Source organism: Lontra canadensis, unplaced genomic scaffold, assembly GCF_010015895.1.
Source record: "Lontra canadensis isolate GAN:19392208 unplaced genomic scaffold, GSC_riverotter_1.0 scaffold66, whole genome shotgun sequence".
Classification (NCBI taxonomy): domain Eukaryota; kingdom Metazoa; phylum Chordata; class Mammalia; order Carnivora; family Mustelidae; genus Lontra; species Lontra canadensis.
Genome location: NW_022631060.1, coordinates 381,905 through 501,061, shown reverse-complemented (window position 1 = coordinate 501,061; position 119,157 = coordinate 381,905). Strand labels below are relative to the sequence as shown.

Here is a 119,157-nt window from a genome sequence, read left to right as displayed (position 1 = left end):
CATTCTTTCTTATTCTTTTAATCTTTCTTTCCTTTTCTGAACCATTTCCAAGGAAATTACAGACATTATGACTCTTCATTCCCAATTATTTCTCCAAATATTAAAGGTGCTTTTCCTTCATAGCCATCATACCAATATCACATTGAACAAATGTAGTAACTGCCTAACATCATCTAATACTAATCCTTTTTCAAATTTCCCCAGTTATCCCCCAAATGTATAAAAAGCTGTTTTGTTTTGTTTTGTTTTTCAGAACCAGAATCTAATTAGGTATGAGGTTGTGTCTTTCAAGTTTGTTTTTTTTTTTTAATTTAGGACCATCACCCCTGGCCCTTTTTTATGACATCAGTTTCCCTTAATCTTTAGGCCTTGTCTTCTAGAAAACCAGTTGTCTTTATAGAATGCCTCACATTCTTGATTTATCTGATGGTCTTCCTTAGGGGTGTTGTTTAACTGGTTGCTCCAGCTCCTATAAACCAAAGGTTAGATTTGAAGGCTTGATTGCATTCAGAATTCAGCATTTAGGGCAAGAAATCTTCATTAGCAGTGCTGTATACTTCATGCTGCAGCACACCATAAAAATATTGATTGTCCCAGGGTGAATGATGCTAAGTTGGATAGCTGACTTAAGGTGGGAACAGCCAGGTTTCCCTACTGTAAAAGTAGCTCATTATCCTTTGTGACTGACAAGTAATCTGAGGGATGTGCCTGGCAGTCCAAGTCACATTTTTGTAGCTGTTTAGTTTTAGCAAACATTTCCAAGTGCATTTAATCACAACAGCATCCCGGTAAGGTTTTATCCCCATTTAACAGAAGTGAAAACTGAGGCTCAGGGGGCCTGCATGACTTTCCTGAAGTCTCAAAACCAATAACAAGCAAAGGCAGGACACAAACATAAAGGGATTCACTTTAATTCAGTTTTATTTTTCTTTTTTAAAATATCACAATTAGGGTGCCTGAGTGTCTCAGTTGGTTAAGCGTCTGCCTTCGGCTCAGGTCATGATACCTGGGTCCTGGCATCGAGCCCCGCTTCAGGGTCCCTGCTCAGTGGGGAGCCCGCTTCTCCCTCACCCTCTCTCCCTGGTTGTACTCTCTTTCTCTGTCAAATAAATAAATGAAATCTTAAAAAAAATTAAAAATCACAAATAATCTACATCTAACTGCAGATTTTCAAAGTGCATCCTCTCTCCAGAATTCAATAACTATTTCTCTCTTTTATATCAACATTTTCTGAAAAAGAGTATTCTTCATTTTCTTGATACCAGAGAGCACAATGCCTCGGAAATGCAGTTTGTTTTAAAAGGTCAGAATGGCTATTTCTGTTGCGGATTTAAACTAGCAAAATGTAACAGGTGCCAGATTCCCCAGAGCTCAGTTTGTAACAAGAGTTCACAACATCCCCATGTTCAATGAGCTACTGACTCTGAGACTCACAAACCTGTGAACCAGGGCAATGATGCTAAAGCCAACCAGGGTCCTCAGGTCTGGAAGAGACACCCACCTGGAGAAGCACACAGAAAGGCAGGGCCTCTCAAGTTGATTTTCTCCTCACAGCGGGTCAGCAGTCTGTGGGACAGAATGAGGAGTGCTGCCAGGTGGATTGGGGAGACCTGGACCCTGAGGCCTCCGCCCCAGCCCACCCCAAGGATGTCCCTGGAGGCTCTTGTTCTCCTCACAAGAAAGAATTCAAGGAGAGACCAGATACCCCGGGTGAGCCGTGCGAGCCAGGAAAGTTCATCAGAGTGCGAGTACGCTCTGCAGACATGAGAGCCCACGCACACTGGCAGTTGCATTTCTACCTCTCCCTGACAGCTGTACGGGGAGGAATGTTACTGGAGGCAGAGGTTTCCTGGAAGCAGGATTTCATACTTTTTCTTCCTTATTTGGTCAGGGGTTTCCGGCCTTCTTTGTTAGCCAGCTTGGTTTCATCTGGTTTCTTATGGGTTTGGGACAGTGGCCAGGACAGGCCTCTGACCTTCTGATGACAGAACTGCCCACGAATTCCCCTTTTCTGGTTTCTGGGTATTCTGTTAGAAACTGACTAGCTGCTTCCTCTAACATTTCTCCCTTCAAGGACTCTGGGCCCTTAGAATCTCTGAAGGGAAAATTCCATTCATGCTGGTCTGGGACGTTCACCTTGCCTGAGGGTTCCAGAAGTCCTTGCTCTCTAAATTTCAGGACACCTGGATGGACAGTGGGGAGCAGAAAGAAGTCACGGGCTTGGGGCAGAGGGTGTTAATAGGTTTCATCTTCACGGGGGATGGGTTGGAATCCCTGGTGCACCATCATTTGTTAATGAAATGGTGGGGACTCTGGAAGAGACAATTTGATAAGAAAATTAAACAAACAAGGTCCAGAAGGCAAAAGTAACAATATAGCCACTAGGGGTCCTGAAAAGGTCAAGGATGGGGTTACAGGTGGGAAGGTCTTATGTCCAGCATTCCAAATATTAATAGCAGGATCAGGCCCTTTGGCCATTGGCTGTAGCCATCAGACTGTGGCTTCTAATTCTGGGATGTTTTTTTCCACCTGGCCAGTGGTGTTGATGTAGGTGCAACACGTTGTTAATGACAGCACATACTCCACCTTGTTCAGCCAAAAATTAAATGTAAGGTCAGCCTGTTGTCTGTAATTACATTGGCCAGAGACAGGTATGACTTGGGAGAGATCTGAGAAATGCGATACAATGGGGAACGCTGGTTCATCCAAGGCTGCTGTCAGATTTCTCAGGGAGGTGCCACGATATGCAAATCCCCAAGGAGCTAATGCACTGCCAGCCAACAGAAGGCCTACAGCCCTTCTGGTTCTGGCATGGGGTGGGCAGAATTATATATAGGGATTCCAGGGTGCAACTGCCCCAGCTGCCCCAACGTTCGAGGTTATCAGTGCACTGAAATCCTAGGGCCAATACGGGCTGAGTAAAGATGGGTCCCTGTGGATTGTGAGAAGGATGTACATGGATAAGGAGACAGTTGGCAGAGGTACATAAGGTCATGGGATAACTTGCTGTTCCTAGCTCCTGGAGCTGTTGGGCCTGCGGGGAAGAGTTATTGTGTGTGCATTTGGGGAATCAGGGCCTGCCCCCGCTGTATCCTAGGGAATTGGAAAGTGGTTGTGAAGGGAGAAATTAAACAGTAATGCTGAATGGTGTCCAGTGAGGCCATGATCCAAAACATGGATGTACTGAGGTTTTACTTGAAAGGATGGAATTGGCACATACACAGTGAGTGGCATTGTAACCTGTGTCAGTTATATTTTCTAAGCAGGCATGCCACATTCCATGCCTGGAATACTGAATTGAGACATCGGAAAATCATCTGATGGTCCAAGGGTCACTGGCAAAGTGAAGTCCAGAGACTGCCCCTGGAGGTGATGCTGTTTGACGGCTGACTGATCTTTCATGTCTGTTCTTATGGGTTGAGTTATTGGAGTTATCTGCAAGTGGAGCTTAGGAAATAAGCACGGTCCACTACCTGAAGTATCGGGGTGGTAGGAAGGGATAGGTCAACACAGACCCAATGAGGGCTGATGAGAATCCCTTCTAGGGAAGGGGCACTCGGCCTGGTAGTATTTTTGATGGAGAGTTATTTTAGGAGAATGAGCAGGATGAAAGAGGGGGTAAGAAAGATCTTTCTGGGGACGTAAGTGACAAATCCAGCAGTTGGAAAAGTTATTTCCCTTGGAGATTATGTTGGAACTCCTTCATGGATCTGCCTAGGTTAGAGCAGTAATGAGAATGAGAAAAAATAAGACTTTTAGAGCCATGTCTGAAGGTTAGACCCAATAGGAAAGATGTTTTTTGTTTTGTTTTGTTTTGTTTGAAGGAGGGGGGTGGCTTAGGGATAACAAGAAAAACAACTCAGAGGCACAAGTAGACAAAGCATAAGAAAATCCAGAACTCCTAACGTTATAGCTTTTACACAACCATAAAGCTGAAACAAATGTATATATTAAATACAAGGGGAAAAAACTACAAAACCAATAAATTCAAATTTACAACATTTAAAAAAAAATCCAGGCAATAGCTAAACATATGAAGCAAATATTCATAGTAGGATGTCAATCACTTTTTTTTTTTTTTTTTTTTTTTAAGAAGTAGCGTAGATTTTCCACCGGCTCACAGGAAAGGGATGGAATGTCACAGTTTTCGACTGTGGGCAGCCTGGACCCACAAGTTTACTTCTAGACAAATGAACCCAGCTCATTACACCTTAGAGCTTAGCTGCTGTTGGGTGCTAAGAAAAACCTCGTAGGGTCTCTACCATTTGGGGTTTAATTGATCGGAAGGTAAACCCTCCTTCCAGGTCTTTAATAAAACCATGTCTCCTGGCTTGATTTCGGTAGAGACAGGCTCTTTCTTGGACACAGGTAAATTTTTATTGCCATAGTCAAGGATAGCCTGCTGTACCTGTCTTAGACTGATTAAATGTTTTATAAATTTGTGAGCTTCTGAATCAAACAGCAGATCTGCTATTAAGAAAGGCCTCATATAGCATTTCACAGGGGCTGAGTTTGAGGTTCCTTTTTGGGGCCATTCTCATTCTCAAGAGAGCTATGTGTATGAGTTTCATCTAGGATTCTGCGGTTTTCTGACGAAGTTTGGCCAAGATTTGATTAACCCTCTTGATCTTTCCCAAGGATTGGGGCCTCCAGGCAGTGTGAAGGTGGTAATGAATTCCCAGGGCAGAAAGCACTTGCTGAGTCACCCTTACAACAAAGGATGGGCTGTTACCACTCTGCCGAGACTTTGGAGGCCCAAAATACAGGATAACTTCCTTTAGTAGAGCTTCTGCTATCTCTTGAGCTTTTTCTGTTCTAGCAGGAAGAGCCTCTATCCAACCAGTGCAAGTGTCCACAAAGACCAGGAGGTATTTATGTCCCTGAGATGGGGGCGTCTGAGTGAAGTCTATCTGCCAGTCCTCTCCAGGTTATGTGCCTTGTCTTTGGATGGGCTAGAGAAGTGGAGGTGTTCTTGTGACATAGGCTACAGGTCCTGGTGACTTCCTTGATCACCCATGACAGGGTAATTCCTGAGAAGACTCTAACTAAGGAGGTTAACATGTCTCTTCCCAAATGAGAAAAGTCATGTAGTCCCTTGATGATTTTCCATCAGGCTGCCTAGGGAAGCATCACCTTTTGATGTCCACCGTCCCTTGGGATGGAGCTGGTAGTCTTTCTGCTGAGTCCAGTTTATTTTATTTATTTATTTTATTTATATTATTGGTAGTCTTTCTGCTGAGTCCAGTTTACTTCCCTCTTTGTATAATGGGACCTTTGCTGGAGGACTGGTCCATGAAAGAGTAAAGCTGCCTGTATTGGGAGTTTGGGGCCTTAAAGCCATCTTTTGGAGCTTTCTACAAATATCTGGGCTGCCCTGGCTTAAAAAATGAGTTTCCAGGACCAACATTCCCTCTGGGGTATCTGGATTGACATTGGTGAACTTCTGTGGTCCTTCCACTGGACGGGGCGGAAAAGAGCAGGATTGTCAGTGGGTCCTTGGGTGATCTCCCTCAGATTATCATAGTTTACTAGCTTGATACATCTTCTCATGCTCTCCAGGAGGCACAGTACGATGTGGTCCCTGAGGTCTAGTCCCTGATGCCCAGGCTGGTAATTCCAGTTAGGGTCTATCTGAGGTATGACAGTCATTCCAACTGGGGTATCTGTTAGGCTGGGTAGCATGAAGTTTTCCTCTTCTGCCTGAGTACAGAATTGCTCCTCTGGATGGTAGAGATGCAACAGAATGACCAGAAGGTCCTTCCAGGTTAGATCAAAAGAATGGAATCAGGCTCCTGAATTCCTCAGTAAATTTGTTAGGATCCTCAGAAAACTAGCTTAGCACTCATGGCACTGCCCGAAATCTAACATCAAAAAAGGGACATAGAGTCTTTGTGGTCCCCTAAGTTCCACCCACCACATCCTGGAGGGGGCAGAGGAACTTTTTCTTTTGGTCTGAGTCTGGCCAAAGAGGGTAGACTGGTTGCTAGGGTGAGGGACTGGTTGCTTAGGCTGGAGCCAATGGTGCTGAGGTATTTCCGAGGGGAGCTACTACAAGAATTCCTTTCTTGGGGCCAAGATCTAATGACCCCGCCTCCCACTGTGCATGTTTTATATTTGTCAGGGGCATCCCTGAGGGCCATAAAGGCCTGGATGGAAGGGAATCTCTACTCTTTTCTTGCACTGTATGGAAGACATCAACTTGCAATATGGTTTTATAGTTAAGCTATCATTTTCTGACCAGACCTCCCCTCTAGCTTATATGGTGGCCAAGCAATGTTACAAAAGAAATGAGCATTTTCCTATTTAGGCTTTCTAATAGAAGCTGATCCCAGTGTCTCAAAATACATCCCAGGGGGGGTCTTTGGGGATAGAGGTGGAATTTCCCATTGTCTTCAGGGAGAGAGCTGACGTGTGTAACAAGAAAAGGAGCAACTAAACCAGGTTCCCATTACCAGAAGCCTGGAGTCCTATTTCCCTGAGGAGAGTTAGCTCTCTCTCTGAAACCTGATAGGATCTTGTGGTTACTCTTCTAGAAAGTTCCAATGGCGAGTGGACTGTGGGTGATCCCAGCCTACTGTCCATCCACCCCTGAAATCACGGCTATGGCCAGCATGCCGTGTGATGACCCAGCAGCCCTGACACCCCAGGGCCCTCGCCTTTTTCCAGCACCTGCTGTCCCAGAAGTGATGGCCTTCCTGAAGACCCGACAGAAATGATGTCTGATAATTAACCCTGATGTCCCAGGATGGATCCTTCCGAAACGGGCATTATCACGATTTCAAGATCTCTGAATATCCCACCTCCCTTGCTCTGATATGCCTCTTAACAGCTGGTGGCAAACAATAGCTACCAAACAGGAATCTCTTGGGTGATCTAAACATTTCTTGTCTGACCTGTTGATCTCTCCCCCACTTTGTGGGCAGTTCTGGTGAAACTAACCTCTATTTTCCAGTTCTCTTTGCATCCCTGAATTATTTGGGTTGAGTCACATTTAATTAAGTGGTGGATAAGGCACACCCACAGGGAGAGATCTCAAGGACGGGGGTCCTTTGCCAGGGAGTAAAATGGTTTATAGCTATTTTATGGTGATCACAGTCTGAGCTGGCAGTCGTGCAGGACCTCTGCGATACAGGAAAGGACATCTCACAGGTCTCCATGCCCCACCACCAACAGAGGAGAGTGCAGAAGAAGGTAGGAGAGGAAACAGGTGAAGGCAGACAAAGTGGGTCAGTGTCCCATGACCAAGAGGCAGAGTCCTATAGACAGAGTCAGCCTGGGAATCTCAAGACAGTCACCTTGGGACCAGTGAAGAGGATCTCGGTGTGCTGCTGTGTCACCTGCACGAGTGACCATGGAGCACTCTCTTACATGTCTCAGTTTCTCCCACCAGAAGTCTAAGACAACCAGAGTGGTTTGGAGCACCAGAGGATCAGTGCTTGTGTGTACATACCCAGATGAGCCCAGGTCTTAATTACTAGTGAGATGCAAAACCCCATGGGGCTCTTGCACATCCTGAGAAATAATCTCCGACATTTCCATAAAACTTTTAGTCACCTAAGAGTGACTTTTGGCTGGAAGGAGCAAGTGTCCCTTGATTCTTTGGAGATGAAAATTAATCTCTCATAAACGCCACCGGACCATCCGGTTCCCAGGTAGAACAGAGAGGAGAGCAAAGGAGGAATGGTGAGTTGACTAAGCAACCCCCCAGCACAAAGACAGGCGAGAGCTGGAGGCTCACCAGGGTGGAAAGGGTCGCTCAACGCGCTGTTCCTTCCTTCTGGCTGGCTCGCCAAAAACGATGCCGCCCGTAGACTGGGGAGACCCTGGCCCCTGTGGCCTCCGCCCAGCCCATTCCAAGGATGGAACGCTGCTGGTCTCATCGCAAGAAAGAATTCAAGCACAGACCAGGCACAGTGGATGAGCGGTGCAAGCAGGAAAGTTCATCGAAGTGCAAGCAGGCTCCGCAGACGCGAGCGGGCCGGCTCGAGAGCCCCACGCTGGGCGCTTGGGTTTCTATCCTTTACTGACAGGTGTTAACCAGGGGTGCAGGATCTATTACCTGCGGCGGGGAATTCTCGAAAGCAGGGCTTCCCGCCTTTTCTTCCTTATTCCGTCGGGGTTTCCAGCCTTCTTTGTCAGCCGGGGCGGGGGGGCCAGTCTGGTTTGGTCCGGTTTCTCGCGGCTGTTTTGGGAGGGCCGCCAGGTCGGGCCTCTGACTTTCTAACCGCGCTGGCCGCGATTTCCCCTGCTCTGGACTCTTAAAGCCTAACGAGCCGCCTACTCCAACACGGGCAGACGGCCGTCCGGAATCAAGAGCTAAGGGCTGTGGTGCGATGAGGAGCAAAGCGGGAAGGGAAATGGGAGGATCTTGGACCCGCGAAGAAACTGGGGAAGCGGTTTGTGGACGCCGCAGCAGTCCGGGCCTCCAGCTCAGAGCTGGCTGCGAGGAAGACGCCCTCAAAGAAGGCTTCCCACAGGCAGTGGCAAACTACTGAGAGTCGCTCCTCCCAACAGGAAACGACGGAGGTTTTTGACTCAGGAAGAGAGACTCCAACACCGCACCTATGCGAAAAAACGCTTCTGGGAAGAGGACTCCGTTCGCCTACCCCGAAGAGCTGGCAGCAAGCAGACACGCCCCCAGGCGGGCTTCCCGGATCTTATTGGTTGTCTCCAGTCAGCCCCTCTCTCAATTGGTCAGCACTGCCTAGCGTCAGCTGTCACAGACACTATCCAGAACCAATAATCTCTACCCCCCACTCTGGCTCTCCTCCAACATGTGAGTGACCTTTAGACGAACCAATAAGATAGGGAAAGTGAGGATGTGAAAACGAGACTCCTTCCCTTTTTCTTCCTCTCGTTCAGCAAATGGTAGCTAAGGCTGAGCAGCTGACACCAACCACCAATCCTAAGGGCGGAACTGGGAAGTACAGAAGAGTGATGGGAGGAGGTGACGTGGCAGTGACGGGATCATAAACTGAAATGAGTGGCGGAAACCCTGGCCAATCCGTGATCGAATTGGCCGGGCACTCTGCATTCTCGGGTCCTCCCGGAGCGCCTGAGACTCCGGGAAAGCACCAATGGGCTTGTACGTGAGTCTGATTGGCCTTCAGCTGAACCAATCAGCGGCGTGCCTGCAGGACGCGTCCCACCCCGGGCTCTCACTGGGCGGTGTGGGATGACAGGCCCGAGAGAAATGCCAATGTCCTAAGGGTCCTCCGCAAGTGACGCTCAGGAGCACCAATCGACTGTCTCCTTCCCGGCGGCCGAGCCCTCCTCCCGCGGCGGGCCTGGCGGGGCGGGGACGCTGCGCGGCCGCTGCTGATGCGCTAGCCGTGTGGGGCTCTCCGGGCGGCGACGGCGGCTCTCGTAGGCGGTTCCGGTCCTGTATCTCGGGGCGGCGGCGGCTCATGGCGGCGACGGAGCTGAGAGGGGTGGTGGGGCCAGGGCCGGCGGCCATCGCAGCTCCGGGCGGCGGCGGCACCGGTCCCCCCGTGGTGGGAGGCGGCGGCGGCCGCGGAGACTCGGGGCCAGGCTCCGGGACCGCGCTGGGCACGGTGGCCGCGGCGGCGGCGGCGGGCGGCCCGGGCCCCGGCGCTGGGGGAGTGGCGGCTGCGGGCCCGACCCCTGCGCCGCCGGCGGGGGGCTCCGGCGGCTCCGGCGCCGGGGGTTCGGGCTCGGCTCGAGAGGGCTGGCTCTTCAAATGGACCAATTATATCAAAGGCTACCAGCGGCGGTGGTTCGTGCTGAGCAACGGGCTCCTGAGCTACTACAGGTAACTGCTTCCGGGGCGCCGTCCCCCACGGCAGCCCACAGTCCCCGCGCCGTCACCCTCTCGAGCCGGCACCGCAGCCAAGGTCGCCCCAGGCCCCTTTTCGTCACCTGCGCGCACTGACAGCCCGCGACGCGAGCCCACCACCACGAAAGTGAACGCCCCGGGTCTAAGCCCTCCACCCGGGTTACCCGCCCTTGTTGCAATACCTTCCACTCGGTCCCTGGCCTTTCCAGTTGTTTGGAGAGCATCTACTCTTCCATTGTGTTTCCACCAGCACAGAGGTGCAGTGATGAGTTCTGCAAGGAAGGCGCTGTTGTGGGTGCTAAGGGACGCATGTAGGAGAGCAGAGCCTAGGCATGGCTCTCCAGGAACTTGCTGTGAAAGTCCCAAGTCTTAGCTGTATGTGCCCAGTCTCCAGAATTCAAGGTTATTAGCAGCCCTTGATGTACCCGACGTTGTTCTCTCCACTTTCAGGCACAAGGACGCCAGGCACAGGGTGGCCTTGGTATCTACCCCCTGTTTTCCTTTTCTCTCCCAGACTTGGCATATGCCTTCACCTCCTGGACAGCCCGGAGTGGAGATGTGCACTCCAGTGCTGCTTTTATTCACACTCATCCACCTGCCCCCATGGGAATGGTTTAGAGGGTTTATCTAGTATTTCTGGGGTCTCTTTGGTTGGTTAGGTTTAAGTTTTTTTTTTCTTTTCTTTTTTTTTTTTTTTTTTTTTAGGTTTAAGTTTTATTAAAAGAAGAATCCACGTCTTTGGTATGATTACTTCTGTTCCACAGTGTTTGTTTTGGAGTGTTTAATATATATTTATGGTGACTCACAGTCTTGCTGTAAACTGCAGCATGCTTTTGGCCACTTGAGTTACTAGACATATGATACTGGATTTGGGAAGAAACATAGACATTTTCCGAGTGCTGGAGGGTTTGGATGGTTTTGTTGACTCCTGACACTAGCTCTGGGAGTTAGGAGATACTCCCATCTTACTGACGGGGAAACTGAGACCTAGCTGGGCAACTTTTCCGAGGTCTTAAGGAGTCAGGGTTTGACACTAGTTCTCTTCACACCAACATAACCTAAAACTCAGGTTAGTGTTAACATGAATCAATCAGATAATAGAGATCGTTGCTTGCCTATAGCAAGTACGTTTCTAGATCACCGTTACTATGTGTCCTTTATACAAAATATAATTAGTCTGTTTAAGGGAGACTTTGCTTAATAAAATGGCATTTCTAATTGAAATTTTTTAATAAAGACCATCCTGTTTGAGACCCCAAACGCTGTGAAGAGCAGCTCACTCTTTTTCTCTTCCTCTGCAAGTAGTCATTCTGCCACCAGGAGAGTTAGAGTGAATGAATCCCTTGCATCAGCTCTTAGAGAATTTTGAGGGGAAATTGAAGGTGGGAGTTGGAGGTTGTTGAAGTAAGAACACATTCTTATCTAGTCTCTAACAGTGGAAAATGCCTTAGCACATCCTCACTGCTTCAGCTACGTTGTGAATAGTTGTGTGTGTCATTTGCATTATTATATGTTCAGAATTAATTTTAATTTTAACCCTCTCTAAGTATTCATCCAGGATGATCAGTGGAGGGTTAGATCACAAGTCTGACATTTTAGTGTGTTCCAAAACTTTCCCCCTACTCAAGTCCTGCTTTCCTGTTACACTGACCACCACTCTAATGTTCAGTTGATTCGTATCCTAACTTAGCTTGTAAGTCACTGTTAACATTGATTCCTCGTCTTCAGAAGTTGTGTCACAGTCAGCTGCAGGCCTTACTGTGTGGCCATTTTTCCTTATCCAAGTTCTTACCAGTTCCACTTTCCATGCCAGTTGATTCTTTGATCAGTTACAGTGTTAAACAATGTTGATATTGGCTGGACATTAAGAACTTAAATGTTGCGGTCTCTTCAGGTATTTGCAGTCACTTTTAACTTGTCTCCTTCAAGAGCTAGTGGCACCTGTCTGACTACAGATCAAACTCCTTCCAAAGCATACCAAATCACATATTGGGAAATGTGCATACGCCTGTCTTTGCCAGCTAAGATGGTCCCACCCACAAACCAACCAAGCAACAGGAACCAGGGTTATCAAATCTGTGCACTGCCTTCAAAATCACACTGAAGTGGGGTGCCTGGGTGGCTCAGTGGGTTGAAGCCTCTGCCGTCGGCTCGGGTCATGGTCCCAGGGTCCTGGGATCGAGCCCCACATCGGGCTCTCTGCTGAGCGGGGAGCCTGCTTCTTCCTCTCTCTCTCTCTGCCTGCCTCTCTGCCTACTTGTGATCTGTCTGTCAAATAAATAAATAAAATCTTTAAAACAAAAAAAATCACACTGAAGTACTTCCTACCAACTACACTGGTAGTTTATTCTTAACAGGGTTCTTTGGGTTCCCATCTCCTTAGAGTTATTTAACTAAATTGTCATTCTTCCCACTTTTCGTGCCTCTGTAACCTGTCATCTCCTCTATATGCCTTTTATAAAATGCTGTTTTCTTTTTAACTGAGGTCATGTATTTCTTAGACCCATCCTGTGATGAACCATCCCAATGGGCTTTAGCGGGCCACTTCTCTCTTTTTACCCATCCTGTTCTTTCTTACATACACAGTTACATGGATGTCCCATTACCTAAAACCATATGTAGAATCCCAGCTTTCCCAGACACATGGTGACAGGGCCATATAGCATTAGTTTTCCTGACTAGCTTCTGGAGATTGACTTACTGTTTTGGCTGGCCTTTTTAGGGAACTTTCTAGACAGAAAGTCCACCTAATTGGTAAGTAGTGACTGAAGAACATATCTTGCACTCCGAAAATCATATCTTTCCAGCCTCTGTACGAATCATCTGTAACGTGTATCTGCCCGAACCCAAGAGCTCCTGAGTCAAGCCTGCCTTACTCCTAGGGTTCTTTCGTAGTTCTAAAACTGCTGTAGACTTTATGGGATGTTCGTGAAGATGACCCAGGCAGAAGACATTCGTATAAGTGTCTGGTGAAAAGTACCAACAGATAGTGAGGAAAGTGGTACAAAGTCCAAGTAGCACCCTTAGAGTAGAAAGCAAGGGTGAGCTGGCCTGTCAGCTGCGGTCTGAAATTCGTCCTGCATTATTCATAATGTAACTGAAGCTTGGGGGCGGGGGGGGGGGGGGGGGGGGGGGGGGGGGAGGAGGAGGTAAGAATAGAAAAAACAGGGATTCACGTTACAGTGTAGCAGGTGCAGGGGGTGGAGAATGGCCCAGTCCATTGAGACCCCCCTGGCCATCCCATACTGCTCATTTGTGCATTTGAGGAAGAAAAACCAGTTTCATGTGACACACTGAACAATAGCAAATCTGTCTTCCTAAGCACAGTAAACAGACTTTCTCAAACATACCAAGTCTTAGTTTCTGGAGATGGGGTGTGTGTCATTTCTGGCATGCAGGAATTCTGGATGTGCCAGGTGTGCGGGACTGCTTGGCGAAAGGGAAAGGGAAATGGCTCCGCTCTACACTGTGGCAGTTGGCAAAGGACTTTGACCTCTGTATGTTCCAAGTTGGTCAGGGAAAACTGTGGTCTCAACATGCAGGTCTCTGGGCATAACCCAGCGGGTGGCGGGGAAATTATCTCAGTCTGCAAGGTCTATGCAGTTGTGCTAGCAACTTGGTATTTTCTGTGAAGTAGCTTGTCACCAAGTGGTGATGTAAAGTTCAAAAGTTAGGCTATTAATAGAACTGTCAGTAGAGATGGGGAAAATTTTTACACCCAATCCTCTGAGAACAGATTTGCTGAATCTTTCCTAGCTATTAATAGGATGGCTTAGGAGTTCCTACCAATAGAGGTCAGTGGATCTTTGGAAAGAGCATATTCCCAAAGGATTATACTACCTGGTGATTCTTTTATGATTATTATTATTCTTTCTCTATTCCTACAGAGAGCTAGTTATTCCTTTCATATCATTTGAGCTGTAGTCAATACTTAATACCTAAGCATCTCAGTGTACCTTACACTGATGCAGTAGAATTCTAAGCGTAGTGTGACAACTCTCATTTGGGCTGAGTTGAGGTTAGGGAGGGGGGTTGTTCAGTATATGTGAAATGGAGCTCTTCTTTCTCAGAGGGAGTGAGATTGTAAGAAATTTTGTTGTGTGAGTTTATGAATCACTATTTTTTTTTAAATTTTATTTATTCATTTGAGAGAGAGACAGAGAGCGCACAAGCAGGGGGAGGGGCAGAAGGAGACTCCCTGCTGACCTGGGAGCCTGATATGGGGCTGGATCCCAGGAACTGGAGATCGTCACCTGAGCCGAAGGCAGATGCTTAACCATCTGAGCCACCCAGGTGCCCCATAAATCACTATTTTAAACTTAGAACTTGCTGAGTAAGAAGTAATTCCTGACGACAAAAAGGTAATGAGGGAACTTTTTTTGGTGTAATGGGCATGTTCTACATCTTGATTGTGAAGGTGGTTACACAGTTGTGTACATTTGTCAAAACTCACTGCATTATACACTGAAAATTGCTGAATTGACATAGCCTTCCATGAAGGCTCTTTCTGAAAAGCCGAGGGTGAGAGGAACAGCAGAGCAATACAATCTGACTCTGAAACACCACTTAATGGCTGTGAAAGGAAATCCCTGCTGATTGTTTCTGGAATTTTAGGGTGCCATGTGAGGGCAATAGTAGAACTTGCTGTTTCCTAAGGCTGCCTCATTTTCAAAAGGCTTAGAGCTACGAGAAGACAAGGAAGGAGGTGAATGATAAACCACCCATCCGCTTTTTACTTAAGCTGGTCTTTGTCTCATTATTGCAGGTCAAAGGCTGAAATGAGACACACCTGCCGTGGGACCATCAACCTCGCCACGGCCAACATCACCGTGGAGGACTCCTGCAACTTCATCATCTCCAACGGTGGCGCTCAGACCTACCATCTGAAGGCGAGCTCAGAGGTGGAGCGGCAGCGCTGGGTGACGGCCCTGGAACTGGCCAAGGCGAAGGCTGTGAAGATGCTGGCAGAATCGGGTAGGGAGCAGAGAACACCACGTGTGGGGAGCTTCCTGTTTGCGCCTCCTCGGCACATACCTTATTTTATCCCTCACTCTCAGTCAGTTATGACCCATCTGACTGACTCAGGCTTGTCCTCATCGTGTGGCATTTCTCCCGGAGTGGTGGCTTTCACCTGTCCGCAGTTCTGCCCTGCGCAGTGTCTGGAGATGTTTCTGTGGTCGTAGCCGAGGGTTGCTGCTCCTGCGGGCATCCGGTGACTAGAGGCCGGGGAGGCTTCACGGGACAGCCCTCACAGCCCAGAGTGAACCGGGCCCAAATGTCAGTAGTATCGAGGCTGAGAAGCTCTGTCGTAGAGGTGCAGTGGGTGTCCTTTTGGCTTTTAATGCCATTTGGCTACCTTAAAATTTGGGGAAAGAAATATTTTATTGCTAGGTCCATCTTAAGATCATTACAGCTCACAGTTTGATTCTGTTGTTACTTTTTTTCTTTTTCTCCTGAAATTTTCTTACCTAAGTATCTTCTGAGTTGAAACAAGCAGTCTTTATAGGTTGCCAGAAACCTTATAGGGGATACTGCCCATGAAAAATCTTTAGTTTGCCTTAGTTTCACCAGAAAGAGTGGTATACACGTTTTGATATTTCTTCAAGGAAAATTGTGGGATTTCCCCTGCCCCACTTGTTGATAGTTTAAGCACCCTGAGCTTGTCCACTCAGAGCTGACCGGGATGGTCACCTGCTGGCTTTTGTTCACCTCTTGTTTTTCTTATCCGCGGTCATTTCCCACACTGTATTTAAAACCTGGTAAACAGTGAAAGGAATATTTACTACATTGTTAGTTTTTTTTGGTAACAGGTTATATTTTGGGTTTAGTCCTGCCTCTGGAGCTAGCAGATAGGGGAGGTCTTCTCTTATTTCTTTTGTTTTGATTTTAGTGCTGATGTTCCAAAGGAGGTGACACTGCTAGGAAAGCATTTTACAGTTGCAGGACTGATAGCGAGAGGTGCAGCATGGCCCTCTGTTTGACCTGCTGCTGGAGGGTCGCTTAACAGAACACCTTACATTGCTTTCAGCGCAGGGGTGGCTTTAGTGTCAGATGAGTTCATCACAAAGTTCCTGAGCTCTCCTTTGGAAAAGGTAAATTAATGAGTCTTTTGGTGATGTGGACATTGCTTACAAAGAGCCAGCCTGCAGTTCACAGCCCGTTGCATACAGGGCTCACCTGTCACCCACAGGCTGATGGTGGATTTGTAGTAGTGATCAGCTTGGACCGGATTGGAACCCTCAAGCTTGAGTTACAACGCTCTATAATTCATTCCCAATCCCAGGAGCCATTTAGCTTCTCCGTCCTGTCTTCCAAGGGTCATTGGTTCCGAGACTTCAGCGCGCGTCAGAAGGCCTGGGCAGCTTTTTCAAAATGAAGGTTCCTGGGCGTGGCCTCACATCAGCCCAATCAGTTTCTGGGGCGGGGCCAGAATGTTGGCACCTTTAATAAGCCCAGGGCTGGGAGGGTGGGGAAATTGAATGTAGATGGACAAAAGGTACAGACTTGTAGTTATAAGATAAATAAATACTGGGGATGTAACATACAACATGATGACTATAGTTTTTTTAAGAATTTATTTATTTGACAGAGAGCATGAGCACAAGCAGGGGAAGTGGCAGGCAGAGAGAGAGGAAAGCCCCTGCTCCACAGGGAGCCCGATGTCGGGCTCAAACCCAGAACCCTGGGATCCTGACCTGAGTAGAAGACAGATGCTTAAGCGACTGAGCCACCCAGCTGCCCCCACACGATGACTGTTAACGCTATATGGTATATTTGATAATTGCTGAGAGATTACATCCTAGAAGTTCCCATACAAGGAAGAAAACATTTTTGAGATGATGGGGGCTAACTAAATTTATTGTGGTGATCATTTGTCAGTATATATAAGTCAAATCATTATGCTTTGACAGTGCTGTATGTCAGTGATGACTCGATAAAACTAGAAGGAAAAAGAAAAGCGCGAGCAGAATAAATGCTTCTCGTTATGTGTCCCAGTGGAAAAAAAAGGACGAACCAGCCTGGGTGTTTGTGGTGCAGGTGGGCTGTGGACTGCATCAGCGCCTAGTTGTCTGGTAACGGCAAGCTCTCCGTCGGCCGCAACGCCCAGCGCGAGGCGTGCTGGTTTAGCTGGGGACAGAGTTGCTGGGCTTACGACTCACAGCTCTGGAGTCACGTAACTGGCGTCCTGTGATTCCCCTTTTGGCTGTACAGATGAGTCTGGAGATGAAGAGGCTGTGTCGCAGACTGACAAGACGGAGCTGCAGAATACCCTGCGGACGCTCTCCAGCAAAGTGGAGGACCTGAGCACGTGCAACGACCTCATAGCCAAGCATGGCACGGCGCTGCAGCGCTCCCTCAGCGAGCTCGAGTCCCTGCGGCTGCCCGCCGACAGCAACGAGAAGATCAAGCAGGTCAACGAGCGGGCCACGCTCTTTAGGATAACATCCAATGCCATGATCAATGTGAGTGCTGAGTGCGGCTGGCGCCTGGGCCGCCTTTTCATTCTTTCCCCCGGAAGGTCGTTCTCCCCATGTGCCGTGCTGGGGAACGTTGGAAATGAGAAAGCAGGGAACCGCTCAGGGGACTTAAGTGACATTGTTTGTTCCATGAACGAGACCAGGCCGCACAGTTGGAATGACTTTCCTGCTCTGCTCACACAGTCCATGCCAACCTGGGAATTCGTTAGGAGGCCAGGGGCCCAGTCTTCCTTCTGCAGCCAGCAGGACATCTGGTGGTGATGTTAGTTGAGTCCCTTAACCTCTCTGGGCCGTGGTTTTCTTTTGTTTTTATCTAACCTGATCCACTGGATCTGAGAGGTCTCCGTGGGTCCCTTCTGCTGTTGTGTGTGAACTTCAAGTTGGGAGTCTTACCGTCCTTTGCTAGTGCGTTCTGGCCTACAGTGTGGTAAGTGGGGGCCGGCCAGGTACTAGTGAGAACTTGATAATACTAGTTAGTCCCATCTGTAGTCCTTGATCCCAGGGTTAATTCTGGGTGACAAGACAGAATATTCAAATTTGGGTACTTTGCTTTCAAAAAGAAGGGACCAGTGCTCCTATTTTATTGTGACTCTAGCCTCGGGTGGCTGAGTGGACTACGTCAGCTGCCTGGGTACAGGGCTCCAGGTAAACTCAGAGCATGGCGGGCGTTGGGATGTATTTCAGAAACTGGGTGATAGGTGTGAAATGAATACATGGTTTAAATAGCGCGGTTTCTCCTCTCCTGGTGACTGATCTCACCTGGCGGGTTGTTTCAGTTAACTTACCCAGAGGAACACCAGGGGTTATGTCGTAAGGCAAGTGGAATGGGTATTCTGAGAAAGGGGTTACGCTGGTTTTGCCCCTGTCCAATTAAATGGCATGAAATTATCCTACCAGGGCCAGATTTTCCCTTGTTCAGGGAGCGATAGTAAGATACCTTCTTTGAACTAGTTTAGTTCACATGGCTTCTAGAGATCAAAGGTCTTTTCTCGTGACCGGGGGAACATTTTGTTTTTTTCACTTAAAACCCCTTTGTTACTCAATAGGAAGTTGTGATAACCTTGATTTTCATATCATTTTCTGAAATGTTGAACATTTTCTTCAGTGCTCTGATTCACATACCAGGTAGAACAGGCTAATTGTTTTTGTCTACTTCAGGACTGCAGGAAGATCAGCTGTCTCCCAGGACCATCCTGCCCATCAGCACGAGTGCTTGTGTTTGTTTCTAATGGCTAATCGTGTGCTCTTGTTCCAAACTGTCCACTTCTTAGTGATGGCATGCCTATTTTTCAGGTCCTCTTGTGATCAGGAAAATCTCATAAATCATACAGGTCAATTCACCAATAGTAAATAAATACACTTTTTAAATGGAACAACTCAGGCCACAATAGTCCACTGACAGTGCGTGTTGCCTCTTGTCCCTGCTCCATGGCAGGTTTTCTTCCCTTCTGATGTGAAAAATTAGCTAAATCAAACACCTCTTGGGGAGCCTGGGTGGCTCAGTGGGTTAAAGCCTCTGCCTTCGGCTCAGGTCATGATCTCAGGGTCCTGGGATCGAGCCCCGCATCGGGCTCTCTGCTCAGCAGGGAGCCTGCTCTCCCCACCCCCACCTTCTCTGCCTGCCTTTCTGCCTACTTGTGATCTCTGTCAATTAAATAAATCTTTAAAAAAAAAAAAAAACCTCTTGATAAAAAATATTCTCATAAAACTGAAACCCAGTTTGGATTTTTCTTTCGAAAAAAATGCTCATCTTTGTTCCTTGGGGCAGTTCCTCCTCCCCAAGTTGTAAATGTTCAGAGTTTGTGTCAAAGGGAATGATCCTTTGGCAATCAGAGGTAAATTGTGTGTTTTCATTCTGTTCTCCCCAGTGTACTGCCTATGCCTCCTTCATAGCTGGGTGTTGCTTGAAATGGGTTTTTTATGCTTGTGTTTTTTCCTTTGTATCTTTTCGGTGATAACGGCAAGGCCTTAATATTAACCTGCTAACTTCACATCCCCAAACAGGCAAAGTTTTATCAAAGGAAGAGTACGTTTTGCTCAATTTCTTGATTGCTTAGGGCATAGCTATTCTTACCACCAAAATGAATCTAACCTGAGAAATACATTTGATACTATTAGTGTATCCATTTGCTTATCCAGGAAACATCCATGGAGCACCATCTGTTTTCTAGGCACTGTGCTATGGGATATAAAACAAATGTGGATACGGTCCCTGCCCTCAGGGAGATTATTCTTTAGTGAAAGGACAGAGAAGTGACGGATCATTATAGTGTGCTAGGTGTCATGATAGAAAGGAGCACAGGCTGCTGTGGTGTATATAGGATATTGGAGGTGTTCAGCTCAGACCAGGAAGATTACAAGATAGAGAAGGTAACTCCTCAACTAACTTTTGAAAGACCAGAGAGACTCTTCCTATGAAAAAAGGCAATAAAGAGCTTGGGGGCCTGAAGTCCAGCTGCTTTGTCTATCTACATAACCGGCTTCCTCTGTGAACGCAATTCCTTTTCGGTAAATGGTGATGATACCAGTAGCTGCTCAAAGAATTGTTGAAAGGCTTCTATAGATAATTAATGTAAAGGGTTCAGCAAAGTGCCTGACATAATTGCCTTTCATTAAACTTGAGTTATGATCAGTATTCTTAAAAGAAGTGTGGGAGAAGAACTGATCTGGGTATGGATGTGGCTTACGCAGATCCCTTCCCTCCCTCCCAGTCTGAAAACTAATTGACTGTTAGAATAAGGAAGTAGCTAGAGATAAGGCTGGCCAGGGATTAAGTGTGGGGGAGGGGATGGGGTACAGATCCTACTAAATGGGCTTGGTAGAGTGGATTAGAAGGGGATAAGACCGATTTTGATGCAGGCTTAACTATAATAGCTAACGCCTTATTGAACGCTTACTGTGAGCCTCAGATTTCTAAGTGCTTTACAGGTAAAGCAACGACTCTTTGAGACAGTTGCTGTGGTGGTTCTTTGTTTACATATGAGGCACAGATAGATTAAATAAATAACTTGCCCCAAATTGCATAGCTAGATAGTGGGATGGAGCTGTGAGTAAAGCCCCAATGATGGAACTCCTCTGAGTCTAGAGGATGGAAAGATGTGTACACAGATCCCAGAAATATTAAAGAAGAATCAGTAGGACTTGATAATTGGAAGTGGAGAGGGAAGAAAAATGTAAGAATCAAGGGTGCCTCCAAGTTTCCTGGCTTGGGCAGGGGAGGAGGGCCCTGGTACTCTTCTTCTTTTTTTTTTTTTTTTTAAAGATTTTATTTATTTATTTGACAGAGATCACAAGGAGGCAGAGAGACAGGCAGGGAGAGAGGAGGAAGCAGGCTCCCTGCTGAGCAGAGAGCCCGATGCGGGGCTCGATCCCAGGACCCTGAGATCATGACCCGAGCCGAAGGCAGAGGCTTTAACCCACTGAGCCACCCAGGCGCCCCCCTGGTACTCTTCTTGGTGTGGAGAACAAACACCAAAGGGCGAGGTAGAGTCAGAAAGGGAACATGGTGTGTTCACTCTGGGACCCTAGGATTTTGAGATTACTTTGAACTGTTGGATAGACAATTGGATACCCTGTCTCCATGAATGCAGAGCTGGAATTACTGATTTTGTAGACATTAGCCTATAAGCAAACGTTGAAACCATGGGAGTAGATGTTTTGTGTTTACTTTTTAGTTTCGCCGTAACAGGGCATAGACTTTTAAGCTTGCATTGCTTCCTTCCTTCATTATTTATTAAGCAGACTTTATCAGGCTCCTACAATGTACAAAGCAACTAAGTTAGGAGCTGTATATAAATAAGATATAAATGGTGTGTTCAAGTTGCTTGGAACCCACCTGGAGAGACAGGAAATCAGTTACAATGCCACTGTGGATGGTATAAAACAGAAGTGTGTGCAAAGTGCTATGGAAATGCAGAGGAGAGATTGGCTGCTTATGAAATCATCACATAAGAAGGAACATTTGCCATAGATCTTAGAGAAGAAAGAGGACTTGGCCAAGTCGAGGAAGTAGGTAGGAAAAGGCATTCCTGGCAAAGCAACTAGCATATGCTTGTGGCAGGCATGCCTGGGAGAGCAGGTCAGTGTGGCCCCACTGTCGGGCGCAGGAGCAAGTCCAGCTGCCTGGGGAGGAGGATACAAAGCAGGTGGGTGGCCATACCTGAAGGGCCCTTGACATTCAACCCAATAGTTAGGTTCCCAGTGGGGAGCCTGTGAAGGGGGTAATTTGAGCAGGTCTGTGTTTTGACTGTAGATCCCTTCTTTGATGCCTCATGTAGGCTTCTGGTTTTTAAGGTCAGTTGTTTCTCTTTGTGACCAAAATAAAAACCAGCTGCTTTCCCCATTTTGATCTAATTCAGGGCAGATTCCCTTTTCTCAGCGTCTGAATTCCTCAACTTTAGGTGACCTGAGTGTGGTCAGGAATGTATTGAAAGCAGTTATCCTCTGCTTGTCCTCATCTTTCTTTCAGTCAGTAGATTGCTGCTTTTGGTTCAGTTCACACAGTTGGCCTTTGTGACATTGCCACAAATACCTTGTCTAGGTTTACTGCTCACTCGGCATTTGTTTCATCCTCATGACCAGGAATATGTAAAGGAACCGTGACAGCCATGTCCAGTTTTTTTCCCTGGGGCTGACCTTGATTGCATCACGGAGCTGGCTGTCCCTGACACTGTGGAATAAAAATGAGTCTTCCACCGTAATTTGCGAAAGTTCCTAGAATATGGTTACTTAACGGGCTCACAGAGGCCTGAGGGAACTCTCTGACTAGTTGGGTTGAGCATAACTCTTTCTCCATACAGGCCTGCAGAGATTTCCTCATGTTAGCCCAGACCCATAGTAAAAAGTGGCAGAAGTCCCTTCAGTATGAAAGAGACCAGCGTATCCGGCTGGAAGAGACCCTGGAACAGCTGGCGAAGCAACACAATCACCTGGAGAGGGCCTTCCGGGGGGCCACGGTGCTGCCGGCGAACACCCCTGGCAGCGCTGGTTCTGGAAAAGGTAAGTCGCCTGGCTCTGGGGTGGCCCGTTCACATAGGAGCCAGGTGGTTTTCTGCCACTGATAGCAGACCTGCAGACACTCCAGGATCAGGGGCTTCTGTGCCAGGGAATTGGAGCTGTTTACTTCTCCTGCCGCGTGTTCCTGTGCGGTAGTCGCAGTGGTCAAGATCCTGCTGGGCTGGGTTTTGGTAAATTGAGCCAAAGTAAACGAATGGCCTTCCTTCTCCTTGCAGATCAGTGCTGCTCTGGCAAAGGAGACATGAGTGACGAGGATGATGAGAATGAGTTTTTTGATGCTCCTGAGATCATCACCATGCCCGAAAATTTGGGCCACAAGTAAGTTGTCCTTGACTCCTGCCAAAAAGAACACATCCGGCCATTAGAGTTGAGAAACGTTTCAGTGGGACTGTCGTACTTGTCGGTGTTAACTAAGATCTGGACTCTTTTCCTTAAATGAGTGGAAAACTCTCACCTTTTTTCCATGAGCGAGTTCTCTAGAGATATTTGAATTCATGCATATTCTAATCTAAGTGTTGTCGTTCAGTTACCTGTTACTAACTTCGTGCAGTGTGCTTCGTACTCCACTTTGTAGAGACCTGGCGAGGACCACTCTAGCTGTTGATCCTTGTTCTAATTCCCATATGTTTCCCACCTGTGTAGACGTACTGGCAGCAACATCAGTGGAGCCAGCAGTGACATCAGCCTGGATGAACAGGTGACATTCAGTTGGGAGCCATCGGATGGGAGACCTGGGCGTGATTCTCCGGGATTTGCTTGTAAAGCCCTTGTGAGAAACAGAAAATGCTCATTCTTTTTTAAGATGGGGGAAGGGAAGCATATAAATACCGGGTTTTCTGTTCTTTGTGGGTGATTGAATGGCTTTGTTTTGCCCTTAGTACAAGCATCAGCTGGAAGAGACCAAGAAGGAGAAGAGAACTAGAATACCATACAAGCCAAATTACAGCCTCAATTTATGGAGCATCATGAAGAACTGCATTGGAAAAGAACTCTCGAAGATCCCCATGCCGGTGAGGCTCTTGCACACCTGCGCTCTGCCAGGAGGGCCTCTCGGGCCACAGTGGGAAGAGTGCTCCTGTGACAGCTCCACACACTTGAGAGGCAGTTCGTGTGTGGCGTGGTCTTTGTTACCCTTATCGTCATAAAGTGTCCCTTAAAATTAGCTGCTTTAATGTAGTCTATGGATCTGGTGTGTTTCCACATCACGTCGAAGCAGATGCATTTGTTTAATGACGTTTATGAGCAGATTCCTAAGCTCGACATGCTGGGGGCCTGTACAGATAAATGCGACGTAGTTTTTGTGTTCAAAAAGCATGTAGTTTAAAGGAGGCAGACATGAAAACAGGTAGAAAATTTTAATCTCTACGGTAGTGTTATGGGAAGTACTAGCCATACACAGGCTTGGGGAGCACAGAACAAAGACAGTCCGTTCTGTCTGGGAAGATGACGACCATCTCCATGGTGACGTCGGTGTTTGGGCTGACCTCCCTGCCTCCCTTCCTGCCCTCCAGTCTGTCCACACTATTGCCAAAATGACCTTTTTAAAATCACAAATGTAGTCATGTCACTCCTTAGCCTAAAATCCTTAAGTGAATTCCTTCTTTGCTTTGAGGGTGGTCCAGATTCCTTAGTGGGCCTGACACTTCTTCCTTGGACCAGGCTCCACCCACACTGCTGATCTAGTCTTTCAGAGTTAACGTTCAGGTGTGCTAGAGGCATCTTGGTTTCTTCCCCTCAGGGCATTTGCGCAGACTGCTCTCTCTGCCCAAACTTTCATCAGCTCCCCGTGCAGGCGTGCTGTGGCTAATCGCCTTGAGGATTCAGCTACAACATTATGTCTGTTAGCAAGCTTTCACCCATGCATCCGGACAGGGTGAGAAGGCTCTCCCTTGTGTTCCAACAGGTTCCATTGCTCAGTCATTACACAAGCATTTACTGAGCTGCCTCCTGTCTGCCTGGTGTTATACCCGTGTATCCGTTATGTTTGATTTAGGATCAATTTAAAGAAACAAATTTAAAATCTGTTTGTCTAAACCCTGGGTCAGCAAACTGTGTGGCCATCTATGCAGCCTGCAAGCTAAGAATAGTTTTTATATTTTTAAATATCTCAAAAGAATAAAAAAGAGGATAATATTTCCTGATGTGAAATTTATATAAAATGTAGATGTTAGTGTCCCGTAAGTTTTATTGGAACACAGTGATGCTCGTTCATGCGTGTATTGTCCGTGGCTGCCTTCATCCTACAGCAGCAGTGTTGAGCAGCTGTGACGGGGCCATATGGCAGTGTCATATGGGATAGTAAATAATTCGGTTTTGAGGGCCATATAAATATTTACTATCTAACCTTTTATAGAAAAAGCTGGCCAATCCCTACCTTAAGCAACTACTAGCCTAAGTCATCCTCCTGTTAAAGTCCAGAAGTAGGGGATCCCGGGCTGGTACCCTACTCCACACCATTGGGACCAGGCTTCTTTCTATCCTGTTGCTCTGCTATCTGTGGCCTCAGTTCCTGGGTCTGAAGTGGCTGCTCTTCAGCGTCTCATCCCAGTTAGCAGGAAGAAGGGAAGAGAAGGGTGTGCCCTGCCTGCGAAGAGTACTTCCTGGAAATTGCATGAACTACTTTCACTTTGGTCTCTTTGGCCAGAACTTAGATGGCCACAGGTGGCAGGGAGGACTTCTGCCTTCAGTGGCGTGGCTTACTTAAACACGGGGTGGAGGCGGGGGAGGGGAGGTTTCTATTTCTTGCAGCAGAAGGGAAGAGTGGAGAGTGGGGGTAGCATACAGAAATACGGAAAGTATTCTCCTCCCTTCTTGGGTCTTACGGACCGGTGTGTGGCTTCTGCTTCTCCACAGACTGTGTTCCTCATGGGCAGAGACTGTGTCTTACTGCCTTTCATATCTTTGTTGCTTAGCCAGCGCCTGGCACAGGTATACCAGTTAGCAAATGTCGAAGTCATTAATTAACTGGGTCTTAGAAAACAAATGGATTCATAGGTTAAGTGTGTAGGATTTCTGTTAGGAAAGTGTTGACTTCTGGACAAGAAAAGGCCATGGGTTAACACCCTGGAGACACACAAAATTACTGGTTTACTGGGGGCCTGAAAAGAAGCCTCACTTTTCTGGTGCCTTGCAGAAAGTAGTGGGAGGTGGGCTGGAAAGGCGGGTCACTGCAGCCTCAGAAGTGCAGTTCTTGCTTAGAAATAACTTCTGCGTCTAGGTGACCTCTCTGTCCTTTACCATTAGTTCCTTGTTGACATTGCCACTAGGGGTGTGCAGTCCTGTACCTGTTTGCCAAAGCTCGAGTCCTCGCCCTTTGCCTGCCCTGTGCGGCGTCACAGGAGAGCTGGTTCCTCCAGGCTGTTTCTCAGGTTCTGTGCCTTGGCAGCTGGCTGCGCTCCACCAGTGCAAGGCACCAGTAGGAGTTGGGGGGGAGGGGATTGTGGGGGAGAAGAAGGGAGGGACCCTGGCCATGCATTCTCCTGGGCAGCGCTTTGACGGTGGCTGTGTGGCTCTGGTTTCCGCTGGACGGGCCCCCTGAGACTTCAGCTGCTGCTGGGTGCCTCTGGCCTCTGGGACATGGTTCTACCACTTCTCTTTGTTCCTCCAGCCCCGTGCCCACGGCCTCCTGCTGTTGTGATCTCCAAGTTGTCTAAGTGTCTATCAGCTGTGTAATGAATTCCCTCCTTTCTTCTGCTTTAAATTTGCAGGTTCATTTGTTTTCCTGTTGGGCCTCTGGCTGATAAAATGACCAATATGAAAAGCTGGGCACCTTTAGAGAAACTGTGGTTCCTGGAACAGTGATTGGGGGCCAGGGCTGCGTGTGTGTAGAGAACAGCAAGGGCTTAAGGACGCACTGATTCCAGGCCCAGGATGTGCCCATATGTCTTGTAGCTATCAGTGGAGCTCACTCTTCGTCCCATGCTCCTCAACACACATGGAAGCGTTACTTTGTGTTGCCTGAAGTTCTGCCCATGAGAGATTTTGTCAGCATAGTTTCTAAGTACCTTCTGTAAAAGGACTCCAAGGATTAGAGCTGTGTTAGTCCATTACCCCTCAGTGTGCATTTTTTCTTTTGCTGTTTTTCTCTAAGTGTGTCTCAGCATCAAGAAGATGGTTTTGGAGTGTGGTGCCCTATTTTAGTTGAGGCAGGTTAGATCCTACTGCCCAAAAGAGGAGTGTTTTTTTTTTTTTTTTTTTTTTAAGATTTTATTTTATTATTTATTTGAGAGAGAGGGAGAAGAAGAGGGAGAAACAGACTCCCCACTGGGTGGAGAGCCCAATGCAGGGCTCGATCCCAGGATCCTGAGATTATGACTGGAGCCAAAGGCAGACATTTAACCGACTGAGGCACCCAGCCACCCCCAAAAGGGAAGTGTTCTGTTGTTGGTCCAGTGACTCTTTGTTCACTGGGAAATTTGCACAGAGATGCTGGGTATATTTCTCAGAGAAAAAGTAGGCTGTAGCCTATATTTCATTTTTTAAATGTATACATGCATAGACATAAACATGGCAATATGATGGGTATCTTTGGGTAATGGCATCTCAGGTAGATTTTTTCCTTTTTAAAGTTTGTTGTAGTAAAAGTTACAAGACACTTCACCATTGGGAGGGCAGTAAATATTGGGGTACTATGTGGCTCAGAGGTTGGTGGGTAGGAGGTTGGACAAAAATTCAGAAAAAGAGGTGGGACCACAGGAAAGAGAAGTGTTTTTGTTTGTTTTAACTGAAATATTGCTCTAGGCCAGCTCAATCAATAGAAAGGGAATTGTTTTCCTCCTCCCTCTGTTCTTTGGATTCAGAACTCAGGCTAATGATATGCAGGCTTGTTCAGTGAGATTGCTGTATTGTAAAGCTAAAGTAAGCTTTGTGGGCTATCGTGGAAAGCTAACCTGTTTTTATAGTAATTTTTTGAATAGTAAAGTCATCTTAAATCCCAAACATTCAGCTTAGAAGCTAACTCTTTTTCGGGAGATGGAGAGATAATGTCTCTTTTGTTCACTTCTCTCTCTACCCAGTGGGTAGTATAGGATCTGGCACACATGAGGGCTCAATAAATATTTGTGGACTGCATAAGGGAACAAACGAACAAATGAACATCTCCCCTACAGAAGCACACATAAACTTGCTTCATCCTATGGTTGAGAGCCCTAACTTGGCTCTGAAACTTGAAAGGCAGAAACACTTGAAGCCCCCAGTCAGCCCCGATCATGAGCACTCCTGTCCAGAACACAACTGCCCAGCCTCAGAGACGAAACCAGATCCTGGCCTAATGTAGAACTGAATCCGTAATTAGCAATTGAGGGGTACTTGGGTGGCTTAGTTAAGTGTCTGCGTTTAGCTCAGGTCATGATCCCAGGGTCCTGGGATCAAGGCCTGCATCAGGCTCCTTGCTCAGTGGGAGTGGGCTTCTCTCTCTCCCTCTGCCCCTCCCTCCGCTCCTGCTCACTCTGTCTCACCCCCCCAAAAAAAATCTTAAAAAAAAAATTAGCAATTGTCTCATCCAGGAGTAAGAAGCTACCTTTCGTAATGTTTTCTTTTCACCAGTCAGGACAAGCCTGTACTTAAAATTCACTACCCTTTCTTTTCTTCCTCAAGACTTTTAAATACCTCACTTCATCTCGGAGTATACTTGTGCTAAAATACATTTCTTCTTTTATTCGTTCTTTCTATACCTATTTGATGGTGGTTTCCTGTGGGTGAGGCATCAATGGCTCTCGGATATGCAGGGATGAACAAAGAGGCACGGTTCCCATCTCAGAGAGCTTACAGTCCGTGAAGTAAATGAAAACATTGATTTATACCACTCGTTGACATGGACAGTTGACCAGGGAGGGTGCATCGCTTGTAGGTTAGATCTTAGAGCCAGTCTCCTGAGCAAAGGCCTCTTTTCTTCCCAGTGATTTGCTTTATCATCTTAACAACCTGATATGTCTCCCTACCTGCAAAAACATCCAACTGTCTCTGATAGATGTGTGGGCAAGTTTTTAAATCTGTTCTTTTCCTGACAGGTGAACTTTAATGAGCCCTTATCCATGCTTCAGCGCCTTACGGAAGATCTGGAATACCATGAGCTGTTAGACCGAGCTGCAAAATGTGAGAACTCTCTAGAACAGCTCTGTTATGTTGCAGCTTTCACCGTGTCCTCCTACTCCACTACTGTCTTCCGTACCAGCAAGCCATTCAACCCACTCCTTGGGGAGACTTTCGAGCTGGACCGATTAGAGGAGAATGGGTACCGGTCCCTCTGTGAGCAGGTAAAGGGGCCTCAGGACTGGGACACATTTGCTTTGAAGAAAAGGATCGTTTTGGTTGATACCTCTAGGTGCTACTTTTGCAGAAATTCAGTCCCTGTCATCCCAGGCTGCCTTCTTTTCCTTTAGGGCTTCAACACCGGAGGCCCTGGTATTCACCTACTGTTGTGGGTATACAAATGTCAAGTGTGCGTTTTGGGTCTTTATCACCAGTTCACAGGCAGAATCTTTTCCTTCTCCTCTCCCCTGTCTTAATTTGAACCACTGATTTCTCCAAGGTGAGTCATCATCCCCCTGCTGCTGCACACCATGCCGAGTCCAAAAATGGCTGGACGCTGCGTCAGGAAATCAAAATCACCAGCAAGTTCCGAGGCAAATACCTCTCCATCATGCCCCTCGGTAAGGCTGCCATCTGTGTAAGAAGGAAAGATTTTCTGGCTGGAAAGAAGTGGTCACTGCTTTGACAGGAGACTAGAAGTCTGATTTGGGTACTGAACCTTAACTTGCCAGCTCTGGGCAGGTCATTTCACTTCTCAGCTGTCAAATGAGTGAGGAGGCATGAGATTCTTTAAGGGTCCGTCCAGTCATCAATGCTTCTTAGTTATATCTAATCTTTAAGTATCATTTTAGAATATAAAATCTGGCATGCTTAAAACTCTTTCTCTTAACCAGTGTTGTTGCCCCCACTACTCTAGCAATCAGCTTCACTCCATAAATCACAACTCCTGTGACTGCAAGGTTAGATTTCTTGGGTGGTCCCTTCCCTTTTTGTATCCTTTCTCCCCTCTCTCTTCCACCACTGGAAAGGTGAGGTATCATTTAGGTAATGGCTAAACTCCAGGTAAGAGGAAACTTCATTTAAAAGATCTTACTGGATTACAAGTTAATTGTGCACCAACATAAAAAAGATCAGGCCTGGGAATAGGAATCCTAATATGCAGTATTAGCGAGTCTGTACTTGAGGGGAAATGAGGTTACAAAGTGTCGTAGTGATTCTCCAGGTTCTCTTGAACCAGAGCAGCCACATTTGGCTGTGCGTGTCCAGAAGAGTGGATGCTGAAAAAGATACAGAGCAGACAGAGAGAAAGCCAAGTAGCTGCTTAGAGACAGAGCGGTCAGTAACTGCCTGAGCTCCTGGTGGCCTTCCATTTCCTGGTTCTAGTCTGTCCTGAGGTGTGGCCTTAGTGCTGGGTTAGAGTCATCTTCTTTAGTAAATTCCCCTTTCCTCTCAGAAATACAAAATGTAGGGGCGCCTGGGTGGCTCAGTGGGTTAAAGCCTCTGCCTTCGGCTCAGGTCATGATCCCAGAGTCCTGGGATCGAGCCCCACATCGGGCTCTCTGCTCAGCGGGGAGCCTGCTTCCTCCTCTCTCTCTCTGCCTGCCTCTCTGCCTTCTTGTGTTCTATCTGTCAAATGAATAAATAAAATCTTAAAAAAAAAATACAAAATGTAGTAGGTATAGAAATGAGAAAGTGTCTAGAAAATAAAAATTAGCCAGAAGACAAGTGCAGGAATGTTTGTAATATATTAAAAGGAGAAAAGAAACGGGAGTGTTAGCTCTACCGCCTCATGGCTAATAGGCAAAAGACTCTTAGATGAAAAGGTCAGTGAGTGGTTTTGGTCTTGATGTTTACTGAGGACCTTAGAAAAGGTCTTCAGTAAAAAAGGTTGCTAACTGTCTTTGATGCTAACAATTTCAGAAGTATCTGGTGAAGAGCAGTTAAGCTTGGGGTGTTCTAACCTGATGTGCAGAACTAGGATGTCACTGGTCATATTGCAATATGACTTTTGCCCATGGAGAAGTTGGAGGCCCCCTGAGGATCTCCAAAGGGATGGGTTATTTTTAACTCTAAGGAGGGTTGTATACATTTTAAAAGTAGCAATAGGGGTGCCTGGGTAGCTCAGTTGTTAAGCATCTGCCTTCACTCAGGTCCTGGGTTTGAACCTGTGTAGAGCTCCCTGCTCAGTGGGGAGCCTCCTTTTCTCTCTCCCTCTGTAGCTCCCCCTGCTTGTTCTCTCTCTGACAAATAAATAAATCTTTAAAAATCTTTAAAAAGAAAAGAGTCAAATTTATGTACATAGTATTTATTTACTTGTTTTAAGATTTTTATTTTTAAGTAATAATTTAATAAATAATTTTCTCTACACCCAGTGTGGGGCTCAACCTCACACCCGGAGATCAAGAGCTACATGCTCCACCAACTGAGCCAGCTGGGGCCCTAAAAAGACACATTTAAATGGGTGTTATTTTATAGCGTTGGCGCTCTCTAACCCAAGGAGAATCACGATTAGGGAATATGAATGAAACAACCAGTCATCCTGTTAATCTCTGTGTCATTGACACTACAGGGCTCCGTGAATCTTGAATTTTGCTCCCAAGTGTCATTTTAGTAAAAAAAAATGTCTCCTTATATATTTTATTCATTCTTGCAGTTTCTACTTTTTGACTAGAGTGATTACTTATAATAAATTACTGATTAGGTAGGACTTAACATCTGCCATTTTTTTTTTGAGTTTTTTGTTTTTGTTTTCTGTATATCTTCTTTTTTTGTTCCTGTCTTCCTCTATTAGTTCCTTCTTTTGTGTTAAATTAGATATTTTTCTAATTTACCATTTTAATCCTGTTATTTCTTTTACTATATTTTTAAAGGTATTTTTGTAGTGGTTATCCTGGATAGTATAGTTAACATCTAAGTATCTTGTTCAGATTAATACTAATTTAATTTCAATAGACACAAAAACTTTGCAACTATATAGATCCAGTACTTTTTCCTCCTTTGTGTTTTTATTTTTATGTAAATTATTTTATACATTATAATCCCATCAGCATAGTTTTATGACTTGATTTATAGGTGTGTCTTTTAAATCATACAGCAGAAAAAAAGTTGCAAGCAAAAAATACATTTATACTGTTATTTTTTTTTTTTAAAGATTTTATTTATTTATTTGACAGACAGAGATCACAAGTAGGCAGAGAAGCAGGCAGAGAGAGAGGAGGAAGCACGCTCCCTGCTGAGCAGAGAGCCGGATGCGGGGCTTGATCCCAGGACCTGGGATCATGACCCAAGCCGAAGGCAGAGGCTTTAACCCACTGAGCCACCCAGGCGCCCCTATATTGTTATTTTTTTTAATACTGTAATTATCGTTACCTTTCTTGGTCTCTTCTTCATTTTTTTTAAGATTTTATTTATTTGAGAGAGCGAGAAAGAGAGAGTGGGCATGGGGAGGGGAAGGGGCAGAGAGAGAAGCAGACTCCATGCTGAGTAGGGAGCCCAATGCAGGGTTCAATGCTAGGACCTGTGGATCATGACCTAAGCCGAAGGCAGATACTTAACTAAGCCAGGTGCCCCTTACCGGTCTCTTCTTAATGGAGATTTAAGTTGCTGTCCAGTATCTTTTCAATTCAGCCTAAAAGACTTCCTTTAGTATATGTCTTGAAGGGAAGATCTGCTAGCTATGAATTCTTTAAGTTTTTGTTTGTCTGAATGTCTTAAATTTTTTGTTTATGAAGGATAGTTTTGCTGGCTGTAGAATTCTTGCTTTGATAAATTTTTTTCTTTCAGCATTATTGGATATGCCATCCTGCTGCCTTCTGGCCTCTGAAGTTTCTAATAATCTTATTGAGGATCATGTAAATGTGATGAATCACTTCTGTCTTAGTGTTTTCCAGATTCTTGCTTTGCCGTTCAGCAGTTTGATTATGATGTGTTCTGGCGTGGCGCTCTTTGAGTTTATTCTGTTGGAGTTCAGTGATTATGTAGATTGATGTTTTTCATCGATTTGGAATTTGGGGCCATTATTTATTTATTAACTGCTCCAGTTGTGGGGTATTTTTTGTTTGTTGTTTGTTTGTTTTGTTTTGTTTTAGAGAGAGCAACCAGGGAAGGGACAGAGGGAAAGGGGCAGAGAGGATCTCGAGTAGGCTCCATGCTCAGTGTGGAGCCCAGTGCAGGGCTCGATCTCACGACCAGAGATCATGACCTGAGCCAAAACCATAAGTCAGATGCTCAACCAACTGAACCACCCTGGGGCCCCCTTAACTGCTCCAATTGTGAACACCACCGCAGGCGGCTACTGTGTTAAATAATTCTTACTGGCTGTTCTGTCACGCCTGGGAAAAGGCTGCGTGAGGTGAGCAGGTGCTGAGTCAGGTGAGATAAGGAGAAGCCCTTATGCAGGAACCACCAGACAGGTCAGGTAGTGACCGTTCCTTGGAGATTGAACTTCTGGGGAGCTTCAAACAGTCTGCTTCCTCCAGTGGTTGCTAGGCTGCTTGCGGGTTTTCATCTCTACCGTGACTGTGAGGCTGCTGTTTTTCAAGGCTACTGCCAAGCTGGGGAGAGGAGGATGGAAGTAGGGCAAGTTAAAATGCCACAAAGCTCATTTTTCTTACTAGAATTCTGAAAAAGTTGATTTGGTTAGTTTTTGCCTAGTGTTCTTAACTCATTTTATGGAGGAACAGATATATAAAGTCCTTACGTGAGCATTCTGAAGTGCCTATCTTCCTTTTCATATATTTTAAGCACTTCAATTTTTAGATCTTTATCTCACTGTCAAGTCTCTGAGACACAAATATTATATAAAGGAAGGCAGTCATAGGGCTTTCTTTGTTTTTCCACTATCCCTGGGAGCTGGAAAGGACACTTTACAGAAAAACAGGTGCATCAGCAGGATGGGACATAAGGTTACGGTATTGGGGAGTACAGATATATTCTGAACTTATTTTGAACTTCAGCTCTGGCCCTTACTAGCTGTGTGACCTTGGGGAAAATTACCTCTCTGAGCTCAGAGCCTTTGTTGATAAAAGGGGGATGTGGTAGGCTAAATAATGCCCCCCCCCAAAAAAATAATGTCCACATCATAATCCCTGGAACTTGTGAATATCTCCTTCTCATCGTGAAAGGAACTTTGTAGGTGTGGTTAAATTAAAGATCTTGAGACGGGGAGGTAATTCTGGATTATTTCTATAGGCTCAGTACAGTCACAAAGGTTTTTCTGAGAGGGAGGCTGGAGAATCAGAGGCAGTGATGACAGAGGCAAGAGTGATGTTGGGAAGAGACCACAGGCCGGAGAATGCAGGTGGCCTCTGGTAGCTGGAAAAGGCAAGGAATGGATCTCCTGTAGGGCCTTTGGAGGGAACACAGCCTTCTGATGCCTTGATTTTAGATTTCTGACTTCCAGCCATGTAACAGTCTTAACAACCGTGTTGTTGTAAGCTGTAACGTTTGTGGCAGTTGGTTCCAGCAGCAATAGAAACAAATACAGGGGATAACAATGCCCATAACTGAGGTGTCAGCAGGTATTTGCATGCCCACTGTATGCTGGAAACTGTTCTCGGTGCTGTGGGTATGTAATGGAGGGCAAAAGCCACTTTGCCCTCACTTAGCTTGCATTCTTTTTTTTCCTTTTCTTTTCTCTGTTTTTTTTTTTTTAGAGAAAAAGAGAGTGTGGTGAGTGGGAGGTGGGAAGGACAGAAGCAGGGGAGAGAGAATTTCAAGCAGACTCCATACCCAGCACAGAGCCCGACGTGGGGCTCAATCCCAAGACCTGAGCCAAAATCAAGAGCCTGTTGCTTAACCAACTGAGCCACCTAGATACCCCAGCTTGTATTCTTTTCTTAAGCAGACAAAAAAGTAAACAAACACCGAAATTATAATTATTGTCAGTAATTATTTAATTTTATATGGTAGTGATTCTATGAAGAAATAGAGCAAGGAGAGATGGGGGTGAGTGGCAAGAGAAAGGAGTGGAGTGTGTTTGTGGTTCCTTGGACAAGATCACCAAGGAAGTTCTCTCTGAAGAGGTTACATTTGAGCAGAGACCTATCTAATAAAAAGAAGCCAACCAGAAGAAGATCTGGAGAAGAGTGTCCCAGCAGAGAGAACCCCTTTAAGATAAAGGCCCTTGAGAGGGGGGCAAGCACAGCACACCCAAGAAGCACAAAGGCCACAGCAGCTTCCCAGAGCAATCCAAGCAGTTGGCAGGGGCCAGATCTTGTAGGGATTTTGTACACCAGGGAAAGGAGTTGAGTTTTGTTTTCATTGCAGTGGGAAGAAATGGAGAGATTTTATACAGTGTGGTGCGTTGACTTGACATGTTTTAAACGGATCGCTTTGACCAGAGACTCAAAGGTGACTATGGTAGAAGCTGGGACCAAAACAGAGTTGTTAGCTTCAGGCAAGGGATGATGGTGGCTGTATTATTTTAAGTTTTTTAAATTTATCTATTTGTCAGAGAGAGAGAGCGAGTGAACAAGCACAAGCAGGGGGAGCAGCAGGCAGAGAGAGAAGCAGGCTCCCCACCGAGCAGGGAGTCTGACATGGGACTAGATCCCAGGACTCTGGGATCTTGACCTGAGCCGAAGGCAAACGCTTAACAACTGAGCCAGCCAGGGTCCCTGATGGTGGTTTTAGACAGCAGTGGTGGTGGAAGAGGTACTGAGCAGGAAACTGAGCATATGTTTAGGTGGCACAGATATTTGAAAGGTAGTTGTGAAGATTAAATAAGCTAATATTTGAGGAGAGCATAGCCCAGTGCCTGGGACGCAGGAGATGCTGGCAGCAGGGCAGCTGCCGTTGCCCATGGTGTCATTGTCATCACTGCTGCTGCAGCCATCAGGGCTGTTTTTTTTGTGTTTTTGTTGTTGTTGTTGTTTTTATAAACATATAATATATTTTTATCCCCAGGGGTACAGGTCTGTGAATCGCCAGGTTTACACACTTCACAGCACTCACCATAGCACATACCCTCCCCAATGTCCATAACCCCACCCCCACCTCCCAACCCCCCTCCCCCCATCAACCCTCAGTTTGTTTCGTGAGATTAAGAGTCACTTATGGTTTGTCTCCCTCCCAATCCCATCTTGTTTCATCAGGGCTGTTTTAATCTCTTATACGAGAAAGAAAGACACATAATTAGTCTTCTGTGCATCAGTGGTTACAGAGGGAGCTTAGACTTACACTGGTCCTGTAACTGTATTAGTCAATATGTATATAAAGATATACACATAGGGGCACCCGGGTGGCTCTCTTAGTTACGCATCTGACTCTTGATTTCGACTCAGGTCATGATCTCAGGGTCCTGAGCTCAAGCCCCGTGTCGGGCTCCACGCTCAGTGAGGAGTCTGCTTGAGATTCACTCTCCCTCTGCCCCCACACCTCCACTTGTACACATGCGTGCACATACTCTCGCTCTCACTCTCTCTCAAATAAAGAAATAAAATCTTTTTAAAAAGATACACATATATGTATAGTTCTTGTATATACTTATAAGTTCTTAATTATTTTGGATCTCTAGTCACTTCTGTTCACCTCATTTTTTGGTTTGGTATGCGAAATGAACTCAGAGGGACAAGAGAAGATTGTATCTCCTGAGTGCCCATCACGTTTCAAGCATTTTACTGGGCAAATAAACAGTATTTACTGTACAACAAGTTGTGCTTATTCCAAGTCTACGGATGACAAAGCTGAGGCCAAGGAAAATTACAAATAATGCAGGATATATTACTCTAATGCAGTTCTTTGCTAACCACTCAGATTCAAGCACACCCCATAAGTCAAGGGCACAGGCTCCAGCAAGACTGTCCTCACCACAGGGGCCAGCCACAAGTTTGGGGGTCCCCAGGCCCTCTGTACTTCTGACCAACTGGCTTTCCTTTCGGCAGTTTGCTAGGATGATTCATAGAACCCAGGAGAGAACTATCCTCACTATCATAGTTTCATTATAAAGGATACAAATCAGGACTGGCCAAATGGAGAGACACATAGGGCAAGGTCTGCAAGTATCCTGAGCCTAGAGTTTCCATGCCTTCACCCATGGAATTAGCGCCCATAATCCTCCTGGCACATTGATACGTTCACAAACCAGGAAGCCACAGCAAGCTCCACTGTCCAGAGATTTTACTAGGGTTTCATTAGGTGGGCACGATTGAACTATCGGCCCCATGACTACACTCAATACCCAGGCCTCCTTCCCTCCCTGGAGGGAAGGGAATACCATTCCCAAGAGGTCAGGAAGTCCATCTGATAGCAAGTGATTCAAGGCCCCAAGTCTCTAACACATAGTTGATTTTTCTGGCCTGGCTCATCCTGAGCATAAGCCATCCAGAGGCCCACCATGTTACTCCACTGACATAACTCTTACGGTGCCATGAATAACAAGGATACTACTATCACTTGGGAAGATCCAGGGGTTTAGAGGTTCCCTCCCAGGAACCATTTTCAGAGTCAGGCAAATTCTTTATTATACAGCCTGGGGTCACACCTCTAATGAGTGCTGGATCTGGGATTCAGTCCATTTCTGCCTGATTCCAAAGCCCCTGCTCTATCCACTACTCCATAACTGTTAAGGCCCTTAGAAAAGTGGTTTTCTTCAGGTCACACAGCTAGTTACTGACAAGAGGGCCTGGCCCCCAGGCCTGACTACCCATGTGTGCTCCTTTCCGCAATTCACTTTTATTTTTTCATGTTGGGGCAGATTTGACCTGTTCTTGTACATTTTACGACTTGTGTGGCAGGCACAGTTGGTGAAAAGTTTGGAGCTTTTGCTTTCATTTCTATTTCTACAATTGCAGAATATTGCTTCCTAGCTACACACTATCAGTTGTCAGTGTTGGTCATCATTTAGTTATAGTTCATTCATAAATTTAAAAATGAAGTGAAAAAATTCAATCATTGCTTCCAACATTTAAGAAGATTATAAAGCCCTTTTGGTTTATTGTTTTCCTTTTAAAAGTAAGAAATGTTAATAGAAGAAAATCAATCCATTGTTACTTGTAGCTAACATGGTGGTATTATTCTGATACTTGTCTTAATTTGTGTACCTCTCTCTGTTTCCAGGTAGCATCCACTGTATTTTCCATGCAACTGGGCACCACTATACTTGGAAGAAGGTTACCACAACGGTGCACAACATTATTGTGGGCAAGTTGTGGATAGATCAGGTAAGCAGAGGTGCCCAAAGTGTTCTGAAGTTCAGGAGAATACCTTCGTAGGTACATCTGTGCAGTATCAAGGACATGTGAACTGACGCCACACTGTTGTTACTGATTTATCCGTTTCTCCTAAGGAATTGCTCTCAGCCAGAAGCCCCACCCCGACCTCCCAAGTTTCTATACCCCAGATTATTTCTTATGAATGACGAATTTATAACATTCATTCTGTAACTACTCTACCAGGACTGTGTTAGCTACTATGAACGTACAACAAAATAATAAACACGACTCTTACTCTTCATCCTTTCATTATTTATCAGACATGACTGCTAGACAGAGGGCTAGGTCTTAGGGATACAAAGCCAGATAAGACATTGTCCTTCAAAGAGTTATTGTATCATTGGTGACAACATGACAAATAGGTATAATTGAAAAGTGTTAACAAAATATGCTATTGTTAAGAGCTGTACTAAGGGGTCACCTGGGTGGCTCAGTGGATTAAAGCCTCTGCCTTAGGCTTGGGTTGTGATCCTAGGGTCCTGGGATTGAGCCCCGCATCGGGCTCTCTGCTCCGCGGGGAGCTGCTTCCTTCTCTCTCTCTGCCTGCCTCTCTACCTACTTGTGATATCTCTTTCTCTGTCAAATAAATAAATAAAATCTTAAAAAAAAAAAAAGCAGTACTAAGATAACATCTAAATAATTGTCAGTCTACTCTTAAGATGATGGTTGCAATAAATTCAGAAAAGAAAGGGAATACTCTCTAGCAGTCAGGAAAGCCTACACGGTAGATGTGGGAATTAAGCAGAGGTTTTGTTGTTGCTGTTGTTTTGTTTCATTTTAGATTTTATTTATTTTAGAGAGGTGGGGGCAAGCAAGGGGGAGGGGCAGAGAGAGAGAAGGGGGGTAGAGAGAATCTCAAGCAGATTCCACACTAAGCACAGAGCCCAATGCAGGGCTTTGATCTCACGGCCCTGAGATCATGACTTAAGCTGAAACCAAGAGTTAGTTAACTGATTGAGCCACCCAGGCGCCCCAAGCTGAGTCTCAAAGTGGTTTGGGATTTAGAAGATAGAGGAGAAAATAAAGTGTAGAAAGGCCTGTTATATGTAACCTTGTAATTATGAGTAGGGTACTTTGACTTAACCACAGAGTTCATGAAGGGTATGAGTGGGGGCTTGGTTGGGAAAGGTAAATTATTATGTGAATATCAGTATATGTGCTGAAAGGCAAATCTTGCCACCTAACATGGGACACATGATTGACAGAAAACCAGAAGGCCATTTGATCTTGATCCCAATCTGGAATACCAAGGTTCCGAAGGGATTTCACAGCTTGTTGGGGTCGGCTGAGACTGGAATCCTTAAGCAAGGGAGTCTGAAAGTATACGATGGAAAAGTGAAGAATTATGAGGCGTGGGGTCTGGCAGATATTCAAGTCCTCCGGTCTTAATAAAATCAATCCATGATGCTTTTTATTTTATAGTCTGGTGAAATTGATATTGTGAATCACAAGACGGGAGACAAGTGCAATCTTAAATTTGTTCCTTATAGCTACTTCTCTCGTGATGTAGCAAGAAAGGTAAGAGAAGTTGGAGTTTAAATGTTTTTCTTTAGTGTGTGTCTCTTAGAAAGCCTACTCTTTGGGGGCTGGTATAGATGATGGATCAGGAGATAGTCTAAACATATGTATCTCCTAAATATGTATGTGGTGATTTAAAAAAAAAGGCGACGTAAAGGAGAAAGTCCGCAGGAAGGGGGACTAGATTGCATTACCAAACCAAATTGTCTTTTCTGGTAAAGACATTAAATAAGAAAGTAAAAGTCAAGAGCGAGGAGAGATTGAAAATGGGAAACACAGAGGAAGGACCAATAGAAGGATTTCAGGAAGAAGGATGGGCAGTTTGACTGCTGTGAGGTCTAAGCACGAGTCCTGTGTCAACACCATAGCGGAATTGCGCCATGAGTTTGATGGAGAGTAAAGAAGAGCTGGGGAGTTAAATCTCTTTGTGGCTGTCTCTGAAGAAAGAAGAAAATACCAGAGAGAAGAGAAAACCATAGAAAGAAGAAAATACCATAATTCTGAGTACCATTCAGATCCTTTTCCTGCATATATCATTGCAACGAAAATCCCTATACAGCAAAATGATGAAACCCCAACTCATGGCTCATTTATTTTAAGCAGCTCAAAAAAGTTTACCAAAACAATTTTGGTGTTCCATGGTGTTTGTCATAGCAGAATTTAACCAGTATTGACCATAGGACCTTTGTTTCCAGAATAGTCAGGTAAGCTAACCCACAGTGAATGCTGTACTCCAAAGCCCTACTCTCCATCATTGTAGGTAACAGGGGAAGTGACAGATCCATCAGGAAAAGTTCACTTTGCCCTTCTGGGGACATGGGATGAGAAAATGGATTGTTTCAAAGTGCAACCAGTCATTGGGGAAAATGGGGGTGATGCTCGGCAGAGAGGCCATGAGGCAGAAGAAAGCAGGGTCATGCTATGGAAAAGGAACCCTTTACCGTGAGTATCAGTATGCATGCTGTCCAGGTAATAACTTCGACCTCCAGCTTGGAGCAGTACTGATGGCATTTCTGCCTGCCTTCCCACTTAATTATGTGAGGGATCAAGCCAGGGAAATAAGAACCTTTGGAGAGATTACCAGAAGGCCATCACCATATGATTTGGGTTGTAATGGGCCTTGTCAAGAAAATTGAAAATAACCAAGTCACATCTGCCAAAAAATATTCATAATTTAGAGCAAAATGACTCAGAAGCAGCTAGAGGAGAAAGATGCTTACCACCTGTTAGCAATTTAGCCCGAGACCCAGTGGCATACACTGGTCATACACTGGAATTCAGAAAGAAGATGGAGGCCATTTGTCTCCTGTCATCTCCTATGTTCAGTCTATAGTAAGTGCCAAGATTATCCCAGAAGGAGGTTACAAAGAAAGCAAAGGAAATAAGAATAAGGCATTTTCATTCAGTAGAAGGTTTCATTTTTCCTAAGGCATTTCTTCCTAATCTCCGCTGAGCACAGCACAAGCCCAGCAAACTCCTGTAGCAAGTGATGCCCAGGCAGGGGATGGGGATGGTCCAGTCTGGTTCTCTGCTGCACGAGGGGAACCTGCCACTGTCCTAGAGTCTGTCCATCTGTAGAACAGCTTTGAGGAGGCTGTCTTTTGGCAGGGTGCTCGGTTGTTGCTCCTTAACAAGGGCCTGGGCTCTGGCGTCACCCTTCATCTTTCTCATTCTTGATTTGTAGGAAGAATGCGGAAAACATGTACTACTTCTCAGAGCTTGCTCTGACGCTCAACGCCTGGGAAAGCGGCACCGCCCCCACAGACAGCCGATTGCGGCCTGACCAGAGACTGATGGAAAATGGGCGCTGGGATGAAGCCAATGCTGAGAAGCAGCGCCTGGAGGAAAAGCAAAGACTTTCCAGAAAGAAGAGAGAAGCAGAAGCTATGAAAGCCACAGAGGATGGTAACGAACCCGTCTTCCACTCTCTCGATGGGTGGAGAATCATTTGGTGTGTTTCTGGCTCTCAATCTGTTTTTCTTTACCTGCTTTCCCTTTTAGGCACACCCTATGATCCCTATAAGGCGCTGTGGTTTGAGCGGAAGAAGGACCCTGTTACCAAGGAGCTAACCCATATTTATAGGGGAGGATACTGGGAGTGTAAAGAAAAACAGGACTGGACCTCATGCCCGGACATTTTCTGAAGTGGCAGCAACGAGAAAGAGGAGGATCCAAAGGAGAAGAGGACAGAGGATGTGCGGGAAAGCTGGCGTTTGGGACTCTGACCGATCGCCTTCTTCCAGTTTGTCTGTCTTAACCAATCATTTTGTCCAAATCAATCACCAGAAGCAGACACCAGTGGTGGTGATTGGCTGGTTGCCTTAGCTGATTGAAACTGAAATCGACTTACTAGGTACCTGTGTGTGTGAGGGGGAGGCTTAGTGGCCGGAGTGGGGCACTGCTCCACTTCTGCAGTCAGGCGTTCTGGCTTGTCCTCCTCCCTCTGCCCCCACTTTAGGATGACGTCATTCACCCTTCCCTGTAGCATCCTGCTCAGCCAAGGTCTGCATGAGGTGATGATTCGGGGGCATTTTGGTGCTGTTCAGAGCGAGAGCTGAATTTAGAAGCTCCTTGAAAGGAGCACGTAAGACTTAACCAATGGAGGCATCGTGAATGACCGCGGTGGAGCTTAGGCATGGCGTCACGAGATGGGGTCCCTCACGGGGTCAGTCTCATGGGCCATCCGCCCTGAGATAACTACAGTATCAGAACAATTGCAGGGGGACTTGTCCTGTAAGATTGGAACACTCAGACTGACATTTCTTGGAAGTTTCTATCTTCATTTGTGTAACCTACCCTTCTGCTGTCCTCTATCTTTGACAGCAACCGGAGGCCACTTTGGGGGTTGGTAGGAGGGTTGTATTGTCCTCACAAGGGAGTTTATGGACTTCCTCACACGGGGAACTTGTGAGAACACAACGCAGGGTGGAAAAGACTGCCAGCCACTTTGCTTTCCCAGTTCCTCCTCACCCCCATTCTTCATTGCCTTTTTTGCTCCTCCCTCCCTCCCACCCTCCCTCCCTCTCTCTCTCTCTCTTCCCTCCTCTCTCTCTCTCTCTCAGCGCAATACCAGTTTGGGTCTGTGCCCCAGTGTGGAGCAGAGCATTACCTGTCCCACTCTGGTATGTTTCAGAATTTGAGAGAAGGAGTTAATTTGAAACAAAAGTTTTCACCATCTCTCAAGCCCCATGGACTGGAGCCACCTCTTGAATAATGTGTTAAATATCTGTATATTATATATATGTAGAGAAAAATCTAATTTTTTTGTTTGATTTTCCTTCTTCCCATTAAGAATCTTGTTTTTTGATATCCTTTATCTCCCTGGGACTCTCTCTTGGACACACTGATGTGGAATGGAGTCTCCTCTGTTTTCCCTCTTTTAGGGACAGACAGACTCAGACCCTGAGCAGGATCACCTCCGGCAGTTACTGAACAAGGGATTCGATCCCGGGTCTGTATCACGGAGTGCCCACTGCTGTCCAAGTTCTGCTCTCCTAATGACCTGAGTCTTGAAAATGAAATCCCAACTCTTTCCTGCCTTTTTCTCTTCTTTTGTTAGGAAGAGCATGGGTAGAGAGGACGGTAGTTTCCAGTTTAATTCTGCCTCTGCCCAAATCCCACCACACACAGCTGATTCCCAAAAGACACTTCTTCCTAGGACGTGGGGCTGAACGTGCTATCACGTGGGGTGGGTAAGAGAACTACTCCTGTCGGGCCCTGGCTTCCTTCGTTTTGTGTTCTGTATTTGTTTCAGTTGTCTTGTTCAGGAATCCACCCCTGTGCAGCCCACCCTTGGTTGAGGATCACAAATTGAGGTGCCTTCCTTGTATGCTTTCTGTTCGTGTTTTTCGTTTCTGTTCCTTAACTGCTGAGCCTCAGCCAGTGTGGGTCCTGGGGGAAATACCATTCCAGAGGAAGCCATCCCTGCATGGAAATTGGATTTATACTGGGTAAATTAGTACTTCTATTCCTTCCTCGCCATTCCTCCCTTCCTAGCTGTGAGGCACTTGAGAGACGGGCAACCACTGCGGAGTTTCCTCCTAAGACCCCGACTCCCAAGCTAAGCTTGGGATTGTGCTGGGGCTTCTTTCAAGGAGGCCCGCTAAGGCCGTGACCTTTTGGGGGGTTTTAGCCAGAACAGGAATTCCTCAACCAAACTGAACGTCTCTGCGTTATCCCCCACCTTTCTTCTTCCACCATCTGCACTACATTTCCCAGCCTGATCCCCAGTCCGATTCCTGCTAATGGAGAAGCTCTGAGTCCTTCAGGTGAAATGAAGTCACATCAAGACAAAACTATATATATTTTCGTTTTTTTTGCCTTATTGTTTTTTTTTCCAAGAAAACTACTAAATTAAATAATTTTTAAAAAGTCATATCGTTTGTCTGATTCGCTTGACTCCTACTAGATAACAAGTTGGTGGGGGGGGGCGGCGGCTGGAGAACAGGCCAGGTGCCGGTTTGTTCTTGGGAATCAGGCAGCGGATCTTTGTGAGCAGTTGAAAGAAAAATGGGGCGCGGGTTTCCAGATGTCTCAACCGTTCGACAACATTCTCAAGGGCCTGTGGACAGAAGAGTAGTTTTAACAGCCCTTTCCGCTTTAATGGAATGTAACCATCAGTGGCCCCCACCCTTGGTATAGGGGAATGGTTTCTAGTGTTTTTGATGTTTGACCTATTTCACTTCAAAAAACAAAAGTTTTCTTGAATTTCATTTTTCTTGCCCATTTAGATTTTCAGATTCTTAGCTGTTCCATGGAGGGATTAAAATTCTGTACTTTGAAACATAAGCAATTGAGTACTGATTTGAAGGCCTTGGGAGAGAATTAAGGACTGGGAAGATGGTTGGTCAGTTTTTCTCTATAAAGTTCAGGGAGAGGGTCAGGGTGGGCAAAGGAATCAAAGGGGCCCAGAGAGGCTGCACACAGGTCCTGCCCTGTGGCTGAGCATCTGCTTCTGTATCCAGCATGCTGTTAGGAATTCTGAACATTGTCCAGCTTACACTTGAACAATTTTAAGAGCTAAGTGTTAGAATCGTCATGTGAGGTACAGAGAAGGCATGGGGGAAAAAAAACCCTAATTTAAATAAATTCACTAAGGTTACACAGCTGATTGGTTAGTCACGGTGTTGGAATTCAAAGCTGGGTTTGTTTGACCCCCAAGTCTGTGACCCCTACAACCTCGTGTTCTAGGAGAAGCTGGGTTGGAAGGCAGCTGACAGTGAAGTCATTTCCTCCTCACATCATGCAGTAATGCACACTTCTGTTTCCAGAGGCTTAGTGATGTGGGTAGCGCCACTTTGGAGGTGCGCCTGAAGGAAGGAGCATCCTTGAAGTCCAGCCTCCAGATGCCTTGATTTCTCAGGGCTATCATGTCCACAAAATTAGCTATGTTGCCAGAGGTGATTTTCCTAGCCTGGTTCTTGGGAAGGCCACGCATCCGTTCAAGTCATTTGCCTGATTCACATTGCTGGGCTTGATGGTAAGTTTCAGGACCTTAAGGGCTTTTTTTCTAGCAAGCTAAAAATCATTGCAGTAGACACCTGCTGTTTGTGACAGTTATATCTGGCTACCTTGAATAGCCCTGTGCCTTATAACTTCCTCCAATAGGGGCAGTCAAATGTACCCGAGACATTTTAACAATCCCTTCTTTAGTCCTTCCATGGGCTGCTATGACCTGATGGGATGTGATGTGGATCCCCAAGGGCCTACCACACTCACTCATGATTCAAAATGAGGACCCAGCAAAATTATAACACTTGTCAGGGACCTCTGAAGTCCCACAAAAATGGCAAACCTTTAAATTTCAAGGCCTATTCTACTTTTGGCAAGATAAGTGAAAACCAGCCCCAAAAGGAGATGTAGAAATCTTTGGAAGTTATTCACTATAAAGTAGATACACTGTGAAACTAAGACAGTCATCAAAATGTAGAGCTTGCTTCTAAAAGTTACAAAGTTTTTGCCCCGTGGGATCTGTCCTGCCCTGTGGGAAGCATTTCAAGCCTCTCACGGCTTTTCCTTCCAAGTTCAGACAATAATGTTAGTATAGTCTCCTCAGGCCTTCCTCCCGCCTAGCTTTTTGGTTCACACGGACACCTCAGGGGAAGGAAGCAGGGTGGCCTCAGGAGTTGTGTTTAAAGTCAAGAACTAGAAAGCTCGAATCCTCTATAAATAGCTTTGCAGAGATCATACTTGAATTTAACCAGGTGATTTTAAAAGTTAGTAAAGAATCAGTTGGGCCTGAGATATGGCTTTCTCTCTCTCTTTTCTTCCCTCTGTCTCCCTCTCTCTTTCCTTTCTCTCTCTTTGAACATTGATTCCAGTCTGTTATGTAACATACATTAGGGTTACAAATGACAAGAAAGAGCTCTGATAAATAGGCAATTACAGTCTGGTTTGATAAATGGTGTAAAAGCACTGGAGAGGGCCACCAGCCTATTAATGGGAGTACGAGAGGAATGGGATAGAGGCATGTCCAAGAAGGAGTCTGGAACTAGGAGAATGTATCCGCTTTGGGAGCTGCAGGCTTAATAGGGGTTAGGGAAGAGCAGTGTATAGAAAGCAGTATGGACAAAGATGAAGAAGAGCAAAGTCTGGGAAAGCATCCTGAGTTTGGACGGCTGCATGAATGGCTAGAGTTCAGAGTCCAGGAGGAAGCAATGATAACGGTGCTGGAGAGAGGAAGGACCCAAGTTCTGGAAGTCTGTATACCATATAAAGAGAGAAATTTTGGGTTTTGAAACATGGCAGATGAGATGGACCAGCAACAAAAACCAACACCGTAGTAGAGCCCCTGGAGGTCATCAGGCTCAGCCCTGATGAGCGAATTTAAGTGAAAGTGAGAAATGACAGAGAACTTCAAGGCAGATTACATGCTTATCATCAGCATTTAAATATGATATTGAGAGATATGGAAGAAACTGCGACTACTATAGAAATTGATAAGGAAACATACAAAGAGATATATAAATTAACAAAATGGAATATGCTGATGCTTTTTGTCTGGGGAAATGGTGTTGTACTAGTTGCCCCTCCACTGAGAGTTGGCTGAAACAAAAGAATTTATTGTGTATGGAATATAGGAGATTTAGTAGGATTGCCTCTTTAAACGTAGAAGACATTCAAAAAAGAAATCTGTGTAAATTATGGTATTAAGAAATGGCCAAGGATTCTTCCACTCCTGAAATGAGTTGATTTGCAGATAACTAAAAAAATCCCCCCCCCTTTTTTAAATTCATTCATTTGTCAGAGAGAGAGAGAGAGCAAGAATGAGGAGTAGCAGGCAGAGGGAGAAGCAAGCTCCCTGCTGAGTAGGATCCAGTAGGACTCAATCCCTGGACCCTGGGATCATGACCAGAGCTGAAGGCAGACACTACACTGACAGAGCCACCCAGGCATTCCAGATAACTCAAAAATTCTTAAGCTAAAGGGCATTTTAGTTTTTTCCAACCCTTTCAATAAATGTGATCACCAAGATGCAGAATTCTTTTTTCAGGAATTGATTTGTTCTGTTGCTCTTTCAGACAATTTCTGATATTTTTTCCTTTAAATTAAATTTGATGTTTCTTCTTTGACAAAAAAAAAAAGATAGAAGTCTCAGATTTTGCTCTCAACTAGGGAGACCCTGAAGGATTTTAAGCAGGGTGATGGTTCCAGTGTGGACTTAAGGGTAGGAAGATAATGAAGAGGTTGGGGAAGATGTAAGAATGAAGAGAAGTGGAAGGATTCCAGAAACACTGAACTGGAATGAACAGCACTTGGATCTGACTATAGGTGGAGAGCAGCAGGAGAAGCAAAATTATGAAACAGGAGGAGGTGGGATAAAATCAGCTTTAAGGGGATATGATTAAACCACAGCTTGCTTCTCAGAGTTTGGGAAAGGTCGCAGCCAATTCCACTTTTTGACAGTGTCTATATATTTGAAAGTTTAAAGACGCCAAGGTGGGGTTACAAAAATTGAGGTATATTTTAAAGATTTAGGTTTAGCAAAATGGTGCTTTTAACATACAGATGCAGCAACTCTATGCACACCTCTAGGGGTAACATGGAAAAGTCACGTTTGAAGTCTTTTACAAATGGCCTTCCTGTTCAATTTCATACGTTTCTTGAGTCCAAACAACTGAGCAATGTAAAATTATTCGTCATTTCTGGCTTATAAACAGAAGCTTGGCTTTATCACCTAATATTTGCTAAATGCTGACCTCCAGCCGAACTCATCCTGAGCTCTTTTGTTACAACCAAACAAATTAGTATTTCATTATGGAAATACAGAAAGGACTTCTAACAAGCAGCCGAAATAGCTCAGTTGGGAGAGCGTTAGACTGAAGATCTAAAGGTCCCTGGTTCGATCCCGGGTTTCGGCAGTGGTTTTAGATGCCACCATCAGTGGCATCCCTTCTCCCTGGGCGGCACCAGTCTCATTGTGACACAATTCCCACTTGTCACGATTCTCACCCATACGAACTTAGGGTGGACGCAGAACTACTAGTTTCTTCTTCTTTTTTTAAACCTCTCCCAGAGGGAGGACTGAAAACCAAAAAAGGGATTTATACCGTTTCTAAACTGCTCTGTATTGTCAGGCTCCCTTCGCTGACCTTGCGTCTGGCTGAGACCACGCTCTCGCTCTCCCTACGCACCTCGAGCCGCTCACTTGCTTCTGGATCGCTCCCGCCCTCTCGTTCCAGTTTCCCGCGGCGTTCCAGGAGCTGCTGGCGCTGGGACCTGTCTCCGCGGGTCCGAGCCACTAGCGCGCCTGGGCTCGGCAGGGGACTTGACAGCCCGGCTGCCGCCAGCCAGGTGCAGAGCGCAGGGCGCGGGGCTCGGTCCCCGGCGTGCGGGGGCTCGGTGGGGATGGCGGGCAACCCCGACCCCCTCTCGGCCAGAGAAGCCCTCTATTTCGGTTTGGTCCAGCTGGTTTAACAATAACAAAAACCTAGAACAGCTGTCGGTGGTGGTGGTGGTGAGTATGGAAAGCCCTTTCTGGTTCGTGTCTACACCACTGTTACCAAATCAAATACAGGACGCCCAATTAAATTTGAATTTCAAAGAAACAAAGAATGTTTTTTAGTATAAGTATATCCCAAATACTGCGTGGACCATACAAAGTACACACTCGTTTTTCAGAAATTTAACTTTAACTGAATTTGTATTTGCCAAATCGCAAACCACTATTGTGTATCATATATATATATACATACGCTCTGAACGGGCTGTGCCCCCTGCCCCACAGCGCCCCAGCAAATATAATGAGAAACTACCGTCTGGACGATCCGGTTTCGAAACAGCTGGTAGGTTCTTATTCTCAACATCTCCCCACATCCAAAACGCGTTTGCGCCCATCACCGAAGCTGGCCGTGGCAGAGATCCCCAGGAAAGGAGCCTCAGGGAATCGGCCATCCTACCTGGCCCAGGCTTCCAGAGCTGTTTACATCGGTCTGGGATGGGGGTGGGAGGGAGGGGAATTTGGAGGCTCTGGGCTGGATCCTAGTAGTTGTAATAGTAATAATAGTTGAAATAATAATAATAGTAGTGGTAGTACTAATAATAATGGTAGTAGTAGTAATAATAATAATCATTATTGTTATATAATACATAATACATATTATTATAACAGTAATAAGTATAACAATACTTATATATTATTATATAATATATGCTATATTATTAATAATACTTATTACTTGTTAAGATGGTGAATAATACTTATTACTATATTTATTGATATACTTGTTAAGATGAATAATAATATTACTCATACTTACTATTACTTGCTAAGGTGATGAGTCACTCTGTCAAGATAGTGCAATGGAACAACACACACTCAGGGATGCCTTCTTTCTGGCTGGACACCAGGCTGGGACGTGGGGAGAGAGAATGGAGATTCAGTCCTCATGTTCTAAAAACCCTAGCTGTGGTGAAAGGCAAAATGCAGAAATATTGCTTTGGGACCTATTTCCGTGCCCTCCCCTTTCTGCTCGTCTGTGCCAAGACAATAGCTGATGAGGGGCTTTGTCCCCCAATTCTTTGTGTTCTTGGGTGGAAGAGTGCATTTTGATGAGGGACTCTTGAAATCTAATGATGGCCAAAAGGAAGGAAAACAAAATGATGTACTAATACATAGAGGACTTCCAAGTTTGCATGATGTATGTCAGCATGTGTGACAGGGAGTTTTATAGGTCACCGTGGCTAGGCTGTGGTGTGGTGCCCGGTTGTTCACTCAAACACCAGTCTAGGTGCTGCCGTGAATGTGTTTAGATGTGAGGAACATGTAGATCAGCAGACTTTGAGTAAAGCAGATTATCCCCTGAAATGTGGCTGGGCCTCATCCAATCATATGAAAGTTTAAGAGCAAAGACTGGGGTTTCCTGACGAAGAAGGAACTCTCCTCAAGATGGCAAACAGAAAACCTACCTATGTCTCCATCGTCTGATTCAAGCCCGCAACACCAACTCTTACCTGAATTTCCAGTCTGTTGGCCTACCCAATAGATTTTAAACTCGCCAACGCCCACAGCTGTGCACCAATTTTTTTAAATTTTTTTTCTTTTCAGCGTAACAGTATTCCTTGTTTTTGCACCACACCCAGTGCTCCATGCAATCCGTGCCCTCTTTAATACCCACCACCTGGTTCCCCCAACCTTCCCCCCCACACCGCCGCACGTTCAAAACCCTCAGATTGTTTTTCAGAGTCCATAGTCTCTCATGGTTCACCTCCCCTTCCAATTTCCCACCAATTTCTTAAAATCGCTCTCTCTCTCTCTCAGTGTTGGGCCTTCCCAGTTTCCAGCCCGAAGAGAAAAAGGTTGCATCCCCACGGGATGGACTTGGGATCCAAGCAAGAAGTGCGAAGATTGGGTGTCTCTGCCAGCTTCTATTCTGCCTGCCTTCTGGTTGTCCGTCTGTGTTACTAAAGCACAAGTATTTTCCTCTATTAAAGCATTAGATTACTAGGTTCTGAAAGGTTTACTGCCTGTATGCTTGCCTGCCCGACCTGTAGTAGTAGATCGGCAGTGTAGCGGAGGTGAAGACCAGGGATGGTGCGGGTCACCAGAAGGTACTTCGCAGGGAGGATGGAGGTTAAACGGAGTTCTCAAAGACGCTTGGGACGGGCGAGAGGGAGGAGTGAAAGGGAGGTGGTAGGCCAGTTCGAGGGAACAGCATGCGTAAAGGCACAGAGGACCGAAAGGCAGCCTTGGGGTTGTAATATGCAAATAGTGGCGTGTGCCGCCCAGAGGTGGGGAGATGCGGGTTCCCCGTTGCAGGGCGGCGCGAGCACGCGTGCGCGGAGGCCTGGCCAGTGGCGGTGGAAGGAGGGGGTGGGAGGGGGTGGAGGGGGTGGGAGGGGGTGGAGGGGGTGGGAAGGGGTAGGAGGGGGTGGAGCGGGGGCGGAGGTGTAGGGGCGTGCTCTCCAGGCCCAGGCCCGAGGTGGCTGCTGGCGCTTCTGGCCGGAGCCCGCCCACATCATCTCTTTTAATTAATAACGCTTCGCGCTTCTTTTGGGTGGGCACCTGAGATAGGGACCAGAACTGCGAAGGGGTGCTTCTCGGAAGAAGGGGCACTTGACACCTTTAACACTGCACTGTGATCGCCGACCCCGTGCTCTTTGCTTTTAGGACAAATAAACGCGTGGCGGGATGGGGGTGGGGGTGGGGGGTCAGTGAGTAAATGGCTTCTCCTCCGTTCCTCAGGCTTTTGCAGAACTCAAGATTCATGTTTGCCAAGCAGTTTCTAAATAAAACGGGATGCTTTTTATTTAAGAAATCTGCATGCAGCCGCCAAAAAACCACCTGACACCTTCCCCCCAGGGCAGTGGGTCGGAACTGGGCTAGATCACAGTCAGAGGAGGAATCCCGGAACTCACGCAACGTGGTTCTGTTAGTGCGCAGCGCAGATGGTAAGAGAGCTTTCTACCACAGCAGGGAGGGACTTCCCGTGAGCCCGGATAGCTCAGTCGGTAGAGCATCAGACTTTTAATCTGAGGGTCCAGGGTTCAAGTCCCTGTTCGGGCGAACCGGTCTCTTTTTTTTTCTTAATAACTTAAAAATAAGAATAAACTTTCGTCATCCGGGTTGCCTTCAGAGAAAGGAGTAAAATCTTTGAGCGCGTGGGTTGCGAGTCAAGACGCTTCCGTGAAAAGCAAGACCTCAGCGAGGACTGACACTGGGAACCTTTGTGCAAAGGCCCCCCGGAAAACTTGCGGTGCACTGCTCCAGGTCATTAAATAGGCTGCTTTATTCTGCACCCACTAGGCAGGCCCCCGGGTCCCAACTACTGACTGCTGTATTCACAGGAAGAGGGAACAGATGCCTTCCAGGGCTGCCCAGGCACCGCCCTCCATCGCTGTTTGGGGCCGTCCCCGCTGACCGTGTCTCTGGGGTTCCCTCCTGGTAGGTGCCTGAGACTATGGCGTGGATCTTGCACCTATACACCACTTTTCTATCCTTCTAGAGAATATGTCTGCACTTTGAAAAGGAAGAGACAACTATCTAGAAACCCACGCACCAAACAGAGCAGTCCCCTCTCTAAACGAAGGCTTCTCTCTACCCTCCTCTTGCAAATTGTGACCCTGAACACAGGGAGGAGTTGAGGTGGACGTGGCAGCTTCTGCTGTGGGAAAAAGAGGGTGCTAATTGGAAAGATTTCAAGAGGCTGGAATGGGGCAAATCCTGGTGTTGCAAAAACAAATTAAGTCAGCTAACAAAGGAAGGAGTTAGCTTCTGAAAGGTTTTGAGGAAGTTGGGTTGTGGATACAGGAGAAGCTTAGGCACAGGTTCCTTGGGAGTTAGAGGGAAGGTGCATCCTTGCTTCACTAGAGATTGACCCTATCACTAGGCAACAAAGGAGAGTCTATATTGATCTCCTTAGCAGGATGGAGATGTAGGTTGAGTCACCTGCCCTCTTAGCTGATGGATGGTGGTACCCAGGGAGTCCTGATTAGTGTGGCAGATCCAGGATGGAGGGAGCGCTCAAGAGGGAGGCTGGGCCTTCACCCTCCACACTGGAGTGCCTTACCCGGAGCCTACACAGACCCACAATTACCTCCCAGTCTCCAAAGTGCAGCTTCCTCATCAGGAGAAAGCTAATCAGAGCAACAGCATCCATCTTATGAACTTGTTATCAAATGATGTAACAAGGCATACACAGTGCTTAGTAGAGTTTTTCCCCAAGGTAAACATTCAATATACTGTAGCTATTCTCATTATTATTATCCAAGATTTAATATTGTTATTATTTTGAATCTAGGGAAGAAACAAAAGATACCTGTCGAAACAGATAAGGAACCATTCCAAAGAGACTCCCAATAAGCCCAAGATCATAAGCCTATCCATATTCATGTGATATTTGTGTTAGTTGGTATGTGCTGAAGGGACAGCAGTGGTCACTGATCCAAGTAAGAGCAGAGTGTACTCGTTGGGCCAGTCAGGCTTCTTTCTTGAAAAAAGTGAACCAAGGGGTTCAGATGGTATCTCAGGAAGAGAAACAAGGTGAGGAGCTATGTCAATTTTTCTTCTCTTTGAGGGAGTCCTTTGGAAAGTGATCCAGTGCACTTTCGGCAACTTTGAAAAGTGAAGTGTCTTTGCTCCAGTCATTTCCTGACTGAACAAGAACAGAGCGAGCTGGGACAAGGAGAGGACAGGGGTGGAGAGCATTGCGATCTCCTGGTTCCTTCCTCCCTATCTCAAGGTCACTCCCTCCGTCTTTCACCAAAGAGGGAAAAGTGAGAAAAACAACAACAACAACAACAACAACAACAACATCAACAACAACAACAAAAACCCTATGTCTGTCTTGACCAAGACATTTTGAGCTTTGGAGCTGGACAGCTCTGGTTCAGTTCTGTATGAGATCAGTTATTTCATTTAAAAATTATCATATTATCAACCTCAGGGCAGGGATGAAGTGGGTGGAGATTGAATGAGACCATGTAGGTCATGTCCAGGCACACAGTAGGCACTTAGTAAGTGGCCCTATTTACTCTTATTGGGGAGGGCCCTGGGGAGAGAGAGAGAAAACATTAGCGATTAAGGAAAGGGTTAAGATATAGGCAGGCAGAGGTAGGAGGCCCCTGACTGGGCTCTGAAACTATTCCTGGCAGTCCCAAGTGATAAGCCAGAGTGAACAAGAGATAAAGGAATAGACCAGACCACCAGGCCCTGATGTTAGGGAGGTTTTGTTTTGTTTTGTTTTGTTTTGTTTTTTTCTGTTTGTTTGTTTTGTTTTGTTTGCGGCTACAGAAAATGACCAAACCTCAAAGAATTCAGTAATTAAGGGTGTTCTCAATAGTCCTTGCTCAAACTCCAAGATGGTGCGAGGATCTCAAGGCCACAAGCCTCCCAGGCAGTTCTCAGTAAAAGACGGCCACCAAAAGCCCTCAGTGGCAACCCATTCCGGATCCCTCTCACTTCCCTTCTGCTCTCACCTTCACTTAATAAACTTTCACTTCGCTTTACCCTTTCGAGTCCCCAGGATTCATTCTTCGACTCTGTGAGACAAGAACCCTGCAATCCTGTTAACATTCGGATAAGAATGCTAAATCTTCCTCCTAGGACAGGAATTAGTTTCTCATTCACTGCTCTCAAAACCTGAGAGCTGTACACAGTATGATTTGGAAGGCGAAATTAGGAACTGAAAAGGCGAAGATAAAAGAAAGGTGGTTTCTTTTCCCCTTTGCTTTCTTTTTTAAATTTCCCCTAACAGGGTAGCAAAAGCTCTTGTCTTCGCCGAAATAGCTCAGTTGGGAGAGCGTTAGACTGAAGATCTAAAGGTCCCTGGTTCGATCCCGGGTTTCGGCAGGGTTTTTGCCCACACGCCCCAGAACAGACCAGAGACTCTGTTCCTTTGAGTACTCTCCCTCGTGCCCCACGATGCGCCTGCGCAGAGGCCTTGCAGGTCTGCGCGTGCCCACCCCCCGCGCCTGCGCAGCTGCTTGGTTGGGTTGTGTATGGGTGGGTGGGTGTCTCTTAGCCTGTGTTACCCTCTCCCGCGCTTGCGCAGCGGCAGTGCGGCTCTCAGCGCGTGTGCCCTCCGCTGCGCGTGCGCACCGGCAGGGAGGGTTTTTAGCGCCCTGGGGAGGGGACCGTGCTTTCAATCAGCACGGGGGGAGGGCGTCCTGCGGCCGTGGGCCTGGTCTCAAGCCCAGAGGGGCGGAATGCCCCGCCCGCAGTGTAAGACCGCCCAGTAGGCTCCCAATGCCGTCAGCTCTTAGGGCTCGCGAGTTTTTCTCGTGGGTGACAGACGTGCCCAAGGCCTTAAAAAGTTTGTCTATACGGATGGTTCCCAGCCGGAGATGTGACTCAGAAGCACATGTCTCGGTTTGAAAGAGTTCTTGGAACCTATTTTCTCACTGCGCCTTTAGTAAACGTGGCGCGAACGATTGCTCAGGGCCGAACGCTGCGCAGGTACCGCCAGGAGCGTTCCTGTCAGGACTGACGACGGGGCTGCGGTTTTCTTGCTCATAGGTCTATTGGTGTTCTGGATAGAAGAGTAAGTTTCCATGAAAAAATATCACAGGCAAAAAGTCACATTCCAAAGTTGGAAGAGAAAGGTCCGAGCTTGGAAGACTCCTCAGGTGGCCCTTTGCGCCTGCGCTAAGCCTACTGTGGGTAGGGCCAGGCCTGGGTGGTAACCTGCCCCCACCCCACACAACCCAGGTGTGCTTTGCCTAACCCCCACCTGTTCGTTAAGAGTGGTGTGAACACGGTCTCAAATTTGTTTTTGGAATTTAAAATAGCCTCCGCCCGAACAGGGACTTGAACCCTGGACCCTCAGATTAAAAGTCTGATGCTCTACCGACTGAGCTATCCGGGCTCGCTGGAGAGTTTATTTCCTTGCCCTATTCACAGTCAAATAGGGCACGTGTCCGCATTCTTTTCCTACTGAATTAACATCCCTAGTCCTTTTACTGATTTCCTGCGAGGTGAAACTGCAGAAGCAAGCTCCAGTGGGTGTTTGGCGGGATGGAATCCCTTTTCTCCCATCAGAGACAGACTGTAAAGAGAATATCCGCCTGCCTCTCCTGCCTTGCCCGCGGGCAGCAACCCCCTCCCCGCCTCCACCTTCCCTCCCGAAAGAGCTGGCATCCTAAAGGGTCCGTCACCAGGGGAATTCCCTAGATTTAGGACCTCTCCGCGTGCTTTTGGCTGAGCAGCGGCATTATTAATTCCAGTGCTGGTCTTTGAAGAGTCCCGAAGCGTCTTGTGGGTGGCGAATTACGAATAATTAAGTTTCCACTAATCTATTCAACAGGCGTTCATCGAGGGCCTGACGCTCTCCAGCCTTTAGGCAAACTGGGGCTGCAGAGGCCCACTCCTGGTCCTCAGTGCCGCTACAGGACGCGCTACCAGAGGCACCCGATCCAGCTCTTTGACGGTGGGAAACTGGCTTTGGCAGCGTTAGGCGGCCGACACCAGGAGTAAGAGGCAGTACAGTCTTCCAGGGGGGTGGTGAAGCCTGAACTGAGCTATGAATGGTGATGGGGCCCCTGTAGACTGGGAAAGAATTCTACCTGTTATAGGGTATCTTCAACACCTGTATGATGGATCGATCTTTCCTCCTAGAATGTTTCTGCTGGGAGGTAGACACCCCTGTATGTCCCCAATGCCTGACCAGTAGCTGGCACAGATCAAACTCTCAAAACTGCTGTGGCATGAATGAGGGCCATGGGTCAAGGAATGCTTTTAGTCAAGGTTCCGAGAGCAGAATTTGTTCCTGGGAGTTTTTGTTTAGTGGAGAGAGGAGGGGAACATTCATGTCGAGGTGAATGACTTCCACAAATGGAATAGCTTGGGCTTGAAGAAGTTCTATGCCACCACTTTGTACTACCCCGTTTTCTTTATGTTAAAGTGCTCATTGCCATCAGAAATTCTGTTTAGTTGCTAATTTATAAACCACCTCTTCCCATCACTGTGTGATGTAAGTGCTGCTGGACAGTAATCTTGTTGGTAAGGACCTTGTCTTTTTTGTTGTTCTTATTTTTTGTTTCTTTTACTTAAAGAAAAAAAAAAGTTTGCATTCCTATAACCTGAGCGTTTAGAACAGTCTTTGGTGCATAGCAGGATCTTAAGAAATAACCGTTGACTAATCTCAAAGGTTGAAGGTTTTTACTACATAGTGTGTCTCCCCTCGCCCTGCCCCAAGGTATAGTTTTACACAGACCTTTCATTTCAGTTTTCCAAACCACCAATTCTGAATTTGTTGCTATAGGTTCCGTTTCTGGCGAAAACATGAACGTTCATATTAAGACATCATTGCCACGTATCCATCCGGAGGTCCCGGACTGTTCACCACCTTTAAGCCTTAGGGAAATTCAGAGAGAATGGTTTTTTTCTGGAAAAGCAGGGCTAACCTTTACCAGAAGTGGGGTTCGAACCCACGAGGATATAAATCCATTGGATCTTAAGTCCAACGCCTTAACCACTCGGCCATTCTGGTACCCTTCGTGGTGCTGTTTACTTTTATGCAACTTGACCAATACGGAGCTGCTATCGTTTCAAAACAATTAAAAAATTTTATTGCCAACGTAAAAGAACAAGATAAGGGAGGAAAAAAATCCCAGTAACATATCACATCATGCTAATTTCTCCACTTTCGGTCACTAGAGACTCTGGGGGCCCCCTCAAAGCCACTGGAAGGCTCAGGTGGCGGGATTCTTACTACCTTCGCATGAGAGGACACAACAGGGAGCTGGGAATGAGTTTCTCTCCTTTCCATCGCGGGGGAAGTGGGATGCGGAATTTTAAGTCGGTTAAGGTTGTTGTTGTTGTTGTTTTTTTCCCCTTTTACTTCTTCCTTTTCCTTACCAAAACAAAAGCGACTCTGGTGGGACTCGAACCCACAACCTTTGAATGCCTTCATCTGTCTAGAAGTCCAATGCGCTATCCATTGCGCCACAGAGCCAGGCACTCGCACCCCTTCCGCGCCGCTTACATCAAGGCCGGCGCGGCTCCTGTCCCGGGACACGCCGAGGCCATGCCCGTCTTCCTTCTCCGACAAGCGGTGAAGCGGGTGCGGCCAAGGAGAAGCGTGGGTGGGAGCTACGCTGGCACGTCCGAGATCCCTCTGAAAGTGTCTCTCCGTAAGCGACAAACGGGCAGCAACTCCCAGTCTCGGTCCGTATTGGAAAGAAAAAGGTCTTTGTGTGCAGTTCTTTCACCCTGGAGAGCTGGTGCAGCGCGCGGTTCCATAGTGTAGCGGTTAGCACGTCTGCTTTACGCGCAGAAGGTCCTGGGTTCGAGCCCCAGTGGAACCAGGGGGTTGTAGTTATTCCTTTTAGCGGTATTTTCAGGTTTCCCTTTGCCAGCCAGGTCCTGAATTGTACTCGGGGAAGCGAGAGGCGCTGCGGTTCCGCGCCCCGGGCTCGGCGCTGCGCCCGGCCGCGTCGGCCTCAGTCTGGTAGGCGCCCGCGCGGATCCGCCGCCGAGGCTGCCGCCGTGTGGCGCCTCTGGGGAGGTGCAGGCGGTCGACCCGGCGCCAGTCTCAGCGCGCCTCTGCGCCTGCGCCCTGCGGACCACCCTGCAGTCCAGCCTCGCAGTGCCCGCGCGGGGTCTGAGCTCACTTGCTCCTTCCTAAGCCCTGCTCCCGCCGTCTTTTAAAAGTTGCTGCCACCACTCAGTGGGGGGATAGTCGGCGTGTTACCTCCCTCCTTTGCTGATTACTCCAACTCCACTGGTCTCATTATTTACTGAAATTAAAAATCTCTTTGAAAAATATGTACATGCTACGGAATTCAGAGAGCCCCACGTCTTACAGTGATGCCCCCCTCTGACCAAGCTTTTCGCCTTAACCAAACGACCCGAGCGCTGAGCCTGCTTCTCCACGAGGCCTGTCAACCTCGCCGTGATGACTGGAACAAACAGCAACGCTAACATGGTTTTTAGGGATTCCCAAGGTGACCCTAGGTCCACCGGAAGTGCTGAGAGAACTGAAGGTTGCCCAATTTACTGTTGGTTTCAGCCAACACCTGAGCACAGGACCCCCGTCTCCCAACCTCTGTGGGAAGGCAAAGAGCCTCCTTTTTGTTAGAGTTAAAGACCACGTGGGGTTTATGTGGACCAACTCCCCCGTTTCCAGATTTTTTGTTATTTTCGCTTCCTTGACTCTACTGAGCTCCGATCACACCCTCCCCTATTCCTTCATTCTTCTTTAAAATGCCCAGCCACTCTGTACAAATCAGCGCTGAATGCAGTTCATGCTGGACACTTGTCCCTCTTGCAATAGTGTATTACTGATTAAAATCTGTGCTCTCCCTTTTAACTGGAGTCCAGCTTTCTCTTCAACACCTCCCACCTTTTAACCACTAGAAGTTTCTTTTGTGACCCTTCAGGGCTAGTCTTTGCATTCTCCAGTACAGGCGTGCCCTTCTTTATTAGCCAATTAGGATTTTCGTACAAAAGATAGCATACTGTAGGTACTATTCCCTTCACCCCAACGATATTCTGGAAATCATTCTATGTCATTCATAAGTCTGCTCATCCTTTCGCTTCCTGTGAATGGATGTATCACGATTGTTTATACCATTTGATGAACCATTACAGACAGTGCTGGTGGTGGATTTCCTTGTTCAGTGGTTTTGGGGTGGATCAACATAAAGAGTAATAATAGCAAAATCTTGACTAGCTATTTCCCATGTGGCTAGGCAGGAGTCTCAGTCGGCTCAGGTAACACTCACGATGATTATATTATTGTCTAACCCATTGGGGAGATGAGGAAGAAGCATAGGGAGGGTAAGGGATTGCACAAGATCATACTGGTCAGGGACAGAATAGGGTATCACCTAGGCAGGCAGGGTATTGCCTTTTGGCTTAGGAAAGAAATTGCTGGGAATATATATGTTATATTTCTGTGAATATTGCTACTTTCACCTCCAAAGGGCTTGGACAATATTATACTCCCACCAATGTGAGAGTGCTTGCTTGACTTCAGTCTCTCTCAGATAAAAAATATTAACAGGCTTTTGGGTCTCTTTGCCTTTTGAAAGGGGAAGATGTTTTAATTTATATGTCTTTCATCAGAGTAAGGTTGACTATTCATGTGCTTAAAAAACATTCTCTTTCCTCCCTATCTTCCATTTTCCCTCCCTCCCTTCCTTCCATCCTACTATCTGTTCTATCCTTTTGTCCAAATTTCTATTATATTGGTAATGTTTTCTTACTGATTTTTAGGTGTTTTTATAAATATAGATTTAGATATATTTTGCAAATGTATTTCCCAGACTTAGCATTTGCCTCTTAATTTTACTTTTGATATTTTGTGCAGAAATTTTAAAACTTTTAACATAGTCAAATTCCTTATCCTTTTGTTTATTTATTTTTGAGGGGGAGATTTAAATTTTCTTTCCTAGAAAATGCTTCCCCATTCTGAGATTATGTTCCAAAAATGATGCTATATTTTCTCCAGCATATTATTTACTTAAAATTTACCTGTTACACCTTTGGTCCTTATGAAACCTCTATAACTGGGTGCTATGGTCTGAATGTTTATGATCCCCCAAAACACAGATGCTGAAAGCTAATCCTCAATGTGATGGTGTTGGGGTTGTTGGAAGGTAATGAGAATAATACCCTCATCAGTGGGATTAGTGCCCTTTTATTTATTTATTTATTTGAATTTCATTTATTTGAGAAAGAAAGAGAGAGAGAATAGCGGGGGAGGAGCAGAGGGACAAGCAGACCCCCTGCTGAGCAGGGAGCCTGATACAGGATTCAATCCCAGGACCCTGAGATCATGACCTGAGCCAAAGGCAGACACTCAACCAACTGAGCCATCCAGACACCCCATGGATTAGTGCCCTTTTAGGAGAGTCCCCAGAAAGTTCCCTCATCCCCTCTGCCATGTAGAACAGCAAGAAGACAGTGATCTATGAACCAGTGTTCTTACCAGACCAAATCTGCTAGTACCTTGATCTTGGACTTCCCAAACTCCAAATCGATGAGATAGATTTCTGCTGCTTATAAGCCACCCAGTCTATGGTATTTTTGTTACGGCAGCCTGAATGGACTAAGGAACTGTGTAAACTATGCAAGGGCAACAATAGGTCCCTGTAGAGGGATTTTATAAAGCACTCTGGAAGATTGGGATGCATAAATCAGTCAACTTGTGCTCTCCCTTTTAACATAAATTCCAAAAATTAAAGGTCCTGTCTGTTACATGGTCTTTAGGTTCAAGTTCCTTAATATCCTTTCTGTAGAACTTTCCAGAAGCTCTGCTGGTGTAGGTTTCCCCTCTGATACTCCTTTGGCTCATCAAACCACCTTACTTCTGCTTTTCTGTGTCTCATAGGCTGGGTTCATTCCCTTCTCACAAAGGGCATAGCTTTGGGTGCTCTGGCAGACTATAGAAATTCAGCCTGTAGAGTCCAGATCCAAACTGTGGGTTCAATCCCTGGTTCTGTTTCTCTTGGTTGTGTGACCATGGCATAGTACATAACCTGCTGTGCTGTGTGACATTGGGTTAGTTGCTTAACTGTTCTGTGCCATGATTTCCTCTTCTGTAAAATGAGGATCAAGCTCAGCTTAAGATTCTGGAGAGGATTTTGTAAATTACTGTATGTAAAGCATTTCAATGAAATGCACATAGCAAGCATTTAACAAATGACATCTATCATCATTATTATTACTGATTTGGTGGATTAATCTGGTAAGTTCAGGGAGAACAACATGGTTCTCTCATAGGGACATTTTTAGAAAATGATAAGTGCTAAGAACATCAGCTCTTCATTTACTGGCCTCTCTTCTGGGCTTGCAGGGTTGGTGTAGGAAAGAAATTAGGATTCAAAGCCAACAGCCAAGAAAGAATTCTTGAGAGTCTTTGGTGCAAAACGGTGGTTTTATTAAAGCATGGGGACAGGACCAGTGGACAGAAAGAGTTGCATTGGGGTCATGAAGAGTGGCCCATTATGTACTTTCAGGTTGAGGAGGAGGGTTAAGGGTAGTATAAGCCTCCCAGGTATTTTGGAAACAAGGTTTCCAGGATCTTGAGGGGGCTAGCTATTGTTAGGAAAGATCATTTGTTACTGTTTAGTAAAAACTCAGGCATGAAACCTCTCAGATATATATCGGTGGGTCATATGTTTGGAGGATGATTGCCAATATGCATCTGGGGTCGTAGAGGTAGAGATAAAGTTTCCAAAGACAATTTTATAGACTTAAAAGGTATTGGGGATTGGGCTAAAATTGCCTTCTGCCCTTTGCAAAGTATCAACATCCAGACAGTTGAGTTCCTAGAGGAATGTCACTCTGCCTGTTTCAAGGACTTGTCAGTGGGCTATAGGGAACAGGGAAATTTAATAATTTTACTTCTACTTTTGTTTCTTACATCACAAGGGACAGTCTTCTCCCTCTGTCTCTTCACGTTGTCTGTCCTCCATCTGCATCCTTGGGTCCAAGTTTCCCCTTTTCATGAGGGCACCGTTGTATGGCACGAGGGCCCACCCTAATGGCTTCACGTTAATATGATTGTCTCTATCACAACCCCGTCTCCAAACAGGGTTGTGTTCTGAGGTCCTGGGGGTTAGGACTCCAACAGATGAATTTGTGGGAGGGGGGACACCAGCCATGGCATAACTTGTCCAAAGCAGAACATGCAGTGTTGCCCAGAAACAGGATCTGCCCTGTATTTCCCTTCTTGGTGAGCCATCTGCTACCCCAGCACCCCACCCTAGCCAGAGGCCCAGCACTTTTCCCATTTCCTTACCCCCCCATCCATCCACACCAGAGCTGGCAGATTCTTTTCTCTGTACCCGTTTCTCCCCTGTTCCACCCAGCTCAGGTCTCACTCATCTCCTCCTTGGAGGGCCAGGCGGCATCCCCGTCTCCAGTCCTGTGCTTCTCAAAGGGACTAGAGCGACTTCTCTAAAATGCAAATGGTACATCCACCTTCCCCTCTCCACCCTCTGAGATGTGGTCTCCCTCTCTGGCCTGCCCCTCATCTCATTTCTTCCTTCCCTGGTGCCTGGGGTGCCTTTCCTGGTGCTTCTCCCCACTTCTCACTGTCATCTTTGAAAAGCAGCTACTCCTATCCTTGACAGTTTGGAGACACTTCTGTCTGCTTTCCTGACTTCAGCCTGGGCATCTGCGCAGCTGGAAACCCATTCCGGTCCCCATTCAGTTCTAGGTATTAAGGACCATGAGGTCAGGGCATCTTGTTAATTCTTCTCTCTTCCCCTCCCCCAGCCCCAGGTACTGTTAAAGGAAAAATCATTCTGATACTTCTTAAAACAATAAGAAAGACTATTCAGGCCCATTGCCATATGTGTCAAGACTGTTGCCATAGGGGACAGAGACTGGGCTCAATTCTGAATACAGTAAAGTCAGCTGGAGACCTACAGCCATGGAGCAGGGCTGGGGAAGGGGATGAGTGGAAAATTACTAAGCAGAGACATCCAGATCAGGGGATTCTCAGTAAACTGACATCACAAGATTCTTGGTGAAGGTGGGGCAGGGTGATCCAATGTCAAAAGCAGGGAATGAGGAATTTGATGTGATATTGATCAAAGGTGATCAGATGCCAGGAGTGGGGAGAGTCTCACTAAACTGACTCTGCAGGATGGTTGGGAGCCCTGGGTTGAAGAGAGGTTGGGGGCAAGTGCAGGTGTAGAGAAGAGGAGGAGGCTCTTGGGAGCCTGGCTCAAAGTCTGGCCAAAAGAGAGGCTTTGCTGGCACCCCACCCAGTTCCCAGTCTTTAGCAGGCCCATGATTCATGCACATTGCTTTTAACGTATTTCTGAGTCGTAAAAGGCCTTTAGAATGGTGGCGTCTTAAAATTTTACTCTTCTTGTGAGTTAAATTTAATTTAGTTTCTTTTGTAACTTTTCCGCCAAAGAGGAAGCTCAGCCTTTTTGGAGTTTGTCTTTAGAGATTTTCAAACAGAGCACCCACTTTGCAGAGGAATGACAGAAATCTCTGTATTTCAAGCTTCAAAAAGACAGGGTTTATTATAGGCCTGAAACTATCAGGTATTTTTTCTAGAAGATATAGGAGAAAACCATTGTGACTACTGTTTAGGCAAAAAACTCTTACATAGGACACAGAAAGTGTCCCTAAAATAAACAATGAATTTAACTTCATCAAAATGTAAAAACAAACAAACAAACTTCAACTTGTCTAAAAATACTCTTAAAAGAAAAGACATATCACAGACTGGAAGAAAAATATTTGCCAAAGGCTTATCTGGTAAGTCTTGTATTGAGAATTCATTAAAAAGGTCTCTTATGATGTCTTATGATAAGAAAACAAACAACCTCATACAAAAATGGTCAGAGATCTGAACAGACTTTTCACCAAAGATGATATACACATGGCAGGCAAAGGCACCAAAAGATGCTCAACGTTATTAGTCATTCCGAAAATGGACAGTAAAATTACACCACACACTTGTTAGCATACGTAAAAAACAAAAACTTAACACTAACAATGCCAAGCGCTGACAAGAATGAGGAGTAACTAGAATTCTCGAATGTTGCTGGTAGGAATGCAAATGCTATCACCACTTAGGAAAAGAATTTAGAAATTTCTATAAAAGTAAACACACTTATTTTTACCAGCAATTCTACTTCTAGGTATTTATCTAAGAGATAGGAAAGCGTACATTTACACAAAGATCTATGTGTAAATATTTATAACAACTTCAATCATAAATTCTCCCCAAACTGGAACCTAACAACATGTCCTTGACTGGAGAAGAGATAAGCAGACGGTGGTACCAGCCAGACCCTGGAAACCCATCAGCAAGAGAAAGGAATGAGCTTCCGGCGCACACAGGAACATGGATGGATCCATTTCAAAAGCGTTATGCTGAGTGAGAGAAGCCATAAAGAAAAGACTACGTGATAAAGGATTGTGTGGTTATGACTTTCTGGAAAAGGAAAAGTTACAGGCACGGAAGACAGACCAGAGATAGCATTCTGGAAGCGTGAGCAGAATTTGACATAATGTCCCAAGATCTCACACAGCAGAGGACATTTTTGCCTGTGCAGGAAGAGGGTAGTGTGAGCATGAGGCAGCTTTCTGAGGCGATGGAAACACTCAGTATCTTGATTTTAATGGCTGTTACGTGACTTTCTATCTTAGTCAAATCTCATTGAACTATACACCTTAAAATGGTGGATATCCTGTGTATAAATCAGACCTCAATGAACAAAAAAGGTCGGGTTTATAGCACGGTGCAGGCTTTCAATATGAGAACAGAATCAACAAACATAAAGAAGTACTTGTTGGAAGAAGGATGGAATGAAGTAAAAACTGGATTTTGGGTTGATATCGATAACAGTTTTTTTAAACAAAAATTTATTTATTTACTTGAGACCTAGAGAGAGCACACAGGAGGGGTAGAGGGAGGGGGAGAAGCAGACTCCCCATTGATCAGGAAGCCCCACACGAGTCTCAAAAGGGGCTCAATCCCGGGACCGTGGGATCATGACCTGAACTGAAGACAGATGCTTAACCCTCTGAACCACCCAGGTGCCCCAAGGTTGATAGCAATTTTATGTGAATATAATTTTGTGGGTAATTTTTGCGATCTTTTTCCATTTCTTGGGGGATAGTTGGACAATAGAAGCTGATGATACAGCAGGCTGAGTCACAGGTGTACCAAACCTCCAGATACAGAAGGGGTCTCTATGCAATTGTGTTTAAAGACTCAGAAAAAAAAAAAAAAGATTCTTCAGTCATAATTTTTAAGAAGAAAAAAATCACTTTGTGGGGGGTGAGGAGAAGGAATATGGTTTCAGGGCATCAGAAGCTCTACATCATTTTTCGGGCTATCCATGGGAAACGAGAAGTGAGACAGACTAAGTCAGAATTGCACAGCAACTTAGTGGCTGCCCAGTGTAACTTGAGAACTAGCAGTTTGGAGAGCACGCTAGTCCCCCCTCATCCTGAGAGTCAGGGGTGAGCAGGGCGGGCAGGCAGGGTAGAAAGTATAGAAAAAAATCAGACACAAAGAAAAGATGAGGGGGAGGAGAGGAAGAGAGAAACAGCGGAAGCCTAGAGAGAAGGAAAAGAAGATGGAGGAGGAGGAGGGCAGGAAGAGGAGGAGAAAGAAGAGAAAAAGGAGGAGAAAGGAGACGTCACTGTGAAGGGAGGTGTCCAGTGTTCTTTGCAGTTACTTCCGGTGTCACTCATTGGTGTTAGTTTTTAACCAGCTTGCCTCTGAGCTTTCCGTCTTCAGGGCTGACCTCTCTCTTGACTAGTTGTATATTAAACAGAATGTAAACAATAACTGCTTTAAAATGGTTTCGTGCCAATTTTCATTTCTTTAGCCAAGGTAAGTGTTGCCTTTGACCTCAGTTCTTTCTCAAAGGCACATGGTTTTACAAAGGGACTTTTCCGTGCCATGAGGTTGTTCAACACACGGGGCTGAGGAGGATGTGAAAGCCCTGGTCCTTTGGGGGCTCTGCCATCCCCTGTTTTTGTGGACTTTCAGCCTGCGGCAATCTCCTGGTTTATCCAGGCCCACGGACCCCCAGGGTTTGGAACATGGCTCCTTGTAGTGGCTTCTTCCTGTCCCCTGAGTGCTGACATCGGGCAGAGGTAGTAAAAAAGGGACCAGAGCAGGGTCTGAGGGTTTGGTAACTAGAACTGATGGCTCGGAGGCTTCACAAAGTCCAGCCAGAGAATAGGTCCCTGCCCAGTGGTTTCCAGGCTCTTTTCACTGAAGTACATGCTAATATCTGTGTTTTATTTACATCAAGATGGCTATACTCAAGTCCATATCCAAAATAAAGGTTTGGGGAATTAGTGCTTTTTTATTATTTGAAGGATTCTGTGTTTTTTTTATTCTCCCCTAGACGATTCAATTTCGTTAACAACAACAAAAATGCATGTGCAGACCTACTGATGGCACACGCATTAATATTTCTGCGGTTTGGAGAACACTGACCCGGAGCTGGGCCCCCAGAGTGTGGTGAGACAAAGACCGCTCCCAGCAGGACCACCCAGCAGTGGGTGGTTCCTGGTATCCATGACAACTCTTGAATCTCCCGGAGATGGTGCCTGAGACTTTGCATTTTAACTACATGGCTAGGCGACTCTATGCTCACCCAGGTTTGGGAACCACTGGCCCCGGGGGAGCACATAGGCTGCTCCTAGCAGAGGCTTCCAACTCTGATCTGTGGAGCCCTGCGGATGCCCCTCGGGGAGACATCTACTGAGCTGCTCCTCCTGATCTGCGTAAAAGTTCATGTGCCAAGTCGTTTCTGCGTCTCAAAGAAAGATCTGAAATTTGGGGGAAAGAAAATGCATGTGATAAGGGTTTTGAGTCTTCATCTCCAGAAATAAAAATCTCGGTTAAGTTCTGTCTGCCAAAGGGAGAATCACGGAAAGGGAATGGCTCCCTTTAGTGGTAAGGAAATGTTACAGAACACTTTGCTTCATAGACACTGGTCCTAATTCAAGGGGAGGCTCTTTAGAAATGCAGCTTCCCAATGTGGGAGATACTGAACAGTTTAGCAAAAACTTAAGAATCGTGTATTAGAATCCGTATGTTGAAAGATTGTTGTCAAACAAGGCATGCTTATGACCTCCAAGGAGAAGAAACTTTTTTTCTTGGGAAATGGATTTTAATGTATACCACTTGTCCCTAGAGTACCCTAGTCTTTTTTTTTTTTTTTTTAAGATTTTGTTTATTTATTTAGAGCGAGAGTACAAGCAGAGGGAGGGTCAGAGGAAGAAGGAGAGAGAGAATCTCAAGCAAAATCCATGCTCATTGTGGAGCTGGACGTGGGGCTTGATCTCAAGATTGAGATCATGATCTGAGCAGAAATCAAGAGTTGGCCACTTAACCAACTGAGCTATCCAGGTGCTCCTAAAGCATCATAGTCTTAGGGTGCCTGGATTGCTTGGTGGGAAGAGTATGTGACTCTTGATCTCTGGGTTGTGAGTGCGAGTCCCAGTTTGGGTATAGAGATTATCTAAATAAATAAAGAAATCTTAAAAAAAATTTAAGTACAGGGGGCACTCTGCCTTCGGCTCAGGTTATGATCTCAGGGTCCTGGGATCGAGCCCTGCATTGGGCTGTCTGCTCAGTGGGGAGCCTGCCTCCCGCTCCCTCTCTGCCTGCCTCTCTGCCTACTTGTGATCTCTGTCTGTCAAATAAATAAAATCTTAATAAACAAATAAACAAACAAATAAATAAAGTACCATAGCCTTTTAGGAACACTATAATCAATTAATTGTCTTATAAAAATATGTGTATGTGTGTGTGTGTGTATTTTAAAATGAACTACATGCTATATATTTTTTTCTTGTACTGAGCAGTCTATATGTAAGCACGAATATGTGTATAGACAGGAGACACACACACACACAAACATATTTTTTTTCTTGTGAATCCTCAATTTATTATTTGCCTTTAGAAAATAAAGACTAAATGCTAAAAAAAGTATAAGGAAAGGAAGTTTAATTTTTAAGAAAATCTTGACTTTTTTAAAAATAAAAAATGATTTGTAAGTGGTGGTAGAAGATGAAGAAAATAGGTGAAGGGGATTAAGAGTTACAAACTTCCGGTTATAGAATGAATAAGTCACTGAGATGAAAAGTACAGTGTAGGGAATACAGTCAATAATATTGTAATCACTTTCCATGGTGTCAGGTGGAGAGTACACTTATTCTGGTGAGTGCGGTTAATGTACAGAATTGTGGAATCACTATGAGGTGTATCTGAGACTAATATAACATTGTATATCAATCATACTTAAATAATAACAATGTTAAAAAATGATTTACAAGGAAGAAAATATCTACTACTGTTGACCAAAGAACATACTGGTTAGGGCAGAATATGATTCTGTATTCTGGTTCAAAGGGAAGTTGGAACTGTTCTTGCTGTTATTGATATGTGAGTGATTAGATATAAAAGTCAAGGCTGAAGTCAAAACTGAGGTGAATGGTTTTAATTCTAGGCAGGAGGTCATAATCAGCCCCAAAGAAGCAAATGCAGATTTTTCAAAAGATCTTCTGACTTTAGTAAAGCACCTGTGAGTCAAGGATCTGGCATTAGGCTTTGCTATGTAGAAATGTTCCATCCTTCTGTACCTGGGTCTCCTGGGCTACCTTTGACAGCCTGGGCTTGGACTCACCCCTCATATCCACACACTGCAGCTTTCCTGTTCTACATCTCCTCTAGGAGGACACCTGGTGCCTTTGACTAGTCCAATAAACCAATCCCCTGAGAGGTACCACTGAGGATAAACTCAGAGCTGCCCCCTCTCCACCATCACCACCAGCAGCTTGCTATGACCATCCAGAGATATATCTAACTTCCAAAGTGGTGGCATTCTATCTAACTTAACCCTATGAGTTATGTTTAACTTACGAAATATTCCACGAGCAGGGATATGGGGCCAGCACCAAGGGAGGAACACAAGGCCATGATAGAGATGTTTGGGATTGGCTGTATTTTGGAGCAGGTTTCCCTAGCTTGCATTTTTCTCAGAATCAGGCTATATAAATGGCTCCTTACTTCCCTTACTTCACACATCTATCAGAGACTGCATGGGAGATAAGACTGAGATCCAAATGCAATCCGAATTTTAGCTAACTACCAATTTCATCTATATGTTTGACAAATTAACAGGTTGTCAGAAGACCAACTCAAATATGACATTGTTTTCTGTTCTCTTAAAAAGGAAGCCTAGATAATGAAAAGTCATTTATTCTTCAGCCTTTGCTTCTTGTGGACTTGAGTCAGGCACATTCCAGCAATGGGCACAGGATAGGATTCCTTTCTCTGGAGGGCTGGCTGGGAATGAATGGCTGGAAAATGATGTTGAAATTCTTAGAGGGGCCTGAAGCCTAAGGTATCTACTCCTTGGTCCGATGAAGACATGCAAGCACCTTTCGTAATACGACAATAGAGGAGAAATTTTTATGGATGAGCTTATTTCAGACCTTAGAAAATCCAGTATGAGGCAGCAGGACTAGTGAAACATGCACTTAGCTGAGGCTCAGATATCTCAGATCTAGCCATGCCTCTGCCATTCATTAGCTAGGGAAACTTTGATAAAGCATGAAACTTACCTCAGCTTCATAGTCTTAGGGTGCCTGGCTGGCTCAGTGGGAAGATTATGTGACTCTTGATCCCTGGGTTGTGAGAGGTAACTTTCTCTCAGACCTTATTTCCTCACCTGTAAAGCTCACCTGAGGTGTTTGGGTGATGTAATCTTTGGAGTCTCATTAAGAGCTGATGATTTATGGGTCTGAGACTCTTAGTTGTCAACAATCTCACCAAGATAAAACCTTTCAGAAAAGATTATTTCAGGCCACCCTTATTAAAGGATGCTGCTGAGGGACAAAGGGAGACCTTCGGTCTCAAGATGGTCTTCTACTGTGTTGTGAGGAAATATTTTTCAGTTTTCACTTTCAATCTAGATTTCATAGCATCTATTCTTTTTTGGAAGGTCCAAGTCTTCTCCTCAGTCTCCTCATGGATGACTTCATCTCCTGGTTCCTCAGGGTGTAGATCATGGGGTTCAGGACAGGGATGATGACCGTGAAGGTGATGGAGACGGCTCTGTCCATGGGGAGGGCAGTGAAGGGCCGGGCATAGACATAGATGCAGGGCACAAAATGCAGGGTCACCACAGTGATGTGGGAGGTGCAGGTAGAGATGGCTTTCCTTCTGCCCTCCCCAGCGTGAGTCCTCAGCATCATCAAGATGACTGTGTAGGACACAAGAAGGAAGACAAACCATAGTGTAGAGATCAAACCATTGTTGGAAATCATTAAGACCTCAAGAGCAAAGGTGTTGGTGCAGGCGAGTTTGAGGACCTGGGGGACATCGCAGTAGAAGCCATCAACGACATTGGGTCCACAGAAGGGGAGGGGCAGCAACAGGGAAATCTGCACGATGGAGTGGACAAAGCCCCCCACCCAGGAGGCCACAATGAGGACAGTGCATCGCCCCCTACTCATGATGGTCACGTAGTGCAGAGGCTTGGAGATGGCCATGTAGCGATCAAAGGCCATGACAGAGAGAGAAAAAATGTCTGCCCCACCGAGAAGGTGGAAGAAGAACATCTGAGTGATGCAACCATTGAAAGAGATGGTCTTTGTCCTTGACAGAAGGTCCACGAGGACCTTGGGAGCAGTGATGGAGGAGAAGCAGATGTCCAAGACTGAGAGATTGCGGAGCAGGAAGTACATGGGGGTGTGAAGGCGGGACTCACAGGTAACAGTGACCATGATGAGGACGTTTCCCATCACAGTTGACATGTACACCAAAAATAACAAAGGAAATAAGAGCAAACTCAGCTCTCGGGACTGGGTCAGTCCTTGAAAAATAAATTCTTTCACTCTGGTGTAATTTCCCTGCTCCATTGTATCATATTTTTTCTTCTTCAACTACCTGGGGAGAAAATAAGAGTGGATTTCCAAGGGAGGTAATTAATCGAAGCACTGAAATCAGCATGCTATTAAATTCTTATTAAAATTTTTTACAGTTGCATAATTTTACATATTCTATATCCTTCTTGAAAAGCCACTAGGTGGTCTGAGAAGTGAGGAGAACAGTTTTGTTTTTCAATGAATACTCCTGTATCTAATTGTTAGGAAGTTGGAAACACACAGGGGAGAAGTATAAAACACGGTCTCATGGAAGCTTAGAGAATCTTCTCTCATACTGTTCCACATATATTGGAACACATATTGGAACATACTGTTCCAATTTGGCATAGTCTGTGCAAAATTTGATAGTACTTGATGATCAGCACTGTTAAGAAAAAGTTTCCAGTTTGCTTTCCCCCCACCCCGGACAAACAGGTTTGCAGCTGCTAACACGATTCGGGCACATGCTGCTTTTGTTTTCAGTTTTTCTTCTCCTTGGTGTCTTCTCTTTTGTCCATGGGACTTGGCAAGTGATAGCTACAGTCCCTGCTCCTCATAATTCCCTTGGCAAAGACTTTATCACCCGGGTCACCAGACAAATGTCTTTTTCTTAGGCTCACTCCCTTCTCATCACCTACACTTGGATGGCACTTCCTCTCACCTCGCTACTTGCAAAAGCTTCAGGTTTGTGCAAAAATCACAGATTTTAGAACCAGTAGATCTGAATTTGAATATAGAATCTGTATTAATTGAGTAGGTAGCTCATTCATAGCTGACTCTGAGTTTCTGTTTAATCATCAGTGAAAGTGGGTATAATCATGTTTGTGTCATAGGGCTGTGAAGTTTGAATGGATTTGTTTCATTCTTTAACCTGCATTCTTTAATCTGCAGACCACAGGTCCCTTCACACAGCAGCTGCTGGCATTTTCCAGAGCCCGTCTTCTCTATCGCGTTATTTGGGAGATGCTGTTATGCTTTTCCTATGAAAGATAGTTTTTTGAAATAATTACAATGAGGACCAAATGTAGCATTTAAAAAGCAGATATGTCCCATACAATGGAGTATTATTCAGTTCTAAAAAGAAATGAGCTGTCGAGGCCGTGGGAACAGAGAGGAACCTTAAATGCATATTGCTAAGTGAAAAAAGGCCATTTGAAAAGGTATACACTGTATGACTCCAACTATATGACATTTTGGAAAAGGCAAACTGTAGTAGAAAGATTAACGGTTACCAAGAGCTGGGGTGTGCAGGTGGGGAGGGATGAGTAGGTGAAGCAGAGGGGCTTTTTAGGGATTTTTATACATGGCACCATGCATGTGTCAAATCCACAGAACACACAACACTAAGAATGAACCCTAATACAAACTAAGGACTTTAGTTAATAAATAAAGTGAATATTTACAATAAGCACTGCTTTAGGCAGCTTTTGCAGTTTTGTCAACTGCTTACAATAAAATCGCCCTTTGTAGCTCGCTCTCTCTTAAAAAAAAATCAGCTTTGTTAAGGAGTAACTTGCGTATAATAAACTGTACATATTTAAGGGGCACAATTTGATGCACAGACACATGAGCACACCTCAAAATGAAATGACCTCATTAAAGGTCCCAAACTCGAATCCCTACCTGTGAAGCCATCCCTACAATTAGGATAAGGAACATCTCCATTCACTCCCTGTGCTCTGGAGAACTGTGGAATTCTTGGCACATAATGTCTCTACCCAAACCTCTGCACCAAGACAGGACCCAAGTTTATCAGGCCCTGGGACAGCAGAGGGCTACGTCCTCAGGATATCCCCAGCCCCCTGTTAAAACGCCTACCTGAGAAAGCACAGAGCTGCCAGGAGAATTTACTGTCTGTTCCAGCTGACATGTGGACATATAGGCCCTGACCTCCCTTTACTAAAAAGGGCTTGCAATCATGAACATGGATTTCTTGCAATGCAGTTTTTCTCAGGCACCTGAGAACTGTTCCTTTGAACGTGCTCATCAGGAAGAACCAGCCTCTGTCTCCTTGTCTACGCGAGGTCAGAATCCTGACTTCCCTAACTGCTGGCTAGCAGACAGATCAGAACTAGTCTCACAGATGCTGACCAGCCCCTTGCCATCATTCTCTTCCCCGACCCTCTCCTTTTGCTCATTCCTGTCCAGAATGCCTGCTGTTACCGTTGTGCAAATGAAGATGGAACTCACTTTTTTCCCCAGCTCCAAGTACTTACTGGTCCTTGTCATCACTTAAACTAATATTCAGGTCTGACACTGCGTTGTGCTCCTTCCCTCAGTATTCTGTCCACACTGACGCCAGGCCAGGCCTGCTGTGCGGGATGGGGCTCTCTGCTCTCACTGGACTTTCTCTCTCATTTTCTCTTCAGAACAGAGCTGCTCCTTCACTAACTTTCCGTTCTCTTTCCTTTGAAGCCCAAGCCACAAACACTCATTTTCTAGGCTTTCTGCCAACGATCTATTGACCCATCAGTAACTCTCAGAGAATTTCATTGCCTTCAAATCTTTTTTGTTTTTAAAAGGGCCAGACATCTTCTTCAGAGTAAAGATTTTTTAAAAAATCTTAAAAATAAAATGATTTTTTTGAGTGTAAACATGTAAAACATGTAGTGTTTTAGAGAAAGCACAGAGGATTTTGTTTTATTTTGAACTATGGCATGGAGTAATGTGGTGCAGAGGAAGGACACCAGGTTGGGAACAGGAGCTCCAGTTGCCTTCACGGATCGACAGTGGAATCCTTAAAGGCAGTGAACTCCAGGAAGGTCAGTCCTATCATCAATGAAATGGGAGTATTTGCTGCCTTAAGTCCTTTTGAAAGTAGGCGAGGTCTGCACAGCACAGAACAATATTAAGTGGACCCATTGATCTGGGTAATTTCTAGGCCTTTGGAGCTTTAATGCTGAATTATTCTAAATAATATAGCCTCAATTACCTTATGACTAGTCAAGACTGTATGTTCTGCCCATTGCCTACCAACAGTTAATAATCCCAATTAACTTCAGATTGTTTCTTGATATTTAACTATAAGCTGACTGGTGGTGGCAAGAAAAATTGCTCATGTCAAGAATTCTCAGGGGCAGTTGGTCGTAGCTGTTGAGAGAATGGGCTTTGAAACCCACATGCATGAGGTTCTGTGCAGATGTTATTCATGAGCATGACCAAGTCATCAAAATCATCAAGAAATACTCCAAACGTGCTCTTCTGAACACCAAAAGGTGCTCCTCTGTGCACAAAAGGGATGTGGAACTAGGAACCTAACACATGGAGAAAGGGAGGATGACAGGGAGCCCCAGTGTATGGATATGTCTGCTTGGAACAAAAAAGAAGAAAGAAAACAGACAAGTGTCATTTATACGTTGGATTTTGTTTTTGTTTTTGGCAAGAACAAACTCAAGATCCCAAAGTTCTTCTTCAGAATCTTGTCTGGGTAGAGCCACCTTAATAAATCAGGCTTACTGAGTGGCATGGAATCCCCAGCTTGGGGGAAACCCCAGCCCCACTGTCTAGCACACATTGCTGCCCCCCTTTCCATCTCTTTACAACTGATTTCTCTGTATGCTCTCCAAGCCACCTTCCTTGTATCAAAGAATGTGTTCCTCTTCTCATCATCACTATGGTTTCTAGCTTTAATATACATAATAGAATATACAGGAGCATTGTTAATATTCAAAACACTTTTGTAATTCACAGTGACATTTCAAAACTGCTGGGGCATGGCCCCATATGCACAGACACATGAGCACACCTCAAAATGAAATGACCTCATTAAAGGTCCCAAACTTGAATCCTTACCTGTTAGAAGTAGAGCTGGCCATTCGGCTGCATACACTGACCTTAGGAGACACTAACTGTCAAGGAATATTCTCCTTTAAGGCAGATATGCATCTGAGGGTTGGTTGGGTCAGGATCTTCTTTCTTCCTGTCAGAGGCAAAGGGCAGCTCCAAGAATCATCTCTGTTTGGTACTACCACAGTCCTATCATGCTGCCTTGTGGTGCCCCTGACATGAGTACTGGTCTCAGCCCCAGAACCGGCAGAAGCTCACCAAAGGGAATTATTGTTGGATGTGGCTGCTAACTCAAATAGCCAGATTTTCCTTTTGGGACGAAGCTCCCTGGAGTGTTATTAAGAACTCATGCAGTGGAGGACACACTTTGGTTTTGCAGCTTTCCTAATGTAGGGGAGGAGATGAATCCTCCTAGACCTTGGGCTTAGAGCCCAAATATCTTTGCCTGAAGGGCTCACATGGGACAAACAGGAGTCCGCCTCCTTAAGAGGTAGGAACTCAGGGAAAATGAACAGAATTCCCAGTAGAGTGTATTTCAGCCCAATTTCCCCCAATTTTTTCCCAACTCATTCCAATTTTTTTCTTTCTAGGCCGATGGTTTGCTTGTTGTCCTATTGATATACATCAGAAGCATCATAAAGATTGGGAAATGCATTTCTCCTTGTTTTCCACCAAACTTCTCATATGAAGAGGGGATATAAGCAAATAAAAGATATGTTGGTACTATTCATTCATCAAATATCCAATTGCAAAATATTTATTGAGCATCTACCATGTTCTGGGCCCTATGATTCCAGAGGTCCTAAAAGCAGAAAGTTGCAATTTGCTTCTCATCTCATTCCCTATATCATTTTTGAAACCTTGTCTCTCACTATAGATCTATGGATGGTCTCACTTGGACATTGCATACCTCCAACTGAAAATGTCTACAGTAGGGGTGACTGGCTCGTTGAATTGGTAGCTCCTGTGACTCTTGATCTTGGGGTTGTGAGTTCAAGCCCCATGCTGGTTGTAGAGAGTACTTAAAAATAAAATGTTTTTAAAAAGTTGATCTGAGGGGTGCCTGGCTGGCTCAGTCAGAGGAGTATGTGACTCTTGCTCTTGGAGTCATGAGTTTGAGCCTTGCATTGGGTGTAGAGATTACTTAAATAAATAAACAAAAAAAATTTAAAAAATTAAAAAGTTGATCTGATCTGCTCATTTGATCTGATCATTGTTATTAATAAATAAATTCTTCTATTGCTGTAGCTGGCAGTATTATCTGCTTGTCCCAAGGGCTCAGTAGCTCTGAATCACCTCTGACATTCCTCACTACCCATTTTCTTTTGTCTCTTGTAACCTTTTCTGAATAAATTAATTTTTAGGTTTCTTTCATAATTTTCAATAGTTTTTCATAATTTACTTCTAGAATTTGCCAGTCCTGGCCCTGATATTCATGCTTTTGTACAGTCCCCTCCTCTTGTGTGTGGAGGGAATTTAGTGACTTGCTTCTAATGAATAGAGTACAGCAAAAGTGATAGGATGTCACTTTCAAAATTAGGCTATAAAAGACTGACTTCTAGGGGTGCCTGGGTAGCTCAGTGGGTTAAAGCCTCTGCCTTCAGCTCAGGTCATGATCCCAGGGTCCTGGGATTGAGCCCCACATCAGTCTCTCTGCTCCGTGGGGAGCCTGCTTCTTCCTCTCTCTCTGCCTGCCTGTCTGCCTACTTGTCATCTCTGTCAAATAAATAAATAAAATATTAAAAAAAAAAGACTGACTTCTATCCTACTGCACACTCTTTTGCCTTGATTGTTCACGCTGATGAAGTAGGCTGCCATGCTGGAGGGGTCCACATGGAAACGACCTGAGGATGGGCTCCAGCCAACAGCCTATAGGGAACTGAGGCCCTCATCCCAATAGCTCATGGTTCTGGCCAGCAATCCTATGAGTGAGCTTGGAAGTAGATCCTTCCCCAGTGAACCTTGAAATGAGACAATAGTTCCCTGCTGACACATTGACTATCACCTTGTGAGAGACCCTGAAGCAGAAGATTTAGCTAAGCCTTGCCTGGTTCCCAACACACACAAACTGTGTTGTTTTAAGCCACTAAGTTTTGGGGTAATATGTTATGGAGTAAGAGGTCACTAACCCAGTGCTGAACTGAAAGTCTTCTTTAATGAATAAGAGCTATGTTGAGAACTCTTTCAAAATTGAAAGAGTTTGAGTTTCTCAGAGAAATCCAGGATGACAAGATCACTCCTAAACTAGCTGGTTTGCATATATTGATATGTTTACTTGCTTAAAAAATACCGTGGGAATTTAAAATCAACCTTCCTTGCATAGAAAAAAAGTCACAGATGGTAGGACCAAGCATATGTAACCTGTGTAGGATAAGCTAGAATCAGTTTATTTGTAATAGTTACCTAAGGTTACGGCTCTACCTGGAGAAAAATATAGATTAATCCAAGTAATTATGTGATGTCATATCGCAAGAGAAGTAAATTTAATGGTGCTTTCATGAATTCAATTGCTTTTCCCCACTGTGTTTGATCAGGTTGTTTTGCATGTCTAAACAGTCCAAGTGGAGCTTCATGGGCACATTTTGCTGGGTTGCTATCATTTGTAGTATCTTGTACTGGGGAACATAAAGTCTGATTGTACACATCTTTGGTTACTTAAAAATCTACCCAGTCACAAAGGTTTTGCTTAAGGTGAAGTCAACATAGAGGTGGAAAATAAAAAAGAGGCATCATTGTGAAAAGTACCTACGATCTGTAGAACAGTGATGCCAGAGAAAAGATGGAACCAGGTAGTATATGGTCATTTGGTCTGAAGATGAATCTAGCCTAAGACAAATTTATGTCTTTATTGGAATTTTAATGCTTGGAGAAGTGGGTCTAATATTGAAAAATAATTCAGGATATTTTTGAGCAGTAAGAACAGAACAGACAATAGAAAAGGACAATCAACAAAGAAAAAGACAATCATCTCTGTAGGAGCTTCTAATGTATTAATAAATGTTTGTTTACAATTAGCCGATGGCAACTGTAGGGTTAAGTGAAGGTTGTCTTCTCTAAGGGTGTCTAGTAGGCCAATCTTCTCTGGGCAATTTACTCCAGTGTTTTAGCTTTTGGGACCAGATATTTCAGTTTACTGTCACTCTAATTTCCAGGATTACCTTTACCTTGATTACCTTCCCCTTCCTTTAAATTAAATTTCCTTTCCCCAAATTTCCTCCATTTTGGTTTGGTTCTCTGTATATTCCAAGGGTCCAGCAGTACTTCCAGCACATCTACACATTAAGAGAATCCTCTTAGAGACAAAGTCCAGTCTTTGTGATCTAATCCATTTGTGATTTCTTAGCACAGAATAATAGGTGTGGAAGAGATCATTAGAGTTCACCATTTTTCATGTTCTCCTTTTCTTTCTAGGAATAGAGCTAGATTACATTCTCCAGATTCCCTTGCAGTGAAATGGGATTATATGACCAAGGGCTGGTCAATGGAATGTAATCAGAAGTGGATAGTACCACTCTAAGGACTGGCCAATAATGACCCTTCCTCTCTCCCCACAATTCTTTACAACATTTTTTAAGGATTTATTTATTTATTTGAGAGAGAGAGAGAGAAAGAGAGAGAGAGCATGCATGCCCACGAGTGGGGAGAGGGGCAGAAGGAGAAGGAAAGGAGAAGCAGATTCCCTGCTGAGCATGGAGCCCCATCCAGGGTTCAATCTCATGACCCTGAGATCACAACCCCAGCTGAAACCAACAGTTGGACACCCAACAAACTGAGCCACCCCAGTGCCCCCCCCCACCTCTTCAGATTAAGGGGATTCTTAATCCTCTCTTCCTTTCTGCATTTTCTGGATAATGGGGAGAGATTCTTAGGCTCTTGGGAAAGGTGGAGTCCAAGGTGGAAGAAGCCTGTCTCTCTAAATGATGCATGGAACAGCTCTTTCTAAAGACCAGCATTGGCCTGTGCCATGAGCATCAAATAAATTTTTACTCCAGGTATTAAGTATTTTGGTTTTGGATGTTTTTGTCACAGCATTTTATCTACTCTAACAGACGAGTGCCAGCTTCTGTGGCTTGAGCTTTATTAGGAAGAAAGACATAGTCTAGTAAAATAATCCCAGCAAAACATCAGTTGGATTGTTAGGTAAACCTTCTCCAGTATCCTTCTCATCCCTTTCATTACAAAGACTAGCAAATTCCCAGTTTCAGTGATTAAGCCTTCATGCTTTTTATGACCCTTTCTTTACCTTTTAATGGATTGAATGGGAAGTGTTAAAAAGTTGTGGGTTCCCTATGTGCAGAAACAATAAGGAATTTGGGCTTGACTCATCTGTGATTGGGATAATCCTACTATACAATGAGGAGTCCGTTTTTTTCACCTGGGGAGTGCTTAGCAACTCTATTTGCTTAAGCCTTGCCCAGATCCAGGTAAGCTGTCTACAGCCTTTACCCATCTCTGTTATTTCTTGATGAATGCTTCCCACTATCTCGGAAGAAACCGTGGCCTTGAAGTGATTTGAGGATCCTCTTTTCCCAATAGAAATCATGGATTTGCATCACTTAAGGGACCACAAATGGAGTTCTACCTTCCTGACATTCCTCGTAAATGTCCACTAGTGGTATTCTCACTTCACAAGTGCACTACTTCATGGCTACATTGAGCTCACCGTTGCACAAACGTGGTATATTTTTATAATGGTCTCTCCCCATTGGTAATACTGGTTTCTTTTCTTGGGTTGTGTTTTTCTGTCTTTTCCCCTTGAAAAGGTCTACTCACTAGAAAATGCCTTTTGAAACTCTCAGGTAAAGTGTCTGCAATATTTCCACAGCACTTTGTTCATCTCTTCATTAATGCATTTTGGGATATGGCTCTAGGAATGTGACTATATTTAATCTTTTTTCAGCAATCTGAATCCTAGTACTTGCAAGCACATAATGTGTGCTCTGTAAAATATTTGCAGAATGAATAATTGAAGGTGAGTAATGGAAGTGATGAATGAGCTTCACCTTAAAGCAGTGTCACCTAGAGGTCCTTAGCACATACTATACTAAAGAATCCACTTCTTTGAGGACTCCCTGATATCCATAGATACCCCTTTGTTTTTGGCATTAAAGTGATCTCTTCCCATTTTGAGAAAGTGAGGTTTAATGTCTATACTTACCTTTGGGGGCTATCTCATTCTTACAGAACTTAAATCCTTTCTGAATGCCCTAGTCGTTTCTTTAGTTTCCTCATGGCTGACTTCATTTCCTGATTCCTGAGGGTGTAGATCATTGGATTGAGCAAAGGGGAGATGACAGTGAAGGTGACAGAAATGGCTTTATCTGTGGGGAGGGCAGCGAAGGGCCGGGCATAGACATAGATACAGGGCACAAAATGCAGGGTCACCACAGTGATGTGGGAGGTGCAGGTGGAGATGGCTTTCCTCCTCCCCTCCCCAGCGTGAGACCTCAGCATAGCCAGGATGACTGTATAAGATATGAGGAGAAAGAAGAAAATAAACCAACTGACCAATCCATTATTGGAAATCATCAGGAGCTCCAGAGTGAAGGTGTCAGTGCAGGCAAGTTTGAGGACCTGAGGGACATCACAATAGAAAGTGTCAAGAACATTTGGTCCACAGAAGGGGAGGGGAAGCAACAGAGAAATCTGCACAATGGAGTGGACAAAGCCCCCCACCCAGGAGGCCAGCACCAGGCTAGTACATCGTCCCCTACTCATGATAGTCATATAGTGAAGGGGTCTTGAGATAGCTATGTAGCGATCAAAAGCCATGACAGAGAGAGAAAAAACATCTGCTCCTCCCAGAAGGTGGAAGAAGAACATTTGAGTGACACAGCCATTGAAGGAGATGGTTTTTCTCTTTGATAGAAGATCCACTAGGACCTTGGGAGCAGTGATGGAGGAAAAGCAGATGTCCAAGATAGAGAGATTGCGGAGCAGGAAGTACATGGGGGTGTGAAGGTGAGCCTCACAGGTCACAGTGACCATGATGAGGAGGTTTCCCAGCAGAGTTGTCATATACACTATAAACAAGAAGACAAACAAGACCCAGCTCAGTTCTCGAGACTGGGTAATACCCAGGAAAATAAATTCTTTCACTCTGGTATAATTCCCCTGATCCATTGGGTCACAGATCCTTTTCAAGAATATGTTTGGAAGAAATAACAAAGCAGTTAAGGAATGTGTTATAACATCTACTGTTGTCTTTTCTCTCTCTTGGCTCTTGGTGTTTTCCTTGGGAGGAAGCTCTTTTTCTATGCCTGTGTTGTGCCTGCAATTCAGCATGCCACCAGTAGGTGGAAGATTATCTGGGTTTTTGACTTGCGTCATCCAAGCTGATGGGTTCTATCACAATGGTCACTGAAATACAGGTAACAGGTCTGTGAACTTACTCAATTGTACTTTTACAATACAATCTGACACTTAAAATAATGAAAAATAAGCATAAATTTGACTACATGAAGAATTTTGTTCACAAATACACTATCACAACAATTAAAAGATAATCTACAGATGGGATGATGTATTTACAATATGTATATCTGAAAAAAAATCATGTCCAGAATATATAAAAAAAAGTCTACAAAGCAGGGGGGGAAAAAGATGACAACTGGATCAGAAAATGGCAAAGGCATGAACCAGAACTGCTCAAACGAGAATATCCAACTGCCAGTTAAACTTGATTAGTTATCAGGAAAATGCAAATTAAAATTGCAGGAAGAAACTACTACCTACACACCGACATGGCTAAATGGAAAACGATCAGAAATGGCAGGTGATGGTGAAGATGTGGACCTGGAGCACTCCTACAGTTCAGAAGGGTGTGTAAAATTGGCACAGCCACTCTATGGTCAGGGTCTATCTGCTCATGCTGTATACGTATCTCATAGGATGGAGATAGGTACCTAAGAACATCTCTTCCACTCCTAGGAAGTCTGTATGCACGTCACATGCAACACAGGACATATCCTACAATGTTCACAGCAGCACTATTTGTAATTGCTTCAAACTGGAGAAAGACACAAACACCCACCAACAGTAGGAAAGATAAATTGTGTTAAATCCACACAAGACATCAGTGGGAATGATCTACGCTGTGTGTAATGGTATAAACGAACCTTGTTATGTTTATAATGTGGAGCCAGATTATCCAGGCACAAAGGAACGCACACTCTCTTATTTTGTTCGCAAAAAGGATAAAAAAGATACAAAATGAAAGGAAATGTGAGGGAGGTTCTAAAGTGCTGATAATGTTCTGTTTCTTGATAAGGGTGATTATTATAAAGGTGTATTCAACATGTGTGAAAATTCATACAGCTGTACATTCATGGATGGGCATTTTCTGTATGTATGTACATCATATTTCCATGAAATGTAAAACATAATAATCCTATGGTGATTATAACATTTTAATCTCATACTTAAGGAATGAATTTCATTGAAAATGACATTAAATGGACCACTCACTTTCACAATAGTTACTTTTAGAGTTTTGCAGTTGTAGCCTTTACCAGGTACAAACTGAGGGTTGCCTTCTTATTTTTCTCTCACTTAGAGATGTAAGGGCCTCCCAAATCCTTGTATTATGTAGGCTGCCCTGTAGTTCTTTCTCTGATTCTAGTTTTCATTTCTGCATTTTTTTCATTTTGCTCCTCTAATCTTAGGGAAAAAAAATCCTTAACTGACCACGGTTCCCCACGCAGTACTCTCTTTTTTGCTCCCATAGAAACATAAGATAAGAGCTCCCTCCCCATTCCATTATCATTTGTTCCAATTCAGCTCAGTCTCCCTGTCTTGGGGGTTTAGTAACGACATGGAGTGACAAGAATAAATGTTCAGAATAATGACTGCAAGAGACTTCAGGTCTCCAGGATTCCAGAATTAAGAATTCCCCTCACCATATACTCACCATAGCTAGAAGGTGGAGAAATCATTTCAGGAGTCTGATCAATCTGGACAGCAGAAGCATATTTTAATGGATGACAGCAATCCACTCTAGAATATTTCTTTTGGATACTGGAATGATAAGTTAACAGGTTTCAAATCTTTTGCTCCAGAAACCACTGCAATAAGCCTGAATTTTCTATGCCTCATGTCCTCTCCCTCCCTCCCTTCTTTTTCGCTCCTGTTTTTCTTTACCATATCCATTTTCTTTATTTTATTCCTTATATACCATTTCCATGACGGTATTAGGATTCTTCTAATTTATACATATGTACATATAACATAATATGTACAGTTGGCTAAGCGTCTGCCTTTGGCTCAGGTCATGATCCCAGGGTCCTGGGATGGAGCCCTGCATTGGGCTTCCTGCTCAGCAGGGAGTCTGCTTCTCCCTCTCCCTCTGCCTGCCCCTCTGCCTGCTATGCCACCTGCTCATGCTCTTTCTCTCTCTCTGTCAAATAAATAAATAAAATCTTAAAAAATTATGTGTATATAATGCACATATATGTGCCTACATACACACACACACACACACACAAAAGGAGAATTATTATGAAGTATTGGCTCACACTAGTATGGAGGCTGAGAAGTCCCACGGTCTGCTGTCTAGAAGCTGCAGACCCAGGAAAGCTATTGGTATGAATCAGCCCTAGTCTGATGGCCTGAAAAATAGGGAACCAATGGTATAAATGATGAGATGAGATGTTCTGACTCAAGTAGTGAGGCAGGAGAAAGGGTGAGAATCTCTTCTTCCTCCACTTTTTGTCAAACCATTCAAGTCCCCAAAGAATTGGGAGATGTCCACCTTAGCTGGGAAGGGCAATTCATCTACTCTACCAAGTCCACCCACTCAAAAACTAATCTCATCTGGAAACACTCTCACAGATAAACCCAGAAATAATAATCTGGGTACCCCGTAGCCTTCAAGTTGGCATAGAAAATTAAGCATTATGATGACAGTCAGATCATTTTTTTTTAAAAGAGAGAGAGTGTGCATGCACACGAGTGATGGGGGGAGGGGTAGAGGGAGAAGGAGAAGGGGAATCTTAAGCACGACCAGTGCAGAGCCTGTCATGGGCCTCGATCTCACCACACTGAGATCATAACCTGAGCCAAAATCAAGAGTCAGATGCTTAATCACCTGAGCCACCCAGGCACCACTGAGATGACATTTTTGAGGGAAAGGTGACTCAAACATCTATCCTTTCTTTAAGAAGTTTACAGTGAAAACAGTAAGAGTGTTGTAGCTTGTGGAATCAGTGGACAGAAGGAGGTACAAAATCAAGGCAGATATACACAAAAACCAGCCCCATTTGGGCACATACATAATGCTTGTAAACCCTGTCTACCAGTCCAGATGAACAGAATTGCCCCACACTTGCATTTGGGATACACCTGGGTGGATCAGCTGGAGTGCTTAGCCATTTGGGTTTTGCCACTTCCTAGCTGGCATGACCCAAATTTGGCAAGTTACTTACTAACAGTCCCGAGCTCATGGTAAACATGAGATTCACAGGGCATGGCTTAGCGTTAGTTCTTAGCCTGCACCATTATAGTTCATCAGCAACACGAGGACAATAAGACCTACCTCATATGAAGGATCTTTCTAAGGAGTGGGTGAGATTATATGTCCGTTTTGGAAGCGGTTGGGGAAGTTGATTCTGCTAGCCGCTACTCTGTGTCACCAGCCTTGGGTGACGGCTTCTTCCTTACACATGCCTGGTCCACCTGCGGAGGCTTGTCTGAGAGCGGCTCATCTTGCTGTTGGTTCAAAGCCCAAAACTCCAACATTTTGGGGCAAATTTAATGTGCAATCTCTTCTTTGGTAATATTCTTTTTTTGCTCAAATAATTCAGAATACTGTATCACATAGCTGCTTATAAACACCATTACATTTATTTTTGTATGCAATTGTAAGTAGAGGTATTCATGTTAAAAAACCAATCCCCAGTTGGAAAGGCGGTCTTCTGGATATCAAGCTCTGTGGGCAGGGAAGGGTGGCGGTGGTTGGGGTGATGAGGGTCCGTGCAACTTTCAAGGTCTCAGCATTATGGAAATATGAGCAGAATAATGGAGCTCTACTCTGCTTACTCTGTCTTTTTAAAATAAAGATTTTACTTAATTATTTGACAGAGAGAGTTCACAAGCAGGGAGAGTGGCAGAGTGAGAGGGAGAAGCAGGCTTCCCACTGAGCAGGGAGCCTAATGTGGGGCTTGATGTGGAGCCTGATGTGGAGCTCAATCCCAGAATCCTGGGATCATGACCTGAGCTAAAGGCAGATGCTTAACCAACTGAGCCACCCAGGTGACCCTATTTTTTGCTTGCTTTTAGTGAACATGTATGGAGTGATTCTTATATGCTATACCAACTGCATCATTTTATCTCTTCCAAAACCTATAGTATCCACATGAAATAGATATTATCTTGATTTTGCAAGTGAGGACACTGAGGCACAGAAAGGTTAAGTAAATTGCTCAAGGTCTCACAGCTGGGAGAGCCATGGCTTAAACTAAGATTTGTTTTATTGCAAAGACTGATGCTATTAACCTAGGGCAACTCTACTTCTTCCCAGTGTTGATCAGCCCTTCCCAGAAAATGCTGCAAAGAAAAAATAATCTTTCCAAATCAAGTGAAAGTAGTACATGGGTGTTAGGAGACCACACATCCTCTCCTGTGAGAGGATATCAGAGTGACTAGGGGACAAAAGCAGAGTTTGAAAGAGCAGACTTTGCCGTCTTGGAGGCTCCTTCATCAACTACATGCTGTGCTCCAGGGCAAGGTGCAGAAGTGAGATCTGAGTAGCATCACCTTAAATATAAATTCCTCTTGGAACTAATGGCTCTGGTGGGTTCTAATGGATGCTGTCTTTTTACGAAGACTGGGAAGGATACTTTGAGAGCATTAGATTGTGCACATCGGATTGAAACACATGCATAATACAGAGTGGGGAAGGGGAATGGACAAAGAAATAAGTCTTATGTTTTTTTGCAAGGTCGAGATACAGAGCACAAGAATTTCTCAGAAATAACCTCGAAGGGGACCATCCTTAGGAAACAAGCTTGTCATCACATATGTTGGACAGAGTCTGTAGCTAGAGGGTCACCTTCGTACCCCAGCTTCCCACTGGATAAAGGCTGCCCCAATCTCTACATGGAGTTAAAGCTCTCATGTCACAGTTTTCTTTTTCCCAATACTGAAAAGCCTCTACTCTTAATTGAATCTCCAGAAGTTTTAAGAGCATGAGTCATATTCATTAGTACATGAGGGCGTAGATAAGCTAGCCATTAAAACACCTTACTCAAAACCCCCAAACTTCCATTCCCAGCCAAGAAACATACACTGAATTCAAGAATATTGATTTGGAGCTGTTTCTCCATGGCAGTCACCCTCCTGAGAGCTGGGATATTAGCACTCAACTACCTTCAACACTTGGAACCTCAACATTCCACCAAGCAGAATATGTCCCATCCCTGAAGCCAACTCACCTTCTTCTTGTATTCTGTAAGCCCCACTTTCCCTTCTCCCAAGAGTGATTTGCTTCATTAGAATTTTGGTTTCAATAGGAACATCCTTATACAATTGCCATGTTTCTGAAAAATCAACACTGACAGCTTTTCAGTTTCAGAAGTTAACACATACCAGTACTAACTGACTTCAGTCTCCAAGTGGGAAATTGATTCTCTTACGATGCTCCAACTGCATCTTAGAAGAAGTAGGTTCTGGGGAAATTCTATGTTTAATGCAAAGCCTACCTCAAGGTTAGTGGTTTTGTTATTTTCTTCCTTCAGATGGGAAAAGGCAGCCTCAGGGAATCACATCCTACTGACTCTTCAACTTTGCCTTACAGTTTCTCAGCTCCCTCGATTAGTCCCTCAGCCACAAGCCCAATATAGGAATGAGCAAAGGGAATATTGTTGGTTATGAACAAGGAAAGCTTAGTGGCCAATTCTGTGGAGTTCCTGTGGGAGTCATTAAAATGTCACCAAGCCCTTCTCCTCTCCCTCATCTCTTCTCTGCCCCCATCTCACACATAATGCCGAGGTCCCAGTACACGTTCAGGACGTGCTCTTTTCTCTGGAGGAAGCATTATCCTCTTTGGCTCAAGAAGATAGCATTGTGTTCAGCCACACCAAGAACCGTGCAGTCTTCCTCCTGACCAAAATCCGTTTGCTTGCAATCAGCTGGGAAATGAAACTTAAGTGAAAGAGCATCCATAGAAAAATCAAGGCCCTGTGGCTACTGATAGGGCAACTCTCAGAGACTGGACGGTGTAGATTTATCTGTGCAGTTTCTGTTTAATACAATATGTACATTGCCCCTGTATGATTACTTTATTTTTTAAGAACAATAATCTCTACACCCAATGTGGGGTTCAAACTCACGAGTCCAAAGTCAAGAGTCACATGCTCTGCCAACTGAGCCAGCCAAGGGCACGCCCTCACCCCACCCCATGCGATTACTTAATCTACTACATGTCTGAAGTTCCTAGTTCACTTAACACCTAGGGAGGTAGCACAGTGACAGCTCTTGATACTCATCAGTTTAATTACTTCAACATCATTTTATATTATTCGGTTCATGGGTACCCAGAGATGTTTATCACTAACGTGTTTGATTCAGGGAACAATGCAAGAAAGGGTAATTTGAAAGCTATATGTACGCCCAGAGTCTGTTAAATTTTCTATGGTTCTTAGTGGTAGAACTTAAGAAATAATAAAAACTGATTTAAATGGAAAACCTGCAGTCCAAGCTGTGATTTGATGTCATTCAGATAAATGACGTATGTTCGTGTAATCAAATGCTATCGCTTTCCCCTTCCTCTGAATTACTGATCAGGTTATGCTGTACATTTTGACATGGTTTGAGGAGGTGTCAGGAGCAATGGTGTGGCAGCGGTTTCTGGGTTCTTGCCCTTGGGGATTATGCTTCTGCAATACAATGATCAGACCCCATATATCTTTGGTGCCATCCAATTCTGACATAGTGATAACAATCTGATTTGAGTGAGTCACCAGAGATAAGATGGAAAGGAAAGGACACATTTGCATGAAATGGACTATAAAGTGGCTTGTGGTATGTATCTTTTATAGGCAGTTTCATAAGGAAAAGCCTAAGGGCTGTTGAGAACAGAGCTACCTGAGTAATGGAGCAGGACTATGAATGTGACTTGACCAGTAGGAATTATTCTTGGAATTTTCATGCTAGAGGATGTAGGTTAATATTGTGAAAAGTTAGAATTGATTGATCAGGTGACAGGAAATGGCAAGCAATTGAGCCAGTTAGTTAGTGAATGCTTATGGGGCCAGCCCAGATGATGACAGATAAAACTGAAGTCTGTCCTCAACACTCAACTCCCTTTGGCTAACTCTCCTCCGGCTCTTTTCTGTCCTACTGACTCTGACTTTTTGGTCTGGTCCCTTATCTCACTTTCAAAGCTAAGGTTTATCTTTGGCTCATTATCTTCTTTTGATCTGAAACTCTCCAGCCTTGTAAATTATCAGCTGTAGAGTGTCTATTTAAGCTATTGTGGTGACAGAAAGCCAGAAATTTTAAGATGATAGATGCTTTGAATTCAATGTACATCCCTTTGTTTTTTATCCCATCAGGGTTTTTTTCCCCCCCTAATAATGAGGAATATGGGCCATATAAGAGAAGAGTGTAACAGGCTAATGGGAGGTTGAAAGTGTGTTAGGCAGAGCAGTAAGGGTGACATTGAGAATGACATTTGCCTTGCACTGAACATTTACTATCTGCTAGGTATTGTATGTTTCACACATGTCATCTCCTTTTAACCTTACCAGTGACTCCATGAGATGCATAATATAAGTATCTTTGTATAGTGAAATATAACCTATGGAGAGACAAGATAATTTGCTCAAGATCACACAGCTGATGGATAGCAGAGATAAACATTGGATCCAGGTCACAATACTTACTTTTTACTTTACTTCTTTACCAGGCTTTTCCAGATAAAACACTAACCTGTACCACTTTCCCCCAAACACCAACAGATTGAAAAACAGACAGATTAGAATTTTACCTTCTTTAACACCTCCTCTCTTCCTTCCTGGGGGCAAGAACAAAAATCCTCCAAGGTGAAGCTAATCTGAGACTGGAAAATCAGTTTTTCAATAGTGAAAATGGGTTGTTTTTCATGTAGGATCCCTGAGGTTCTGCCTTTGTCTAAATTTATCTTGAGAATGTGAATCTGGCATGTCTGGTTCGGCATGAGATAAATCCTTTTAGGACATAAGGGGAAAGCTTCCCAAGTTCTTCATTACTGATAGGAATCTAGGAGGACCACCATTATGTACTGTTGAGGTTCTCAGAAGGTCAGGAGCCCATATGGAGTTTAACTGGGCTGAGAAAATTTCTTACTCTGTGATAGGCCATATGTATCCATATATGTGTCATACAGAAGCACTGATCATAAGATCTTTCCTGGAACAGGATTATAGTTTGGTATAGACAGTTCTGGTAATTAACACATTGCAGTCATGTGAAGGAAGAGCAATAGATTAGGTGTCTGAAGACTGATCTCTACAATTTACTTGATATAAGATCTTGAGCAAATCACTCATGTCTAGGCTTCTATTAACTTACCTCTTTTCTAAAAATAGTTTTTGTTTTATTTTATTATTTTTTAAAAGACTTTATTTATTTGACAGAGAGAGAGAGTGATCACACATAGGCAGAGGCAGGCAGAGGAGGAGGGGGAAGCAGGCTCCCTGCTGAGCAGAGAGCCGGATGCAGGGCTGGATCCCAGGACCCTGAGATCATGACCTGAGTGGAAGGCAGAGGCTTAACCCACTGAGCCACCCAGGCGCCCCTAACTTGCCTCTTGAAAAAGGATTCAATCAATTTCTTTACCTGCCATGTAGTTGTCCTCGAATAAAAATACACAATCAGTTCAATCTTATAATACTAATCACTTCATGCTTACCAGAAGCTTGAGTCATTAGTAATCTATTAACTTAAATAGGAAAATAAATTGTTATCTAGCCAGTATAGTTGATTTATTGACAATATATTCAAGTATATAAATATGACTCTATAGAAAAAATAATCGAAGGAGTCCTTGGTGATGAATAGGTTGAAGATTCTTACACTATTCCATCATGAAAGGCATGAGTCTTCTCCTCAGTCTCCTCATGGCTGACTTCATCTCCTGGTTCCTCAGAGTGTAGATCAGAGGGTTCAACAGTGGGGAGATGACAGTGAAGGTGACAGAAATGGCTTTATCTGTGGGGAGGGCTTTGAAGGGCCGGGCATAGACATAGATACAGGGCACAAAGTGCAGAGTCACTACGATCATGTGGGAGGTGCAGGTGGAGATAGCTTTCCTCCTTCCCTCCCCAGTGTGAGACCTCAGCATCATCAAGATGACTTCGTAGGAAACAAGCAGGAATATAAACCACAGGGTAGTGACTAAGCCATTGTTGGAAATCATCAGGAGCTCAAGTGCAAAGGTGTCTGTACAGGTGAGTTTGAGGACCTGGGGGACATCACAGTAGAAAGTGTCAAGAACATTGGGTCCACAGAAGGGGAGGGGCAGCAACAGGGAAATCTGCACAATGGAGTGGACAAAGCCCCCCACCCAGGAGGCCACAATGAGGGTAGTGCATCGCCCCCTACTCATGATGGTCACGTAGTGTAGAGTCTTGGAGATGGCCATGTAGCGATCAAAGGCCATGACAGAGAGAAAAAAAATGTCTGCCCCACCGAGAAGGTGGAAGAAGAACATCTGTGTCATGCAGCTTGTATAGGAGATGGTCTTTATTTTCGACAGAAGGTCTATGAGAACCTTGGGAGCAGTGATGGAGGAGAAGCAGATGTCAAGCACGGCTAGATTGTGGAGCAGGAAGTACATGGGGGTGTGAAGGCGGGACTCACAGGTCACAGTGACCACGATGAGTAGGTTTCCCAGAAGAGTTATCATGTACACCAAACACAAAGAAAGAAATAAGACTAAGCTCAGGTCTTGGGACTGAGTAAGTCCCAGAAATATAAATTCTTTTACCCTTGTGCTATTTCCCAACTCCATTGAATCATGTTTCCTCTTCTTTGTGTAGCTTGGGAAAAATGAAAAGTATTATTTCAGAAAGTGCTCACTGTCCCTTACTATATCAGACAGAGTCAGGTATTAGGTCTGAAAGTGAGTGTGCTCCTATTACCACATGAAAAGCTGTCCTGAGGTTATTGCTAATGTGTAGAAAATGACATCTGATTAACATAAACATGCATCTAATTATAAATTAGAAATATTTTAGGTGTGGCATAAAAACGTTCTAAGTATAGAAGTTCTAAGTACGCAAGATAAACAGGTAGATGTTAAATATTCAGAAAGGGACTATTGGGGCATGAAGGACATAAAAATAGGGTCAGTTTGGTGTGTGGGTAAGGCAATATGTCTGTTTGGTTTCTTTTCAGATTGCATGCTCCGCTTAAATGGTTTAAGAACCCCTATCTGCAAAATGGTTCTCTTTGGACTGATCTCCATAGAAACACTCCTCCCTTTCTTAAATTGCAAATTTAATTCTATGAAAAATGAGAAAATTTTAGTCATGAAATTCTCCTCTATGGGTCTATTCTTGCTTAACAAGTCTTCTTTATTTCCACCTTTATTTTATACTATTTTATGTACCAAAACCCCTGCATGTTGAATAGCTCCTCAGCTATGGAAATAAAAGTGTAAGTCAGATCTCAGATCTTCTCTTCTGTTCATTGTTGTAGTTTGTTTCTTAAAATTTATTATTATTTTTTTATAGCACCATCATTGACATACAATAGACTCACATATTTGAAGTGTGTACTTTGATGTTTGGATATAACCATATACCCATGACATCACTATATTTAAGATTGTTACCATATCTATCACCCCAAAAGTGTCCTTGTGACCCTTTGTTATATGGGTCACAAGGACACTTTGCCCCCTTTCTTCAGGCAAACACTTATCTGCTTTCTGTCACTATACAGTAGTTTGTATTTTCTAGAATTTTCCATACATTGAATCTTATAACATAGACTTCCTTTTTGATTTTTTTTGCACTCATAAAATTACCCATGTGTTTGCAGGCACTAATATTTTCTTCCTTTTAATGGTAAGGATAAGCCACAGTTTGTTTATCCATCCACTTGTTGATGAACATTTGGCTTTTTTTAGGTTTTTGGCTATTACACATTAAAGTTGCTGTAAATATTCATTTACAAGCCTTTTTGCAGGTGTATGTTTTCACTTCTCTTGGATAAGTACCCGGGAGTAGAGTGGTTGTAATTCTTAAAATTCAATAATAAGAAACAAACAACCCAAATGAAACACAAAGGGATAAATGAGTTTGAACAGACACTTCGACAAGAAGATATAGGGATAGCAAATAAACAAGCGAGAAGATGCTCAGCATCACTTATCACTGGGGAAGTGTAAATTAAAACCACTGCACACATCTATTAGAATAGCTAACATAAAAAGGACAGATATACCAAGAATAGGCGAAAATGGACAAGGACTGGAACTCTGGTGGGAACAAAAAATGGCACGACCACGTGTGAAAACAGCTTGGAGTTTCTTACAAGGTGAAATGTATACTTACTGTATAATCTTCCTCTTTTTGAGTTCCTTTCTTTTTCTTTCACGAATCCTTGAAATAGGCCTTTATTTCTTTCTTTGCAGTTTATTTCCTTTTTCTAACCGTAATCAGAAATAACAGAAAGGTGAACATCACTTCCCTCTGACTTTTTTGGGTGTGTTTTTCATTTCCAGTAAAGATAATTCTTTTCACTTAGCTCACGTTTGCATCAAGCTTTATTTTACCTGTATGCAGTTTTGGCCAAAGTCTACTTAATATGGAAGGCCTAAAAAGCTACCAAGAGGTATCGTAGCATACGGAGGGTTCCTGGAGGGCTCTGTCATGACCCTCATGTTCAAATCCCAGCTGGGCACTTACTGCTTATGTGAATACAGGCAGGTTACTTCACCCCTTTGGCTTGAGTCTCTGCATCAGTATTTGGAAAAAACAGCATCTCCCTCATATGATTTTTGTGAGGATTAAATGAACTAATCTCTGCTAAGCCATCGATACTTAGAGCATTGCCTAATCTGTAATCCATAATAAATGTGATTATATGTGTGTTATCTTTAAGAAAAACCCTGGGTCAGTTACTCTCACAGACACACAGAGTCTTTAAATAGTCCGACAAGCTTTTGGAGGGACTGCATATTTCCCAGAACATGTATTCTAAAACAGCTTCATCAGAGCATACTGTTTTGAGGAAAATGGGAGATGTCTTTCTTTCAGTCGCAGGAAGAATGGCCCAGAGCGTGGTGACAGTGTATTATAGCAAGAAGAGAGCTTGCCTGATTAGCTTCCTGTCTGACATCATCTTAGCAAACCAGAGAAGTCCAGTGCATGGTCTGTGCTGTGAGAGCTTTCTGGGCTCAAGTCCTGGTGTTGTGACTTAGGCAAATGAGAGACTTCGCTTCTGCATCCATGGAATGGGGCCTTATAATACTCATCTCACAGGGAAGCTGTGAGGAATAGGTGAACTAAATATGAGATGTAGGAGTGTAGAAGTGTTCAGCATAAAGGCTGGTTACCTGTTACAGTGAGTACTATGCTGGGTAGCCATAATATTGGAGCATCATCGGTAAATGGGGTGTGTTGAACTAAATGATAGCTCAGTTGTCAATCCTGACTAGTTTAAAGAGAAGATGATCATCAGAAAACACCAACTCAGTTGTTATTGAGGAGATCCAACCTAATTATGAAAGTCTTCCACAGGGACTCCCCATGTAAATAATAGGCTATCTACACGAAAGGGGAGAAGATACCTCACGCCCAAAGTCAGGCCTGTTAGCAATATGTCCCATGTTCACAAACTGCCTTTGGTAATTCAGGCGACATCCTCCAGGTTCTCCATCTTTCTCCTATTTTTATTTTTTTAAAGAAGATTTATTTATTTGAGAGAGAGAGAGAGAGTGTGCGTGTACCTGAGTGGGGGGAGGGGCAGAGGGAGAGGACCTCAGGCAGACTCCCCACTGAGCATGGAGCCTTGACACAGGACTCCATCTCACCACCCTGAGATCATGACCTGAGCTGAAATGAGTGTCAGAGGATCAACCAACTGAACCACCCAGTTGCCTCCAATGTTTTCCTATTTTTAATCCATCCGATTGTTTAGCAAATATTGATGGGGTATCAGCTGACTTCTAGGTTATTTGAGAGAAAGAAATACAACCAGTGGGAAAAGAATGGAAATCTAACAGTGATATGGGAGTGATGAAGACAGATGAGCTACATGTAAGACAAGGATGATTTCTCACTACAGCCTATGAGAAATCTTCATGGAGAGGGTCACATTTATGTTTGGGGCACAAAGGAATGGAGGAAAAGGGAGCTCTGGCTTTAGGGGGCAACTGGAATATATAAAAGTTGTTTGTAGGGGGCGTCTGGGTGGCTCAGTGTGCTAAGCATCCACCTTCTGCTCAGGTCATGATCTCAAGGTCCTGAGATTGAGGCCCACAGTTGGGCCTCATGCTTAGCATGGAATCTGCTTCAGATTCTCTCTCCCTCTCTTCCTCTGTCCTTCTCCCTGCTTGCATGTACAGGTATGCTAATTCTCTCTCTCTCAAATAAATAAAATAAAAAAAAAAGTTTCCTATAGGTGGGAAGATTGGCTGGAAAGAAAGGATGCAAACATGAAGGCATGGAAAGAAAATCATTGCTTGAAAATTTTTATTTTTTGGTAAACCTGAGGAAGGGTTTGTGTTTATTGTACAGTTCTTTTAAATTTTCCAAAGGTTTGAAATATTTTATTTTTCCCTCTAGTTTTAAATTTAACAAAAGAAATACCTCTATATATTTCAGGTTGAGGACATCCATGTAGGGGAAACAGGGCCTGCAAAAAATCCCTCTGTGCAATTTAGGGGGTCCCAGAAAACAAAAAGGCCTTTTCTCTAATTCCAAACTGAACTTATTTCCTGGTCTTTCATCTCACAATGCCTTTTTTGGTTAATATTTCTTATCTGTGCTGTCACTGAAGGTGAACCTTGAAACACAGTGCCTTGTGTACATATCACATTTTTAGTCAAAATTTTGTATTTGTGAATATTAATGATTGTTTCTAGATTTCAGTTTTTCTCACTTTTATTTGTCACTCTTATACACAGACATCCAGACACCACAGGCACACACACTCATGTAGAGTTACATATTTCTTACTTAAGTCTCCAACCTTCTGTCAAGGACTCCACCCGAGGTTATGTTCACGGGAACCTTGGGAACTCTCCAGCTTCAGGAAATTGTGTTACATACCCCTCTGAAGGCCAGAGAATTTCAGTGGCTGCTCTTCTGTCTTTACATGGACAAGGGCAGACTCAGGGAATAGTATTTTCTGGTGTCTCCCATGGTGACTCACAGCACCCCTCGCTATTTACCAATTCCTTAATCCCAAAACTGGTGTGAGAATTATCAGAGGGATGAGAATTATCAGAGTTGGATGTGGCTGTGGAAAACATCTGCTGATGGTGAAGTTGTTTCCGGGGGACATAATTAGGACACAATTAGGCACACACACTTAGGAGCACATGTTTTTGTCAGGGCCTAAAATTTTCTAGCAGTGAAAAAAATTCTGTCTTTGGCCAAATTCTACGCAGGATCCCCTGAATTTTCTTTTTATTCATTTACTTATTTATTTATTTTAAAAAAGATTTTATTTATTTATTTGACAGACAGAGATCACAAGTATGCAGAGAGGCAGGCAGAGAAAGAGGAAGTAAAGCAGGATCCCCACTAAGCAGAGAGTCTGATGCGGGGCTTGATCCCAGGACCCTGAGATCCTGACCTGAGCTGAAGCCAGAGGCTTTAACCTACTGAGCCACCCGGGCACCCATCTCTGAATTTTCTAAGCAGGACTCGACTTGTGAACCTCCATGTCTGTCTCTGCATTGTGCAGTTTTAGCAACAATCCTGCTAAGTCAGGTTAGCCAGAATCCCCCACCCTCCCTATCTGATCCCCTCAGCAACAATCTCGTTAGGTTGGTTTAGTCAGAGGCCCCCTTTAACCTTGGTGTTTCCTCTTAGTAATTTTCTTTTTGGGAAATAAATATCTTTTCTTAGGGATTCTGAATGACCTCCTCAGGCAGTGTCACCCACGCAGGGCGAGTCCTGATGTGTGACACACAAGTATTAAAAGGACCGTGGGACTCCATGGGATTATTAGATGGGAAGTGAAGGAACTGATGGGTTGATGACCAAGTTCTCACAGGGTACACAAGTAGCCAGGAAATCCACACTGGATCCACCAGCAAATCCTACTTGCTCGACCTTCAGAATTTTTCCAACTTCTCACCAACCCCACCCTTACTAGCTTAAGTCATGTCTTTATTATTTCTAATATAGCAGCCTCTTAATTGGTCTCCCTGCTTTTGTTCTTCTCCTTCTTCAGTCTATTCATCATAGTGGCCCTGTGATTCTGTTAAAACATGATTATTCTGCTTTTTGATGCCCTGACGGGAAAGTCAAAATCCTTACAGTGGGTCCTAGTGCCAGGTCCTGTGGCCCCATGATCTCTCTGACCTCAACTGCTACCTCGCTTCTCCTTGCTTTTTCTCATCTAGTTACAAAGCTCTCCTGGCTGTTTCTTGGCTGCTCTGGGCAAATTCCCACCAAAGTGCCTTTGAACTTCTGATTTGTGGACTGAGATTTGTATCATGATGGGAACATTTTTCTAGTTTCAAAAATTTTAAGATCTAAGATTTAAAAAACCTCCAGCAGCTATACATAGCATAATAAGTAAACAAATACATACTGAGTTGATGTGTTAAATAATGTGTTTCATTTCATTCCAGCATTTTTGATGTCTATGCATGGTCTGAATCAACGTCATAGGCTTCTGTCAATTTTAGGGAGTCATGTTATCAGAGAGTAAAAATGAATCAGTTTTTTTTTTTAAACCATATCCTCCAATAATTTGAGTTGCAGAAATGATTGAGAAACAATGTGAAATCCTTGAGTGGTCTGAATTCAGCAATTTTTAATGCGTTTTTACTATATTCACTTCATGCTGATCTTGGGGACACAATAATAAGTAAAACATAAACCTAGTGGGGGAGATAGGAAGAAAGAGAAGAGGGAATAGCAAACAGGATCCTGAGTTCTGTGCTAGAGCTAACTAAGTAGCAGGTGTTGAGGGAATGCAGTGCTGGGGTGGCCAATAGGACAGCGGTTCAGAGGAAGGTCAGAGTAAGGACCTTGCACTGGGTCACATAATTATGAGAGCTTGTAATTGGTGAGGTGCATATTCTTACTCAAGCTGGACTAACTTAAAGACACCTGCTCTCAACCACTGGGATGTGGGTTTTAGATGGGACAATCTTCTGGTAATTGTTACCTTATTAATATTATAGAGTCAGAGGATGAATTCAGTTTGGATGTGTTCACTTTAGAAGGATGTGATTACCTTATGAAAGACCTTGTAGAACTTTGATGCCCAAGATGCATTATGTCTCTAGTATGTGTCTTAGCTCCCTTCCTGGTAACAGGGCAGGAGTGTAGTGAGAATCTCTGAGTATATACATAGACAGGTGCTTTTTTTAATTGAAAATTTTATGTAGACAATTGTAGATTTACATGCAGTTATAGGAAATAACAGATCCTACCTTTGTTTATGTAGTCTCCCCCTATGATCATTTCCATATATCAAAATACTGAGTTGTACATCTTAAGTAGGTGCCTTTTGGTCAGTTGTTGATCTTAAAAACCAAAGGAGCTATTTTTTCTCCAGCAAAATGAAGAATAGAGGAGGAATCAATTTGGGAAAAGCAAATTGTGGTGAACACTAAGCAAGTCTGGAGAACAGAGCGGAGGGGCTTGCTTTTATAGGGAGGAGGAGAAAGTTGGGAGGGGCTGTTTTTATTGAATTCTCATTGGCTGGGCTGTTGTTGGGCAAGGAGAAATTCTTCCCTTCTCCTGCTGGGGTATATAAAGCACATTTTTGGAAATATCAGCAAGGTGGTTTCCCTTAGCCTCCAGGAATCAAGTTTGGGATAGCCAGGGATCTTGATAATAGCTAAAGCAGCTGGTAAGAGTATGGCATCTAATAATTCCCGGACATAAAAACCATTTAAAATTTTGTCCCTGTTGGAAATGAGGGGGCCTTACTATTTCCAGAGCATCCCAAAGTTATGAGTTACTCCAAAGGCTTACCTCCTAACATACTTAACGTAGTATTTGCAGTTTTGTCCCTGGTTAAAAATGCAGGCCTGAGCAAGAGCATACAAAGCAGCCCACTGGGTCAAGGTAGCCAAGGGCAAAGGTACCATCTCTATTTCAAAAGGAGTTGCAAGAGCATACACAGCATAATATTTAGCATTTGCATTACTCTTAAAAAGGAGCCATTGGTAAACCACAAAAAGTCATGTTATCCAAAGAGTTTCCTGTAAGTCATCACAGGGGGTCAGGAGAAGATCTGGCAGGGTCACACAGTCATGAGGAGTATTGTCTGTAGAGGAGGGAAGCAGGGGGGCAGGGTTAAAATTATTACAGCAAGAATTATGTGAGGCATGTTTAGCAAGAGGGTTTAGACAACTTGCTGCAAGATGTTGAGTGTGATGGACATTCAGGAGGGCTTCAACTCCATGGGGTACAAAGATTTTTAGAGAGGATTCCATGACTATCTCTTCAATGGTCTTGACTAAAATGGTGTTGGTAGGAATGGCTATAAGGCAAGGGGGAGCATCCTTGTGCCACAGGCTCTAGGTGTTGGCTGTAATACTCTATGGGTCAATGGTGGGGTCCATGTTTCAGATGAGTACCCCAAGGGTGTTCTCTTCCTTTTTCAAATACAAAGAGGAACAAGAGACATTGATAATTGGGATGTCCAAGAGTAGGGAGATTGATCAAGCTTTCCTTTAGGGCTTTAAAAGCTAAGTTATCTTGATCTTCTGCAAAAATAGGGTCAAGTTTGTTGTTTTTTTAAATAAAATATATAGGGGTTAGGCCATAAGGGATTTTAGAATCCAGTTTTGACAGTAGCCAGCCAGCTCAAGAAAACTTCGTGATTGGCACTTAGTTTGGGTTTGGGGAAGTTCAAGAAGCCATGGAGCTTATTTGGATCTAAAGGTAGGCTTTGTTGTGAAATCAGGTACCCCAAATATCAAACCTGAATTCAGACAAACTGCACTTTCTCCTTGGACAGTTTGCAGCCTGCTAAGTCTAAAAGTTTTAACAGGTGGATGCTGTCTTGTTGTGAAGAGGCCTTAGAAAGGGAGCAGAGTAGTAAGTCATCTACATGTTGTAATAAAGTAGAGCCTCCAGGCAGCTTTATTTCATCTAAATTCACTTTGAAGGTTTGGGAGAAGTAGGAAATACTTTAGGTAATACCCTGAGGCATTACTGTCCAGGCATATTGCTTTCTTTCCCAGGTGGAGGCAGATAATGATTGGCCTTATGCACAGCGGTACTAAAGAAGGTGCTACATAAATCAATCAGTGGGGATGCAGGTTAACAAAATATTGGGGCTTGAAAGACAGGGTGATGAGGGATAACAATATTGTTCATGGCTTAGAGATCCTGGAAAGATCTCTACCAATGACTTTGGGTTTCTTCAAAGGCAACAGAGGAATATCACAAGGACTAGAGCAGGGGATGAGGAGGGCCTGAGCCAGCCTTATGATCTTTAATTATGGACTTGATGCCTTGAGGAGTCTTTTAATTCAAAGGGTATTGATTAATGCTGGGGAGAAAAGGAGGAGTATCTCTTAGGAGGCCTAACCAAAAGGGGATATGTTTAGAGATAGGAACCTGTTGAGGTTTGAGACTCCCTCCATTTGAACCATTTCAAATGGTTCAGAATCCCAAGGCAGGGGTTTAATAACAGTGAAGTTGAACACCAAGAGTGTGGCTCTGGGATCAATAAGGACAGGAAGAGATTCATTCCCAATCTGGAGAGCTGTTTCTCCAAGCTGCTTAAGAGAAGGATTGGGGAAAGCCCCTGTATTTCCTCGGAGTCCTTTGGGAGGGCATTGGAAAGGCTGGTCAGAGGGATGAAGACACTTGGAGCACATTTGTAACAATCCTTCTTGCAATGTCCTGGCTTTTCCCAACAATACCAGAGGCCAGGAGGGGTTTTGTTTAGGGGACCCCATTTGTTGGAACTGAAAACTAAGGCTCTTAATAGTTTTCCTTTTAGTTGAATTCTCAATGGCACAGGTGAGCTGATTTGCTAAATTAACTAAATCTGGAGTGTATATAGTATCCCATTCATCCTGCTCCTTTTAAGTAGGAGGGAAAGATGTCAGTTCTTTCTGACACAGAGTTGAAGGCTACCTGAATGGAGTCAACATCCACAGGAAGGCCAGACTTTTCCTTAAAAATAATTTGTAGTTGATGGTAATCGTCATACATGGGTTCCCTGGGTTTCTGAGTGCAAGCCTGAATCTTAAATCAACAGGATTTGGGAAAGCCTAGGAGCTTCCAGGGGAAGTCTTTTAGTGATTGTTGAGCCTGATCACATGGCAAGACAGGGGCTTGGCTTTTTGTCTGCAGTTTGGAGATTTTAGGATCATCCCAATTAGCTGTTTCATCCAGGGTTGGGCTTGGCCTTCACCAGGGAGCATGTGAACTAGTTGGAACAAATCAGAAAGCTGGTTGGTAAGTTTGAACCACTGTTACATTCCTTGGCAGATCTATGAGGGCCTTCAGTAACTCTAGGAAAATCTATGACCATGGCTCATAGTTCAGCCTTAGTCCAGGAGACACAGGAAATTATGGGCTTACCATTAGGATCCTCAGAAGGCTAATTTTATTTTACTTTATTTTATTCTTTTAAAAGATTTTATTTATTTGAGGGAGAGAGCAAGAGAGCGAGAGTGAGCATGAGCCCAAGTCGGGTGATGAGAAGGAGTGAACTACTTGTCTATTCCGTGTCAGAAGGCATGAGTCTTCTCTTCAATCTCCTCATGGCTGACTTCATCTCTTGGTTCCTCAGAGTGTAGATCAAGGGGTTCAGTAGAGGAGAGATGACAGTGAAGGTGACAGAAATGGCTTTATCTGTGGGGAGGGCAGTGAAGGGTCGGGCATAGACATAGATGCAAGGCACAAAATGCAGGGTCACTACAGTGATGTGTGAGGTGCAGGTGGAGATGGCTTTCCTCCTCCCCTCCCCTGCCTGAGACCTTACTACTAATAATATGACCATATATGATACCAGGAGGAAGAAAAACCACAGTGTAGTGAGCAGTCCATTATTGGAAATCATCAGCAGCTCAAGCATAAAAATGTCTGTACAGGCAAGCCTGAGGACCTGGGGGACATCACAGTAGAAAGTGTCAAGGACATTGGGTCCACAGAAGGGGAGTGGGAGCAACAGGGAAATCTGTACGATGGAGTGGGTAAAGCCCCCCACCCAGGAAGCTACTATTAATCCAATGCAACGGCTTTTACTCATAATGGTCACATAGTGCAGGGGCCTGGAGATGGCCACATATCGATCCAATGCCATCACTGACAAAGAAAATACATCCACCCCTCCAACAAGGTGGAAGAAAAACATCTGGGTGAAGCAGCCATTGAAGGAGATGGTCTTTCTCTGTGACAGAAGGTCCACAAGAACCTTGGGTGCTGTGATGGAAGAGAAGCAGATGTCAGCAACAGATAAATTACGGAGCAGGAAGTACATGGGGGTGTGAAGGCGAGACTCACAGGTCACAGTGACCATGATGAGGAGGTTTCCCAGGAGAGTTGTCAAGTACACCAGAAGCAGGAAAAGAAACAAGACCAAGCTCAGTCCTTGATTCTGGGTTAGGCCAAGGAAAGTAAATTCTTCCACCCTGGTGCAGTTTCTCAGCTCCATTGAGTCATTTTGTTTTTCTCTTTTATTTCAACCTACTTCCTACCAAAGTCTGTCGCTATTTATTTCGTTTTCCTTCTAAGCACTAAGATTGCAATTCAGAATCTTGCCCATGTAGCTGTAGTGTTTGCTATTTGTTGGGCTGTCCAAATTTTTAAGATTGCAATCAGTTTGGTGCTCAAATCAAATTATCACATGCAAAGTCATTCAATAATTCTTTCTCTATAAAACTCATTTTGGAAAGAATAAGCATTTATGTTAAGAAGTCATACTTTCTAAATTTTGGTTTTTAAATTTTATTTTTCTTATTCCACACAAACTGATTGATTGTCAGGAACTATCTATAGCATACAGAGTAAGACATGTTTCCAGCCATTGTAGATTTACAGTCTACAAGTTTAATGTTTGTATTAGCAAATATTCTGTTGATTTCAGGAGGGTCTTATCTTCCTAGAAAACAGTGTTGTTCTGTTTCTTATTGCAGGGTTGCTCTGGCACGAGTCACTTTCTTTGCTCTTGGCTGTTTTATGTAAACTTTCTTAAATCTTCAGCCTATTATTCCATGTAGGTAACTTGTTCCTGTGATTATTACTTTGTACTAATCACATTATTTGCTTGATAATCATTTTAAATATTCAAAAATTGCTATTGGAAAACAGATTGAGACAACGTATAAATCGAAATCTCAAAGAATACCATTAATTTTTTTATTGTGGTAAAAACACTTAAACATGAGAGCTACCCTCTTAACAGATTTTTAGGCGCGCAGTATAGTACAGCAATTTCCTAGAACTTCTTCATCTTCTGTACCTGGTGTGGTCCTTGCCTGAGTGTGGGTGAGAGAATAAGGATAATGACCTGATTTTGAGAAGTGGTCTGTTCGGTATCCATCACACTCTTCTACCTCTTTTGTGGATCAGAGCTAAGAGACAGAGAGATCACACAGCAAGGAGAGATGTTAGTATCATTAGAATGATGCTTGTTTTTTATACACCGTTATGGGTAATTCTAACGAATTTTTATAAATTTTTATTTGTTCCACCTTGTCCTTAGCAAGTGAATATTTATTGCAACCTTCCTAGGTATAAGAATAAGTTGGACCACATTGTCCAAGTATTTACACCCTAACGAAAGTGGGTGATTTGATGAATGTAATGCATGATAAAATGTGAAATGTCTCATGGGAAAAGTGAAGGTAGATTTGGGTGGGGGGAGAGATATGGTAGAGATATTGTGATTTCTAGAAGCAACAAAAGATACTACTTTTTGAGTGCTTACTATGTGTGAAGAGTTATCAAATGATAATATATTTAATGTGCGCCATTATCCTTTAGTAGATATTAATGTCATTCTTGTTTTTCATACGGGATGTTGTAAGTCTGCGTTTGGCTGAAGGGAAAGAAGAGATGGAAATAGGATGGAAGAAATAGTGTTTTTTTTTTCCCCCTTTGATCTCATTTGGAGGGTCTAATTTCATATAACAAGAATGTGTTTTTTTTTTCCCCACAGATAATCTTGAGTTTTATAACAAGAGTGTTTGATAGAGTCTGTATCAAGATAAGAATTTGGCAAAACGGGGCTCTGGAAACCCCATTTACAACGACCTTAGTCTGAGGTGGCCTCACTGTTAAGCAACTCAAAGGATCACAGCAAATGTCTGATGCCTCCCCTCGCACTGAATGCACCATGTTTCTGGAATCCCCGTTTTTTTTTTTTTAATTTCTTTTCAGCGTAACAGTATTCATTGTTTTTGCACCACACCCAGTGCTCCATGCAATCCGTGCCCTCTCTAATACCCACCACCTGGTTCTCCCAACCTCTCACCCCACGCCCCTTCAAAACCCTCAGATTGTTTTTCAGAGTCGGTAGTCTTTCATGGTTTACCTCCTCCTGAGAGTTAACACCCACCTTTGTTGTTTCTGTTGCTGGGAAGATCATCTCGGCTCTGAAGTGTTTAGTATACCTGGAAAATATCGAAGTCAGGCTATTTATACATAATCAAAATAACAACATGTCAATTTCACTAGGCATAACGTTAACCTTAGCTAGAAGTTTGATGTCTTGACCGAATTCCTTTGATCCTGAAATTCCAACTAAAAATTGTACGCTCTTAGGTAGAAGAATATTATACTTGGAGACATTAAGTCTGGAAAATTTTATTTTTGAAGGGAAAGCCTTTTGGAAGACTAAATCTTAGTATCTTTGCTCTCCTTTCAATAGAAAATGGGCAGATTCATAGCATCACACCTCCAAGAAATTCTGCTGTGTCCGTGTCTTATATACAAATCCCTCAACCTCAGGCCTAATATAAGAATTGCAAAGGGAATATTATTGGACAAGGAAGTGGAAGTCAGGTGCCTGATTCTGCTGGTGGTGAGGAAGTTTCAATGGGAGTTATTAAAAAGTTACCAAGATATGCACATGTGTACACACACAAAGATGGACACATTTTGATTTGTGTCCAAATTATTTAGAAGCAGTAGTGGAAATCTATCCCCTTATTCGCAGCTCAATCTGGACCCTGTTAAAACATGCCAAAGGTTGTGCCCAAGAGACTACAACAGTCCAATTTTCATGGCTTGCAAGGCTCAGAGGACACTATATACAAGTTTCAATTAGATTGCCAGGAAACTACAAGAGAACTGGACCTAAAATCCTTTGCTACCAGTTCTAATTATACACAGGATGATTATAGTCTCATGACTATAATCTCATATAGTCTTATGCTGTAAATCCCTACATGTAGGGAAACATGACTTAGGTGGTGTTTGGGGAATGTACATTTTTCCTGTTTTCCTACACTCTGCACGTGTGGTATCTCTCAGTTTGGATACAGCTAGATTAGTATGTCAGTAAAGCTCTCTACACAGCTACAGTGGCTACTTAGGATTAATTCAATTTATTGGATGGCTTGACTTTATATAGAATGCACTTCCATTACTTCTAGAATGATGATGGGTTTTGATTTACCTGCTTTTCCACTTTGTTGTTGTTTTATTATATTAAACTAATGTACAAAGATGAAAACTGCACGAGACAGGTTGTATATGTGAGATAGGTAATTCCCCTCCCACCTGCTTTATTGAGATATAATAACATCAGTTAAGGCTGATTCAGCCTTAAACATACACAAAGGTATGATGTGTTGACTTGTTACATTTACATACTCCAAAATGATTATTATTGTGGTGTTAGCCAACACTACCATCATAATTACTAATTCCTTTTTATGGGGAGATCACTTAAAATCTACTGTCTTAGCAACTTTCAAGTATATAGTATTGTTAGCTACAATCATTATGCTGTACATTAGGTTCCCAAAGGGTTTTCATCCTACAAATGGAAGTTTGTATCCTCTAACTAACATCTCCCCATTTCTCCCACCCCTCAGTACCTGGAAACCACTGCTTGACTCTCTTTCTATGCATTCAGGTTCCACATATAAATAAGATCATTCCGTATTTCTCTGTCTTATTTCACTTAGCTTAATGCCCTCAAGATCCATCCACGTTATCCCACAAATGGCAAGATTTCCTTCTTTTCCAGTGTGTGTGTGTGTGTGTGTGTGTGCGCGTGTGTGCGTGTGAGTGCACGTGTGTGTGTATTTGTTCATATACACATATATTTATCCATTTATCCATCGATGGATACTTAGATTTTTTCCCTGTGTTGGATGTTATAAATAATGCTGCAATAACCATGGGAGTGTTGGCACTTCTTTGAGATCTTGCTTTTATTTCCTTTGGATATGTACCCAGAGATGGGATTGCTGGATCATACGGTAGTTCTATTTTTAATTTTTTGAGGAATCTGTACACTGTTTTTGATAGTGGCTGATCCAGTTTATGTTTCCACTAGCAGTGCACAGGGGTTTCCTTTTCCTCACATCTTTGCCAGCCCTTCTCTCTTGTCTTTTTGCTGACAGCTATCCTAACAGGTGTTGAGTGATGTCTCATTGTGGGTTTTGATTTGCATTTCTCTGATGTTTAGTGATTTTCTCTGATGAAAAGTACATGAACACTTTTCATGTACTTGTTGGCCATCAGCATGTCTTGTTTGGAACAATATCTTCAGTTCCTCTGCCATTTTTTAATCAGATTTTTTTTTTTTTTGCGGTTCAGTTGATGAATTCTTTATATATTTTAGATATTAATTCTATAAGATTTGCAAATACTTTTCCCCATTCTATATGTTGCTTTCTTGATTTGTTAATTATTTCTTTTGCTATGCAGAAGTTTTTTAGTTTGTTATAGTCCCATTTACTAATTTTTGCTTTTGTTGCTTGTGCTTTTGGTGTCCTATGAAAAATAATCATTGCTAAGACCAATGTCAAGGAAATTTCTCACATTTTTCTTCCAGGAATTTTATGGTTTCAGGTCTTATACTTAAATCTTTCAACTGTTTCAAGGTAATTTTTGTGAGTGATATAGGATGGGGATCTAATTTCATTATTTTGCATGTGGTTATCCAGTTTCCCCAATACCATATATTGAAGACATTACTGTTTCCTCATTGTATATTCTTGCCTTCTTTGTTGTAAATTAATTGATTGTACATAAGTGGTTTTATTTCTGAGCTCTCAATTTTGTTCTCTTGGTCTATATGTTTGTTTTTATGCCAGTACTGTACTATTTTGGTTACTATAGCTTTGCAGTATCGTTTGAAATCATAATTGTGATGCCTCCAGCTTTGTTTTACTTTCTCATCATTGCATTGGCTACTAAGGGTCTTTTGTGGTACCACATACATTTTAGGATTTTTTCTTTCTATTTCAGTGAAGAATGCCTTTGAATCTACATTGAATCTGTAGATCTCTTTGGGTACTATGGACATTTTACAATATTATTCTAATCCATGAGCTTGGGATATTATTTCCATTTATTTGTGTCTTCTTTGATTTCTTTCATTTATGTCTCTGGGTTTTTCAGTGAATAGATCTTTTACTTCCTTGGTTAAATTTATTCCCAGATATTTTATTCTTTTGATGAAGTTATAAATGGAGTTGTTTTCTTAATTTCTCTTAAGAGGTGGATTTCCTCCCCCAACTCAACAGTTTACCCTTTCACAGATGGAACAATATTTAATTCTCTGGTTTTCTGCTTTACATCTATTTTGGGTCCTGAGCCTTTCCCTTCCTTTTCTGTGAATTCTATTTGTACTTAAGTAAGTTAACTAAAGTAAATGTTTGCAAGAAGCATTTTTATTAAAATTTCTTTTCAGGGTAACAGAGTTCATTGTTTTTGCACCACACCCAATGCTCCATGCAATACGTGCCCTCCTTAATACCCACCACCTGGCTCCCCCAACCTCCCACCCCCCCCCACCCCTTCAAAACCCTCAGATTGTTTTTCAGAGTCCATGGTCTCTCATGGTTCACCTCCCCTTCCAATTTCCCTCAACTCCCTTCTCCTCTCCATCTCCCTATGTCCTCCATGTTAATTGTTACGCTCCACAAATAAGTGAAACCATATGATAATTGACTCTCTCTGTTTGACTTATTTCACTCAGCATAATCTCTTCCAGTCCTGTCCATGTTGCTACAAAAGTTGGGTATTCATCCTTTCTGATGGAGGCATAATACTCCATTGTATAAATGGACCATATCTTCTTTATCCATTCGACCATTGAAGGCATCTTGGTTCTTTCCACAGTTTGGTGACCGTGGCCATTGCTGCTATAAACATTGGGGTACAGATGGCCCTTGTTCTCACTACATCTGTATCTTTGGGGTAAATACCCAGTAGTGCAATGGCAGGGTCATAGGGAAGCTCTATATTTAATTTCTTAAGGAATCTCCACACTGTTCTCCAAAGTGGCTGCACCAACTTGCATTCCCACCAACAGTGTAAGAGGGTTCCCCTTTCTCCACATCCCCTCCAACATACATTGTTTCCTGTCTTGCATTAATTTTGGCCATTCTTCCTGGTGTAAGGTGGTATCTCAATGTGGTTTTAATTTGAATCTCCCTGACGGCTAGTGATGATGAACATTTTTTCATGTGTCTGATAGCCATTTGTATGTCTTCATTGGAGAAGTGTCTGTTCATATCTTCTGCCCATTTTTTTGATATGATTGTCTGTTTTGTGTGTGTTGAGTTTGAGGAGTTCTTTATAGATCCTGGATATCAACCTTTTGTCTGTACTGTCATTTGCAAATATCTTCTCCCATTCCGTGGGTTGCCTCTTTGTCTTGTTGGCTATTTCCTTTGCTGTGCAGAAGCTGTTGATCTTGATGAAATCCCAAAAGTTCATTTTCGCTTTTGTTTCCTTTGTTTCTGGAGACATATCTTGAAAGAAGTTGCTGTGGCTGATATCAAAGAGGTTACTGCCCATGTTCTCCTCTAGGATTCTGATGGATTCCTGTCTCACATTGAGGTCTTTTATCCATTTCGAGTTTATCTTTGTGTATGGTGTAAGAGAATGGTTGAGTTTCATTCTCCTACATATAGCAAGAAGCATTTTAATGTGTGTATGCATGTTTAAATAAGGACTTTATTTCATGATATATGGTCTTTCATATTGCCTGAAATAGCTTTATAATATTTTCTCCATGGATATAGTTGTATACAGGAGATCAATGGTGTATGTAATTTGATTTTGTATCTAACAACCTAGTTTAATTCTTTTGTTATTTTCAACAATCTTTGAGTGAATTTTTTAAATATTATTTTAGATATATCCACTCAAAATCTCAGAGGAGTTTTTTCTTCTAGTTTTCCAAAGTCTGCATACTTTTTCATTTTTCTTGTTTTTAAATTGTAAGTGAATTCAACTTTCATAACTAATATTTGTGATGAGAGTGGGTATCATTGTATAGTTATGTATGGTAATGGAAATAATTTTAATGCTTAATCTTTAGGTACACTGTTTGGTTACTGATTCCTTTTTTTTTTTTTTAAAGATTTTATTTATTTATTTGACACACAGATCACAAGTAGGCAAAGAGGCAGGCAGAGAGAGAGAAGGAAGCAGGCTCCCTGCTGAGCAGAGAGTCAGATGCGGGGCTTAATCCCAGGACCCTGAGATCATGACCTGAGCTGAAGGCAGAGGCTTTAACCCACTGAGCCACCCAGGTGCCCCTGGTTACTGGTCCCAATAGATATTTTTTTTTCTTTTATCAAGATAATACATTTCTTTCTTCAGTTCCTGGGTTCATAGGTGTTTTTTCTTCAAGGGTGTGTGTTGAATTGTATTGAATATTTTCTGCATCACTGGAATAATCACATTGTTTCTCTTTTAATCTATGTTTCTTAATTTTTATTTCTATTTATTTATTTTATTTATTTTCAGCATAACAGAATTAATTGTTTTTGTACCACACCCAGTGCTCCATGCAATACGTGCCCTCCACAATATCCACCACCAAACTCACCCAGCCTCCCACCCCCTGCCCCCCAAAACCCTCAGATTGTTTTTCAGAGTCCAGGGTCTCTCATGTTTCATCTTTCCCCCAACTCCCTTCTCCTCACCATCTCCCCATGTCCTCCGTGTTATTCCTTATGCTCCACAAATAAGCAAAACCATATGATAATTGGCTCCCTCTGCTTGACTTATTTTATTCAGCATAATCTCTTCCAGTCCCATCCATGTTGAAACAAAAGTTGGGTATTCATCCTTTCTGATGGAGGCATCATAATCCATAGTATATATGGACCACATCTTCATTATCCATTCATCCATTGAAGGGCATCTTGGTTCTTTCCACAGTTTGGCGACCGTGGTCATTGCTGCTATAAACATTGGGGTACAGATGGCCCTTCTTTTCACTACATCTGTATCTTTGGGGTAAATACCCAGTAGTGCAATTGCAGGGTCATAGGGAAACTTTTTTTTTTTTTAATTTCTTGAGGAATCTCCACACTGTTCTCCAAAGTGGCTGCACCATCTTGCATTCCCACCAACAGTGTAAGAGGGTTCCCCTTTCTCCACATCCTCTCCAATGCATGTTGTTTACTCTCTTGTTAATTTTGGCCATTCTAACTGGTGTAAGGTGGTATCTCAATGTGGTTTTGATTTGAATCTCCCTGATGGCTAATGATGATGAACATTTTTTCATGTGTCTGTTAGCCATTTGTATGTCTTCATTGGAGAAGTGTCTGTTCATATCTTCTGCCCATTTTCTGACATGATTATCTGTTTTGCGTGTGTTGAGTTTGAGAAGTTCTTTATAGATCTTGGATGTCAGCCCTTTGTCTGTTTTGTCATTTTAATCCATTATTGCTGTGAATTACATTAATAGTTCTCTTTGAGTTTCAGGAATAAACCCTACTTTATGATAAGTTGTCATTGTTTTAATTCATTGGTATGTAACTTGCTAAAGAGTAATAAGAACTAAACATTTTGTTCAAAGGTGGGATTGGTGTGTACACATATCTTAGATACATGATAGTTCTAGATATATTAGGTGCTATTATCTGGTTTATAGATCGGGTTATGCCATATTTATAGAATGATTTTAGAAGTTTTCTGCAATTTTTGAAAAAATTGAAATTATTAGCTTTTTGAATATTTATTGAAAATCATTCACAAAGCAATTTGGTCCTGGTGCCTGGTGCCAAAGTGTTATTTTTGACACCCTTTCAATTCATCTATAATTATTGATCTATTAAGATTTTTTCCCCTTTTATTTAGTCAGTTTTGGTAACCTATATTTCCATGGAATTTATGTTTTCTCTTCCATCCTGTAAAAATTTAATACTATGTTTCAGTGCACTGAGTCTTTACTTCTTTCCCTTAGTAAGGTCCAAGTCATTAGATTACATTTGTTTGTATACTCAGTCAGAGAATTGTCACTCTTGGATGTGCTTGGATATTTGGGTAACAAAAGGAGGGTTCCTAGAGAGGAGTATTTTGTCGGATTCCCATAAGCATCTTTATGTCTTCCAAAATGAGGAACTATAGTAATAGTATCTTTGGGCCCCTAAAGTGAAGACAGATAGCACTTTTGAACTTTCTTTTAACACCAAGAAACTGATTAACTGTATATGATGTAATTTGTGTTATAGATGATCCAAATTTAGTCATAAAAAAATCTGTTTTGTAGTAGTGAGTTGATGATGGTCTTACGTGTTCCTAAAGCATGGAAATGACCAAACTAAACATGTTTGCTTTTTACCTGTCTCTCTATGGGAAAGTGTTTGTATGTGTGAGAGTGTATTTGTGTGTGTGTGTGTGCATGCACACACATCAGGGACTGATTACTTATATCTTTTTTTTTTTTTAAAGATTTATTTATTTATTTATTTATTTTTTGAGAGAGAGAGAGAGAGCACATGAGAGCGAGCAGACAGATTGAGAGGGAGAAGCAGACGTGGAGTTCAGTCCCAGGACCCAGGGATCATGACCTGAGCCAAAGGCAGATGCTTAACTGACACCCAGGTGCCCCTACTTATATCTTTAAGTATTGAATTTCTTAAGTTCTAAGGTGAAATTTTCTTTTTAATATTCCTTTCCTTCACATTTTTAAAATCAGCAATAGAATTTTATGGCATCTAGGTAATATTCCAAGGAAAGAATGTGTTCACAATACTGTGCTGCCCTTAATGCATTCTGTAAAGGAACACGTATAATACAGGTTTCTACAGGTGCCAGAACAACTGTGTTGTTTCATTTAAAGAACGTAATGTACACACTGCAGTGCAAGGAACACTATGTAATGTCACACGTATAAAAAGTGCTTAGAAGAGTTATAGAATTAAATTGAATCTGGAAAGTGTTTATTTTTATTTTTAATTTTTTAAAAAATATTTTATTTATTTATTTGACAGTGAGACAGTGAGAGAGGGAACATAAGCAGGGGGAGTGGGAGAAGGAGAAGCAGGCTTCCTGCTGAGCAGGGAGCTTGATGTGGGGCTTGATCCCAGGACCCTGGGATCATGACCCGAGCCGAAGGCAGACGCTTAATGACTGAGCCACCCAGGTGCCTCTGGAAAGTGTTTTTTAAGGAACAAATGTATTCAACTCATGGGCAGAATTTGAAAGTCTGTAGTGGCACTAGTGAAAAAGATGTTTCTAAGATCACCATCTGTATATATAAATAACACCATGCTATTTCATTTAAACATAATGCTCATCACTCTGTACTGCATTTTAAACAACCTGTACTTACTTGTTTTGTTTCTTAAATTCCACATATGAGTGAAATCAAATGCTGTTTGTCTTTCTCTGACTGACTTATTTCACTTGGTATAATACCTCTAGCTCCAGCCATGTCACGGCAAATGGTTTTTTACATTTTATTTTATTTGTTTATTTAATTTTTAATTTCTTTTTAAGTTTTTATTTACTTTTTGAGAGAGACAGGGAGAGAGGGAGAGCATGAGCAGAGAGAGGGAGAAGCAATTCCCTGGCCAAACAGGAAGCCCCATGTGGCCCTGGGTCCTGGGACTCTGAGATCCTGACCTGAGTCAAAGGCAGATGCCTAACCAACTGAGCCACCCAGACGCTCTGATTTTTCACATTTTAATGTTCCTGAAATTAAGATGTGTCTTCCCATCAATGAGTACATGTAACATGGCACTGCTTCATTTTTACAACATTGTTGCTATTAAAGTGGCATTTTCCAGTGGATGACCATTTCAATGTAGATATGGTAGAGTCACCATGCAAAATACTTGAAACTCCATCTCCATGTATCTTTTGATAAAGTGTAGAAGCGATTTGCTTGGTGTCAGATGGTCTCACTGTTAATCAGTTACATGTGGCATTTCAAAGGGTGTTATATTAGATCTTTATTTCAGAGTCAAGTGTCTTACTCCATCCTATATAGAATCCAAGAAGTTGTGAAAGCTTGGGCCTGGCTTCTCTAGCCCAGTGCACTTGTACTTGAGATATGTGCATGCCCTTCTGGGAGAAGCATCTGACCACCCTTCCGTGGTTTCTCCACCTCTTACTCCCACCCCCTTTTCCTTGCATGCATCTCTCCATTCCTTTCCCTTTTCAGCTCTGTCAGCCTCTTCATTTCCAACTGAAGTATTACCCTTGTATTGGTTCCCTTTTGCTGCTGTAACAAAATCACCACACATTTAGTGGCTTAAAACACCACCAATTTGTTGTCTGACAAATTCTATAGGCCAGAAATCTGACGTGAGTATCAACTGGGCTAAAATCAAGGTGTTGGCAGGCTGAATGCCTTTCTGGAGGTTCTAAGGCAGAATCCATTCTCTTGCATTTGCTAGCCTCTAAAGTTTAGTTACATTCCTTGGCTTGTGGATCTTTCCATTGGTAAAGCTAGCCATGTTAAGTCAAGTACCCCTCACATTGTATGACTCTGACCTCCTCTTCTGTCTACCTCTTCCACAGTTAAGGACGCTTATGACTACACTGGGGCCTCCCAGATAATCAGGATAGTCTTCCTATTTATTTATTTATTTATTTATTTATTAATTTATTTATTAAAGATTTTATTTATTTATTTGACAGACAGAGATCACAGGTAGGCAGAGAGGCAGGCAGAGAGAGGAAGGGAAGCAGGCTCCCTGCTGAGCAGAGAGCCTAATGCGGGGCTCGATCCCAGGACCCTGGGATCATGACCTGAGCTGAAGGCAGAGGCTTTAACCCACTGAGCCACCCAGGCGCCCCTAGTCTTCCTATTTAAAGGTCAGCCCATTAGCTACCTTAAATCTATTTGCACCCTTAGTTTCCTTTGCCATATAACATAGCATACTCACAGATTCTGGGGATTGGGATTTGATTATCTTTGTGGTAGTGGGCAGGACAGAGATTTTTCTGCCTATTACAATCCCCTCTTATTCAGTTTCCATATTTCATTCTGAAATGTCCAAGCTCTGAATGCTGGAAGACTTTTAGAACATCGTTTGGTACTAAAATCTCGTCTACCTGAGCTAATTTTGTGGCAAAATTTGATCTGAATTAGTGTGAGCCCATGCATGTTTTTTTTAAATTTTTTAAATATTTATTTTTTATTTATTTCCAGCATAACAGTATTCATTGTTTTTGCACCACACCCAGTGCTCCATGCAATCCGTGCCCTTTCTAATACCCACCACCTGGTTCCCCCAACCTCCCACCCCCCACCCCTTCAAAACCCTCAGATTGTTTTTCAGAGTCTGTAGTCTCTCATGGTTCACCTCCCCTTCCAATTTCCCTCAACTCCCATGCATGGTTTTTAATGATTATACTTAGTGGGATTATTTACACATTTCCTTTCCTTTTTTTTTTTAAGATTTTATTTATTTATTTATTTAGAGAATGTAAGCTGAGGAGGAGCAGAGGGGAAGGGCATGGGAGGGAGAAGGAATTTCAAGCAGACTGTGAGTGTGGAGCCCAAAGCAAGAGTCAATCTCTTGACCCTGAGATCATGACCTGGAGACCAAGAGTCTGATGCTTAAGGGACTGAGCCATCCAGCCACCCCTACTTACACATTTTCTTACAGAAATATCAAAGTGTTTAGATATCAGATGCTCCCCACAGGAGAAATGATGTAATATATAATATATGCACTGTATTATATTTTAAAATCTAAGGAACTCCAACTTTCAAAACCTATTTGATCCTAATAAATTAAAATAAGGGAATGTGGTCCCATATTATTATTATTATTATTGTTGTTATTGTAATTGTTATTATTGTTATTTTTATTATAATTAACCTGTAGTTACATTTCAGTGAGCCTCTTTCCTTAGTTTTACTATGACCCATGCTCCAGAGGAGGCGAGAGGAGAGAAGAGGAAATGCATCCCATGCTTCTGTGTATGATTACCAGGCATCCTGAAGGTTTGTCTAGACATACTCAGAGCACAGGCTTATTGGAAATCTGAATGAATTTTTACATTCATTTGTCTTGAGTGTTGCAAAACATTTGTTTGCTCCGGGATGTTTATTTTCACTTGTGTACAAAGATTTTTGGATCTAACACTTGATTTGGTGATTTTTATAAAGACATATATAGATGCTAAGACCTTGAGTATAAGATCATAGTGCACTCTGATTTAGCCATTTCAATTTCCTTTGGCTTCCATGAGGAAGTATCTATTCAGAAAATACAGTCAGTTTTGAATGCCAAAAAACAAGATTAAGTAGAATTTGGCATCTTCTTATATTAATTTCATTCCACTCCACAGATTCAACCAACATTTACAGCTTTTTATAGGTCAGACACTATTCTAGATACTGGGAATATAAAGGCAAATCAGATCTAGTAATATGAAGTTTTATGGGGTATTTTAATACACTGTGGAAAGGGAAATGATAAAAGAGGACACCTAGGAAAAATAAAAGTATTTATTGGGTTGGTTACAGCTTTTTCTTTTTCCAAATATCAAACTAGCTTCTGCCTTAAGCAGTGGTATGAACTACAGTAGGACAGGCTGTTCCAGATTCTTGCCATTGTTGTGTTTATGCAGTCTGATTTTGTAAGGCCCCAATATCTAGGTCCCAGGTCACATCCAATTCTGACAAAGTCACAGGAAGTAAAAGGTAATGGAATCCTTAAAATCTAAGTCTTCATGTATCTTGGGTGGTTGTGGGGGTCGTGCCAGTGTATTTTATAGATGAACTGATTAAAAAGAAGGTCCAATTGTTGCTGACAAAGCAGAGGTTATAGAGAAGGTTTACAAGAGGTATCTGGCACACAGTATATGCTTAATAAATCGTCGTAGGGTAACTACTGCTGGACTGAGTCCAAGCTGCTAGAGCTCTACTATGTTGAGACAGATGTCCCTGTTGTATGGGCATCACAGCGCTAACCTCCACCCTATTGCTGGGACACCCAAGATCTTCTATTATATTTCACATTTACACCCTGCTTGCTGTCAGTTGCTCTTCAAGGACTATGTTCTTTCTGTTTAACTTCCCATCGGTGTTCTTTCTCAATACCAGTGTTTCAGGTCACTGATCCTTTGTGTCTGTGCCATCCTGCTGTAATTAATTGTCTATGCGTAGTTAAGCCCCAATATGTGACAGCTGATATTTTAAAACATATTTTGATTATATGTTTGTATCTTGATTGACAATCTATAATGAATCTATCCCCTTTCAGAAAACATAAGTCTTCTCTTCAGTCTCCTCATGGATGACTTCATCTCCTGGTTCCTCAGGGTGTAGATCATGGGGTTCAGGACAGGGATGATGACCGTGAAGGTGATGGAGACGGCTCTGTCCATGGGGAGGGCAGTGAAGGGCCGGGCATAGACATAGATGCAGGGCACAAAGTGCAGGGTCACCACAGTGATGTGGGCTGTGCAGGTGGAGATGGCTTTCCTTCTGCTCTCCCCAGTGTGAGACCTCAGCATCATTAAGATGACTGTGTAGGACACAAGAAGAAGGACAAACCACAGAGTAGTGACCAGACCGTTGTTGGAAATCATTAAGATCTCAAGAGCAAATGTGTCTGTGCAGGAGAGTTTGAGGACCTGGGGGACATCGCAGTAGAAGCCATCAACGACATTGGGTCCACAGAAGGGGAGGGGCAGCAACAGGGAAATCTGCACGATGGAATGGACAAAGCCCCCCACCCAGGAGGCCACAATGAGGGCAGTGCATCGCCCCCTACTCATGATGGTCACGTAGTGCAGGGGCTTGGAGATGGCCATGTAGCGATCAAAGGCCATGACAGAGAGAGAAAAAATGTCTGCCCCACCGAGAAGGTGGAAGAAGAACATCTGAGTGATGCAACCATTGAAAGAGATGGTCTTTGTCCTTGACAGAAGGTCCACGAGGACCTTGGGAGCAGTGATGGAGGAGAAGCAGATGTCCAAGACTGAGAGATTGCGGAGCAGGAAGTACATGGGGGTGTGAAGGCGGGACTCACAGGTCACAGTGACCATGATGGCAACATTTGCTAACACAGTTGTTACATAAACTACAGATAAAAAGTAAAATAAGAGCAAGCTGAGCTCTTGAGACTGGGTAAGTCCACAAAAAATAAATTCAGACACCCTGGTATGATTTCTCAGGGCCATTGGATGATATTCCTTCCACCATGTACAGCTTTGAAAGAAACAATAATACTGCTGAGGCATTGAAATTGAGCAAAGATTTATCTCTTATATGGAAATTGAACAGCATAAATATATTTTAATCATATATCTTATTCTTTATGAACCTGCTATGTTACCCAGGGAGGTCACTCAGTTCTACTTGCTTCAGCTCCCTCTTTAGCCCAAAATGTGGTTTGAGCTAGATCATTCATCTCCCTACTATATTCCCAGGAGCCTTTGACATCTGTTAAAATTCAACCCTAGACAGACAGGACAGAAGGGGCTGTTTTTTCGTTGGACCGAAGGAGAGAAAATTCTTGTCATTTCATCCCAATCCTAGTTGTTAGAATCAAATTAAGCTTGGGAATTGTGATTCAGTGTTGTACACATTTAGTCTTGCAGTGGTGCTTTAAGTATTAGTGGAGCATGTGAGTGACATTGTATAGACAGGTACAATTTTCTGAGTGTTGCAATGTGATAACAGCACCTCTTTAAATCAAAACTATCAGATTTTATTTCTGTATAACTTAAGGAAGGTGAATTTAGCGGACTAGAAGACTCTAAATTGGCTTCTACCAGATCCAGTGACTTAAATGTAAGCAGTTTGTTGGGATTTTATGACTAAAATTATATTTGTATATATAACTTTAATCAGTAACTTGTAAAAAATATATTTGAAATTATTAAATGTTACATGATATTTTGGTTCAAAAAAAAAAAATCCACCCCTAGAGGTAGTCGAGGAAGAGAACTAAAGAAGGCTTCATGCAAGGAGCTGTGGGTTCCCTACACCTCTGTGTATGGGAGCACCTCTGATTTTATTCTCATTCCACTTTGTCTCTATGCCTTAAAATCCATTAGAATAAATCAACACTCATAGACCTTACAGTGACACGAATTGATTTGAACAGCATGTTATAGTTTTAAAAGCACTGCACACCTAATTATTAATCAATTTTTCTAATATCCCTCTGAGGTTAGAGGGGAAAGTATTAACATTACCACATCAGTTAATACCAAAACTGAAAAAGTGAACTCAGTAAACATTAAGCCAGTTTTCCTAGGTCATATGGAAAACCAGTGGCCCAGGAAAAGTAACACAAATCTCTTCTCTTAGTTCTAGAATCTTTCTACTTGTCCACATTGCTTGCCAGCTTGAGAATATATAAATCCAAGGATAATTTGTATAAGAGACTCTTTTTACAGAATTTTCCTAGTCTTTTCAAGGGTGGGTTTATCAGCCCCTTCATTTCCACTCTTCATGACTAAGGAATTTTAGACCACTGCCCTTCTATTATCTTTCAGAAGTGACAAGCCATTTTTTTTTTTTTTTTTACTTTTTAAAATTTCATTTGGTCGATACCCAGAGGTCGGGGTTTAACACAAAGGTGACAAGGATAGCACCAGAGATGATTCTGTTCACAAAGAAGACAGCAGAGTCCAGGCATGCGTACATAGAGAGGGCATGAAGTGCAAGCTTTCTGCATGGTTTTAGGCAATGCAGGTACACCCAATGGAACAATGGTAGCTCCCTGCCCCTGGACGCCCATAGGTTCTCTTACTATAGAGTCCTGTTTGGGAAGGAGGTGGCAGATCCAACTTAGAGAATTTTCAGTACATTCTATTTTGCCCGTGGGAATCAGGAGTGAGCAACCTTTTATTGTTGGAGGGTCAATTTTGAAAAAAAAAAATTAAGTCTCAGGGAAATTTAATTGACACGCAGAGAAAGCTAGTGGTGAAGTTTAGCTTTCAGCACAATACATATTCTACTCATGCCATTTCAGTAATTTCTGAGATTTATGGTGGTGGCAGTGGTGACAAAGTTAACTCAGAGGAAAAAAGCCATCTTCAGCCTAAGCATCTGAGCCATCTGGCACCACCATCTAGGTGGTCCCCAGAATGTGTCCACCTGGGAAGCATTACTCTCAGTTGGTGTAGAAACAAGCTTTGAGAGCCTTGAGAAGTTATGTGGGTAAATAACCCCCAAACACAGCTTGCATCTCCTTTGCTCTGAAGAGTATGACCACTTGCCTTGTTTCCTCTGTTGATTCTCTCTTGGTGAGCACAGTGGCCTCTGCAGCAGGCACTGACAGGTAGCATGTTTTATCCAAAAGATTTCTACTGAGCCACTCACATTGCAAGGAACCTGGACACTGTACAGGCTCTCCGGAGGATTCTACTTTCTTCACCTCTCCCAGTGTGGCCTCCTTCTCTTCCTCCTCAGTTAACCCCTTATCTCTCCCTAGATCATTCCAAGTTTCCTTTGTTGTCCTTTCCTGGTCTCCTTCCCTTCAGTATAGTTTTCTCTAATTCATCCTCTCTGTTTTTTTTTTTTTAAGATTTTTATTTATTTATTTGACAGAGAGAGATCCCAAGTAGGCAGAGAGGCAGGAAATGAGAGAGAGGAGGAAGCAGGCTCCCCACCAAGCAGAGAGCCCGATGCGGGGCTCGACCCAGGACCCTGAGACCACAATCCCAGCTGAAGGCAGAGGCTTTAACCCACTGAGCCACCCAGGCACCCCCATCCTCTCTATTTTTTCCAGAAATGTAATTACAAATCACAAATGGGACCATTTGTTCTTTGCCTGAAGATTTTTAATGGTTCCCTATTGTCTACAGAATAAAGATTAAACTCCTCTTAGTATTATCTGGTACCCTGTTTCTTTTGATCCTGTTTCAGGGGTTTAAATGTTATGCAACTTCTTGCTGGCCCATGCCTTTGGATCCGTGTTCCTGTGGCTCGATCTACCCACCACGCACTCCCCAGTTCCAGAATTTCCCATTTATCCATCTTCACAACACTCAGGTTCAGAGTCTCGTGTTCTGTGAAAACTTTCCTGACACCGCTTTGGGACTCATCATTCCCTGCTCTGCCTTCTCCTCTGGCACTTGTAACATTTTTCCATCTAAGTGCTTACGTGTCTGTCTCTCCTGAGTTCAGTATAATTTCCCTCTTACCCCTCAAGTTCATCCTGCCTGCTCAGTGTTTCATTTATGTTGCATCACCAAAGGCACGTGTTAGGTGCTCAAAAAAGGTGTTATTTTTGTTGTTGTTGTTTATTTTGTTTTGTATTTAGATTAATGAACAAACCTACCTGGTAAGGGCTTATTGTGACTTATGAGCATTGACATTGGAGTGTGGGTGAGTAAGAAGGATCTTGACAAACACAGACTAAGCAACTCTTTTGTTAATGTCCTTGACTTGACCTCAGGGATACCAGATAGAGATGCATTCTCTGATCCAGGCTATGAAATAGCTTTGTGACCTTGAAAAAGT

General features: G+C 43.6%; 6 protein-coding genes, 7 non-coding genes and 1 pseudogene across 13 annotated transcripts; 6 read left to right on the top strand and 8 right to left on the bottom strand.

Moving 5' to 3' along the window:
* The first annotated feature begins 9,299 nt into the window (after positions 1-9,299).
* OSBP (oxysterol binding protein) lies at positions 9,300-42,076 on the top strand. Its single transcript, XM_032879110.1, has 14 exons — positions 9,300-9,772; positions 14,562-14,770; positions 17,009-17,259; positions 22,074-22,272; positions 22,506-22,608; positions 22,933-22,987; positions 23,169-23,300; positions 28,299-28,544; positions 28,820-28,940; positions 37,378-37,481; positions 38,955-39,050; positions 39,811-39,992; positions 40,735-40,955; positions 41,052-42,076. The coding sequence occupies exons 1-14, from the start codon at positions 9,408-9,410 to the stop codon at positions 41,192-41,194; spliced, it is 2,427 nt and encodes an 808-aa protein (XP_032735001.1). The 5' UTR covers positions 9,300-9,407; the 3' UTR covers positions 41,195-42,076.
* Positions 42,077-45,790: 3,714 nt separating this feature from the next.
* On the top strand, positions 45,791-46,138 carry LOC116880242 (annotated as a pseudogene).
* Positions 46,139-47,337: 1,199 nt separating this feature from the next.
* Positions 47,338-47,410, top strand: TRNAF-GAA. The gene has a single exon. It is a non-coding gene; the product is annotated as a tRNA-Phe (tRNA).
* Positions 47,411-50,981: 3,571 nt separating this feature from the next.
* TRNAK-UUU lies at positions 50,982-51,054 on the top strand. Its single transcript has one exon. It is a non-coding gene; the product is annotated as a tRNA-Lys (tRNA).
* A 2,711-nt stretch (positions 51,055-53,765) lies between these two features.
* On the top strand, positions 53,766-53,838 carry TRNAF-GAA. The gene has a single exon. It is a non-coding gene; the product is annotated as a tRNA-Phe (tRNA).
* Positions 53,839-54,780: 942 nt separating this feature from the next.
* On the bottom strand, positions 54,781-54,853 carry TRNAK-UUU. Its single transcript has one exon. It is a non-coding gene; the product is annotated as a tRNA-Lys (tRNA).
* Positions 54,854-56,393: 1,540 nt separating this feature from the next.
* On the bottom strand, positions 56,394-56,476 carry TRNAL-UAA. The gene has a single exon. It is a non-coding gene; the product is annotated as a tRNA-Leu (tRNA).
* Positions 56,477-56,855: 379 nt separating this feature from the next.
* Positions 56,856-56,941, bottom strand: TRNAR-UCU. Its single transcript is given in 2 exon segments — positions 56,856-56,891; positions 56,905-56,941. It is a non-coding gene; the product is annotated as a tRNA-Arg (tRNA).
* A 279-nt stretch (positions 56,942-57,220) lies between these two features.
* Positions 57,221-57,293, top strand: TRNAV-UAC. Its single transcript has one exon. It is a non-coding gene; the product is annotated as a tRNA-Val (tRNA).
* An 11,374-nt stretch (positions 57,294-68,667) lies between these two features.
* On the bottom strand, positions 68,668-70,661 carry LOC116880181 (olfactory receptor 4D9-like). The gene has a single exon (XM_032879037.1). It carries the CDS (start codon positions 70,354-70,356, stop codon positions 69,421-69,423), a length of 936 nt encoding a protein of 311 aa, XP_032734928.1. The 5' UTR covers positions 70,357-70,661; the 3' UTR covers positions 68,668-69,420.
* Positions 70,662-79,335: 8,674 nt separating this feature from the next.
* Positions 79,336-80,271, bottom strand: LOC116880180 (olfactory receptor 4D9). The gene has a single exon (XM_032879036.1). It carries the CDS (start codon positions 80,269-80,271, stop codon positions 79,336-79,338), a length of 936 nt encoding a protein of 311 aa, XP_032734927.1.
* An 8,929-nt stretch (positions 80,272-89,200) lies between these two features.
* Positions 89,201-90,136, bottom strand: LOC116880179 (olfactory receptor 4D11). Its single transcript, XM_032879035.1, has one exon. It carries the CDS (start codon positions 90,134-90,136, stop codon positions 89,201-89,203), a length of 936 nt encoding a protein of 311 aa, XP_032734926.1.
* Positions 90,137-100,008: 9,872 nt separating this feature from the next.
* On the bottom strand, positions 100,009-100,944 carry LOC116880178 (olfactory receptor 4D10). The gene has a single exon (XM_032879034.1). It carries the CDS (start codon positions 100,942-100,944, stop codon positions 100,009-100,011), a length of 936 nt encoding a protein of 311 aa, XP_032734925.1.
* Positions 100,945-114,926: 13,982 nt separating this feature from the next.
* Positions 114,927-115,862, bottom strand: LOC116880584 (olfactory receptor 4D9-like). Its single transcript, XM_032879894.1, has one exon. It carries the CDS (start codon positions 115,860-115,862, stop codon positions 114,927-114,929), a length of 936 nt encoding a protein of 311 aa, XP_032735785.1.
* Between the last annotated feature and the right edge of the window lie 3,295 nt (positions 115,863-119,157).

Excerpts from the sequence above, each read along its gene's own strand:
- OSBP (XM_032879110.1), top strand. The coding sequence starts at position 9,408 with ATGGCGGCGACGGAGCTGAGAGGGGTGGTGGGGCCAGGGCCGGCGGCC. Across the intron at positions 17,260-22,073 it reads CATCCAATGCCATGATCAAT|GCCTGCAGAGATTTCCTCAT; the intron begins GTGAGTGCTGAG and ends TTCTCCATACAG. Across the intron at positions 28,545-28,819 it reads ACCGGTCCCTCTGTGAGCAG|GTGAGTCATCATCCCCCTGC; the intron begins GTAAAGGGGCCT and ends GATTTCTCCAAG.
- LOC116880181 (XM_032879037.1), bottom strand. The coding sequence starts at position 70,356 with ATGGAGCAGGGAAATTACACCAGAGTGAAAGAATTTATTTTTCAAGGA.
- LOC116880180 (XM_032879036.1), bottom strand. The coding sequence starts at position 80,271 with ATGGATCAGGGGAATTATACCAGAGTGAAAGAATTTATTTTCCTGGGT.
- LOC116880179 (XM_032879035.1), bottom strand. The coding sequence starts at position 90,136 with ATGGAGTTGGGAAATAGCACAAGGGTAAAAGAATTTATATTTCTGGGA.
- LOC116880178 (XM_032879034.1), bottom strand. The coding sequence starts at position 100,944 with ATGGAGCTGAGAAACTGCACCAGGGTGGAAGAATTTACTTTCCTTGGC.
- LOC116880584 (XM_032879894.1), bottom strand. The coding sequence starts at position 115,862 with ATGGCCCTGAGAAATCATACCAGGGTGTCTGAATTTATTTTTTGTGGA.